General features: G+C 35.2%; 1 non-coding gene and 1 pseudogene across 1 annotated transcript; one reads left to right on the plus strand and one right to left on the minus strand.

Moving 5' to 3' along the window:
* Window positions 1-31,733: 31,733 nt before the first annotated feature.
* LOC126083685 (transmembrane protein 41B-like) lies at window positions 31,734-109,041 on the minus strand (annotated as a pseudogene).
* LOC126084897 (U6 spliceosomal RNA) lies at window positions 55,437-55,547 on the plus strand. The gene has a single exon (XR_007519127.1). It is a non-coding gene; the product is annotated as a U6 spliceosomal RNA (small nuclear RNA).
* Window positions 109,042-144,179: the final 35,138 nt, after the last annotated feature.

Genomic DNA, 144,179 nt, shown 5'->3' on the forward strand with positions numbered 1-144,179 from the left:
TAAAGAGCACATTCATATTTAAGGAAGAGATTATAGAGCCCATCACTTGATGAGAGAAGTATAAAAAAGTTTATGACCATCTTTAATCTATGGTATACATATGATTAACAGAAAAAAAAAAAAGATATATACTTAAGTATATAAAATGTCCTTACAAATCAATGTGAAATGCAAACAAACAAAAAAAAACTCAATAGGAAAAAAAATGGCTCTAAATTCACAATTGAAACCAGAAAGAAGAAAAATTGTCAATAATCATGAAACATGAAAAGGTGCTTCATGACATTAGTAATCAATGATATGCCAATCACTATAAGTTACTATTTTGGCATGATAATTATGTTAAAAAAATGAAAATTATTGTTATTATATTTTAGGAAGGATATATTAAATTGTTCACTTTCATTAATTTTTTACTGTTTAATTTGCTGAACAATTTTGACTAAAATATTGTTCATATATACAAAATATATGTACAGGGAGTTGAAAGGAAAATTATCACTAACAGTGAAAACCTGGAAGTCCTATAACATCTCTCAGTTGAAAAATGTAATGCGTTATTGTACTTTATTTGAACAAAATTGTAAGAAATGAGTTAACTTAGCTCTCAAATCAATTCTAAGTCAATATAATGACTATGAACTTCTACCAATGATTTGAAGTAATAATGAGAAATAAATAATTTATTATCCAAAAGCAATATTGTCTATAGAATAGACCTTCCATAAACAAGTTAACAGAAAAAAATCTCTTGCTCTTGTCATTGGTATTTAGAAGATTCACAGCTACAATTGTGGCTATATTTTGAAAAAAATATGTACACATTTTTTAACTCTTCTAAAAATGGCTATGACCATGATTAAATTATGGCATATACCACATGGGAATCTTTTGCTCAGTGTTTATGATAACATTCTTTTTATCAACTCTGGAAGAACAATACTGTATCTTAATACCAAGGGCCATCTGCTGCTACAGATGTCAAACTATGGTGTATTGACAGTTTGGATGATAGCAAAACTGAGTTAATTCTTTGCTAGGGGCAATGGTAAACAAGTACATTTTGTTTCTCCAAATATAATTCAACTAATGTGGTTTGCATCATAAAAGTTTATAATGCAGATGGGCCAGTGTAGCAAAGCCACATTCATCAGATGGGAGGGTGTGTAAGAGCTGAAAGTCCCTACCTGAGAAATAAAGCTATAGTTTGGCCAAAAACAAGATGGTGCAACAGAACAAATGTGTTCCACACTTTTTGATCCTGTCCCACAAGCCATGACTTCAGACTGTCTCTAACTCTAGCTTCCACAGTCTCTTGTAGTTTTATACAGTGACATCTTCTATCTATTTAGTTGTTGAATTTGGCTTCTATCTATTTAGGTGTTGAATTTGCTCCCATTGCATGTTCTGGTGACCTACTGAGTCTCTTCATATTATATAATTAAAAAAAAGAATTTATTATTTTGCATTTAGACTTTACTGTTAGCCGTGATGCTTTAAAGGAATCCTTATATACTAGTTGTGCTGTGTGGTTAATATTGTAGGCTGTAAGAATCAGACTCCATGTGTTTAAATGCCAGCTCCATACTCACAAGCCATGTAATCTTATAAAAGTTAACTTCCCTAACATTCAGTTTCTTCATCTGAAAAATGTAGATAAAATAGTGCCTGAATATTAGGTTGTTATAGAGATTAAATTAGATCATCATTTTAAAATGATCACCACAGAGGTAATTATCACATAAATGTTGATATTCATGATCAACCATAAATGCTTTCCTTCCAAGGTAATTCAAATATGGAGTCATTGTTTTTTTTTATATACTATAGAGTCAGTACTGACATTGATTTACCTGTACATTTTCAGTACCATACCTACTGAATGAAGGAAGTAGCAATTCTTCACCCATCACTGTCACACACTGAAGAGTAGTAGACTGGTATTTTCTCATAAACTAGTATAACAAGGAGAATTTATTTATTATTTATTATATAGAAGTCCCCCTTATACTTCTTTAAAGAAAATTATTGCCAAATTGAAATATTGATGTTTTATGTTTGAGGTTTTGATTCCATGTAAGTATGTTAAATTAATATATCTTATCTGTGTAAGGGAGTGTTAGCCAAGAATGGCTGAGTGACTGCTATGAAAAGGTCCCAGATCCTGGATGGCATCATGCTCAGTGAAATAAGTTGAGCACATTAGGACAAGTATTATATGATCACTCTTCTATAAGAAAGCAAGAATAGATATACATGAAGAGGCCGATGTTCATTGGTGGTTACCAGTGAGAAGAGGAGGGAGGGGAAAGCATGCATTAGATTGTAGATACTTGTTATTTTTGATGCGAAAAGTGGCACTGAATGTGAGTGCAGTGTGCATAGCATGAGCAAAGTAAAGGATGTTGATGAGAAGCACTCATGAGAAAAGGATGCCTGTACTGAAGAATTTGACATATATAAGAGGGCAACAACTTCAACAAAGACCAAAAAATGAGTGCATGATCACATACTGAGTAGGTACAGTGGTAAACATGGGAGAAAAGACAGAAGTAGCTATATGTACATGTAAGTACAGATACGTGTGTGCAGGCACATATACTCATTGAAGACACAGCTACAAATACTCCTCAGACATAACTAAACACTTTCTTAGATTAGTTTTCTAGGTTTGAAAGCTTAGAACCATAATGCTATGGAACAACTCAGTTAATTGACATAACATAGTTCACAAAGTTCATGTTCTGCATCCTAGTGAAGCAAGAAACCTCTTTGGTCTTAAAATCTTGCAAACAGCCATCTAAGACTCAACTAGTGGTCTCTAGTCATCAGGAGAAAAAGAGTAAGAAGGTAATCAAAACCTCAGAGAAGGAATAAGTCTACAAGACTGATAGACTACAGGAGCCATGACTTCGTCTACCCTGAAACCAGAAGAACTGCATGGTGTCTGGCTACCACCACTGACTGTTCTGATAAGGATCACAATAAATGGTCTCAGACAGAATGTGAAAAAAAAAAATGGAGACCAAAGCTCAAATTTTAAAAAAGACTAGATCTTTCTCTATCCGGACCAGTTGAGACCAGAGGAGTCCCTGAGACTATTGCCCTCAGACACTCTTTAAATGTCGAACCGAAATTATACCGTGAGATCACCTTTTAATGAAACACCAGAGTGGTACACAAAATAAAGGATATTACCTGTAGGAACGGTGCTCTACTAAAAAAACACCTGCATGACACCAAGACGTCAACATTCACTCTAAAGCAAAGGTGAGAAGATAAGGGGATGAGGAAACTAGAGTAGTAGAAATGAAAAAATCAGAACAAAATTAGAGAGAATGTAACTAATATTACTAAACAATTTGTGTGGAAATTGTCAAATCTGAACCTAACTTGCTATGTAAACTTTTACCAACACAATAAAATATTATTTAGAAAAAAAGGTCCTAGATGTCGTTTATCTGTCTTGAGCTATTAACTAATACAATATGGAAATCTGATGTTAAAGGTAAGTAGAAAGGGATTCAACATTTTCATTAAGTTTAAACTCACATACCACTCAATGTTCTACTGGGGAGAAATTGGGTACATCTTTTGCTGGTAATATTTTCATAATTGCCATGTTATTTTCTACCTTTACATTTCTCAAGGTGTCAGTAAGCACCTTTTAATCAGCAGCAATCACATAAATCACATTCAGGAAAGAAACTAATTGGCTAGATTCTTTCAAAATAAATTTGTTGGTGTTATGCTTTTAAGAAGAATTCTGTTTGTGCTATGTCAAATATCTAAAGTGTCAGAATATTAGCTTTATTATAACTGGCTCTAGTATTTATTAATTTGTTTATATTCATGTAAGATAAGTAGTTTAATCAAATATTCATTAAAAATAATTCATTTGGTCTTATCATTTTAAGTAACATTTTTAGGTTTCCTTTCCAGCATGTCTCTTCTGATGATTTATTAAAAATGAGTTATGTTTCATTTTTTTAATACCCATTCAGAAAACAAAATAAACTGAAACCTGTTGCCTTCTAGTCAATTCCAACTCATAGCGAACCCTATAGGACAGAGTAGAACTGCCCCATAGAGTTTCCAAGGAGCGCCTTATGAATTCGAACTGCTGGCCTTTGGTTAGCAGCCTTAGCACTTAACCACTACGCCACCAGGGTTTCCATGTGCATTCATAGAGACTTCTTTTTTCATAAATACATTTTGTATAACAAAGATTGTAACCAATGTATCATTAAAATTATGATCTCCTTCTAGTTTTGAGTTTCTAGGTGGATAAATACATTTTTTCTGACATGGCTCTTTTAATCTTTCGAGTGCCACTGTATCCCATAATGAAACTCCCAATCTAGAAGTCATGTGAAATTAAAATATTTTATTGTATATCTTTCCATTATGCTATAGGAAGATAGTTTGCTTTGGGCTTCAGTTTTAGGTCTTTAGTATTAGGCATAATTTTCCAAGTCTTCAAGAAATGTGGTGTTCAAATCCTTCTTTTTTTGTGATTTGAGAAGGAATTGCTGTATGTAGAATGTGAGAATAAATTTGGAATTATAGATTCAAGACATCAGTAGTCTTGTCTTTTTAAATAAAACCTCATGTCCTGGAGGAGAATTTCAAAATAAAAGACACTTATTTTATTATTATTTATAACTAAGGAGAGTCCAAACAGTAGCCTGATTCATGAAAACTATTACTGGAGGAAAATGTGGGGAGACAGTATATTTTTATATGCAAACATTGGAAGAAAACTCAGATATAAGGTATTATCAATTTTCTCTTGAGTCAGTGTGATAAGATTGTATCTTTTTGTTTCTATTACCTTTTATTTGTCTTACCCTGCAAAATTTTACAATATAAATTTTCCTGAAATAACTATTGTAAGAGCTTTGTATGAATATTCCTGTATCTCCCCTCTATGTTGATATATTCTTATTGTGATTAAATTGTTTATGAAGGAAATGACAATTGTATTCAATGATTCAGGCTTACAGTTAGTGTTACAATGACAATTAAAACAAACTAAAAATCAAACCAAACCTGTTGCCGTCTAGTCAATTCCAATTTATGGCGACTCCATATGTTATGGACTAGAACTGCTGCATAGAATTTTCTTAGCTGTAATAAATAATTATAGAAGCAGATCACCAGACATTTCTTCAGCAGAACCCTGGTTGGATTTAAGCCACCAAGCCTCGGTTTAGCAGCTGATCACAAATCACTGTAGGTCAAATGCTTCAGCTATTTAATTAGATCCATGCCTTAGCCAATTTATAAAACCATTCATTGCCTTACATCCTCTATACTCTACCTAAATATTTTTGTTAATGGAATTAAAAAAAATCTACTAAGTTTTCATTTCTTTTCTTTTTTTTTAACTAAAAGAATAATAAAAAAATGAGACTATCAAAAAGGCAAAAAAAAAAAAAGTCCAGGTTTTAGTTTAGTTTACTATTACCAATTTGATTGACAGATTTATACATAAATACAAATCAGGAAATGCTTTCAGGTTACATTATGGATATCACATTAATAACAGCATAAATTTGAATAGATATCTTCTGGAATATAGTTTATATTTCATAACAGATCAAAACTCAAAAAATCTTAATTGGTGATTTTTTTTTTTTTACTGTTACATAAACCTCCATAAACCAACTGTAATCAATTTTCCCTTAATTTTGAGAAAATTGAGCTGAATAAGCAGAATCCTAGACAATAGGAATCAATTAAGTTCCATATTCTCTCCAGAGTCTTACTCTGACATCACCACCTGTTGTCACTTGAAAAAAAAAAAAAAAAAAATTTGCCAGAGAGTCAATTCCAACCATACAGGATGAAGTAGAACTGCCCAACAGGGTTTCCAAGGAGCAGCTGGTGGATTTGATTTGGATTCAAACTGCTGACCTTTTAGTTAGCAGCCTGAGATCTTAACCATTGTGTACCAGGGCTAGTGAAAAAGTCTACACAGGAGAAACCCTATCTGTCCCAGAAGAGAGAGCTGAACAAGCACTTTAGGAGGCCAAGTTACCATGTCTCGGTTATCAGCAGGAAAAGCCTGTTATAATCCTACGAGTCCAAAATCCAGGGTAATTTATTCAGGAAAAGTAATAGTGACAAAGTTTGAGACAAGGGCAGAAAAATGAGAATTATCACTAGGGTACAATTTGAGATAATGATCACAATGTTTCTTTGATGAGGTTTTATGAGAAAAAGCTACTTCACACTGCAGTATATATGATGTTTCTTTTGAATTATGAAAAACAATAAACCAAACCAAACCAAACCCAGTGCTGTCGAGTCGATTCCGACTCATAGCGGCTCTATAGGACAGAGTAGAACTGCCCCATAGAGTTTCCAAGGAGCACCTGGCGGATTCGAACTGCTGACCCTTTGGTTGGCAGCTGTAGCACTTAACCATTACGCCACCAGGGTTTTCTGAAAAACAATAGAGGGTGCAAAATTAGATTATAGTCATAGTCTAAAATAATTTAAGAAAAGGGTGCTTAAAGTAAGAATAAGCACATGTGGTGGGCATAAGAGAAATAAGTACTAAATAAGTTAAAACATAACTAAATATATGTGGAAAACATTACAGGTTCATGGACCAGTGATTAGGGAAAATCAATGCAAAATATTGGAACTCTGGTTTTTAATGTATTTACTTGAAAAACAATTTTAAATATCACTTAAGGATATAGCAGCTTCTTCAAATTCCAAAGGTCCATGTGTATTAAGTACAGTATTAAAGTTGAATATACATCTTAATGTTTGTAATTGTGTTCCATATTTTCTTAATATTTAAATTATGATACCATTCGATGTTGCGCATGTTAAACTCTCTAATTCTGGCAGAACTGAATTAATCTCCTTCTCTTTATCTCTCTCTCTGTCTGTCTCTTGATCTCTCTCTCTCATTTCAAGCCCTATGATTAGAAACGGTTAATTAGTCCCAGTCCGATGAAACTAATGAGTGCTCAGTGCAGCGTCGTTCCAAATTATGATAAAATTTATTGTCTGCTTAGACTTTTATTCTTTTTTCCCCCCTTTTTTCTTCATCAGAAGAAATTGAGAAAAAGCGATTTTCTCATTTGCTAAATAACCCAGGAGGAATTTGAGATTTAGAGCTTTATAATATTTTATATAATTTGAAAAGGCTATTTAAAGAAAGCTTTTAAGTTGAGAAAGACTTTTAGGGATATTTAATTTTTTCAGTCTGTATTCCAATTGCTAGTTTTATAGGAGAAGCAAAAGTATAATGCCAACTGCTCTACACTTTGGAGAGATCCACCCGTAGGGATTTCTTGTCTACCAGAGCCTGCTTCATATTGAAAGGCAGAACACCTCCTTTAGCATTTAATTCTTGTATTTTCCCTGACATTGGCATGATTCCAACTTTGTCAAGCTGTAGAAAAAAACTCATTAATGAATGAGATAAAAATGACTCCTTCATTTAACTATGTAACTATTTAAAAAATGACAAATTGTATCATGGGAAGGAAATTAAAAAAAAAATCTCAGATCAGATTAAATTTTATTTTTCAGAAAGGTGTAGACCTCTGAAAGGGTTTTATTCCTTTTTAATAAAATTCAGGGTCTTTATCATCTGGTCTTTTATATAGCTTTATATAGCTTTCATAGGGTACAGCTGCTCTGAAGAAATATTAAAGCTGGTTTTACTCTCTGCCATATTCTACCTTCTTTCTTTTCCAAAAAAAAAAAAAAAGTATATTAAGAGTCATATTATTTTTTCCTATCATAAACCTGAACCAGAAGAAATCTAATAGAATTTGAAGGTTTATAACAGAGGTAGTATTTTCCAACTGTCTTTCATCACAGTGGAAACCTTAGCCAACTCATATTATAATCCCATTGGTTTCCTAGCCATGTGGTTAAATATAACGCAGTTCACAGGGAGCTATTTCTTCTCTGATAGTGTATATCATGCGTATGGTTTTATGTGCCTTAAATATATAACCAGGTTTTTTTTTTTTTTTGCATTTTGCTTGCCCCATTTATTACTTAACTCTCTATTCTTTATTTAGAATGTACAATAATACAAGGAAATACAAGCAGAGCTGTATGCACATAGATATCTAGTTATCATTATTCAATAGATGTTGACACATATGTCCATATTGTGACTATAAATATGCATACATATTACATTAACGTAGTCTATGTCTATTATACATGTAAACATGTGATGTATAAAGTTAAAACTATCTGTGAAAAGTGCCAGGCAATTATTTTCAACAGTGATAGTCTTGGGGTACCGTGGTCAACAAATGTCTCCTACTAAAACAGGTAGTTATGAATTACTACTTTAAAGGTATAGAAAGATAATTTGGATGCCTTTTTATTAGATTTTAGTTCACAATCCCACAAATTATGGAACAATCTCTGTCCTTATTCTTCAAATGTTTGAATCAAAGGAACTGGATTCACCGATTTAAAACCAAAACCAAATCCATTGCTGTCATGTTGATTCTGACTCATGGTGACCCTATAGGACAGAGTACAACTGCCCATAGGGCTTTCAAGGCTGTAAATCTTTATGGAAGCAGACTACCACATCTTTCTCTTGAGAAGCAGCGGGTGTGTTTGAACCGCTGACCTTTTGTTTAGCAGCCAAGCACTTAACCACTGTGCAACAAAGGCTCCTAAGTCACTGATTGCGACCCCTCAATTTTGAATGGATTTTCTTCCTTAACATGTGAGAAGCCTATTGAAAAATACTCAGAATTTTCACTTACTAAAGACAATGAAAAGGTAGAATGAAGCACTCATTGCCTTGTTTTCTCCCAAACTATTGTCATGACTATGTCCTTGGTTTCACTTACAGATTATTTTCATTGGTTATTTACGGTTTTCTTTCATTTTCTATTACTGGTTCCTGTTACACTGAAGTCTTTGACTAAAAGAAAAAAATTACTAATGACTTCCTAATTAAAACAAAACAAAATAGTGTCTTCTCTTCACCCTCCCCAACTTTAACCTCTTAATTTCTCTAGGTGTGACTTTTTTCAAAGTAGTGTCTTAGGATATTAGGAATTCTTCCACCTTCTTTTCTGGCATACTTCATCCAAATGAGTTGGCAAATTCTGTTAGTTATATTTTTTATTGCATATGAATTCTGGCTCATTTTTCCATAGTACAGTTATTGCCTTAGGTTATGATATTCTATCATGAATTTTTCACCAGAGTATGCAGATTCTTTTCTTTGTTTGAAGGTTAGGGTGAGAAGCTGATTGTGGATATTTTCCCAAAATTTGACTTCAGCCGTATATAGGCTATAGCTTTACTTAGATTGAGTTCCCCTCTAGTTAGTCCAACACCAAACTTCTGCTGCATTGCTCTCAACAATCTCATGTCTTTGTTCTTGTCCCTATGAAAAAGTTTCCCCTGCTTTTCCAGACCATTTTTTGTGTACCTTTGGATTCAACTCCAGCACAGCAGCAGTATTCAAGCTCCGAAAGAATTCCTGAGAATGTTCTCTACTTTCCATTGCTGCTCTCTTGACAGAAGTCTGAGATGCATGTAATGGAGAAAATTTCAAACTGAGTAAGTTATTTTTATATATTTGTCTACGTTAAAATGGAATTTGAACATTAGGGCAATGATAAGTGAAAAAGAAAAGAATGATAAAAAGTACACCTTTTTTAAGTTGTATCTCAATAAAAAAAAATTAAAATGTTTGCACATTATTGAAGTCAGTCTATTCATGATGCAATCTCCTGGGGCCTTTAAAAGGGATACAGATATATAAATGCTAATATAAGGAAAGCTTGTGATTTTACAGTGAAATGACTCTAGAAAAGAAATAGTATATAGTAATGGGTATGGAGGGCTCTGGAGTGTCAAACACTATCCTTAATATTCTGTATGTTTACTTCATTTAAAATGTACAACTATACCCATTTTCCAGGTGAGGAACTAACATCTAAGTGGGTTAAATTAACTTCACATATTTAGCAGGTATAAACTGGCAGGGCAGGGACTGATTCCAGTTTTGCTATCTATCTTGTTTTTGTCTCTTTTCCCATCACATTTCCATCAAATACCTTGCATTTAGTTCATAAATGAATGAGAGAATAAAATGATCTTTTAATATTGGGGAGGTTCTACTGATATTGTATCCATAAATTGTGAAAACAAATTCTCAATTTAAAAAAAAAAACCTTCTTAATGATATGAAAAGCAGTAAAGGGGTAAAATTGCTACGTGGACTAAGGCTACACTTAAATTTTTACAGAAAAGCTAAAATTTTACAATGTGATGAACGTTTGCTTTTTAATGTGATTCACATAGTATTTCTTAAATGTTCATTATATGCAAGGCTCTGTGCAAAGATTTTACACTTATCAGTTAGATTAGGGTAATAATTATGTGTCAAATTGATAAGTGCCTGAATAATGAGGGTGAAGAAGGAGACAGTAGATCAGATCAAATTACCAGCATCACCGAATCACGTACATTCAAATGAGACTCAAGGAGGGACTGGCTATGTGAATCAAGAGTGCAGATTTTCAAATTTTATTTTTTTAATGTATCTGAAGTTCTCTCATTCTTTTCTGAAGCTTTTATTGGCAGTTTTGTTTTGTAACGCACACTTGAAATATAATTAAAAGCACCCAAAATTTGCAATGAAAAGTCTGAAGATCAATAAAGGTATAAGATTACAATATCAATATAATGACATGACTAAATAAAGCCACTGGTGTAGGAATGAAAGGTTTATATTTCTGCAATATCATTAACAACTGATGTTGGATTTTATTTTGCATTAAAAAGTTACTAAAACAATAAACATTTATATACAACCCTAAAGATAAATGGAATATGATTATATGATAACTATTTGATAAAACATGCCTTTTAATAAAACTTGGTTGGAGTTATCTACCTCTAAGATTAAAAGAATGACAAAAAGTATACCATATAAATTATACCTCAGTAAAAAATTTAAAAAAACTTATTTGCATATAGGTATGGATTGAATTGTGTTCCCCAAAAATAAACCAAACCGGTGGCTGTCCACTGAGTCACTCTCGACTCATAGCAACCCTATAGGACAGAATAGAACTGCTTTCTAGGGCTTCAAAGAAGCAGCTGCAGGATTTGAACTGTCAACTTTTGTTTATCAGTTAAGGTGTTAACCACTGCATCCCCAGGACTCCCCTGCTAATATAGGTGTTATAAACCCTAACCGCTATACCTATAATCTCATTAGGGAATAAGGCTTTTCTTTGCTATGTTAATGAGGTCTTATCAGTGGAGGATGTGTTTTAAGCCAATCACTTTTGAGATATAAAAGAGTAGATTAAGCCCAGAAGCCAGCAATCACAGACAGAGGGAGATAGATGCTGGTCACCAAGGAACCAAGGAACTGAAGCTGAAATGAGACAAGGACCTTCCCCTAGAGCCCACAGAGAAACCCTTTTCATAGAGCTGGTGCCCTAAATTCAGACTTCTAGCCTCCTAAAATGTGAGAAAATATGTTTGTGTTCATTAAAGCCACCCATTCATGGTATTTCTATTATACTACACATACCCATTGCTGTTGTATCACCAGGAAACTAAGAAACATGTTATCATAGTCAATATGCCCATGATGCAGTCTCCTGGGCCCTTTTTTCTCCTGTCTTACCTATGGAAAGTAGTGGGAAAATATGTGTGAAATAAATTAATGTCTGTAAGTTGCAAATTGACCTAAGAAAATTTGCCTTTGCACTTTTTTACAATTTGTTGTTGTTGTTAATAACTGTAAGCACAGAAAAATTTTGAGGACACAGAATTAGCTACTCCCCTCTAAAACTTTTTTTACCAATTATAATGAAAGTGAGTCCCAGACTATTCTGCCATGCATCTTACCTTTAATTAACTGAACATTTATTAGCAGTGAAGCACTAAAATAGTTCATGCAGCATTCACCGTTGAAATTAACTGGACACTGTTTGCACTAATAAAACCTGTTTTTCTCATGTACCATGCTAATTAAGGAAGTACTTGCTGTTCATCCAGGTAGAAAAAATAGAATCACTTTTAACCATACCTTGGGGACTATGGACTACCTGAAGGGAAAGTAAAGTGAGTGCTGGTGGCACAGTGGTTAAGCCCTTTGCTGCAAAAGGAAAGTTCTGTGGTTTGAACGAACCCACCAGCCTCTTCATGGAAGAAAGATGTGGTAGTCTGCTTCCGTAAAGATTTACAGCCTTGGAAATGCTATGGGGCAAGTCTACTCTGTTCTTTAGGTTCCGTAGTGTGGCTGAGAGTAGAAATCAACTTGATGGCAATGAGTTTGTTTTGTTTTGTTTTTTTGGGTGAGAAAGTACATTCTTTTTTGGAATGCTGGCTGCACTTGGTTTAGAGCTTCATCTAAGAAAGAAGTATACAGCTTCACAACCCATGCTGAAGTGTTTTCCAGCAAATCGCATAATATGGTGGAAAAAAAAAATGAATAGTCACAGTGTTAATCATATTTTGCTCCATTCTTATTAGGTTTTGAGTGCCTTTAAATCAGTTTCCCCACTATAAAATAGCCATATTTGTTCTCTATAAACTTGGATAATCCTCATCTTATTTTTCTTCCCACAATGATAGGCTACATTTATCAAAATGGACAAAATGACAATTTTTCCAGGCTATATGTTGCATTACTTAGAAATTTCCTTATTTCTTCAGGTCACCATTTTTTTTTTCCCCCAAAACTTAAAGCGTATGAAAGTAAAAGGTTTTCTATAAGCTTATATTAAAAGATTTTCAAAGATATGCAGGATGTATGTTTAAAACTATGTAGCATTCAACGACCTGTTAAATATTTATGTAAGACATACCTAAGATAATCACTGGCAACCTAAGCTTCTGAAATTTAGGAGAAATATTAGAAATGGATGAAGCTATTTTCAGTCTTTTATAACAAACCAAGAAAAGCACCAGAGAAATCAATAGTTTCTTACAATAGAAAGTGTATGCCAGTGTGGCTGCACTGAAAGGATCAGGCTGCAGGAGTAAGGAGAAAGAACATGTACATCTAATAAATAACATTTTCCTTTTTAGGTCTGCATAATTAGACCAACTGCCTCTAGGAGAAAAATAACTTCGCAAAGTTATTCAATTTTTGATAATAGAACAATGGTCAGATGTAGTAAATTGCCCTGGATGCCTTAGTAATTTCTAATTAGTTCTAAGTAATTTTTTTTTTTTTTTGTCATCCCTTCAAATGGAAGCCTTAAGGAAAAGTACATATTGGAAGTACAAAGTATGACAGCATACCATCAGTGGTCTCTTCATTATAAAATCTGTCATCACTCTGAGCTTCAGTTTCATCATTTATTAAAAATGTAGATTATTGGTCAGGGTAACATAATAAGCTCTAATTTTCCATGCACCTCCTGTCTTCCAAACATATAGCAATGATTTATAAAATATACAAAAATAAAAAATTAAATGATAGAGGTGGACTCCAGGACAAGACAAACATCAGATCATATATGGAATTGAAGCATCTCACAGTGATCTGAGCTGAAGCCATGTCTGCTTTGCTCTCATTCCAGCAGCAAGTAGAAGCATTCAGAAATTTAGTGAGGATGAAGAATCCAAACTAGAGGAACCACTTCTTTAAATCAAGGACTACAGTGTGGAATAAAGGAGGCAAGGGAGATTGTCATTTGTGAAAGAGGACCAAAAAGCAAATATACACTGCAAAGCACTGGTTCCTGCAGGTCTGAAGCTGGGGAAATATGAGCCATATTGGAGCCTGGAACAAGAGAAAAATAAGTGCTACAATATACACTTATCACAATGCCCTCCCGTGTTTTGAAATAAATATGAAAAATAGATTAATGATCAACAATCAAAAGACATTATTATACATAAAGTCTGTTATCCTGGTTTCCTAATTCTGCCACAACAAAATACTGAAAAGTGGGTGTCTTTAAAGAAAAAAAAAATGTATTGTCTCATAGTTTTGGAGACTAAAAGTCCAAATTCAGGGTGCAGCAGGGCTGCTATAAAAGAAAATCTTGCCTTGTCTCTTGTAGCTTCTAGTAGCCCCAGGCGTTTTTTGGCATGCCTCCTCTTGCAGCTGCATCTGCCACACAGTCATTTTTTTTCTTGCGTCACTCTGAGTCTGTTCTCCTCTTTTATAAAACACAACTCAGAAGGGATTAAGGCACACCCTAGATAGAAATTATTTCATTAACCTAACTGATAGCATCTGCAAAGAAAAATCCTATTTCCCCAAATAGATTGTTGCATCCAGCTCCCAAAGTTCTGATTCAGGAAGATGCTTTATGGTTTTATGATGCTTCAACCCGTAGCCATCTAGTAGAGTCCAACTCATAGCAACCCTACAGGACAGAGTAGAACTGCGCTTAGGAGTAAAATTTATAAGGAATATTTAGCTAATGAATATCTTTGCAACTTAATAACAGCATCATCACTATAAAGCAAAAACTATATGAGATAGAGACAGATAGAGATGTATACAGAAACACTTAAATGGAGGGAGACTTCAATTTTATTTCTTACTCAATGACAGATCAAGTGGAATATCAAGCCTAAAGTAAGCCTATAAAAAAAAAAAAAAGTAAGGCTATAGCGAGCACAAATTACAAAATAATTATGTAGACAAAAATGATACGTTTGAGAAAAGTGAGTATTTTTTTTCAGTGGTAATGGAGCATTCACGAAAACAGATCATATATAAGGCTACAAGGAAAACTGCAATAAATATGCAAAGTTATATGTATTTATGATACAATGTGATACAATTAGAGATAAACCATAAATCAGAAGAGGCCTGTGCTCATGGAAATTATAACAACAACAAAAACTAAATTATCTCTGAAACAATTTTTGTTCTAACTTAAAATATAAGCAAAAATATTTAGAACAGCTAGAATAATTTATAAACCTAAATATCAGGTTCTGCAGATACAGTTAAATCAGTGCTCAGAAGAAAACATAAAACCTTACGTATCAATACCAATAAATGAAATAATGAAAAATTAAGAATTAAATATAAGATGTTAGAGAAGCACAACAAAACAATTGTAAGGGAAACAAAAGGAAAAATCGGAAAAATGAAAGTATATTTATTACTGGATTAGAGACACACAGTTTATGATGGATAGCGTAAGTCACATCATCACTCTGTAACCAGCAGCAAACCTAATCCAATAGCAAACACAGAGGTTTTACTTAAAAGGAGGAATGCAGCTTGCCAAAGAAAGCATCACTCCAATGCCCTGAGGTCTTCTTCATAACTCTCTTTTCAGAGTGTGCCACAATCTCATTCAGCATCCTGGTGTTCCACAAGCATATCCAGCAGCGTTTGATCATCTGAGACAAGCAGGCCATGTGGCAGGTTACAAGTACACCGTAGCCTCTTCCTGGTGGAGAGCCTTCTGTTGTGTTGCCCGCACTCAAACCTGGTAATCTTATAGGCCGCAAACGTTTTATACAGCATTCCCAGATGTGGTATACGTTGCCCTAAAATTCTTGAGAGGTCAACAGCAACAATGCTCAGGGTAGTTTTAGGTTCGATTATACATTTCATACACATGGAATTAAACTGGACCATACCTAGTACTGGTTTTCTCAGTTTTATAGAGACAAAATGGAAACTCAGCTTACCGGCAAGGAAGCATCAGGTGCAACCCTTCCGTGGGAGTCCTTGCAGCATCCCAGGAGTTAGCCCTTAACTGTAACAACTGGCAGCTCAATTGTGAGTGAACGAGACCATGGAGGGGTGAGGGACTCCACATTGACTTAGGTGCCTGGAGCTCCATGTAGGAGTCACTGTATATTCCAACAGATTCATGACTTTAACTTCCAGGTGAACAAAAGAGGGACATGCTCAATTATAAGAATCAGAAAGCTCAGGAAAAAAAAAAAAAATCTGTAAGTTCAACCCAGGTTTTTACAGTGTGTTTTTAAATACCACCCCACTCCATCCATACGCAGTTTAGTAATCAGTGCTAATGTATTTATTTATTTTGGAAAAATAAAAAGTTGCCTGGTAATGTAGTTGACATCCCGTCTGTATCAGACTCCTAGTAACTGTAAGAAGGTAAATTTAAGGCCCATTTACCTTGGAAGTAGATGGAGAATAAAAAAGGTACATAGTCCTTGTTTTTGTTTCCTTTATTCATTCTTACCATGCAGAGTGACTGTCTGTAGTTGTGTTGCAAATTTACTTTAGAGGGGTTACCTAGCATTTTGCAGGCTACATAATCCCAGAAATTCATTGAGATGAGTATTTCCTTGGGATTTATCTCCCGCCATCAAGCATACATGTGTCCCCTCAAAACATCCTCTTCAGGTCCCCAGAACCTTTCAACAAATACCATCGGGTATCATTTTCTGGATCACTATCAAGCCCTGTAGGATAACAAGGCGAGCAAGGCCTTTTCAGACTAAATTTTAGTACAGAGCAAGAGAATCCATGGAGCCCTGAAGCAAAATAGTGATTACTTACTTAGGGAGACTGCTAAGGAAGCTTACACTTCAGAAGCCTCATTTGGACAGATCCCTTGTTAGTCTGGAGAGGGTGCCTATCAACTTTGTATTAATATATATTTTTTAAATTTTTTAGAAGAGAAGTCTCTTCTGTTTATAGAAGCCTCATGTCCTAAAATATTAATCAATTCATTGTGTCCAATGTTAATTGAGATAGAAAAAAACAAAGCTACTTTCAAAACAATATATAAAATAATATGAGCTGGAGGTCGACTTAGTATAATAGAGATCATATGAGAATAGGAGCTTAAAATGGGATTACTACCTGATTAAATTTATTATAACCCACTGCCGTTCCTCAAGTTCTATCTCTATATCTAAAAAAAGGCAAACTAAATGGGGCTCTTCTAGGAATAAACAAAGCTACCTTGTATAAACACCTTTCTCACATAACAGCCCTTACTTCATAAATCAGGAAGCTAATATGGAAAATACACAAATTGTTAAGTGAATCTATTTAAATTCTACTGAAATATAATTAAAGAATGGGTTTGAGGCACTTTTGGACCAACTGTGTAGCAATTGTGAGTCAAAGCTCTATCACTAGGTTATGCTTGTCCTCCAACTTAATCCATTTATTGTAATATTACACAGGGTCCCACGGAATTTACGTTCTCTTAAACCCACGCCCAACAATTCCTGAAACGTCATAATGTTTCCCTTTCCACATTAACAGTTACCATGCTGCACACTTGGCAGTTCTCTTTAGGAAAGACAAAAGTGAAGATGTATACTATGTGCTAAGGAGTCCTGATGGCACAGTGGTTAAACACTGGGCTACTAACTGAGAGGTCATCGGTTTGAACCCAAGACAGAAAGATGTGGCAGTCAGCTTCCAAAATTCTCCCTCTTTGTTACCTAACTCAACTTCATTAAAGAGGAGCTGGGATTGTGAACAGACATTTTTGAGAACTGAGTGAAACGCTTTTACTATTACGTTAATCCAAGGTAGACCACTGCTTGCCAGATCTAGAGAGTTTTGTTTTTGTTTGCTTTCTTTTATTTTTGCTAACTCTGTACCCTTTTATAACCTAAATAGAACTTGAGCTGCCTATGTATTTTAGTTTCTGGGACTCCATAGCCAACTAACTGCATCCGCATTTAAGTGAAGTTGTTTGGCCTCTGTTAACCTGATGTTACATCATCCCCAGTAAAATCAGGAGGTCCATTTCAAAGATAGAACCTTCTAACAATATCTTTAACTTTCAAAGAAAAGCCACTACATTACATTTCAACATTATTATTCCCATCAAAAATGCAGTTCTCAATGCTAATGAAACCAATACATTAAGTGAAACTGAGTGAAATATATTACACCTCTTAAATCTATCTCATCATTCATAAATATCAGTTTTTTGCTTGTCTTTATTTTTCCACTACATGAAACCAAAGAATCTCTTGCATTTCACCAGTATTTATTGAGGGACAACACTGAGTGCAAAGCTCAGTCAACCAACAAACAATTAGAACCATTTCCAACTTTTTTAGGTAGAATATTAAATTCATGATCCTTAATCAATGTGTTTGTAAAAGTAAATACATAAATAAACTCTGCTAAAATAAAGATTCTTTTGCCTTGGTTAAAAACTCTCAGCACCTATTATCACAGATATCATTCATGATTTTTTTTAAAAAATATGTTATTTAACAGATGTTGACAATCCTTTTAGTGTATAAGTTTTTTTTTTTTTTTTTCTTTTCTCTCAGGTTATCTTTATAATTATCCCTTTGTGGAATGCTAGGTTATCAGCCTTGTTATGGCCATGGATAAAATCAGAGTTAGTGGAGGCATGCATGAGGAGATTTCACTCTTCTAGCGGTTGTTATGCCTGGTGGCCTAGTGGTTAAGAGCCTGGCTGCTAACCAAAAGGTCAGGCAGTTTGAATCCACCAGCCACTCCTTAGAAACCAAATGGGGCAGTTCTACTCTACCCTATAGGGTCACTATGAGTCTGAATCGACTCGATCACAACGGCTTTGGTTTTTGGTTTAGTGGCTGTTATAAGAAGCCCTGATGGTGCAGTGATTAAAGCCCTTGGGTGCTAAACAAAAGGTTGGAGGTTCAAACTCATCAGCCATTCTGTGGGAGAAAGATGTGGCAATCTGCTTCTGTAATGATTTATAGCCTTGGAAACCCTATGTGCAGTTCTACTCTGTCCTACAGAGTCACTGTAAGTCGGAATTGACCGGACGGCAACAGATTTTGAGCAAGGCAGGAAAAGCCTTATTAGATTCCAGCAAGGGAGGTTGCTTTTGCTGAGAACCGAGGTGTGACCACTGAGTTTTGAGAGTGCTCCAGCACACAAGAGTGAAATGCTTTGCAGCTAACCGAATGGTTGATGGTTTGAACGTACCCAGGGCTCCACAGAAGAATGATCTGGTGATCTGCTCTCGGAAAGCTTACAGCCTCAAAAAATCTATGGTGCAGTTCTACTCTGCTGTGAGTTGGAACCAACTCATCAGTGCCCAACAGCAACAACAACCAGCATTCTAAGTACCCCTGTACGCAACCATTTCTTGTCGTAGTCTTTTAGTCTTTCATATTGTTTATTAATGTTCTAAATATAACATAATGTATTAATAATTTGTATAATTAATAATGGCTAAACTTTATTGAGTAAGTACTATGTTTCAGACCCTGTTTAAGCACTTCACATGTATTAACTCATTTATTCCTCACAAGACCCTGTAAGGCAGACATTATTATTCAAATGAGAAAACTGAAGCACAGAGATAGAAAGTTGCTCCAAAATATTAAGCTAGAAAATAGCAAAACCAGAATATGACCCAGGACAATATAGTTCTAGGGTCCTCACATTTAACTAATATACTGAGGCTCCAAGTTCAACTGGCATTGTAATCCATAAACCTGCAGGAGCAAATTCTGATCAAGGCTTCCAGGTAGCTCAGCCCTAAAGATGTAACTGATGAAAAACTAAGTAAACACAGTCATAGAAATACTATGGCTTACAGTGATTTCCTTGAACTAAGAATTTAGGGCTTTGAACTTGTCATTCTCTGTCAGTAAGCTGTTTAGTATAGACTGAACTCCTCATGTCTTTCATATTTTCCTATGAAAATTGCTTCACTTGACATTTGCTTTGCCAATGCATACCGTGGGAGGTCATGAGTTGCATACCTTAAATATGCTTTCGTGTGCCTGAATCCCAAATCAGGTCAAATGACAATCCCAAACTTCTAATAGTGCCCTGAGGTTAAGGGGCTTCTATTCACTTCTGCCAGTAATTTATATAGCTGTCAGAGTAATTAATTGTAATGAATATACATTGGTTATGGTTAATTAAACAGGAAAAGATATTGGGTAGTTTGCTAAATTGTTGAGATGTTGAAGAAGGCTTGAAGTTAATCTTCTGGGCACTATGCCCAAAACCATGCTGGAAATTTAGCTTTATGAGAAGGTGACTGCTGCCACTGAAGTTTTTCAAACACTGGATGAAAGTATTACCACCACCGTGTTGACACCACCTCACCAATGCAACTGCCACTGCCAATACTGAAACCTAGATACTTTTGCCAGCAAAATGAATTCCATGGAGATTCTTATTACTCAAGTTGCTAAGTTGTGAAGAAGAGTCTCTGAGTGTATGTATGATTGCTGAAGATTAGGACCTATATCTATGCCCTCACTAAATAACTGAGTCTTCTAGATTCTAACATAGGGAGGTGGTTATCATAGGACCAGTAATTCCCGCAAAACAAGGTCCTGAAGAGATCCTAAACCTGAATCATGACAGGATAAATTCTCTAAGGAGGAAAAAAAGATAATTTACTGATCTATCTCCATTGACTTTAAAGACACAGTTTGTAAATTTATCTTTAGGTTCTTAATAGGAAAGAAAAATCTGAATAAAAGAATAGCATAAAGATATTTTTATAAAAACGGAAAGCACATTTAGTTTAAAACAAAAAATACTAGCACCAAGCTTAATTAGAAACACCAGAAGCCGTGCCTTTCGATTCACAATGTAAACATGTTTGTCAGCCATCATCATTATTAGTTAATAATGTTCCGGAAGTCCAAGCCAATATCACCAAACAAGGCAATGAAACTAGAGATATAAAAATTGAAAAGTTGGAGTTATAATGACTATCATTTGCTGATAATTTTCTGGACAATTGGAAAATCCAAGGGGATTCAATGAAACATCATAAGAAAGAGTAAGAAACTATCAGAAGCTGGCTAGATAAAAAGTATCAATATTCAGGGATCAATCATCTCTTCTGCAAAAAAATCACCAATTAGCAGATAAAATGGAAATATTTTCTTTATAATAATAAAGCAACAAAATAAAATACATATTAATAAATGTAACTAGAATTATTAAAAAAAATACTTAAGAGCTCCTGCATGATATAAAATAGAGTTTCACAAAAGTAAATATAAGTTAGGTTCGTCCCTAGGAAGATTCACAATCACAAAGATGCCAGTTCTCCCTGTGTCGATCACTAAATCCAATGTATTATCATTGAGAGGTGCAAAAGGAGATTTTGTCTAGAAGAGATAACTTTACATTTTACAGGGGAATTAGAAGCAAGTAAGAATATGTGGGAATACGCTCAAGATTAAGAATAATAAAGCAACACTACTTCTACTAGACCAAAAAATATATTTTAATGGCATAATAAGTAAATCATGTGATACTGGTATATTAATAGAAGATAAACTGATTTTAAAAGAATGTTTATAAATATCCAAATGCATAAAGACATTTAATATTCGATAAAGCTGACACTTAGGAACAATGAGAAAAACACGGGTGGTTAAAATTTAAAAAGCGTAGGTGCAAATAGGCCTTAATTTAACGGAAAGAATAATGTGGGTTTCTACAGAAATCTCAAATAAGATAATTTACAAATAGATTAGAGATTAAATAGATTATAACTTTTTGGGAAGGAGGAAAAAGAAGAGAATGAGGAAGAGGGGAGGAGAAGGAGAGGAAAAGATATGTTGGAAAAAACATAGAAAAATTGTTTTAATCTAAGAATTGGGAAGACTTTCTTAACCAAGAAATAACAAATAAAAAAAAATTCCAGAAACTCTAAGTTTTAAAATTTATGTATAGTTACACAGTGATTAAGAGCTTCACTGCTAACCAAAAGTTTGGCAGTTCAAATTCACCAGCAGCACCTTGGAAACCATACCAGACAGTTCTACTCTGTCATATATCATCACTATAAGTCACAATCTATGTGACAGCAACAGTTTGGGTTTTGGTTTATATGTATATGTGTGTGTGTATTTATACATATGTGTATGTATGGATATGTATATACATATATATCCACCATTCATCTGTTAGTTTGTTATACTGTGGTAGCTAGCTTTTTGCTGTGATATTGGGAGCAATGCCACCAGTGTTTCAAACACCAGCAGGGTCACCCATGGTGGACAGTTTTCAGCAGAGTTTCCAGACTAAGAAGAAGGATGTGGCTATATACTTATGAAAATTGGCAAATGAAAACCTTTGAATAGCAGCAGAATCCTGTCTGATATAGTGCTGGAAGATGAGCCCCTCAGGTTGGAAGGCACTCAAAATATAACTGGGGAAGGCCAGCCTCTTCAAAGTAGAGTTGACCTTAAAGACATGGATGGAGTGAAGATTGCAGAATCTTCATTGGCTGATGTGGCATGACTCAAAATGAGGAGAAACAGCAACAAACATCCATTAATAATTGGAGTGTAACAAGAATGAATCTAGAAAAAAGTGGAAGCCATCAAAAATGAAAGACATAAAGATTGATACACTAAGCATTAGCGAGCTGAAATGGACTTGTATGGATCACTCTGAATGGGGCAATCATGTGATCTACTATGCTGAGAATGACAAATTGAAGAGGACTGTGGTCAAGTTCATCTTCATAAAGAACACTGCTAGATTTATCCTGAAGTACAATGCTGTCAGTTGCAGAATAATATCCATACACCTACACGGAATACCAGTTAATACAACTATTATTCAAATTTACACATCAAGCAATAAGGACAAAGATGAAAAAAACTGAAGGTTTTTATCAATTCCTGCACTCCGAAATTGATCTTACATGCAATCAAGATGCATTGATAATTACTGGTGATTTGAATGCAAAAGTTGGAGACAAATTAGAAGGATAAGTTGTTGGAAAATATGGCCTTGGTGCTAGAAATGACACAGCAGATCACATAACAGAATTTTGCAATACTAACAACTTCTTCATTGCAAAAAACTTTTTCAGCAACAGAAACAGAGGCTATACATGTGAGCCTCACTGGATATAATACGCAGTAATCAAATCCACTACATCTGTGGAAAGATACAATGGAGAAGCTCAATATTGCCAGTCAGAACAAGGGCAGGGGCCGACTGCAGAACAGGCTATCAATTGCTCATAAGCAAGTTCAAGTTGAAGCTGAAGAAAATTAAAAGAAGCCCATGAGAGCCAAAGAATGACTTTGAGTATATCCTTCCCCTTCCTGGATTTAGAGACCACCTCAAGAATAGATTTGACACATGCAACACTAATGACCTATGACCAGACCAGTTGTGAAACGACATCAAGGACATCATACATGAAGAAAGCAGAAGGTCGTTAAAAAGACAAGAAAGAAAGAAAAGACCAAAATGAATGTCAGAAGAGACTCTGAAATTTGCTCTGGAAAGTAGTTTCAACAAAAGGAAGAAATAATGAATTAAAAGAGCTGAACAGAAGATTTCAAAAGGGTAGCTCAGGAAGACAAAGTAAAGTATTATAATGAAATGTGAAAAGACCTGGAGTTAGAAAAATGAAAGTCAAGAACACACTTGGCATCTGTCAAGCTGAAAGAACCCTAGAAAAACGTCAAGGCTCAAGTTGCAATATTAAAGGATTCTAGGGGAAAAATATTGAACAACCCAGGAAGCATCAAAAGAAGATGGAAGGAATATACAGAGCCACTGCACCAAAAAGAATTGGTCAGTGTTCAGCCATTTTAGGAGGTAGCATATGATCAAGAACTGACGGTACTGAAGGAAGAAGTCCAAGCTACACTGAAGGCATTGGCAAAAAACAAGGCTCCAGGAATGGAGGGAATATCAGTTGAGATGTTTCAATGAAAGGATACAGAGTTGGAGGTGTCCACTCATGAAGCCAAGACATTCGGAAGACTGATGCCTGGCCAACCAAGTGGAAGAGATCCATGTTTGTGCCCATCCCAAAGAAAGGTGATCCAACAGAATGCACAAATTATTGAACAATGTCATTAATATCACATTTAAATAATATTTTGCTGAAGATAATTCAAAAGAGTTGCACTAGTATATCAATAAGGAGCTGCCAGAAATTCAACCCAGATTCAGAAGAGGACTTGGAGCAAAGGATATCATGCTGATGTTAGATGGATCTTGGCTGAAAAGAGAGAACACCAGAAATATGCTTACCTGTGTTCTATTGGCTATGCAAAGGCATTACACTGTGTGGATCATAACGAATTATGGATAACAGTGCGAAGAATGGGAATTCCTTAACATTTAACTATGTACATGCAGAACTTGTACATAGACCAAGGAGTAGCTGCTCGATCAGAATAAGGGGATACTGTGAGGTTTAAAATCAGAAAAAGTGTGCATCAGAGCTGTATCCTTTCACCATACTTACTTAAAATGTATGCTGAGCAAATAATCTGAGAAGCTGGAGTATATGAAGAAGAACGAGGCATCAGGATTGGAAGAATACTCATTAACAATCTGAGATATATAGATGACATAGTCTTGCTTGATGAAAGCAAAGTGGATTTGAAGCACTTACTGTTTAAGATCAAAGACTATATCCTTTGGTATGGATTACACCTCAACATAAAGAAAACAAAAATCAGCACAACTGGACCAATAAAAAACATCCTGACAAATGGAGAAAATATTGAAGTTGCGAAGGATTTCATTTGGCTTGGATCCACAATTAACACCCATGGAAGCAGCAATCCAGAAATTGAATGATTTATTGTGTTGAGTAGATATGCTCTAAATGACCTCTTTAAAGTGTTGAATAGCCAGAATGTTACTTTGAGGATTAAGGTGTGCTGACCCAAGCAATGCTATTTTCAATCACCTCAAATGCATGCAAAAGTTGGAATAAGAAAGACCAAAGAAGAATTGATGCATTCAAACCATGGTACTGGTAAAGAATACTGAATATACCATGGACTGCCAGAAGAACAAACAGATCTGTCTTGAAAGTAATACAGCCAGAATGCTCCTTAGGATCAAGGACGGAGAGACCGGTCTCATGTACTTTGGACATGTTATCAGAAGGGGCCAATCCCTGGAGAAGGTCATCATGCTTGATAAAGTAGAGGGTCAGCACAAAATGGAAAGACTCTTAACAAGATGCATTGTCCCAGGGGCTGCAACAACGGGCTCAAACATAGCAGCTTTTGTGAGGATGGCCCAGGACTGGGTAGTGCTTCATTCTGTTCTACATAAAATCGCTATGAGTCACAGCTGACTTTATAGCACCTAAGAACAAAAACCATGTGTGTGTGTATATAAAAGACCCACAATATCAGTAAAAAACGAAAACAAACTGAAAAATATTTTAATATGTATTTAAAAGAATAATCTCATTATAATGAAAAGAATTATAATCAATAAGATAAAGGCCAAAGAATGGATATCAAAGTGAGTAATAGATGTAAACAATAAATTTAAGGAAAGGAAAAGACTTTTTAAACATATATAATGGTACTCAGCATGACTTTATGAAAGATGAAAGTGTTAGTAAAAAAGGGACTTCTCATACATTGCTTAGGGTTATGCAACTTGTAAACAATTTGGCAACATTAATAAAGTTGAAGATGTGACTATCCTATGTCTAGGCATATGCTTTTAAGAATCTCTTGACATGTGTGGGAAGGATTATGCATGGGCACATTCATTATCACCTTGATAGAAATAGTAGAGATTTACAGATAAGTTAAATGTTCACCTAGAAGTGCACAAAGCTATGTATTGTGTTATATTAGCAATTGAAAGGAATTAGAAAGAACTCTGTGTTGCTACCATAATATTGATGAATATGAAAATAAGCCTATTTCAAAAAGACATAGCCAGTATGAAAACATTGCCCTGTCCTGTGTCATCCTCACAACCATTGCTATGTTTGAGCCCATTGTTCATTGTTGCAGTCACTGCGTCAATCCATCTCTTTGAATGTCTTCCTCTTTTTTATTGACTCTTTACATTATCAAACAGGATGTGCTTCTCCAGACACTTGACCCTCCTGATAACATGTCCAAAGTACATGAGATGAAGTCTCACTATCCTTGGTTCAAAGGAGCGCTCTACTGCTCTACTGCCTCCAAGACAGACTTGTTCATTTTTCTGACAGTCCATGATATATTCAATATTCTTTACCAACACTATAATCTAAAGGCATCAGTTCTTCTTCTGTCTTCCTTATTCCTTGTCCAGCTTTCTCATTCATATGAGGTGATTGAATATCATGACTTGGGTCAGGTGCACCTTATCCTTCAAAGTGACATCTTTGCTTTTCGACACTTTAAAGACTTTTTTTGCAGCAGATTTGCCTAATGCAATAAGTCATTTGATTTCTTCACTGCTGTTTCCAAGGGCATTAATTGTGGATCCAAGTAAAATAATATCCTTGACAAATTCGGTATTTTCTCCATTTACCATGATGTTGCCTATTGGTCCATTTGTGAGGATTTTCATTTTTGTTATGCTGAGGTGTAATCCATACTAAAGACTGTAGTCTTTGATCTTCATCAATAAGTGCTTCAAGTCCTCTTTGCTTTCAGCAAGCAAGGTTGTGCCATCTGCATATCACAGGTTATTAATGAGCCTTCCTTCAATCCTGATGCCATGTTCTTCTTCATATAGTCCAGCTTCTCGAATTGTCTGCTCAACATACAGATCAAATAAGCATGGTGAAAGGATACAGCCCTGACACACACCTTTCCTAATATTAAACCTCACAGTATCCCTTTGTTTTGTTGAAATGACTGCCTCTTCGTCTATGTATAGGTTCTTCAAGAGCACAATTAAGTGTTCTGGAATTCCCATTCTTCCCAATTTTATTTTTTATTTGTTATGATCCATACAGTTGAATACCTTTGTATAGTCAATAAAACACAGGTAAACATCTTCCTGTATGTTATGTCATATTAAATATTTTGACATCATCTTGTGTCTTATTTTTGGATATATATGTGGATAAATATATAAAACATGCAAGGATTTGATGTACAGTTTATCCAAATTACTTGTCTATGGCTGTAGGAAAGAAGGTTAATGGTATCAGGGAAAGGTACAAAAAGAGCTTACATTCTGTGTGCCATGTTTTATTTTAATAATTAAAAAAAAAAATCCTTGGCAAATGTGACAAATTCTTTAGCTTTGTTAAAGGTGGATGGTGGTTTTAAGAATTTTTCTTATGACACATTCTATATTTTTCTCTAAGCTTAATTTTTTTCTTACAAGTGATATTAAACTATGAGATTGTATGAGGAATGTGTAAGAAATCAATTGCACTCTCAGCCAGCTGCCATGGTTGAGACCAAAGTCTCTACTCTCTGGTAAGCACTGGTGAATCAATGGTTAAGCACTTAGCTGCTAACTGAAAGATTGGTGGTTTGAACCCACCCAGCAGCTCCACAGGAGAAAGACCTGGCAATCTGTCCCTCAAAGATTGTTGTTGTTGTTAGGTGCCATTGAGTCGGTTCTGACTCATAGTGACCCTATGCACAACAGAAAAAACACTGCCCGGTCCTGCGCCATCCTTACAATTGTTGTTATGCTTGACCTCATTGTTGCAGCCACTGTGTCAGTCCACCTCGTTGAGGGTCTTTCTCTTTTCTGCTGACCCTGTACTCTGCCAAGCATCATGTCCTTCTCCAGGGACTGATCCCTCCTGACAACATGTCGAAAGTATATAGATGCAGTCTTGCCGTCCTTGCCTCTAAGGACCATTCTGGTCACACTTCTTCCAAGACAGATTTGTTTGTTCTTTTGGCAGCCCGTGGTATATTCAATATTCTTTGCCAGCACCACAATTCAAAGGCGTCAATGCTTCTTTGGTCTTCCTTATTCATTGTCCAGCTTTCACATGCACTTGATGTGATTGAAAATACCATGGCTTGGGTCAGGCGCACCTTAGTCTTCAGGGTGACATCTTTGCTTTTCAACACTTTGAAGAGGTCCTTTGCAGCAGATTTGCCCAATGCAATGCGTCTTTTGATTTCTTGACTGCTGCTTCCATGACTGTTGATTGTGGATCCAAGTGAAATGAAATTCTTGACGACTTCAATCTTTTCTCCATTTATCATGATGTTGCTCATTGGTCCAGTTGTGAGGATTTTTGTTTTCTTTATGCTGAGGTGTAATCCATACTGAAGGCTGTGGTCTTTGATCTTCATTAGTAAGTGCTTCAAGTCCCCTTGACTTTCAGCAAGCAAGCAAGCAGGGTGTGTCATCTGCATAACACAGGTTGTTAATGATTCTTCCTCCAATCCTGTTGCCCCTTTCTTCTTCATATAGACGCGGCAGTCTACTTCTGAAAAGCATTAGACAGTGAAAACCCTTAAAGATTACAGCCTAAAAAACCCTATTGGGCAGTTCTACTATGTCACATGAGGTCACTATGAGTCAAAATTGACTCCAGAACACCAAACAATAACAACAACTCTTTGGTACGTTAAGTATTTCGATCCTGAGATAACTCCTCCAGGCTGCAATTCCCTCTAACGGACCAATCTGTTTATTTAATTTTGCTTTATGAATTGTATAAACCTCTCTAATAATATTTTGGAATGTGGATACATAATAAAAATAGAAAATAGGTCATTGCTTAATGAGATTAGTAAATTATTTAAATTTTTTTTGAGCACCCACTAGTGTGTGACATACGTCACCTGTTGCTGATGGATTAAATAAAAATATATTTCAGTTTTTTCTTTTAAGTGTTTTGCAATACCCTTAAAGTCACACAGGAGTTCAAGTGAGGGTCTAATTTTTTAATAGTCTAGAGTATTGAATTCTGTGAAAATACTGTATTATCCCTCTAATACTATAAAAAAAAATTTATCTAATAAAAGGCATATTAAATAATAATACAAATATGGTTTTCCCAACTGTTAGTTTATTTCAGATCAATGTTAAGAAAAGGGGGAAAATAAATAAACTTCAAGACTTACTTTACTTTTTTTAAATTTTTCATGTTCTTAATTTCATTCAGAACAACAGCTAGAAGACTAAGAGGAGGGGATGCAGTGAGCCCTGCGTGGATTGTGAAAGAAGAGATGAGGCAGATAGGGGTGCCTGGAACAAGGCTCAGGGCAACACTGAGTGGGGGGGCTTAGGACAAACCGATATCCACATTTCAATAAAAAGAAAACAAAAACCTACCTGAAAAAGCTCTATAGGATAAATTTAACCTTCCATGAAACCATAATGTAAATGAGCCAGATTTTGAAACTGGGTCCCTTTGACACTGAAGTGCAAACTTACTAAACTCTGTCCCGGTGTGCTTAATAGTAAAAACTCAAAAACCAAAGCCATTATCATTGAATAGGTTCAATTCCAACTCACAGTGACACTATAGGACAGGTTTAAACTGCACCATTGGGTTTCTAAGGAGCGGCTGGTGGATTTGAACTGCCGATCTTCTGGTTAACAGCCAACCTCTTAACCAATGCACTCAGGTCTCTGTCTTTAATAGTTGTCCCCAAAACCTATACCTAAACCAGAATCTACACCTAAACAATCTCCTGCCTTGAACGTTTCCAAAATCCTCACCAGCCACATGTTTTCAGCCTTTTCTTAGAATGGACCTCTTAGCATCAGCCACTCCATGGGGGAAAGATGTGGCAGTCTGCTTCCTTTAAAGATTACAGCTTTGGAAAGTCCATGAGAGTACTACCCTGTCTTATAGGGTTTCTCTGAGTTGGAATCAACTCTTGGGCAACAGCTTCTTCTTGTAAATACTATATTAGGATTGTGGTAACTTTAGAAATGCTTTGTTTTGTAGTCATTTCCTCCCCACTCCCTGTCCCACCACCACAACTCCACCACCTACTTGCATGGTAAGGAAAAGGGCTGGAGAGAAACATTTATTTGCCTCTTGCCCCTGATAACACTTCTTTAGCAACAATATTATTCCACTTATATTTTATGCACAGTAGGAATCAGAAAAGATGGGACAGTGTAGATGAGATTCTGTAGCAGTGTTCTTTAGAAAAAGAAGTGGAGCTAATCATGGTTAAATCCTTTCCAAACTTAAATATTAGGCAATAAGTGAATACGTCAACGAACAAATGGATCTAAATTCAGTACACTGTTGTACTATTTAAGAGACGCATATCACTGTCATTTAGTCATGTTATAGTGTTTTTCCTTCCAGTGTAGTATACATTCATGTAGTTTCCTAACACTATAAAAATGAATTAAAATGGTTATTTTGTGAAGAAAATGTCTTTTTTTTTTCTGTAATTACTGATTGGAAAGTTGGAATATGATACTCTTTTTCTTGCTTTTTTATTTCTTTTATCTGTGTCAGTATCAATAAAATGTAATTCATCCTAGACACTTTTCTTACTGAGGAATTGGAATCATAAACTATCATATGTTATTAACTGGGTGAATAAAGCCTGTCTCTTTAGAGTGTAAAACCTCACAATGCTTTGGTCATTTGCAGGTTTTAATGCTCCTTCCACTAAGTCTCTTTGCTTAAGAGAAAAAAGGAATATTGATTTTCCAGTGTATGTCAAGTATGCTGCTCAAAGGTTGAAAAACCGGTTGAAAAAGATAGGTGTGAAAAGCTGAAAAGAATGTTTGGGAAAAGGAATAGCAATTTATTTTACCTTGAAAATTGATTAAAAAAAAAAACCTATGCCATCGAGTTGATTCCAACTCACAGTGATGCTAAAGGACAGAGCAGTATTGCCTTATATGGTTTCCAAGGAGCAGCTGGTAGATTCGAACTACAGACCTTTCAGTTACCAGCAGTAGCTTTTAACCACTGTGCCACCAGAGCTCTGGAAATTGATTTAAACAGGATACGTTGTATCAAAAAAAAAAAAAAAAGGCCTTTATTCAAAATTTCTAAATATGGATGAAAGTATAAAACTGAGCAATCTACATCCATGAAGATTACAGTCAAGAAAACCCTATGGAGCTGTTCTAGGTGGTAACATGGGGTTGCCATGAGTTGAAATTGACTTGAGGGCCACAGGGTTCAACAAGTCCTTACCACAGTAGGACTATGGTCTAGTTATAAAATAACTGTGTTGAAGTTAGCCAAAAGGAAGTGAAAGAAATACTTCAGCTCTTTGGGAAATTAGAAATTTCCATGTTTATTTTTCATTAAGAGCAGTAGAATACAATGTTTTCTGCGATTTTCAGATTAACAACTTATTTAACTTTTTTTTTTTCCTTAATTACTTCAGCTGATCTTCTAAATCAACTGACCTTCCTGTTGCCTAGGCAGTGAAGTGGGTATGAGCACTGGCTTTGGGGTCAGGCAGAACTGCCTGAATTCTCACCTTGCTATTTCTGTAACTATAACAAGTAAGTTACTTGACCTCAGTAAAATAGTCATAATAATAGTTTCCATCTCAAGCATTTAAGGATAAAAGAGATATTCTCACAAAACACTGAGCGATATGCAGGGAAAATGGTAAGTGCTCAGTATATATTGGCCAAGATAAATATGATGAAGATTATGATGAGGGAGATTAAAATTTATGATCCACACTTTGGCCTTGGAAACTAATACATACATGTGTATATATATTAACAGAATGATGACACAACACTAAAGTATAAAAAAAAAATATGTGTATATATATATATATATATATAAAAAAATATATAGGGTCATTATAAGTCTGAATCTACTCCACAGCAACGGGTTTGGGTTTTTTTTTTTAATGTACATAGACACAGGCACAAGTATACACCTACTGCTCACTTAACGACTATCTCATCTGACATTTCGCATTTCTGACAATAGTAAAAAATCTCGGAACTGACTATTTGGTGCATTAATGACCCCGCCGATCCCCTACCCTCGCCAAGTACAACTGCAGGGCTGGAGGAGGGCGAGCATGGTGCCACACCCGTAGTATTTAACCCTAGTCTGGAACCTGTGGCTCCTGCCTCCTGCCCCGCCTCCCAGCTCTCTCCCAGTGTGCTCCATCCTCTGCCCTGCTCAGACATTGGTGGGCACAGGGAGCAGGGTGCTGGCGGTGGGCAGCACTCTCCTTTTCTGAGTGAAGGCCACCACGCACAGGTCAACCCGCTCCGCACTGAGTGTACCGTGGAACAAAAACAGAGATCCCAGGCCGCTGAGGATGCCTGGCCAGCAACTCACAGCATGGATTCGGATTCTCAGCAGAACGAGAGCGAGCTGTGAACGCCACAGGTACAGAGGGGCCATGGCAGCCCACCCTGGGGGAGGACGGAAGGCCAGTGCAGAAAATCACGAGTATCTCACATAAACCTGCTTTTCCCATAACGACCTGGTCTTTGGAGCCTGACCATGTCAGTAAGTGCGGAGTGGGTGTATACTATATGCATAAAATAGGCGCCCTCATGGCGCAGCCGTTAAACAAAAACGTGGGCAGTTCGGGTCTATCAGCAGCTCCTTGGAAACCCTATGGGGCAGTTCCACTTTGTCCTATAGTGTGGCTGTGAGAATAGACTTGAGGAAACAGGTTTGGTTTTTTGATTTTGTGTGTGCTTGTGTGTGTGTATATATACAGAGTGTGTTTGTGTGCATATGTATATATATATAAAACACACAAAAAAGTTGCCCTTGAGCTGATTCCAACTCATAGTGACCCTGTAGGACAGAGTATAACTGCCGCATAGGGTTTCCAAGGTGCGGCTGGTGGATTTGAACTGCTGACCTTTATGGTTAGCAGCCGAACTCTTAACCTCTGTACCACCAAGGCTCTTTCTCTCTCTCTGTATATATATATTTGCTCATATATCGGTATCTCTTTTATACTGTTTTGTGACTTCACAGGCCCTGCTTTTAACTCCCTTGAATACATTTTCAATGGGCAGTGCTACCCAGTTCCTTTACAGAGAGAGAGAAGCACCACTGGTATACTGCCAGCAGCCTGTCAAGAACTCACACACATCAAAAAATAGCAACAGCAGTATGCTCCCCCCTCACACACACCCTTTTAGCTCAGTAAGGAAGTCACTCCTGAGGTTCACCCTGCAGCCAAAGGTTAGACAGGCCCATAAAACAAAATAAGACTGAATGGGCACATCAACCCAGGGGCAAGGACAAGAAGGCAGGAGGGGCCAGGAAAGCTGATAACAGGGAACCTAAGGCCAAGAAGGGGAGAGTGTTAATACGTTATGGGCTTGGCAACCAATGTCACAAAACAATATGTATATTAATTGTTTAATGAAAAGCTCTGTAAACCTTCATCTAAAGTAGAATAAAAAACATAGCAACAGCAACAACAACTATTACTTACTGAGCGTTTATTATTACAGGCAATCTGGTCCAGAATCTGTGTTCTTAACCATTATTCTCTATTGCCTTGCATGGAAAAATTAGAATTTCTTTTTAACCTGTGAAAATTACGATAAAAGGAAATTTTTTAGAAGTATTTTCTCTGTCTCTTTGTTTTTCAACAAAGGAGACTTTAATGGTGTTCTTTTTACAAAATGGTCAGATAAAGACAGAAGGTAGTACAGCTCCAACGCATCGCATTTGAAAAGAAATAGTAAATATTAAAGAAATGTTGTGGCCAGCCACTCTTCATTTTCTCCATTGATAAGTATTCAGGGATCTGCAATCAAGTAATAATTTCAAAACAAAGAGACAATTGAGTTTTCTGGTTTTTATCTCAAATGGCTGCCTAAAAGACCAGTTTTTACCACACAGGTCCAAACTGAAGCAGAAAATAAATTCATATTACGGATAAAATAGTGGTTTTTAAATGACTTTTGGTCATATGAAGTGTTTATAGGAATGATTAAGGAATCGCAATAGGGATTCATAAGGCTTGACTTTGAAGATAAAACCTTGCTAAGGGTCATTGCCTGGACACTTCAGCACTGTGTGTGCTTTTGTGAAGTTGTATTATTGATCTAAATTCTTCATGACTCTTACCTTACCTACTCATATTTCAAGAAAATAAAATAACAAGCTAATGCTATTATTATATGCATTATATAAAAGTAAGATTTTAAAAGAAATTTTAGAATTTTTTAATCCTTTCTGTTATTAGTAATGACGATAAACTCGGCTCATTTTGGATTATAGATATCTTTAAATAACATATTTGTCTTTTCACTAAGAGAATTTTGTAGGTATTTATAGGAGGAGATTAATATTTTTCTTTAACTTTTTATTCTGAGAATATTTTAGATTTATAAAGCATTACAAAAACAGTACAGAGAGTTCTTGTATATCCTTAATCCAGGATTCCATATTTGTAACATCTTACATGACTGTTCAGGTTAATTTGTGTCTCCAGAAAAGAAAGGTTCAAGTCCTAATCCCCAGGACCTGTAAATGTGACCTTAATTGGAATTAGAGCTGTATTAATATCCTTGAACTTCTGTAACAAAATACGATAAACTGGGTGGCTTATGAGACCAGAAATTTATTGTCTCACAGTCCTAGAGGCTAGTAGTCTGAATTTAGAGTCTTATTAGGGACATGTTCTCTCTAACGGCTCTAGGGGAAGGCCCTTTCTTGTTTCTCTCAGCTGCTGTTAGTCACAGGTATTCCTTGGCTAGAAAAATGCATCTTCACATGGTTGCCCTTCCTCTCTGTCTTTCTGCGTCTCTTCTCCTCTGTTATAGAACATCACTCAGGTTAGATTAGGACCCACTATACTCCAGTATTACCACATATTAACTGATAACATCTTCAGTGGCCTTATTTCCAAAAAAGATCATATTCACTGGTACGAGGGGTTAGGAGTTCAACACAAATTTGGAGGGGCACAGTTCAATGCATAAAAGTTCAAAGTATCTCACCAAAATGAATATCCTTCCCATGTTCAAAATATATTCACCCCATCCCAACATCAACTCTAAGCCTAAAATCTTCTAAATTATGTTCTAAATCATCTGAATTAGGTCTGAGTAAGACTCTGGGAATGGTCCATCCTGAGGAAAATTCTTCTCCACCTGTGGACCTGTGAAAGCTAGAATACAAGTTATCTGATTGCAAAATACAATGCTGAAACAGGCATTTAAAAAAAAAAAAAAAAACAAATCCATTGCTGTCGAGTCGATTCCAACTCATAGTAACTCTATAGGACAGAGAAGAACTGTCCCCATAGAGTTTCCAAGGAGTACCTGGTGGATCTGGACTGCCAGCCTTTTGACTAGCGCCTTAGCTCTTAATCACTACACTACCAGGGTTTCCAAAGCCCACTGCCATCAAGTCGATTCCAACTCAGAGTGACCCTATAGGATGGTGCAGAACTGTCCAAAAGGGTTTCCAAAGAGCAGCTGGTGGATTTGAACTGCTAACCTTTTTGTTAGCAACTGAGCTCTTAATCACTATGCTACCAGGGCTCCTGACACAGGCATAGGGTAGGTATCCTCACTGTAAAAGACAGACATTGGAGTGAAAGAAGCAGCCATGGGTCCAAAGCAAGTCCAAAACCCAGCAGGCCAAATTCCATTGAATTTCAGAACTACAAAATAATTCGCTTTGTCTTCTGCCCTCTTGGATTGTGGCCCAGGGCCCTGACCCACCAAGCCCTGGGAAGGCAATTCATAAAAAGAGTCTTTGCAAACGTGATCAAGTTATGATTAGGGTGGGCCCTAAATCTAGCAACTGCTTTCCATATAAAGAAATAGCGATTTGGAGACAGATAGACACAAATACATATGGAGAATATTATGTTATGACAGAAGCAGAGACTGAAATGATGTGTCTACAAGCCATGGAGCACCAATGATTGCCAGAACACATCAAAAGCTAGGAGAGAGGTATGGAACAGATTCTTCCTTAGAACTTTCAAAGCTAGCAGGATGCTGCCAACGCCTTGTTTTTGGATTTATAATCTCCCAAAATGTGATAAAATAAATTTCTGTTGTTTTTAACTCATAATTTGTTATGGCAGACCTAGGAAATTAGCACAGATCTAAGTGCCAGAAAATGGGACACTGCTAGAACAAATAGCTAAAAATGTGAAAAGTGGCTTTAGAATTGGATAATAGGTACATATGCAAGAGATTTGAGGTTCATGATTGAAAAAGCCCAGATTGCTTTGAAAAGACTATTAATAGAAAATTGGACTTAAAAAACTATTCTGGTGAGTACTCCAAAAGAAGTGAGAAGTGATAGACAAAGCTTCTATCATGCTGAAGAATACATATATCATCATTATGTCAATGTTCCTGGAAATATGAACATCAAAGATGATTCTAGTGATGCCATAGAAGGAAATGAGGAGCTCTCTATTGGATATTGGAAGAAAGGTGGTCCTTATTATAAAAAGGCAGAAAACTAAGCTGAATTTGTATTTAGTATTGGATGGACAGTAGAAAGCACAGAACTTGGATATTTAGCTGAGATTTCTAAGCAAATTATGGAAGGTGTGACCTTGTTTCTCCTTCATACTTACAGTAAACTATGAGAGAACAGAGATAAAATGAGCAAAAACTGTTAACCAGAATGGAACAGAACATGATAACTAGGAAAATTCTCAGTCTATCCACATGGAAAGAGATAAGAAAGTGTGCTCTGGAGAGAACACCAAAGGTGTGGCTGGACAACCATTTGCTAAAGCTATTACCCCCAAAACCCAGTGCCATCGAGTCGATTCCAACTCATAGCGACCCTATAAGACAACTAAAGCTATTAGGTGTGTGATTTACAGATCCAATCAACTAGCAATAGAGATGGGGTTATCCAAGAAGGATCTGTAGGTATAAGGATGTAGATCCCCTTGACATATACAAAATAAGGACAAGGTTTTTGGGAATTATATAACAGAAGCAGCACTGTGAATTGTGCGTTCAGTGAAATAAAAAACAGAGGAAGCATCAGATCAAGTGTTTCTGCAATTCAACAATTTGTTGCAGAAGTAGGACTGCAACCCAACTTCTTTCCTCGCATCTCTTTAATTCCTATTCCTTTAATAGTCTATAGGTTTTGAGGTAGTTTAATGCCAAAAGGTGTTTTGAAAAAGGGAAACAATATTATAAATTTACTGTAATATGATTTGTAAAAATATTTCCAATCACATAAGGATGATTTTGATATTTGTAATTAATAATTAACATATTTTACAAATACAAAATTAACATTAAAATTAAAAATTTAAATTAAATTAAAAACTTAAATTAACGTTTAATAATAATATTAACAAAACAATCTTCACAACTATCAACATCCTCTGTGTACTGAGATATGGTGCTAGATCCCTGAGAATGACTGACAAGTTCTTTTTCCTGTGTGCTCCTACCGTGAATCTGTCATGTTTATTCTTGTTCAAAGAGAGTGACAACAGATGAGAAGAAACTGAATGGCCTTTTAAGAAAATAAAAAACACATGACAGGTGCCATATGGCTTTTTTTTTTCAATGTTGAATACATTTAAAAAAAATTCAAAACAGGGAGTAAAGTGAAAAATATTTCAAAAATGGCCTTGCATTTCAAGCAAATATACAACAAATGTCATTTAGCTTTCAGTGACCTGATATAATCCTGAACACTAAATTACAAACCAGCTACAGAGTGATAATTTAGAGAAACTGGATAATAGAAGTTTTTATTAAGAGAATGTTAAATATATTAAAAGTAGAGAGACTAAAATAATGAACCTCAATATATCCATCCACCAATTTAAATAATTCTCAACTCATGAACAATTATATGTCCCTCCAACCAAAACAAACAAACAAACTCATTGGCTTCGAGCTGATTTTGATTCATAGCAACCCTATAGGGCAGACTAGAACTCCCCCGTAGGGTTTCCAAGGAGCAACTGGTAGATTGCAACTGCTGACCTTTTGGTTAGCAGCTAAGTTCTTAAACACTGTGCCACCAAGGTTACTCATTTCCCTCCATCCTCTTCTGAGTCTGAATCATTTTGAAATGATTCCAAAAAATCATATGTTTTAGCTCATAAATATTGTAGCATTTGTCTCTAAAATAATAAGAATTATTTTAAAATCTAATGAAAACACGATTATCTTACGTAAAAAAATAATACCACTTATTTAGTAGTATATAATATACAGTGAGGACACCCTGGTGGCATAGTGGTTAAGAGCTAAGGCTGCTAACCAAAAGGTCAGCAGTTTAAATCCAGCAGGCACTCCTTGGAAACTCTATGCGACAGTTCTACTCTGTCCTATAGGGTCGCTATGAGTTGGAATCGACTCCGGGGCAACAGGTTTTAATATATAGTGAAATAGAAAAGTAGGAAATGCTTTCCACTTCACTTTTTAAAAATATTTTATTGAGTTTTTGGTTAAAGTTTACACATCAAATTAGGTTCCCGTTTAACAATTTCTACACATATTATTCAGTGACATTGGTTACATTTTCCACATTGTGTCAACATTTTCATTATTCCTACTTTGGTTGCTCCGTTTTGGTTATTCTTGCTTCCCTGCCCTCCCTGACCTTCTCATCTTTGTTTTAAGGTAAATATTGGCCATTTGGTCTCAAATAGATTCTTTTTTTTAACCAATTTTCATTTTTGAGGTTGATGTTGTCCTGAGAGTGATGAGGAATTATGGAGATGATAGGTATCCTTGTCTTTTTCCTGACATTAGTGAAAAAGCCCCTAGTGTTTCTCCATTAATCAAAATTTTCATTTGGGTAGAGTAATTTAGCACTTATTGTATAAACAAAGAATGCATCTATTCATATTTTATTGATTTTTTGAGGGATTTTTGACTCTTTTTTATTTCTTTCTTTATAGTTATGGATATGGTCGTATGATTTTTGTCCTTAGGGGTACTAGTACTGTGAATTTAACCAATGTTTAATACACTAATATTTAACCACACCTTTGAGTTTCTAGAATATACTTTGCTGAGACATTTATATTAATTTTTAAAGGGATTTTAGATTCTTGTGGCTGATATTTGATTTTAGACTTTATATCTCTTTTGATAAGAGATGTGTACCTATAGTGCTCAGTTTCAAAGCAATCTTAGACATGATTGAGAATCAGCATTGCTTGATTTGAAGAAGAAACTAACATTTTATTTTTAAAGATAGGTAGAATCCCATGGTGAAAGTATCCATGTCCCTTCGTCCCTACCTCTCTTCCTCCCAATCTCCCTCCCTCCCTCTCTCCTTCCTGCTTTCCTTCCTTTCTCTCTTTGTTTCTTAAAAACCCTGTTATGATTCTCTCTGTTTTCATTAGCGCAATGTCTTTGTTTAAACCCTTTCCAATGGAGCCAAGTGTGCTAACATATATCTATATATAGCTATCGATCGAAAGATATAGCTGTTTTTATGTATTTATATTTATTTTTGTCTTTCTCACTTCTTTCTTGATTAGATATCTTAGCTGTAGCTTTATTTCAGCTGTTCTCAAACCATTTGTGACTTCAGGACTCCTTTACATGCTTAAATACTATTGAAAATGTCAAAGAGTTTTTGTTTATTTGGGTTAAAAGTATTAATATTTACCATTTTAGAAATAAAAACTAAGTTATTTAAAACATTAATTTATTTTGAATATCAATAATGAATCCATTACGTGTTAAAGTATGTAACATAGTTATATGAAAAAAAAAAACTGTATTTTCCCTAAACAAAAGAGAATAATCGTATTGTTTTGTCTTTTTACAAATCTCTTGATATCTAGTTTAATAAAGCCTGTTGCCATCAAATCAATTTCAACTCACAACAACCCTATAGGACAGAGTAGAGCTACCCGGTAAGGTTTCCAAAAAGCAGCTGGTAGATTCGAACTGCCCATCTTTTGGTTAGCAGCCTGAGCTCTTAACTTCACCACCAGCCTCCTGATTTAATAAGACTCCACTGTATTCTCAGGTAAACTTTTGTTTTAAATCTGTTACAATATGTTGTTTGAAGTATATGAAGTTAATCTGGCTTCACATCATTATGCTGGTGGAAAATACTGGACATTTTAATAGTCTCTCCAGATAAATGTGGGTATTCTTTGATATTACATCAAAATTTGACAAGTGGTCTTTATAAAAATTTTTGTAGTAATAATTGGAAACCATATTGATTAAAATTTAATAATCCATTAAATTATAATTCATTTGCCTATTTTGCATTATAAATCAATCTCTAACCTATTCTTTATAGTATAACATCATGTTATGAGTCATTTTGAAAATACTGGCTCACTGAGTTGTATGGATGTTGAAGTATGTTGACATATTTCATTATTTAAAAACTCAAATTTGTTAAAATCATTGATGATCTTATCTGAAAACTATTAAAAATTTGGTAATCTCAATCAAACAATTACATACATTTTTAAAAATTCTAATTTTCACTTGAAAGCTCAAATTTTATTAATGGTTCCAAATAGTGACAGTTGTTTTCCTTGAGGTGACACATTGCATTCATTTTCTAGAAAATATCTGCCGAACTCCAAATCTGAATAGGCATAGCGTGACATTTGTGTTAGTAAAAGTGAATTTTGAAGGAAAAAACCAGTGAATTCAGTTCACATCTGAAACAATTGCACTAATATTTTTCCTCAAGACAGCAAGAAGTACTCTATGTATTTCTTTTTTTCTTTCACAGGTATTAAAAAAGTCCTTACACTGTTCTGTGATGCATGAAGGATTGTACTTTTGTTCTAACAGAAAGAAAAATACTAGAGCACTTTGAATTGAGTCCTTTTTCCTCAGAATAAACCTTCAGTGTCTCTGAAGATGATGTTTAGCCTCAATTTTAACATCTTATTTCATGATACGTATTCATGAATGTACATATTTAATCTTTGAAAATATGATCTGTTATATTTGTTCTACTGTTAGCTATGTGATGCAAAGTTTGATGAAATAAATAACTAAAAAGTAGGACCAGTACACTTTCAAGAAATATTAGAAATTTATCTTGTGGCTTTGATTTTCTGCTGTTTATGATGACCTGAATGAACTAGTACCTGGAAGTCATTTATTTTGACAGTATGTCACTTTTCTTGTTAATTATGTGGGTGAAATATATGGTAATATTCTATAACAGGAAATGGCAGAAGGAAAAAAAAATTTCAATTTTAGTGTTTAGAATTAAGAAGTAAATATATTTTATCAACTATTTATATGCATATGTATTTATATATGTATATATATACAGGTATATACCTTTAAAGTAAAAATGCAATTAGTTTATCAAAAGGATAAATTTTATAATTTAAATTAGTGTGTGTTCTTGCATGTGATTGCCATCTGTCAGCTCAACTGAGTCAATGACAGTAATTCACCATTATTTTCTGAAGTCTAGTAATTACCTTGTGTGACCAGACCTCTTGGCTCATCTTTTTTCACAGATGAAGGATCATATAACTTAATCGAGAAAAGATAACTTGCCCAAGGTCACAGAATATATTTTCTATTTCTTTTTGTCCACAAAGTAGATTGGATATTGTCCATAATTTTTCCTTGAATATTTTACTACAAATTGATTCTCTACTGTTCAAATTATTTGTAAATGGTTAGCCAATGAAACAAATATAAAAATGTCCATTAAACAGAATGATAAAAATTCTGTTTAATGTGCTTGGCATTTCAGCACAAGGATATTTTCATTATTTTATTAATTAAGAGTTTTATTCACTTCAGTTTTTAATTAGGCAACATTTAAATGATATATTTCTATTTTTAGAAAATGTATTCTATTATTGTAGGTATACATTATCATTCAAAATCAGTTTCCTATATTAGATAGCTTTTAAAAACAAACCTAGTGTTTCATATGATGAGTGACCATCAGATCTTTCCTTTGTTGTAAATGGCAGGCTGGCTTCTTTTAAGTTTGCAATAGTATTTTTTTCTCAGATTTAATTACATTTTGTTGATTTTAATTAAAATTAGGGATTAGAGTTAACCTTGTTCAGCATGACTTAATTTGGGGGATCAATTTAGGTTAAATTTATTTGTTTTCAAGTTATATCATAACATTAATCAGGTTGGTTTCCATATTTATTAAAAAAAAAACTTAGGATACAATCTAAAATTAATGCCTCATATTACATATTTCTAATCATGGGCTGAATATTATCCTTCTTTTAATTATGAGCACTACCTGCTTTGCTCAAGCATTTTTTATTCTCATGCTACATGGATTTTCATAACTTTTAGCAAATGGGTATAAAATCAAGTTAAATACTGGCCTGCGTGAAATGCAAAGATAAATAAAATACTTCTAAAATATAAATTGTGATATATTAAAATTATTATATATATGTATGCGTACATACTCACACATATTTATGTGTATGCATATACATATATGGAGTTCCTGTGTGGTGCCAACAGTTAAGTGCTGGACTACTAGCCTGAAAGTTGGTGATGCAAACCAACCCAGAAGTCTGGGAAGCCTAGGAAGAAGGTCTGGCAATCTTCTTCTGAAAGGTCAAACCCTTGAAAATCTTACGAAGCAGTTCTACGCTGTACACGTGGTGTTGCCATGAGCGGGAATCAACTCAATGTTGACTAGCAACGTCAACATGTACATATATTTGAATGTCTATGCATCTGTGTGTGTGTGTGTGTGTGTGTATAGTTGCTGATGTGTGCCATTGAGTCGATTCCAAATCCAAGTGACCCTATAGGATAGAGTAGAGCTGCCCCATAGGTTTTCCTAGGCTGTAATCTTTATGGGAGCAGATTTCCAGGTCTTTTTTCCTGCAAAGCTGCTCGTTGGTTTGAAATATTGACCTTTTGCTTAGCAGCCACCAGTGCTTCCTGTGTATGAATGTGTATATATATATATGTGTGTGTGTATATATATATGTATAATTTGTTAGATGATTGTCAAACCATGGAACAGTATCTGAATAGCCATACCTTTATGTTTTCGTACTTTTGAACTAACTTTGTCAGATATTTCTAAATTATGATATGTGGATCAAATTACCTCTTTTTATTAGTGGTTGCTGAAAGAACCAGATACATGCTTATGGAATCCAATTAGGGATGTTCTGTTCCATAACTATCTAATATTATAATTGACTACATTTGCTATAATATTCATATTCAAGATGACAGAAGTTATTGTATGTGTGTGTGAGAGTGATAGTTTCAAAGTGGCCATTTTCTATAGTATTTTAATTATAATTTGTTTAAAGCTGAAACAATCATGCCACAGGTAGGTAGCAATTTTCATTCGAGAATGTTGTAGTTGTCATACAGCTATTAAGTTTGTTTGTTTTCACACGTTTATGTTATTAGATTCTTAATTAAGCAACTTAGATGAGCAGAAAAAAAGATATAAAATATAAAACACACATATGTTTATATGTATATATACATGCATGTGCTTAAAAAAATCAAATATAACAAATATATATGTAGAAAAAATTAATATATGATATTTATTATACATAGCAATTTCTGGAAGAACAATGGTTTAGACCTTTGATACAAAATTTAGATATGTAATTTGAGCTTATTTTTTAGAAGACATTTAGAACATTTATTGATAAGGCTTTCAGAAGTAATTTAGAATAACATAAGAAGGATTTTTGTATAGATACAATTTTGTATATACAAATCTAATAATACTACAAAACAAATGAAATAAACTAAAGATTGAGATGGTAAAGTAAATATAATGTCATTGTCATAATCACTTAAATGAAACTTATTCAACAATCAAAAGATGAATATACGCAATCCTATTTTGGGAACAAAGCAACCAACAGTAACAGCAACCCTTATGCACTGAGCATAGGAGAAGTTCTTTTGGTAGCATAACCCTCCCTTTAGAAGGAATTTGCCTACAAACCAACCAGAGAGAGGCTCAGGATTTCTATTTGCTTCTAAGGTAACTTTTACTGCCCTGTCAACAACAGTTCCTAGGTTACCACATCAATAACCTAAATGACGAATCTAATTTAAAGGGACAATACTCAACATTCTTTAACAAATGTAACATTCAAAAAAATCTTTGTTAAATATCGAAGAAGTCCTTCAGCACATTTCAGCTTTGTAAATGTCTGTAAATATTTAATTGACCTAAACACTATATGTATGTGATGGGAATTTTTTTTTTTTCTTCCTTATATCTATAAGGTCTTTTGATCAAGCCCCTTAGGCAACTGCTATAAGAAATAGAATTAATGGAATAAAGTCTCGCTATGGGGGAAGTTGATTTCGCACATTACTGAGTCGGAAATCAGTCATCTAAAGAGAGATCATCTGTGCATTAGGCAGCATGGTTTTATTTTATTACACTTGATATACATGAGGGAGCGAAGTGATCACGGCTAGTATCATTAAACAGATGGCAGTGAATGTTTCCTCTATCTTGTGGAAATCGGAAGGAGTGTCTTTTCTTATTGTATTTCAAAATATGATTTAACCTAAAAAAAAAAAAAGCACGCAATTAAAGGTAGGTTTCATTTTTTTTTTTTTTCCCACTTTCTATTAGAATGTGGAGCTTCATTGATAGACATCATTTCAGTTTAGCAATGAGGACAAGCCAGGTAAACTACACATTATACCCACTGCCGTAGAGTCTATCCCAACTCATAGTGACCCAAGGATGGAGTAGAACTGCCCCATAGGGTTTCCAAGGAGTGCCTAGTGGATTCGAACCTCCAACCTTTTGGTTAGCAATTATAGCACCTAACCACTACACCACCAGGGCTTCCCAGGTAAACTAGGTAGTCTAAAAAAAAAAAGTTTGTACTGATAAGGACACAAAGAAAAGTAATTGAATTAAACCTTTGAATAATACAGACTCCTTCTAGTATAAGAGACACTCATGACTGTTTATAAGTCTAGAAGAGAAGCAGGAAGAGGAGTGAATACAACATAAACAAGGGTAAAGAGAAATCACCCTAAGCTTTAACAGTTGTATGTGGGCTAGAGTAATGACTTTGAATCTCAAAAAGCCATAGTTAGTTACACAGTTGAGACAGAGCCCCCACAGTGTTGCATTAAAAATCCTGTTTCCTTTGCTGGGCTTCCTCCCCCACCCCAACTTTGCATTAAATCCTTCTTTGGCTTGGAAGTTATATGTCAACTCCATTGTGCCTGCACAGTATGATCAAGAATGTTGCTGATGTAACCCGTATGAACTCCCAACTTGCAAATCTCTTAAAAGTAACTTGTCTGCTTCCTCTTGGGGTTCAGTCTCGGCAGCAGCAGCTCCGACTGACTCCTTTTTCCTTGCACAATGAAATAGGGGTGTCTTTCCTGTTCTCCCACCTCCATCTCTTGTTTATTGGCCAATATAAGTCATGCCAAGGAAGAACCTGGGGTTTCCACCTGGTAACACAGTGGCCTTGCACCTATTTGCTACCTTTTTTCCATTGGCCTTTCTGGAGTGCACTATGTAGCCTGGTAGGTTGGGGACTTTTCAGAAAAGCTGAAACAGATTCTTCCTTTAAAGTGCACAATACCTTGACTTAATTGAAGAGATTCTTTCTGAGAAATCTAGCCTAAGGGCTAGGAATTGGAGTGGAGAACTTTCCCTGAGAGCACACTGGGCCTTCACCAACCACCCTGCCAAGGTCAGACAAATACAAATGGGGGAAACAAGGTAGCAAGACAGAGAGAGATCTCCCAGGGCCCAGAAAATCCAATGTGTGGCTATTGTGCAAAGATAATTCCCTAAGACCCCCAAAATCTTATTTTAATGTTGTAAAAGAGAGAGCTATTTTAAATTTCAGAAAACTGGTAACTTGGGTATAAATCAAAAGAGTTCTCTGGAATCTCATCATTGCACAAACTCAAATTCCTCCTTAAACTGAAGTTCTAAGCCTGCCCTAACAATGTGTAATGCCAGTGTTGTACTGAATATAAATAAAGCCACAACAAAACCCAGCGTAACTGTAGACCTGATTGGCTTTTCACCCTCCCTTCCCATACAAAAAGCTTGACATATATAGGTGTGTGCAATTTATTGGAGGTAAATAAAGTTTACTCTCTGCTGCTCTTTTACATAAAATATCTGTCATATATTAAAAATTATGAAAAATACGAAGCAGAAAAATGTGAACCATATACAACAGAAAAAAAAATCATTAGAGATAGACACATAAATGACCAGATTATTGGAATTTTCAGATAAGAACTTTAGCATAATTATGACAAATATATTAAATGTTCCAGGCAATGTTTGTTGATGAAATGAATGTTGTTGAAAATGCATGGGAAATGATGGGGAATTTTAGCAGAAGAAACTATAATAATTGCTAAATAAAAAAGCTAGTAAAATAAATATCACAATAAATAAATCAGTCTAACATCAGGCTGGACAAAAAGAGGAAAAAGTGTAATATGAGGAAAAAAATGGAATATTGCTTTGAGGATCTACAGGACAATGTATTATGATCTAACATAAGTATAATTCATATTCCAGCAAGGAAAGAGAGAAAGAATGGAACAAATAAATATTGGAAAACATACAATGGCTGAAAATCCACCCCCCCCCCCCCAAAAATGAAAAACATCAACTATGGATCCAAGAAACTTAGTAAAACCAAATTAGAAAAAGAAAAAATTTTAAAAACGTGCAATCTATAATCAAACTTCTGAACATGCAGGTATAGTGGAAATCTTAAAAGCAGACAGGGGAAAAAAGACATTACACAGAAGTGCAATAAGAAAGATGGCAGATTTATCATTACAAACATTGTAGGCCAAAGGACATGACATTATCTTTAAAATACATCTTAGAAAAAAAATTGTCTAGCATTCTATATCCATTAAAATTATTGTTAATTTATGGAACTACTAGGATGGGTTTTTCTTGAGCCATTTGTCAATATTTTTCTATGAGGTTGTTCATTCTCTGTAACGTCAATTTTCTAAGAGAACTGATTGATTGGAATAAATTTATTAGTATACGATTATCCTTACTTTTTGTACTTTCTACGTCTATATTTATAGTCTCTATTTCATTCATAATATTGCATATTTCTTTTCATGTACCTTTCTTATTATTTATCTAAACTATTAGCTTGAAATAACCAGCTTTTTGTTTTATCAATCCCCTCATTTATTTCAGCTTCTATGTCATTATGTTTTATCAATTCTGTACTTATTTTTCTACATTTCATTGATATTTTTCTATAGTACTTTTTCAATTTGAGTTTGATTCTTAGTTCATTTTCATTTTTATCTTACCCCATATGTGCATTTAAAGCTATAAATTTCCTTCTCAATACATTAAATCTATTTAACTTTCTTCTACAAGTTTTTATATATAGCATTTGCATGGCCTGTCAGTAGAACATATTCAGTAGAATGTAATTTTTATAAAACAACAACAATGTAATAAAGAATAACATACAAAAAGTAGAGATTTGAGGATTAAAAGAGCAAAAATCCTATAGAGAACCAAATAAAATCAGTAGTTGTATTTTGGCCAACATTTATATAACATGTTTTACTGAAACTCATTTGATGGCACTGGGTTCTGGGACTGAAACTCATTACAGTTGAGTCGATTAACGCTCATAGCGACCCTATAGACGGAGTAGAACTGCCCCTGTAGAGTTTCCAAGGCTGCAATCTTTACAGGAGCAGACTGTCACATCTTTCATCAGCAGAGCAGCAGGTAGGTTCAAACTGCTGGCCTTTCTGTTAGCAGCCAAGCACTCAACCACTGCAGCAACGGGGCTTCTGTGTTTTATCGAGAAAAATGTAAAAATTACAGTGGCCAGGAAAAAAATAAAAGAAGAAAAAAGCTTAATTCCTGCCTTAATGTGGCCTATTACAGAATATTTTCTGTAATTTGTATTGTTTTTGTTAGACTCCATCCAGTTAGTTCCAACTCATGGTGACCCTGTGTACAACAAAATGAAACAGTGCATGGTCCTGTGCCGTCCTCCCGATCATTGCCATGTTTGAGCCAATTGTTGCAGTCACTGTGTCAATCCATCTCCTGAGGTTCTCCTTTTTCGCTGACCCTCTATTTAACCAAGCATGATGTCATTCTCCAGGGACCTCCTGATAACTTGTTCAAAGTACATAAAAGGAAGTCTCACCATACTCCCCTCTAAAGAGCATTTTTGTTGTACTTCTTCCAAGACGGATTTGTTCATTCTTCTGAAAGTCCGTGGTATATTCAGCATTCTTTGCCAATGGTTTTATACTTTGTATACATTTATACTTTCTATAAATAAGAATCTAAACTGATAACTCAGTGAGAAAGAGAAAGACCTTCAATGAGATGGGTAGATACAGTGGCTGCATCAATGGGCTCAAGCATAACAATGATTAAAACGATGGTGCAGGACCAGGCAGAGTGTTTTGTTTGGCTGTACATAGAATTGCTATGAGTGGAACATACCTGGCAAACCTAACAACAAAAAACAACAAACAGTAATAACAATATGGAGCCTGGAGAAGGAAAAAAAAAAGTATTTGCTCATAGATTAAAAGGGATATTTAATATTGAAATTGTGTCTTCATGAATCAACCTATGCAGAATAATCAAGAATCACTAAGAGGCTCTTCTCAATGAAATATTACCTTTATGGTGGTCTTAGGACTTCATTAATAATAACCAAAAATTGGACATGAACAAATTTTTATCATCTAGTAAATGGATAAGCAAACTTCAGTTTATTCATGCAATGTATTTGTATTCAACCATTAAAAGTAACAAGCTACTGATGTAAATGAAAACATGGGTGACTTTCAAAAGAATTATGCTAAGGGAAAGAATTTGGACACAAACTACTTCGAAGTATAAGAATTATATGATATTCTGAAAAAAAAAGCAAAACTATGCAGGAAGAAAACATATCAGTGGTTGCCAGTGGCCAAGACTCCGGAAAGGGCACTGGCCGCCAGAGATATAATGTAAATTTGAGGGGCGATGGAAATGTTCTATATCTATACTATAATTGTGGGAGTGGTTATATGACTATACATTAGTCAATCTCATCAAATTGTACATTTAAAACTTATAAACATAAGTGTATGCGTTATATGTCAATAAAACTGATGAAAAATGGTAAGCTATGTTTATTCCTCTAAGTACTAATGTTGGCGATTAGCACTTTAAATTAAATTAAAGCTTAAATTTGTAAAATGCAGTTTCCTTGTACAGTTTCCACTTCTATTCAAATTATAAATATCAGGATTCAATGTCTTATCATTCTAAATAGATATTCATGATAAGTATACATTGAAGATTCAATAAACCACCTTCTTTGGTTTTCCTTGATGCTATATTTCAAATATGCTCAGAAAAGGCACAGAATTTCTACAATCTTTTTTTTTTTTTAAAGCTTACTTAGGAGGTGATGTCCCTAGACTATATCTGAGAGATCATTAAAAAAAAAAAAAAATTATTGTGCTTTAGGTGAAAGCTTACAGAGAAAATTAGTTTCTCATTCAAAAATCTATACAAAAATTTTTTTTTGATGTATTGAAATCTCCACATTGTGTCAGCACTCTCCCCCTTTTCCTTCCATCCTGGGTTCCCTGTGTCCATTAGTACACTTTTCCTCTCCCTTCCAGCCTTTTCATCTTTGCTTTTGGACAAATGTTGCCCAGTTGGTGAGATAAAAATTTGAGAATGGCCTCAGCCTTCTATCCATCTTAAGATGAAGCACTTGTTCCATTTGTCTAATGACATATGGTTAAAGTTACATGGTTTTGACCAAAAAAATTTTTGTTACAACTCTTTTTCTTTTATATCAGGATGGATATCCCAATAATTCTGACTATTGAAGATACATCATTGCCAAACTCTTTTACAGAATTGGAGTATCCTTCCACCTTTTGGTTTTTTTTTCTTTCCATCTTTGCGGAGGCCTGGTGGTGCAGTTGTTAAGAGCTCAGCTGCTAGCCAAAAGGTCTGAAGTTTGAATCTACCAGTTGCTTCTTGGAAATCCTGTGGGGCAGTTCTACTCTGTCCTATAGGGCCTCTCCAAGTCGGAATCAACTCGATGGCAACAGTTTTTCATAGGTCCACCTTTGTGAGAATGTTAGACTTTTCAAAACTACTTAAAAATATATTACTTTTATTTTGTAAAAATTCATTCCACTAACTAAAGGTGATCTTCTGCATAATAATAATGGTAAGAAATGTTGCATTTGGAAAGTAAAGTGTGATTTTCTCATATAGAAAATTTAAAATTTCATGAAGTAATCTGATAACTTATCCAGCTGTTTTCCAACTCTAAACACATGTCATCACTCAAAAACATAGAGTATTAATCATCCAGACAATGCCCAGAGATTTCCTTAATATTTATTATCTTAAATCTGCGATAACTCAACTATTAACTTCCTCAGTAGTGGTGCATTTCTTAAATTTTTATCAAGTGTTGCCTGCTCTCATCTGGCTGTGCATATGTCCTGTCTTTCTTCATTCCCCAAATCCTATGGCGTAACTATGTCCTTCATTTGTATCTATTTTCCACAATATTAAAAAAATCCAACTTTTCCAAATATGGTTCATAGTTCTGGTAAATCCTTAGATAAAATCAGCAGACACAAATAATGTACAAATTCTTAATCTGATTGTACCTCTCACTTGAGATTTAGGTTTTCTTGTTATGTTCATATAAATATTTTTGCTCTATTTAGCTATGCTGAATATATATACATATATATATATAATCAGTTAAATGTGTCCTAAGTATGATAGAATAGGTAATAATCTTACATTGAAGCAAGTGATATTCCTGTTAAAATTTTATCAGTTCTTTGGAAACCCTAGTGGCATAGTGGTTAAGAGCTCAGCTGCTAACCAAAAAGGCTGGCAGTTCAAATCCACCAGGGACTCCTTGGAAGCCCTATGGGGCAGTTCTACTCTGTCCTACAAGGTTGCTATGAGTCGTAATGAAATCGATGACAAAGGGTTTGCTGTTTTTTTTCACTTTTTCAAGATGGATATTAGAATGGGTAATTGATGAAGCTATTTCTTGCTTGAAACTTATTACAAAAAAGCATATTCTCATCTATCTGGTGTAAAAAAAAAAAATTTTTTTTTTTTTTAATCTGGTATATATACCTTAAATGTGTTGTGTGATATTATATGGCTCTATAAAGTTCTATTCTAGGATACTTTATGTGACAGGTTCTCAGATTTTATCAAAGAGTAGTGATAAACATATTTAAGTATATTGATTACAAGAAATTATCAGAGTTGAAATTCTGTGTATATTCATTGCCTAAATGAGAACTGGTCATGCAGTGGTTAAGCACTTGGCTGCTAACCAAAAGGTTAGTGGTTCAAACTCATCAGCCACTCCCGGGGAGAAAGATGTGGCTGTCTGCTTTCATAAAGACAGCCTTAGAAATCCCATGGGGCAGTTCCACTCTGTCCCATAGGCCTAACCCATGGACTTGGGACTTGCCAACCTCTATAACCACCTGAGCCATTTCCTTGATATAAATCTCTCTCTCTCGACACTTCACTGGTTTTGCTTCTCTAGAGAACCCAGCTTAAAACAGTTGCTATGAGTCAGAATCAACTCAATAGAATAACAACATTTGTTGCCTTAAATAGAATTCTTTGTTGATCCATTTGCATTTTCCCTAGATCCCTATTTTCATTGTTTTTCAGTCATTTTTTTCTGACATAATCATTCATTTTCTAGGCACATACTCTGAACTTTCTGATCTTTCATTCTACTTTCAGAAACAGAACTCTCATTGTTTTCACGATAATCCAGGTCATATGTACAAATATAATGTTTTATTATTATTACTATTGATTTAGATATATTTTTGTATAATTTTGAGAGAATTATTTTAAATGGTTAACTCCTAAAGTGGCAATTTTTGTTCTTAATATTGAATTTATTTATATTCCCACATTAAAGTATATTATATTTATGAAAACATAGTGCATAAAACAACTGTTAAGTGAATTCTAAATTTAGTGAATTTTAAGTTCTGTTAAACCAATTATATACACATCAACAATTCTCATAAAACTTATATGCAGAAATAAGTTTGTCTGAAATTGACAAACATTATTTGGAAATTCAGGAAGCCTTTTAAAGTGCATAAAGTTGGAGAATATGGAAATGTACATCAATTTTTAAAATGAAGATAACATACATAATAAATTATTTGAGAAGTTTTCTACGAGAAAAATGGCAATTCATTAAGTTAATAAGTAGCATTGGATAATAAGATCATTATTTTTTAGAAATACTTTAGTAGTTACGTGATTTTGTACATTTCTTGTATGTGCTATAAATGCCTCACATATGCCATAAAGCTTCCGAATTAAAAGTTCTATATTATGAGACAGCCCCCACGGTACTGTATTCTTTACCTGGCTTCCTCCCCTACAGTTTTGTACTGCAAAATCATTTCCTTTGCTGGGCTCCCCTCCCCCTCAGCTTTGCATTTGAATCCTACTTTTGCTTGGAGGTTACATGTAAACCCCACTGTGCCTGCGTGGTGTGATTAAGAATGTTGCTGACATAACGTGTTTGAACTCTGTACTAGTAAACCTGTTTAAAAATAACCTGTCTGCACGCCCTTGGTGAGCAGTCTTGGCGGCAGTAAGCACCGACTGACTCCATTTCCTTGTACTTCGGTCTCTCATTTATTGGTCAATACGAGTCATGCCGAGTAAGAATCTGGTGTTTCCACCAGGTAACAATTATATACAAAATGTTCTTGTGTGTGTGTATATATATATATATGATTTTTAAATATTGTTAAATGTCTAGCAAGTAGTTGTTTATTACCATCTGCAATTTATAAAAGAGATTAGAATGTACATAGGCACAAAGGTTTCAAAGTAAATAAACAAAACCTATTGCCACTGAGTTGATTCCAACTCATAGCAACCCTATAGGAGAAAGTAGAACTTCCCTATAGGGCTTCCAAAGAGCAGCTGGTGAATTTAAACTGCTGACCTTCTCAGTTAGCAGCCGTAGCTCTTAACCACTGTGCCACCAGGGCTCCAAAAGTCAATAGGACAGAACACTTAAAGGCACTGGTGGAGAAAAAAAAATCTACAGAGAGAATGTGTCATATGAGAATAGTATACAGGATGTAAGATTGCAGACTATGTCTATTTAAAAAAAACAAACAAGGAAGTGGATCATAATAGAAAGTGAAATAAATAGCCAAATAGGTATGAAAAGAATTAGTATAATACAGAATTCTAAAAAGGAGAGTATTTTAAGTAGAGCTTAAAGAAACTCCCAATTCAAGAGAAAGTTGATTCTTGAAAAATTCTGTACTCCCCCAGCTATCTACTAAAACTATTCACAGAAGTAGATTGAAAATTGCTACAACATGGAGGCTGGGAATCACGACGATGGTGTGGGGAGTGTTGGACTAACTAAAACACAAATGAACTATGAAGCTAAAGAATATAAGGCCAGTCAAGAATATATTAGACAATTTTCACCCACTCATTTTGGATAAGAGCTACGACTGCTAACCAAAATGTCAGCAGTTCAAATCCACCAGCTGTTCGTTGGAAACTCTGTGGGACAGTTTTACTGTGTCCTGTAGGGTCACTAGGAGTCCTAAATGACTCTACAACAAAGGGTTTTTCTTTTTTGTTTTTCACATTGGATATTTCTCACTCAGTAGTAGAAGGTGTGGCCAGATGAAAGAGATAACAAGCAAGTGAGTCTTGCATTATGAAATGTGATAAAAGTGTAGAAAAGGATGGGGATTTAATAAATCCTGGAAAAATGGGAGTTTATATATTTGTAGTGAGTATTTCTAAGAAAATTAGCTTAAATGGTGGTTCCAGTTTTTAAAGAATGAATTCCCTTTTGTATAAAATTATCAGGATGTGGAATCATTAGATCATATTGTAAGTTAGGAGAACCTCACTTTTATGAAATCAAAGACAACTTTTCTTAGTTGAAGGCAGCTATGAAACCGTTATTCAAAAAACCCACCAGAAGAATTTAATAAAAATATGGGATGAAGTGGATGCTAAGGAAAGGTTCTTAAAGAATTATTAGTATAAGCATACCAACAAATGAAGAATGAATAAATACATATGCAAAAGTGATTGAGTGTTGGAAAGCATTCATATAACTCAGACCACTTTTTAGTTTGGGCTTAAAAATAGTAGTCACCAATATATATTTATTTTTAAGGGGATTCTGAATTAATCCTAGTGTAAAAGATTACAAATTTCTGGGTGTTAAAAGCTCAGTGCAGTAACAGACTTGCTACTTGGTACATTGCCCCTTTTCATAGTATGATAACCTATTTGATATCACCAATTCTCGCAAATTGTCCTCACAAAAATTGGCACTCTTGATCTCGCCTTCCTTCTTGAAGCCTTCTTCAGCTTTGACGCCATGCTTTTAATATCTCTAAGTATTTCTCAGGTATGGTTTTCTCAGACTCCTTCCTGATTTTCCTCTACGTGAACATCCTCTATATGGTTTCTTAGGAAAAAACAGCCTGGCTATTGTCTAATATAGATACAGGGATTTCTTAGCACTTTTTTTTTTTTTTTTTGAAGGGGTAGAAGAGGGGGAATTTTTTAACTATCAGTCAAGCCTGAAAAATCTTGACTGATGAATCTGAAGTGCCCTTGGTTCCCTTTTTATAGTATGTCTAGCTACACACTTATTTGTTTCATAGCTGCTTTTAAATTGTTTTTCAGAAGCAACAATGCCTTTTCCAAGCTACTCTCTGAAAAAAAAAAAATCAAAGAAAAAAACTGAATGAAGTAATGCTTATTTACGCACAAACTAAATGTCAGAAAACTTTAGAAGGAACCTCATCTATAGAGAGAATCAACAATAGTGTCGAAGACCTGGTCAGTCATGGATGATGTCACCCATACAAACAAAAGTGGTGACTGAGAATAAAAAAGGCCCGCTAAATTAGAAAAAGGCTGTGCTATGGCTACGGTAAAAAGTATTTACCAGAACCAGTTTTAAAACAGTTCACTAAACCAGTGACAACTTGGCTTAGTGAACATGCTGTCAGGAAATAATTAATCAGTTTCAGCTGTAGATTATGCAAGTCATCCAATCAGGGATTGGCTCACTTTAATAAACATGCTCCCATGTGCCAAACAATAAAAGGCAGTCTCACTAGAATAACCACACTTCTATATGTCAATTCCTTATGCCCTGAAAATTCACCCATTCCTGAACTCCATGCTGCCTAAAATATCAACAAGCTACTCTGCTTGAGGAGACTATGCCTGACCGGCAGTAATTAGATTCACCTGTCAACAAAAATAGACAGGAGAAAGTAAAAAGTGGTTTTGTTAGACATAGTAATACTCTCCCACATCCCAAGATATCAATGTTTGAATTCCTAGAAGCAGTGAATATGTGACGTTGCCTTTACATGGCAAAGGAAATTAAGGGAGAAGATGGACTTAAGGATGTTAATCAGCTGACTTTAAAATATGATTGTTCTAGATTATACAGATTGGCACAATGTAATCACCCAAACCAGCAAGACCAAACCCATTGAAATAGAGCCTGTGTCCACACATGGCAAGCCCATGTGTTACCAAATGGAAGGACTCTCTAGGGTTTTCTTGGCTGTAATGTTTATGGAAGAGATCACCAGGACTTTCTTCCTCAGTATTGCTGTGTGGGTTTGAACCACCAACCATTAAGTTAATAAAATAGGCTGGTGCAAACCGTTTGTTCCACCAGGGACCTCAGAGTAATCACAAGATTTTTTAAATTTGAAAGAGGGATGTAGAAGAGTTAATGTCAGAGCGATGTAATATGAGAAACACTCAACCAGTCATTACTAGCTTTACTGATGAAAGGGAGTCATGAATCAAGAAATTTGGGCATACCCTAGAATCTAGGTGCTCACTTTGGCAGTACATATACTAAAGTTGGACTGAAACAGAGAAGATTAATTAGCATGGCCCCTGCACAAGGATGACACACAAATTTGTGAAGCGTTGCATATTTTTTGGAGCTCTGGTGGCGTAGTGGTTAAGAGCTATGGTGAGCTTGACTGCTAATCAAAAGGTCAGCAGTTCATATCTACCAGCTACTCCTTGTGGCAGTTCTACTCTGTCTTATAGAATTGCTGAGTCAGAATCGACTTAAAGACACCAAGTTTTTTTTGTTTTCTAGAAGCTGGAAAGAGCATGAAGATGAATTCTCCCTTAGAGCCTTCAGAAAGGAATGCAGTCTTGCCAACATTTTGATTTTTGTCCAGGAAGCCTTTTCAGTCTTCTTACCTCTAAAACTGTAAGATAATAAGTGTGCAATTTTTTACTTAAGAGCCTAAATTCGTGGTAATTTTTTTACAGCAGGAATAAAGTATTATTACAGTGTATGAAAACATAAGTAGTTGTATATGTGTAGTTACCTACAGATAATATTTACAGATGATAGTATTGTATAAAAGCTAAGAGAACATTAAAAATATTACCAAAAAATAAAATAATAAGGCTATAGACAGAATCATATAAAAATGAATAATTTTTCTATTTAGAAAAAATATGGAAGTAATCATTGCACTTAAAAAAGCAACAAAATAATAAAATATATAGAAATGAACTTAATAAATTGGAAATATTTATGTAAAAAATTAAAGATCGCTCAAATTAACAAAACCTTGAAGAAATGAGAATACTGTTACTCAGATAAAAATTTCACTCTGCAGATGTCAGTTCTCTATATTAATCTATATATAATCCTAATTCCAATAAAAATACAGATATTGTTGTAAACAATCAAAAGGTTGGACAAATATTCATAAAAGAATTAACCAATAGGCCAGCATCACCCTCCTTCTAATGCCAGATAAAGACACCATGAGGAAAGAAAATTACAGACTAATATGTCTTATGAATATAAATGCAAAAATTCTCAACTGCATACTACCAAACTGAATCCAACAGCATATTAAAGGATTATACTCCATGACCAATTGGAATTTATTATAGGAATGCAAGGATAGTTCAATATCAGAAAATCCATCAATGTAATATTCCACACTAATAGAACGAAGATGAAAAAGCCCAATAATCTCAATTGATGCAGAAAAGGCATTTAAAAAATTCAGAAAAATTTCATGATTAAAAAAAAATCAAAACAAAAACAAATCACAGAAAACCAGAAATTGAAAAATCCCTCAACTTGCTAAAGGGCATTTATTTAAAACCCACAGCATGCTCAGTGGTTAAAGACAAAAAACTTCCTCCCTAAGATCAGGAACAAGACAAGGAAATTTGCTTTCACCAATGTTATTCTAGATTGTACTAGACATTCTAACCTGAGTACTTAGACAAGAAAACAAAATAGAAGGCATACAAATTATAAAACAAGAATTAAACTTATCTCTACTTGCAAATGGCATGAATCGATACGTAAAAGTACACACATACACAGAACTCCTAGAGCTAATAAACAAATTCAGCAAAGGTTCAGGGTACAACACCAACACTAAAAAATGAGTTGTGTTTCTATACGTCAGCAATGAACAACTTGAAAAGGAAGTAAAAAAAAAAGTCCATTTACAATAGCATCTAAAGGAATAAAATATTTCAAGATAAATTTAAGAAGGTGAAAGACGCTTATACTAGAAACCACAGAACATAGCTGAAATAATTAAAAAAAAAAATTTAAAGAAGACCTAAATGAATGGAAAGGCATTCCATAGTGATGGATTAGAAGACTTTACTATTGTTAAAGGGCTAATACTAACCAAAGAGATATAGAGATACAACTCTATCCCTATGAAAATTCTAACAGCTTTTCTTCCAGAAATAAAAATACCAGTTCTCATATTCATATGAAATTTCAAGGGGTTTGAGTAACCAAAACAAAATTTGCAAAAGAAGAATAAAATAAGAAGACTCACACTTCATGATTTCAAAACGTACTAAAAAAAAAAAAAAAACAACAAAACTCCAGTAATTAAAACAGTGGGGTGCTGTTACAAGAAGAGACAAATGGACAAATGGAATATGGAGTCCAGAAATAAACCCATACATCTATGGTCAATTGGTGTTCCAGAAGGGTGTCAAAGTCTATTCAAAGAGGAAGGAAGACTTTTTAACAAACAGTACTGGGCAACTATTTCCACATTAAAAAAAAAAAAAATATTGGACCAATACCTTACACCATGAAGAAAATTTAACTCAAAATAGATCAATTAATAGAAGAAAAAAATAGATAAATTGGACTCAGCCAAAATTAAAATCCTTTGTGTATTCAAGGACATTATCAAAGAAGTGAAAATATAAACTACAGCATGAAAGAAAATGTTTTCAAATCATATATAAGGGTTTAATTTCCAGAATATAGAACTCCTATAACTCAACAACAAAAAGACAAAGAACCTGATTAAAACATGAGCAAATGAGTATATATTCTCCAAAGAAGAAATACAAATGGCCAATAAAGACATGAAAAGATGTTCAGCATTATTAATCGTTAGAGAAATGCAAATCAAAAACGCAGTATGACACTGTATCACACCCACTAGGATGTCTATTAACATTTTTTTAAGAGAAAAAAATAATAAGTAGTTGCTAGGAGGTAGAGGAAACCCTGGTGGCATAGTGGTTAAGTGCCACAGCTGTTAACCAAATGGTCGGCAGTTTGAATCCACCAGGTGCTCCTTGGAAACTCTGTGGGGCACTTCTCTCTGTCCTTTAGGGTCACTTTGAGTCAGACTCGACTCTATAACAACAGGTTTGATTTTTAGTTTTAGGAGATAGAGAATTTGAACACCCATTCCTTGCTTGTGAAAATGTCAAATAATGCAGTGTCTACAGACAAGAGTTTGACAGGTTTTCAAAAGGTTAAACATAAAATTACGAAGTGACCCAGCAATTCAACTCCTAGGAATGTGCCCCCAAATTATTGAAAACAGGGACTCAAACAGATACTTGTACACACATGTTCATTGAAGCATTATTCACAATAGCCAAAAGGTGCAAACAACCTAACTGTCCATCAACAGATGAATGGGTAAGCAAAATACAGTACATAAATACAATTGGATATTATTCAGCCATAAAAGAAATGAAGTTATGTTACATACTATGGTGTGAATGAACCATGAAACATTATACCAAGTGAAATAAGCCAAATACAAAAGGACAAATAGTGTATGATCCCATTGATATGAAATATCTGTAATAGGGAAGTGCATAGATACAGCAGATTAGTGGTTACCAGGGGCTGAGGATAAAGGAGAGTTGGGTGTTATTGTTTAATTGGTACAGAATTTCAATGTAGGGTGATGAAAAGGTTTTGGAAATAGTGATAGTGTTACATCATTATGAAAATAATGACACTGAATCATGTAGCTTTTAAGTGTATTTATAATGATACTTCTTATGTTATATATATATATTTTTTTACAAGAGTAACGTTTTTTAAAAAATTTAACAAGTGATTTAGAAAAGAAAAAAATGAATAACTTTTTTGTTGTTGCAGACTTAGAAATCTCTCATAAACTCAACGTGAATTAACACAATGTGGTACCGGCGAATGTTAGAATAGAGAGGTCAATGTTGCAGAATGGAAAATTCACAAATAGAGCAGGCATGGAAAGTAATACACAATAAATCTTTGTGACTCCACAGACTATTAGGTCAAGGACAAAAAGTATTTGCTTTTCATAATCTATCTCAGAATCAGTCTCATTGTAGAGCAAGCGCAATACGAACTATGAAGGGCAAGTCTGATTTTAGCAATTTATGATGATCTCTTTTATAAAGTATAGTAAATTTCAAAATGATGTCAGCAGTTTCAATGGCTGAAAATTAAATATAAACCAAAAAATCTCTTTACCCTTGCATTAAAACGGAAACTTGTGGGTAAATACGGGACTTTGATAATTGTCATTTTCCAGATTAGGTCTCAGTGATAGCACGGTAAATTTTCCAAGCTTTATCAATACTAATTAACATTTTAATTGGCTAGTGACACATATTTTTTGGGGAAAGCAGTGCTTCAAAACCTTAATATGACTAGCATTTTTCAGGCTGTGCAAAATTATGAATTATATCATTTGCATAAATTGAAAGCAACTGTAAAGATAACACTCTAAGTACTTTCATCAGTTGAAAAACTCTTTTTGAGCTTCCTTGCAGTACTCTTCAGACGTAAAAAAAATCATATACTCCCATATATATTCACCTGAAATGCTTAAACATTTTTCATTTCATTTTTATTGACTTATTCATACATAATATGTCTTTTCCACTGACATTTGCAGTAATGTCATTCTGTATACAACTAAGAAGTTCCATTCAAATAGGAGCAATTAAAATGCTGAGGGAATACATTTGATAGGAGCATAATAGTTATTAGTCAATTATTCAGTAAAACTTGTTCTTCCCATAAGAACTGCATTTAAGCTCTGCAGTGTAATTTCCATCAGGAAAACATGATGATCTTAATGAGTCAAATCTAAAAGTCTTCTATTCTCCTCAGGTGGGCAGGTTAATTTTCTGTGTAATTAGTTAATTGCAAAAAACTTCTGTTATTGCTAGCTACTTAGAAAGCCCATATCACAGGCTTTCTTTGTACTTCAGATTTTTTTTTTTTTTTGAAGATTCTGCTGTGCACAGAGGGTTTTGAGATTTTTCAACCTCTTAACAATTTTTAAAATACCGGTAAATTTCTCAGTTCATAAAGGAGAAATATAAATGTTTCAGAGACAAGAGCTTTCAATCTTTCCTCACATAATATCTGAATATGATACTATATCATTTACAAATTGGTATAACATAATTTTATTCAAAAGCAATTCCCTCTTTAGTATATTAAAGGTTGAAGAGAGTAGACAATAACATTTTTAAAACACTCAAAGTTTGGTATACATCTGGACATATAAGTAATGAGAATATTAAATTAAGAGGTTACGGAGCCCTGGTTGCTCAGTGGGTAAAAGCTTGGCAGCTAACCAGAATGTTGGCAGCTCAAATCCACCAGCTGCTCCTTGGAAATCCTATGAGGCAGCTCTACTTTTTCCCATGGGGTCGCTATGAGTTGGAATTGACTCGATGGCACATAACAATGACAATAACCATATACATACCAAAAGAAAAAAAAAAACAAACCCACTGCCGTTGAGTCGATTCAGACTCATAGTGACTCTATAGGACAGAATAGAATTGCCCCATAGAGTTTCCAAGGATCACCTGGCAGATTTGAACTGCCGACCTCTTAGTTAGCAGCTGTAGCACTTAACCACTACACAACCAGTGTTTCCAACAATATACATAGGTAAATTTAAAAAAAAAAAAAAAAAAAAAACAGCTGAGGAATTAAGATCATTATTTAGGAGCCATAAAAAGAAATGTTAAGCATATATATTCAGTGTTACTCAGGGAAATTCTCATTTAGAGAGAGTTATTTTATGAAATATCTGCACCAATTAACAATCAACTCAAACTTCATTTGCCTTTCTCGAAATCCATTGTAAATTTAGCTTGCCAAATCTATCCTTACCATAATGGAGTTTCAGTTGCATAGAGGACATGAATATTCCTCATATGAAGAAGGCAATATATTTTACTTTTATATTCATAAATAAGCTTCTTATTTATGTATTAGTCATGCAAAGTCAGTTCAAATAGCTTTATTTTGTATTGACAGCAATTCAAGATTTTGCAAAAATGATAAAAAGGGCAATCATGAAAAAAATAAATGAATATGTATGGAGAAAAAAAGGTGGAACTGAAATTCATAGAAAATATTTTTTACAATGTTGTATATTTACTTATGTTTTCTATTAAAAATGTGGGATCAAAATGTATGTGTTATTTTCACCCTGCTTTGCTAATTTTGTAATAAAAGTCAAGTGAATTAAAATTCAACAAAAGAATAATATAAACAGGAAAACCATGAAAATTTTATGTGTAACCTGGGTGAAAAATCCATATACATCATGAAACATTATACAGCTAATTTTTTGTTGTTGTTACGTGCCATCGAGTCAGTTCCAACTCATAGTGACCCTATGCACAACAGAAAGAAACGCTACCCAGTCCTGCGCCATCATTACAACCCTTGATATGCTTGCGCTCATTGTTGCAGCCACTGTGTCAATCCACCTCGTTGAAGGTCTTCCTCTTTTCCGCTGACCCTGTACTCTGCCAAGCATGATGTCCTTCTCCAGGGACTGATCCCTCCTGACAACATGTCCAAAGTATGTAAGACAGAGTCTCACCATCCTTGCCTCAAAGAAGCATTCTGGCCGTACTTCTTCCAAGACAGATTTGTTTGTTCTTTTGGCAGTCCATGGTATATTCAATATTCTTCACTAACACCACAATTCAAAGGCATCAACTCTTCTTCAGTCTTCCTTATTCATTGCCCAGCTTTCACATGCATAAGATGCAATTGAAAATACCATGGCTTGGGTCAGGTGCACCTTTGTCTTCATGGTGACGTCTTTGCTCTTCAACACTTCGAAGAGGTCCTTTGCAGCAGATTTGCCCAGTGCAATGCGTCTTTTGATTTCTTGACTGCTGCTTCCATGGGTGTTGATTGTAGACCCAAGTAAAATGAAATCCTTGACAACTTCAATCTTTTCTCCGTTTATCATGATGTTGCTCATTGGTCCAGTTGTAAGGATTTTTATTTTCTTTATGTTGAGGTGTAATCCATACTGAAGGCTGTGGTCTTTGATCTTCATTACTAAGTGCTTCAAGTCCTCTTCACTTTCAGCAAGCAAGGTTGTGTCATCTGCATAATGCAGGTTGTTAATGATTCTTCCTCCAATCCTGATGCCCTGTTCTTCAAACAGTCCAGCTTCTCGGATTATCTGTTCAGCATACAGATTAAACAGGTATGGTGAAAGCATACAACCCTGAGGCACACCTTTCCTGACTTTAAACCAATCAGTATCCCCTTGTTCTGTCTGAACAACTGCCTCTTGATCAATGTAAAGGTTCTTCATGAGCACAATTAAATGTTCTGGAATTCCCATTCTATTCAGCTAATAAAGAGAGTAAATTAAAGGTACTGCCCGTAGTTGTGGATCTATATCCATGAAGTAACATGGAGAGAAAAAAGAGAGATTTAAAAAAAAATGTGTAAGATTAAACATTTAACCAAAACCATTACAGAATACAGGTTTTCCAATTATTTCCTGTTCTTCCTGGGCAAATCTAAGCATCATTTCCTAACCTCTCTTATGATTAGTTATGGTTAAGTAACTAAGTTCTAGCTACTGAAATTTGAGAGTAAATGATGACTATTGCTTCTAGACGGAGATCTTATAAACCTTTCATGTGTTATCAATTCCCCATTTTTTCTCTAGTTTGATGCAGTGTCAGGTTCATCTTGGAAAGTCACATGTTGAAGATCCACAAATTGAATAGACATTTACCGTTGGGAAAAAAGTTGTCTCATTTTGTGATTTATATGAGCAAGACATATATTTCTACTGGGTTAAGTCACTGCAAAGATTTTAGATTTACCTGTTACAGTAGCTAGAATTGCCTTATCTAATACAGAAATTGGTTCTGGATATGGGATGCATTTATAGTCAAAGAGGTAAAAAGTGACATTGTCTTAGCAGGAGGGCAGCAGTCAGCCAAGAAACTGATATTGAGGGCTGGAGAGCTGAAATTTATGTCATGCACTAAAAAAGCATTTGATATAACTTTCATCTGTAACAAACTAAAAGGCAGAACCATGTACCTACTGAGCCTGTAACTTTAGAAGAATTGAAAAAAAAAAAAAACTAAAATGTTAGTGTGTTTTGTATACTCTCAGCTTTCTTTAAGCAAGTATTTTTTGAAGAAATAAGCTTAAGCAAAATTTTTCTGGTTTTCAAGAATATGTAAAAGGAAATAGAGAAAGTCCAGAGGTCAGAAATATGCTGGAGTGTGAAAAATACCTGCATCTCACAAAATAAAAAGATAAAACTAAAATTTTAGACTTTTTGACAAAGGCTTAATGAGCAAATAAGAGAGTTACTTTGCCACCCAAGCTGATTGCTTCAGATCGCCTAATGTGAGCATTTAAGTGTAAAATTATCTTTCCCTCAGTGAACCAAAACCAAATCCACTGCTGTTTAGTCAGTTCTGACTCATAGGGACCCTATACTTGAATGCATATGAATAGAGCTATCAACATTGTGAAACTCCCGAAAGGGTGGACTTACTATCTATTTCAAATGGTGATAATTGTGAAAGTGGAACATCTCAAAAAAAAAAAAGAAATAAAGAAAAACCCCAAACAAACAAATAAACAATAACAAAGGAAAACAAACAAAAACCCAACAGTGCACAAAGAAGCTCTTCACAGAGAAGGGAATCAGGGACTAATTAAGGAATATTCTGCCCCACATAGGGAACCCTTATGTTGTCTGTCTAGTGGTATATCAGAAACTGTAATTGCTGTGTATCTTTAAGTCTTCCCATTTCTAACTGGAGATGTTTCCTGTGGTTAATGTATCCAAGTTCTACCATTGGATATCAGTGGTATGTATGTCAGTTATCCTGTCTTTTTAGTACATAAATCTAAAGATCAGTGAACTTCATGAAGAGGACTGCATCCTTCCCACTATCCAGGACTTTTGAACTTTGAGTGGACAGAGTTTGGATTTTTTCCCATGGGGAAGAAGTGAGTTTGGTATAAGAAAGTGAGTGAACCAAATAGTTATGATAAAAATGGACTGCTCCTTGGAAACTCTGTGGGGGAGTTCTACTCTGTCCTATAGGATCGCTATAAGTCAGAATCACTGTATGACAGCGGGTTTGGTTTTTCTGGTTAGTAGACATTAAAGATGCTCATCTATATCAAGTTCTTTTCTACTTCTGGATAGGGTTGCCAAATCTGTTGAATTTGAATTTCAGATAAAGGTTTTTTTGGTTTTTTTTAGTATAATTTTTCCCAATTCTATATTCAAAATATTTGTAACTAAAATTTGATTGTAACTGTGCTTCCCTTATTTTATCTGGCAACCCTCCTTCTGGGCCACGTAGAAGAATCTACTCTCCAGGTCCCTTGCAGTTAAACCCAAAATCCATTGCTGTCAAGTCGATTCCAATGCATAGTGACCCTATACAACACAGTAGAACTGCCCCACAGGTTTCCATGGAGCAGCTGGTGAATTCAAACTGCCAACCTTTTGGTTAGCAGCTGAGCTCTTAACCACTGCACCACCAGGGCTTCCCCTTTGCAGTTAGGAAAAGCCATTTGAGGAGTTTCAGCAGTGGGTTTTGAAGAGAGGCGATACATAGGACTTTTAGATAAAACTAATTTCCACTGCCCAAATTTCTTCTTCTTCTCCCAGATAGGGACTTCAAGGAGGCCTCCAATGAAGACGCTGGAACAAGAAGATGGAAGCATTTTGCCTTGCTGAATAATTGGCATCTCAATTGTAAGAAATAAACTTTTGTGTTTTTATACAACTGATATCCCATCATGACTGACATACCCAGATTTTCTCTTCCTTCTTGCTTCTTTATTTTACCATAATCTCTTAGCATTTGGTACCATCTTACCCAAATCTCCCACCTCACTTCTCTCCAACCACCCTGTGTTTTTGTTTTGTAGCATGAATAAAAGATAGGTAAGCAAGAGGTACATTCTCAAGAAAAAAAAAAAACCTGCCAGGAGAGCTTGGAGGAAAGTATAGGACTATAATGATATTTTGGTGATACTTGAATTTGCATTTTCAAATGCCCTCTTTCAGCTTCAATCATGTTTCGTATTTATTTTACTGTAGAGAAATTAGTTGTAGATCTTCCTAAGAAGCTTAATGTATAACAAGATAAAGAAATTAGAAAGATCAACTTAATAGTTTAATTTCTACTTCTGTAGAAATAAAACGTCTGTCTTCATCCTGTTGATAGGAATAAAAAAAAAAAATGAAAATTGCTTTCGAGTCTATTCCAACTCATAGCGACTCTATAGGACAGAACAGAACTGCCCCATAGGGTTTCCAAGCAGCTGCTGGTGAATTCCAGCTGCTAACATTTTGGTTAGCAGATAGGCTGAATGAATTGGCTATGTGACTCAAGATGCCTGTGTCATGTCAGGCTGGAATGAAATCAGCACAGATATTCAGAACTAAGTTGTGGAGATGGGGTTTAAAATAACTATTGAGACCGGAGGAGCCCTAGCATCGAAATGGTTAAGAGCTATGGCTGCTAACCAAAAAGTCCACAGTTTGAATTCACCAGCTGCTCCTTGGAAACCCCATGGGGCAGTTCTACTCTGTCCTATAGGGTCACTGTGAGTCAGAACTGACTCTATGGTAATGGATTTTTATTGAGACAGGAAAAATGCCGAAAAGGCAGAGAAGGTGCCATAAAAAGGAAAGTAAATTATGAAGGTGTAAGCTAGTAAATGTAGGATCTTACAGGGAAGAAAAATCACAGGAAAGTCAGAAAGAAGTTTGCATAATTGCAGGCTCTCAGGTTTTGTTTTCTTTTTCTTTTCTTGAGATTGGGTTGCATGTTGTGGGGCCAGATATCATATTTTAAATACTGGAAAGTTCCAGAGAGAAACAACTTCAATTCGGCAACTCCGTGGAATCAGAGAAAATTACCTCTCAAATTGAGACAACACACAAGAGAAAAGAGCCAGGTTGGCTTCTCTGGCTGGTTAGAAGCAGAGGTGGTCATCATTCTCTGGCTTAAGAAAAAAACTAGTGTATACACCGAACATTTGTCTTTTTCATATTTATTAACATAATGAATGCTTATTTGCACAGTATAAGTCAATTTTGTTTTGATGTGACAGTTATATCTGATATTTTTAAAAATTCCAATTAATTAAATATGTAGAATCACCTATGGTGATATGTAATGTCAACAAACCTGACACATTCATAAAAAACAAAGGCATGTCTATCTCTCATGTTAATATAATTGACACTCATTTGATCAACATATGCAAATATTCAAGTAAATCACTCAAGATCTGCCACTTTTTGGAGTCAGAATTAGTGAGAGTCATCTTTCTCATCAATCATTTCTTATATTATGGTGCTCAAATTATGAAAATTTAAGAAATTGTTGATGAATATGACAATTTGGAGAGGCTTCATGTTTTAATGTTATCTGGTCAAATAATACACTTCACAACCTGTTAAGGCAAAACCTGTTTTGAGATTTTTGAAATGAGTTATGGGTGTACCCATAATTTAAGAGTGTCCTTTAAAAAGAATGATACCAAAATCCTTTATTCAATTTTGATTGTGTGTGTGTGTGTGTGTGTGTATGCATATGCACACACTTATGACATCTTAGTCTGGTTCAACAAGTCTATTAAAAATATTTAGAAATAAACAGAAATATTTAATTGTATCAGTGTATTTCTGAAATTTATTATTGTGTCTCATTTATCATAAAATATATTTTGGCCATATCATTGGATTCCAAGATAAAATTTTCAAGTGTGAACTCAAGAAAAACATTGTGAGCTAAGGAAATACTAAAAACCAACTAAAAAACCAACAAACAAGTAACAAATAAACAAGAGGTTTTTCAAATATTAAAGTTTTAGACAATGATTGAAATAATTCACAACTCTGTATATAAAATGCCAATCTTATACAACTATAATATTTAAAATACCAAAGTCCATATATAAACCAATATTAATATCACTTCAATATTGTTAATAATATAATTGTAGCTCTCCATGAAAATCAGAATATGTACTTTTTTATATTTCATGTTAATAGTTAATTGAAATAGACTACTTAGATTTGTTGGTTTGTATTAGACAAGCTGAAGTAGCTAAATCTTTAACATAACTACGTTTGTACAAAGAAATAATTCTTTGGTAAATTGACCTGTATTTGCTAGTAGTCTCATAAAACTGAAAGTGGTTGAATGTATTATGAATGTAAGTCATTATGCATTTGCTAAAAAACATGATATGTCAAAAATCTATGAAATAAATTACTAGGAAATTTTATGGCATGAAATTTTTACGGAGTTAAAATGAAAACATACAGCTATAGTTAATTATATAATAAATTTCTACTTAAACTTATCAGCTGTTTAGATGACACTAAGAGATCTCATCCAAAGTCTTTATTTAATTACCCAAAGGGAAACAAACGAATGCTAAGAATTGGACAAAAAGCTCTGAAACTTAATGAAAGAGATATAATTTGTCAAAATTTGAATGAATTTTCCAATTTTTTACTTATTGATTCATGAGTATATATTTAGACACAGTATCAATATTCTCAAAATATACTAAATATATTCGATCAATTCCACTGTGTTCATATGATTTACAGAAAATTACATTAGTAGTTTGTTGTTTTTGTTAGGTGCCATTGAGTCAACTCTGACTCATAGCGACCCTATGTACAACAGAACGAAACACTGCCTGGTCCTGCACCATGCTCACAACTGTTGATATGCTTGAGCCCATTGTTGCAGCCACTGTGGCAATCCAACTCATTGAGGGTCTTCCGCTTTTCCGCTGACCCTGTACATCAGTAGCATGGAGATCAAATACATAATATCACTATAATGTACATAGTGGGGGAAAAAAAAAGAGAGAGAGAAGTTGAGCAATGCAAAACAGTATTCAATCTAAGATTTCCAAGTCTTTAGGAGAAAAAAGAAATTAAGAAAATAGGAACATTTACAATGAGCACTGTTATGAATTGAATTGTCTCTCCTAAAAAGATATGTTAAAGTCCTAATCTCCCATACCAGGGAATATGATGTTGTTTGTAAATAAGGTTTTTTGAGAAGTTATCAGAGGGGGCAGGGCCAAGATGGTGAAGTAGTCAGATGCTTCCAGTGAACCTTCTCAGAATAAAGACCTGAAAAAACAGGTGAAATGCTTACATTTATGACAACCTAGAAGCCCTGAAGGAAACCCTGGAGGTGTACTGGTTAATTGCTACAGCTGCTAACCAAAAGGTCAGCAGTTCAAATCCACCAGGTGCACCTTGGAAACTCTATGGGCAGTTCTACTCTGTTCTATAGGGTTGCTATGAGTAGGAATCAACTTGAAAGGCAGTGGATTTGGTTTGGTTTTGGTTTTAGAAGCCATGAACATCAAAGGCAAAGTAAGAAAAAGGACTGAGCAGCAGGGGGAGGGAGAAATGGTTCAGAAGAGGAGCAGAGTTGCTGGACCTGAATCACTGGGAACCCTCAGTGGTGGGCTGGTGGTAGCTTTCAGCCACAGTTCCCTCAGAGAGAAACAGCCAGCAACATAGCCTACTCACACTTCTGGAAGCAGAGAATAATGGTGTTCTAGGCAAAAGCTAAGTATTTGCATATATTTTACCATGTCGCCAGCCCCCAAGCTGGATTCAGTGGCTGTTGATATTCCTGGGCCTGAGATAGGTCCTGTTACACAATCTGAGCCATTCTTCCAGCCTTGGAGAAGGAATAAATTCACAAATGGGGAAAAGATAATCTGCCAGCTCCACTAACCTGGGGAACTCAGGTAAGAAGTGGCTCCTATCCAGGCATAACTGGTCCATGGACGTTGAATATCTTTTCCCCTGCATGCACCTGTGTGGGCCTATTTCAGGAGAATAGGCCCTTGTTGGCAGACTGCAAATGTTTCACCTGTGTGGTGGAGAGGTGAGTGTTTGAAGTTTGATGCCACTTTGCCTATTAAACAGGGTCCTCACCTACCCAAATCAGGGACCTACGGACTGATGGCTCTACTCATCTCACCCAGCCACCCACAACAGGGGTCCAAAGGGTAACTGGTATCTCCCAGTCCTTACAACCAAAAGCATTCAGTGCCCAAGGTCCATTTGCAGAGCCCATCCAACTGTGCAATCTAGGGAACAGGGACGAACTTTCCTCAAGACATTTAGGGGATGGATGTCAGCCCCCTGTCTTGTTCAGAGCATGACCACCTGTTGAAACCAGATACTGGTACCTACACCAATCACTTCTGCCCCTCTAAGACTGTAGGACAGAGCCTGTAACACACACTTGATGACCAGCTACCTGAACACCTGAAATGAATCCATACAAGAAAAGTGAATGGACTCCTAGGCTCACATACATGGTAACAGCTCTAGCCACCTGGTGACAAGATGTTAAAGCTTCGAAGGCAAAAATAATCAAGCTAGCTAACTCAAGCAACATATTTGGACATACTAACACAAAACAAAGCAAGAAGTTAGGATATAGTAAGCAAACACAAAATAAACTAATGCAATAACTTACAGATGGCTGGAGACAACAGTCGATATCAAACACATAAAGAACCAGACCATGATCGCTTCAACAAACCCTCAAAACAAAGAATCAAGGGATCTTCTGGAAGAAGGTGCATTCCTGGAATTACCGGATACAGAACACAAAAGATTAATACATAGAACTCTTCAAGACATCTGAAATGAGGTCAGGAAGGAGATCAGGCAATGCGTGGAACAAGCCAAGGAACACACAGATAAAGCAGTTAAAGAAATTAAAAAGGTTATTCAAGAACACAATGAAAAATTTAATAAGCTGCAAGAATCCATAGAGAGACGGCAATCAGAAATTCAGAAGATTAACATAAAATTACAGAATTGGAAAACTCGATGGAAAGTCAGAGGAGCAGAATTGAGCAAGTGGAAGGCAGAATTGGTGAGACTGAAGATAAAGCACTTGCCAACAATATACTTGAAGAAAAATCAGATAAAAGAATTAAAAAAAAAAAAAAAATGAAGAAACCCTAAGAATAATGTGGGAAACTACCAAGGGAATTATACTACAAGTGATTGGAGTACAAGAACAGGGAGGGACAAAAGAAAATACAGAGAGAATTGTTGAAGATTTGTAGGCAGAAAACTACCCTGATATGATGAAAGATGAGAAGATATCTATCCAAGATGCTCATCGAACTCCACATAAGGTAGATCTTAAAAGAAAGCCACCAAGACATATAATCAAACTTGCAAAACAAAAGATAAAGGCAGAATTTTAAGAGCAGCTAGGGATAAATGAAAAGTCACCTAAAAAGGAGAGTCAATAAGAATAAGCTTGGACCACTCAGCAGAAACCACACAGGCAGAAAGCAGTGGATGACTTGTATAAAACACTGAGGAAACAAATTGCCAGCTAAGAATCATACATCCAGCAAAACTGTCTCTCGAAAATGAAGATGAAATAAGGACATGCCTAGATAAACAGAAGTTAGAAGAATTTGTAAAAAACAAACCAAAACTACAAGAAATACTAAAGGAAGTTCTCTGGATAGAAAATCAATAACATCAGATATCAACCCAAGACTAGAACACTGGACAGAGCAATCAGATGTCAACTGAGATAGGGAAATTGCAAAAATAATTCAAGATTTAAAAAAAAAATGTTCAAAATAGGGAAACAGTGATGTCATTATGTAAAAAAGACAACATTAAAACAATAAAGAGGGACTAAGAAATGTAGTCATAGATCTTTCATATGGACAGGAAGACAAGGCGATACAAAGAAATAAAAGTTAGGTTTAAACTTAGAAAAATAGGGGTAAAAATTAAGGTAACCACAAAGGACACTACCAACCCTACTCATCAAAATAAAATACAAGGAAATAATAGAGACTCAGAAGAAACAAAATCAACAACAACGAAAAAGGGGAAAAGATAGTATATAAAGATAAACTGCTCAGCACAAAAAATTAAGTGGGAAAAAGAAACTGTCAACAACACACAAAAAAGACACCAAAATGACAGCACTAAACTCATACCTCTCCGTAATTATGCTGATCGTAAATGCACTAAATGCACCAGTAAAGAGACAGAGAGTGGGAGAATGGATAAAAAAAGATGATCTGTCTATATGCTGCCTACAAGAGACACACCTCAGGCTTAGAGACACAAACAAACTAAAACTCAAAGGATGGAAAAAAAATATATCAAGCAAACGACAATCAAAAAAGAGCAGGAGTAGCAATATTAATTTCTGACATAATAGACTTTATCATTAAATCTACCACAAAGGATAAGAAATGACGTTATATAATGATTAAAGGGACAATATATCAGTAGGATATAACCATATTAAATATTTGTGCACCCAATGACAGGGCTGCAAGGTACATAAAAATGAACTATATCAGTTTTGAAAAATGAGATAGATGGCTCCACAATTATAGTATGAGATTTCAACACACCACTTTTGGTGAACGACGAAACATCCAGAAGAAAGCTCAATAAAGACATGGAAGATCTAAATGCCACACTCAACCAACTTGACCTCATAAACATACACAGAACACTCCACCCAACAGCAGCCAAGTATACTTTCTTTTCCAACTCACTTTGAACATTCTCTAGAATAGACCACGTATTAGGTCATAAAACAAGCCTTAGCAGAATACAAAACACTGAAATATTACAAAGCATCTTCTCTGACCATAAAGCCATAAAAGTAGAAATCAATAACAGGAAAAGCAGGAAAAAGACATCAAATACATGGAAACTGAGCAATACCCTGTTCAAAAGCAAACGGGTTATAGAAGACATCAAGGATGGAATAAAGAAATTCATAGAATCCAATGAGAATGAAAACAATTCCTAACAGAACCTTTGGGACACAGCTAAAGCAGTGCTCAGAGGTCAATTTATATCAACAAATGCACACATACAAAATGAAGAAAGGGACAGAATCAAAGAATTATACCTACTACTTATGCAAATAAAAGAGAACAACAAAAGAAACCCTCAGTAACCAGAAGAAAGCAAATAATAAAAATTAGAGCAGAATTAAAAGAAATAGAGAACAGGAAAACAATTGAAAGAGTTAACAAGACCAAAAGCTGGTCCTTTGAAAAAGTTAACAAAACTGATAAACCATTGGCCAAACTGACAAAAGAAAAACAAGAGAGGAAGCAAACAACCCGAGTTAGAAATGAGATGGGCAACATTACAACAGACCCAACTGAAATTAAAAGAATCATATCAAATTAAGATGAAAAATTGTACTCTAATAAATTTAAAAACCTGGAAGAAATGGATGAATTCTTAGAAACACACTACCTACCTAAACCACCACAGAGGTAGAACAACTAAAGAAACCCATAACAAAAGAAGAGATTGAAAAGGTAATTTAAAAACTCCCAATAAAAAAAAAAGCCATGGCCCATACAGCTTCACCGTAGAGTTCTACCAACCTTTCAGAGATGAGTTAACACCACTACTACTAAAGGTATTTCAAAGCATAGAAAAGGATGGAATACTCCCAAACTGATTCTATGAAGCCACCATATCCCTGATACCAAAACCAGGTAAAGACACCACAAAAAAAAGAAAATTACACACCTATATCCCTCATGAACTTAGATGCAAAAATCCTCAACAAAATTCTAGCCAATAGAATTCAACAACTTATCAAAAACATGATTGGCCATGACCAAGTGGGATTCATACCAGGTATGCAGGGATGGTTCAACATCAGAAAAACAATTAATGTAATCCACCATGTAAATAAAAGACAAGAACCACATGATCTTATCAATTGATGTAGAAAAGTAGAAAAGGCACTTGACAAAGTTCAACACCCATTCATGATAAAAACTCTCAGCAAAATAGGAATAGAAGGAAGATTTCTCAACATAAGAAAGGGCATTTGTACAAACCCAATAGCCAACATCATCCTAAATGCAGAGTCTGAAAGCATTCCCCTTGAGATCGGGTATCAGACAAGGATGCCCTTTATCACGACTCATATTCAACATTGTGCTGGAGGTCCTAGACAGACCAATTAGGCTAGATAAAGAAATATAGGGCATCCAGATTGGTAAGGAAGAAGTAAAATATCTCTATTTGCAGAAGACATGATCTTATACACAGAATACCCTAAAGAACCCTCAAGAAAACTACTGACACTTATAGAAGAGTTCAGCAGAACATCAGGATACAAGATAAACTTACAAAAATCGGTTGGATTCCTCTACACCAACCAAAAGGACATTGAAGAGGAAATCACCAAACAAATACCATTTACAGTAGCCTCCAAGAAGTTAAAATACGCAGGAATAAATCTTGCCACAGAGGTAAAAGATCTATACAAAGAAAACTATAAGACGCTACTGGAAGAAACCAAAAGAGACCTGCATAAGTGGAAAAACATGCCTTGCTCATGGACAGGAAGACTTAACATTGTAAAAATGTTCTACCAAAAGTGATCTATAGATACAAAGCAATTCCGATCCAAATTCCAATGACATTTTTTAATGAGACGGATAAGCAAATCACCAACTTCACATAGAAGAGAAAAGCACCAGATAAGTAAAACATTACAGAAAAAGAAGAATAAAGTGGGAGGCCTCACTCTACCTGATTTTACAACCTATTATACCTCCACAGTAGTCAAAAGAGGCTGGTACTGGTACAACAGATACGTAGATCAGTGGAATAGAATTGAGAATCCAGACATAAATCCATCCACATATGAGCAGCTGATATTTGACAAAGCCCCCAAAGTCAGTTAAATGGGGAAGAGACAGTCTCTTTAACAAATGGTACTGACATAACTGGATCTCCATCTCCAAAAAAATGAAACAAGACCCATACCTCACACCATACACAAAAACGAACTCAAAATGGATCAAAAACTTAAATACAAAATCTAAAATGATAAAGATCATGGAAGAAAAAGTAGGAACAACGTTAGGAGCCCTAATAAATGGCATGAACACCATACAAAACATTACTAACAATGTTGTTGTTAGGCACGGTCAAGTCAGCTGCTGTCAAGTCAGTTCCGACTCATAGCAACCCTATGCACAACAGAATGGAACCCTGCCCGGTCCAGAGCCATTCTTACAATCATTGCTATGCTTGAGCTCATCCTTGCAGCCACTGTGTCAATCCACCTTGTTGAGGGTCTTCCTCTTTTCTGCTGACCCTGTACTCTGCCAAGCATGATGTCTTCTCCAGGGACTGACCCCTCCTGACAACATGTCCAAAGTATGTAAAATGCAGTCCCATCATCCTTGCTTCTAAGGAGCATTCTGGCTGTACTTCTTCTAAGACAGATTTGTTCATTCTTTTGGCAGTCTATGGTATATTCAACATTCTTCACCAACACCACAATTCAAAGACGTCAATTCTTCTTCAGTCTTCCTTGTTCATTGCCCAGCTTTCACATGCATAAGATGCAATTGAAAATACCATGGCTTGGGTCAGGCACGCCTTAGTATTCAAGGTGACATCTTTGCTCTTCAACACTTTCAAGAGGTCCTTTGCAGCAGATTTACCCAATGCAACGTGTCTTCTGATTTCCTGACTGCTGCTTCCATGGCTGTTGATTGTGGATCCAAGTAAAATGAAATCCTTGACAACTTCAATCTTTTCTCCGTTTATCATGATGTTGCTCATTGGTCCAGTTTTGAGGATTTTTGTTTTATGTTGAGGTGCAATCCATACTGAAGGCTGTGGTCTTTGATCTTCATTAGTAAGTGCTTCAAGTCCTCTTCACTTTCAGCGGGCAATGTTGTGTCATCTGCATAACACAGGTTGTTAATGAGTCTTCCTCCAATCCTGATGCCCCATTCTTCTTCATATAGTCCAGCTTCTCGGATTATTTGCTCAGCACACAGATTGAATAGGTGTGGTGAAAGAATACAACCCTAACGCACACCTTTCCTAACTTTAAACCAATCAGTATCCCCTTGTTCTGTCTGAACAACTGCCTCTTGATCTATGTAAAGGTTCCTCATGAGCACAATTAAGTGTTCTGGAATTCCCATTCTTCCCAATGTCATCTATAATTTGTTATGATCTACACAGTTGAATGCCTTTGCATAGTCAATAAAACACAGATAAACATCCTTCTGGTATTCTCTGCTTTCAGCCAGGATCCATCTGACATCAGCAATGATATCCCTGGTTCCACGTCCTCTTCTGAAACCGGCCTGAATTTCTGGCAGTTCCCTGTCGATATACTGCTGCAGCCATTTTTGAATGATCTTCAGCAAAATTTTGCTTGCTTGTGATATTAATGATATTGTTCTATAATTTCCACATTCGGTTGGATCACCTTTCTTGGGAATAGGCATAAATAGGGATCTCTTCCAGTCAGTTGGCCAGGAAGCTGTCTTCCATATTTCTTGGTATAGATGAGTGGGCACCTCCATCACTGCAGAAGAGAAACTAGATAACTGAGAGCTTCTAAAAATCAAACACCTATGCTCATCCAAAGACTTCACCAAAAGAGTGAAAAGATTACCTACAGACTGGGAAAATGTTTTTAGCTATGGCATTTCTGATCAGTGCCTTATCGCTAAAATCTATATGATATTGCAAAAACTGAACTACAAAAAGACAAATAACACAATTTAAAAATGGGCAAAAGATATGAACAAACACTTCACTAAAGAAGACATTCAGGTAGCTAACAGATATATGAGGAAATAGGATCATTAGCCATTAGAGAAATGCAAATCAAAACTACAAAGAGATTCTATCTAGCTCCAACAAGGCGGGAATTAATCCAAAAGCCACAAAATAATAAATGTTGGAGAGGTTGTGGAGAGACTGGAACACTTATACACTGCTGGCGGGAAAGTAAAGTAGTACACCCACTTTGGAAATCCATTTGATGCTTCCTTAAAAAGCTAGAAGTAGAACTACCAAATGATCCAGCAATTCCGGTCCTTGGAATATATCATGGAGAAGTAAAAGCCTCTACCCTAACAGATATATGCACACCTACATTCACTGCAGCACTATTTACAATAGCAAAAAGATGGAAGCAACCAAGGTGCCCATCAATGGATGAATGGATAAATCAATTATGGTATATTCACACAATGGAATACTATGCATTGGTAAAGAACAATGATGAATCTGTGAAACATTTCGCAACATGGAGTAATCTGGAAGGCATTATGCTGAGTCAAATTAGTTGGTTGCAAAAGGACAAATATTGTATGAGACCACTAACATAAGAACGTGAAAAATAGTTTAAACAGAGAAAAAAATATTCTTTGATGGTTATGAAAGCAGGGAGGGAGGGAGGCAGAGGGTTTTTTACTAAGTAGATAGTAGACAAGAACTATTTTAGGTGAGGGGAAAGACAACACAATACAGAAGTCAGCACAACTGGACTAAACCAAATGGAAAGAAGTTCCTGAATAAAATGAATGCTTTGAAGGCCAGCATAGCAGGGGCAGGGGTCTGGGGACCATGGTTTCAGGGGACATCTAAGTCAATTGGCTTAATAAAATCTATTAAGAAAACATTCTGCATCCCGCTTTAGAGAGTGGCGCCTGGGGTCGTAAATGCTAGGAAGCTGCCATGTAGAATGCATCAGTTGGTCTCAACCAACCTGAAGCAAAGGAGAATGAAGAACACCAAAGACATAAGGTAATTATGAGCCCAAGAGACAGAAAGGGCCACATAAACCAGAGACTGCATCAGCGTGAGACCAAAAGAACTAGACGGTGCCTGGCTACAACCGATGACTGCCCTGACGGGAACCCCTGAGGGTGTAAGAGAGCAGTGGGATGCAGACCTCAAATTCTTTTAGAAAGACCAGACTTAATGCTCTGACTGAGACTAGAAGGACCCCAGAGGTCATGGTCCGCAGTCTTTCTATTAGCCCAAAACAGGAACCATCCCCAAAGCCAACTCTTCAGACAGAGATTAGACTGGACTTTGGGATAGAAAATGATACTGGTAAAGAATGAGCTTCTTGGATCAAGTAGATACATGAGACTATGTTAGCAGCTTCAATCTGGAGAAGAGATGAGAGGGCAGAGGGGGTCAGAAGCTGACCGAATGGACAGAAAAATAGAGAGTGGAGGGAAGGAGTGTGGTATCTCATTAGAGGAAGAGCAACTAGGATTATACAGCAAGGTGTATATAAGTTTTTGTATGAGAGACTGACTTGGTTTGTAAACTTTCACTTAAAGCACAGTAAAAATTTAAAAAACAAAAAAAAACACTGGGGGTGAGACTAGAAGAACTAGATGATGCCCAACTACCATTGCCAGTTGCTCAGCTCAGAGACACAATAGATGGACCCTGATAGATTGGGAGAAAAATGAAGAACAGAGCTCAAATTCTTAAAAAGCCCAGACTTGCTGAACCAGTTGAGACTGGAGGACTCCCTGAGACTATCACCCTGAGAAACTTTTTAAACCTTGAATCAAAACTGTCCTCTGAGGTCACCTTTTAGCGAAATAATAGATTCGCACACAAAATATATTACCCTTGAGCACATTGCCTCATTAAAAACCATCTATATGATACCAAAATGTCAACAATTACTCTAAAGCTAAGAGGAGAATATAAGAGGGCAGAGAAACTAGGGTACTGGAAATGGAATAACCAGAATGCAATTAAAACAGAAATTTGACACCTTGTGAAAAATGTAACTAACGTCACTGATCAATTTGTGTAGGTATTGTCAAATGGTACCTAACTGCTGTGTAAACTTTCACCAAAAAAAACAATAAAATATTACTTAGAAAAAAAAAAGTTTTCAGTTAAATTAATGTAAGTCAGAACCGTGTAGACCAAAAGAGCAACAGCAACAACAAACCCATTGCCGTCAAGTCGATTCCAAGTGGGTCCTAATCCCCTCTGAGTGGTGTGCTTACAGAAGAAAACAGGCCATGTGAAGAGGTGTCTGCATGCCAAGGGCTGTCTGGAACTAACAGAAACTGGGCGAGACAAGAAAGGACCTTCTCCTAGTGCTTTCCAAATGGTGTACCTGTCAACCTCCTGAATTTAGACTACCAGTCTCCCGAACTGTGAGACAATAAATTTCTGTTGTTAAAAGCCACCCAATTAGTGGTATTTTGTTACAGCTGTCCTAGGAAATTAATAGAAACACAGGTTGTAAAGGTCTTAGAAATTTTCAGACAAAACAAATGATGTTCTGAGAATACACGAATGTATTTTTCTAACTATATCTAGCTCTCTAGATATTCAGAATCTGTCCCTCCCATCCATATTTTTACAAAATATTGTTAGAAAAACAATAAGCTAGAAAAAAAGATGTACAGAGTATGTTATTTTATTTGTATGTTTATTCATATAAATATAGGTATATAAACATTATAATCTTATACCTGAAAATGGTATGAAATTTATACTTATTAAAAGTGATAGATTAGTGGTATGTTTTCAGGTTTATTTTTCCTTCTGTATAATCCATTTTTCTGTACTATAATGTAATATGCCTGAAATTTGAGTTCAAAATATTATTTTTTTACAATATGATATTTAAAAAGATATTTATTTAAATTTTCACTTTTATGTATTTAAAATGTAAATTTAAAATAAATATTGTCATATTATTTCAAATTCTATGTTGTCAAGCTTGCTAATGTTTACAATTGTCTTTAAAACCACATTTATCTTATTTGCCTCATTTCTATTTTGATTCCCAAAGATGGATATCAATAAACAATATCACATTGTGATAAAAATATATTTTTCCAAGTCATATAAAAGGTTTGTTATGATTATATTTCTTGGCCTCAATGCATGACCCTAGTACTACTTAATTTAGAATATTCATTGTATTGCAAATACTTTTAACAGTGTCTGGCACATAATAGGTACTCCAAACATATTGGATGAAAGAATAATAATTATGTCTAAGTTTAGATATTATTTAAATAGAAGAAATTATTGAATTGTATTACATTTGATAGGTGGAGATGGTTAGAGATAAACAACTCTCAGATTTTATTTTGCTGTGGAAAAAGAAAGGTATTGACTAACTTTAGACTCTGTACGTGAGTCAATGTTAAGAATTTAAAGGCAAAAATTAAAAGAATAGGAAAAAGTAAATAAATTGCAGATATTTAGAGGTTATAAGAGAGGATGGCAAGATTTTGTCTCAAGTACTTTCGACATGATATCAAGGAGCTACAGTTCTTGGAGAATGACATCATGGTTTGTAAAATAGGGGGTCAGCAAAACAGAGGAAGACCCTCAACGAGCAGGATGGGCAGTGTTTCCTTCTATTGTACATAGGGTCGCTATGAGTCAGAACTAACTTGAGGTCACTTAACAGCAACAAAATAATATGATGTTAGTTCCAACTGTAAATAACAAACATCTGTCCAAAAATAATTTGTTCCCATCCCAGCAATTAAAGAAATAATATATTCCATTTTTTTCAATCAACATTTATCATAAAAAGTGCCAAGAATACTGGGCTACCAGTTGGAAAAGTATTTGGCTCATAGGCCTTATACTCTAACAGGAAAGACAGTAAACATTCACGGAAAATAATTAATAAGACTATTTCGGATAATTATAAGTGATATGAAGTGCAGGATGTAATGACAGAGAGTGACTTAACTGATGATATGGCATGTCACAGGGGTCTGAATGAAAAGTATGTTCTTATTAAGTTAAAATATGGGGAAAGAGTTCTTCAGTGGTGAACACAGTTGCTACAAAAGCCCTGCAGCTACTGTAGATTCTGTGGGTGAGAGGAAAAGAAAGGGCCTGCACTGGGGGAGCAGAGTGAAGAAACCTAGTCAGAATGACTGGAATCTGAGGTGTCTTTGAGGATATGTCTCACAATGTGCAGTACTACCTTTAACACAAATGGACATGAAGGGAAGTATAATTCATAGGTGTACTATTTATCCTATTCATTTATTCAGTTTCTTATTTCAGTTTATAAACATCACAATAGAATTTTTTTTATAGAAATTAATTACACCTAAATAAAAATTGAAGTATGATGAATAGATTTCTACCAATAACCAATGGTTAAGAGAGAACATATTCTAGTTTTATCAACTGCCTGAAAACTTCAACTTAATTGTGTATACAATTGGAAAATCTAGTAGCAAACTATGCACGTACACATGTTGTTGCGTGCCATCTAGAAAATATCAATCATATTTACCAAAAAGAAGTTTGTAGACTGCTTGCGGTGAATAAAAGATTATTGGACTGCAAATGAACATTTTCATTTTATTTCCATGTTTTACAATGCAAGGCAATGCACAAATCCATTATCTTCTGAACTGGAGAGGCTAATGATCTGTGCAAAGATTTTAAATGCCAAACATTAAACAAACCTCAGATTTCAGGGTGTTAATATGCACTATCGTAGATGAGTTTTTGATGCTCAAACAAAATTTCATGCGTATCTCTACCTTTTTTTGATATCACATTTTGAATCAGAAGTCTATAAACTCTTCTCCTACAAATTTCAAATTTTGTAAGCAGACCTTCAAATGAATATCCTTGGAAGGGGTTAAGGAGAAAGTAGAAGCAGCAGTGTGGGCAGGAAACTGTGTGCATGAGCACATGTAGGTATATATACACACAGGTTGTGTTCCAAATCCCAGGCAATCATGAGACCGCCATTTTCTTTATTCTTCCTTTGGCCCATCTTAAAAGTCTGAAATATATTTTCTGGAATAGTGAGAGAAGAATAATGAAACTAGATCTGTACCTTACAGAATTCAGTTGCTCAGGCAATTGAAACATGATATTTATTTTATTAGGCCAATGGTACATTGAGATTACCTATACAGGTCTTGAAAACACACAGCCAAGACATTTTAAGAGTTTTTTTTTTTTCTTTCTTTCTTTCTGTATCATTTAGAGTATAATACAAAATTAACTATTTCCCCTTTACTTATTGCTTTTCAATAATTAAAAAAAAAATTACAGAATGGAGAATTAATTCCTCTTGAATTAGTATGTGATCTAACTTATACAGGATGCTTGTTTTCAGAATTAAAACATATAATTAATGTTGTCTCATTGTAAGTATGCCCCTTTGGAATAGGAGACTATTAATTGCTTCTGGAATTTTTTTTCTCCCCTGTTCAAATTGTTTTTTTTTTTTTAATTTTTATTAAGCTTCAAGTGAACATTTACCATTCCAATCAGTCTGTCACATGTAGGTTTACATACATCTTACTCCCTTCTCCCACTTGCTCTCCCCCTATTGAGTCAGCCCTTACAGTCTCTTGTTTCGTGCCAATTTTGCCATCTTCCTTCTCTCTCTATCTTCCCATCCCCCCTCCAGTCAAGAGTTGCCTACACACTCTCCCGTGTCCACCTGATTTAATTAGCTCACTCTTCATCAGCATCTCTCTCCCCCTCACTGACCAGTCCTTTTCATGCCTGATGATTTGTGTTCAAATAGTTTTAAGGTATATACTACTCATGTAGATTCATTCACTTATTCATTCATGGATATAATGACCTGACCATTTGCTGGATATACAAAGGTGAACAAAATACTCATAGTCTAACTCTCTTGAAAGGGGCCCTGGTGATGCAATGGTTAAGCACTCAGCTGCTAATCACAAGGTTGGCAGTTTTCGAACTCACCCAGAAGCTCTGGGGGAGAAAACCTGGCCATCTTTTTTTCATAAAAGATTATAGCCAAAAACCCTATGGAACAGTTCAACTCTGACCTATGGGGGTCGCTATGAGTCAAAAATCAACTTGACAGCATACAGCAGCAACAGCAACAGCTCTCTTGAAGTCCAGTAGCAAAATAATAGTAAGGAGAGATTTTCCACAAAAATCTTATAGATATATATATAAATAACTACAAATCATGCTAAGTGCAATGAAGGAGAAGTGCAGACATTGTGGAATGTCAATAGGAGGAATTCATGCAGATTTTAGTGGTAGAGAAGACCTCGTTTGCTGAGGAAATGACACATAAACTAAAGAACAGAAGATGCGTAAGCAGTAATCGGTCGAAATTTCCTTAGAAGAGGATTACGACCAGGGCGAGTAACATGAGCAAACTTCCAGATCCTGAAAAGAGATCAGCACTTTAAAGAAACTAGAATATGGACTGAATAGCCATAACATAAAATGGAGGCACAGCATGGAGCATAGCACAGGGTAGAGAATAGCACAGAATGAGAGAACCGTCATTAGATAAGTTGGAATAGGTCATAAAATTATCTTATAAGGAACTTTGATAAATTCCACAGTTAAAAAAAAAGGTATGCAGAGAATTATTGGACCATAGAACTTTTCTTTTTAACACTCTAAGAATAAGGTATACCACAGAACATACTCTACAAAATGCTCTTAAAATTACACAGTGGAATAGATATAATATATAGAAAAATAAACATAAGTATTTTTATATGGGATTAACAGGTGCTATCGTGGTGTAGTGGTTAAGTGCTATGGCTGCTAACCAAAGGGTCAGAAGTTTGAATCCACCAGGCGCTCCTTGGAAGCTCTATGGGGCAGTTCTACTCCATCCTATAGGGTCACTGTAAGTTGGAATAGATTTGACGGCACTGGGTTTGGTTTTTTGGTTTTTTATGTGTTTTCAAGGTCTATAATTATAGTTCAAATTGTTTGATTTTGGTTATATTTGATATAATGTCACATAAAATTTAACTTTTACAAGAAGGTAGTTATGTTATCATTATGGAGCAAATGGATGACTGAAGTTTCCAAGGATCAAGGTAAATTGGCATAAAACTCTTCTTATTTGCACAAATTAATTGTTGAAAGTATATCCTTCTAAACTGGCATGGCTCAAGCCAAACATCCTAAAAACTTTGTGGAATAAAAACTCAGAGGTATTATCTCAAATTATAACCTTCCATAGCACTTTCTAGATAAAAAGCATACCATGGTTCATTTTATGAAAATACTTCACATTTCTGTATTTTTTGATAGTTAAAGGGTTTTGAAATTTCTCATGAGTTAAGAATGTATTCATATAATATTTTCTGTATGCTCTATCTCCATTCACCCTAGTGTGTTCACTGTATCGAAGATGCTGAAAAGAAATAGTAACTTCAGCATATAGTAATTTGCTTTTGTTTGATGTTAATAAAAACAGACTTCTTTTGAAAAGAATCAAAAGTTGGACTGTAGAGAGGAGACAGAGATGAAAAAAATTATATAAAACAACAATGAAAAAAAAAGTGGGGGAAAGAACATCCCATTAAAAAAAAAAAAAAAACTGTTGCCATTGAGGCAATTCTGACTCATAGTGACCCTATAGGACAGAGTAGAACTGCCCCATAGGATTTCCAAGGAGCAGCTGGTGGATTCGAACTGCTGATCTTTTGGTTAGCAGCCTGAGCTCTTAACCACCACACCACCAGGGTTCCAATTCTGTACTGAAGTTATATTTTTAACTATGGAAAGCCTGTATTTTATTTTACTATTGAAACAAATATTAATGGATTCATCTACACCTGATTTGAAATACAACCCAAACATAAACACCATACATATATAATTATGTACCTTAAATCACCTAGGGTTTTTTCTTTGCTTTGCTTTAGCTTTTTGTTAATATTCTCACTCTAACCTAAGGCAAAAAACAAACAAAATCTAAAAAAGCAAACTCCTTGCCGTTTAGTTCATCCCTAGGCATAGCAACTCTATAGGACAGAGTAAAACTTCCCCACAGGGCTTCTAAGGTTGTAATCTTTATGGAAGCAGACTGCCACAACTTTCTTCTGCAGAGCAACTAATGGGTTTGACCTTTTGGTTAGCAGCCAAGATGTTAAATACTGTGCCACCAGAGCTCCTTCACTCTGACCTACTAGATTACAAAACATTGAGAAAAGAGATCAGCCTCTGAAAACAAACATATCTGGTTTGAAATCCTTTGTCACTTGGCAGTTTTGGCTTTCAGATATTCAGTCCATATAATAAGGACAAAAACATTAATCTCATAGATTTCTTAGTAGAATAGAGGAAAGAAAACATCAATAATAATAGTCTGCATTTATTAATAACAATAGTTTGCATTTATTAACGGGCTATACTCTTAAAAAAAAAAAAACTTACTTAATCACTAAACTAAATTTATGAAGTAGGTACTGTTACCATCGCATGAATGAGCAAAACAGCTTTTGCCCAAATCCCTTAATGAGTATGTGATGGGGGAGGATTTGAAGCCTAAGCCCTTAGAAACACACGTCTGCTTTTATTAAACACAGAAAAACTTATTGAAGTACAGGTAAATTCCGTAATTTCTTAAGGCATGAAATGATTCTACATACAAGATATATGCATGTATAAAAGTATTTGCCCCACATGTCTGTCAGTTTGTCCTACTGTGGGGGCTTGCATGTTGCTGTGATGCTGGAAGCTATGCCACTGGTGTTCAGATATCAGCAGAGTCACCCATGGAGGACAGGTTTCAGCTGAGCTTCCAGAATAAAGCAGACTAGGAAGAAGTACCCGGCAGTCTACTTCTAAAAAACATTACCTAGTGAAAACCTTATGAATAGCAGTGGAACATTGTCTGATATAGTGCTGGAAGAGGAGGCCCCCAGGTCAGAAGGCACTCAAAAGACGACTGGCGGAGAGCTGCCTCCTCCAAGTAGAGTCGACCTTAATGATGTGGATGGAGTAAAGCATTTGGGACCTTCATTAGCTGATGTGGCATGACTCAAAATAAGAAGAAACAGCTGCAAACATCCATTAATAATCAGAACATGGAATGTACGAGGTATGAATCTAGGAAAATTGGAAATCGTCAAAAATGAAAAGGAACACATAAACATTGATATCCTAGGCATTACTGAGCTCCAATGGACTGGTATTAGCCATTTTGAATTGGACAATCATATAGTCTACTATGCTGGGAATGACAACTTGAAAAGGAATGGTGTTGCATTCATCGTTAAAAAGAACAATTCAAGATCTATGCTGAAGTACAATGCTGTCAGTGATAGGATAATATCCATACACCTACAGGGAAGGACAGTTAATTCAACTATTATTCAAATTTATACACCAACCACTAAGTCCAAAGATGAAGAAATAGAAGATTTTTATCAGCTGCTTCAGTATGAAAATGACCTAACATGCAATCAGAATGCATTGATAATTACTAGTGATTAGAATGCGAAAGTTGGAAACAAGGATCAGTAGCTGGAAGATATGGCCTTGGTGATAGAAACAATGCTGGAAATCAAATGAAAGAATTTTGCAAACCAACGACTTCTTCAATGCATATACTTTCTTTCACCAACCTAAATGACGACTATACACATGGATCTCACCAGATGGAACACACAGGAATCAAATTGACTGCATCTGTGGAAAAAGAGGATGGAAAAGTTCAATATCTTCAGTCAGAACAAGGCCAGGGGCCGACTGTGGAACAGATCATCAATTGCTCATATGCAAGTTCAAGCTGAAACTGAAGAAAATCAGAGCAAGTCCATGAGAGCCAAAATATGACCTTGAGTATATCCCACCTGAATTTAGAGACCATCTCAAGAATAGATTTGACGCATTGAACACTAGCGACTGAAGACCAGGTGAGTTGTGGAATGACATCAAGGACATCATCCATGAAGAAAGCAAGAGGTCATTGAAAAGACAGGAAAGAAAGAAAAGACCAAGATGGATGTCAGAAGAGACTCTGAAACTTGCTCTTGAGCTTCAAGCAGCTAAAGCAAAAGGAAGAATTGATGAAGTAAAAGAACTGAACAGAAGATTTCAAAGGGCAGCTGTACAAAACATTGTATTGTAATGACAAGTGCAAAGAGCTGGAGAGAGAAAACCAAAAGGGATGAACAGGCTTGGCGTTTCTCAAGCTGAAAGAACTGAGGAAAAAAATCAAGCCTTGAGTTGCAATAGTGAAGGATTTTATGGGGAAAATATTAAACAACATAGGAAGCATCAAAAGAAGATGGAAGGAATACATAGATCATTTTACCAAAAAGAATTAGTCCATATTCAACCATTTTAAAAGGTAACATATGATCAGGAACTGACGGTACTAAAGGAAGAAGTCCAAGCTGCTCTGAAGGCATGGCGAAAACAAGCTCCAGGAATTGATGGACTATCAATTGAGATGTTTCAACAAACAGATGCAGTACTGGAGATGCTCAATTATCTGTGCCAAAAAATATGGAAGACAGCTTCCTGGCCAACTGACTGGAAGAGATCCATATCTGTGCCTATTCCCAAGAAACATGACCCAACCGAATGTGGAAATTATAGAACAATATCATTAATATCACATGCAAGCAAAATTTTGCTGAAGATCTTTCAAAAACAGCTGCAGCAGCATATCGACAGGGAACTGCCAGAAATTCAGGCTGGTTTCAGAAGAGGACGTGGAACCAGGGATATCATTGCTGATGTCAGATGGATCCTGGCTGAAAGCAGAGAATACCAGAAAGGTGTTTACTTGTGTTTTATTGACTATGCAAAGTCATTCAACTGTGTGGATCATAACAAATTATGGATAACATTGCAAAGAATGGGAATTCCAGAACGCTTAATTGTGCTCATGAGAAGCCTGTACAAAGATCCAAAGGCAGTTGTTCGGACAGAACAAGGGGATAGTGATTGGTTTAAAGTCAGGAAAGGTGTACATCAGGGTTTTATCCTTTCACCATACCTATTCAATCTGTACACTGAGAAAATAATCTGAGAATCTGGACTATATGAAGAAGAAAGGGACATCAGGATTGGAGGAAGACTCATTAACAACCTGCATTATGCAGATGACACAAGATTGCTTGCTGAAAGTGAAGAGGACTTGAAGCACTTACTGATGAAGATCAAAGACCACAAACCTCAGTGTGGATTGCACCTCAACATAAAGAAAACAAAAATGGTTGCAACTGGATCAAAGAACAACATCATGATAAACCGAGAAAAGATTGAAGTTGTCAAAGATTTCATTTTACTTGGATCCACAATCAACAGCCATGGAGACAGTATTCAGGAAATCAAAAGACACATCGCATTGGGTAAATCTGCTGCAAAGGACCTCTTTAAAGTGTTGAAGTGCAAAGATGTCACCTTGAAGACTAAAGTGCACCTGACCCAAGCCGTGGTATTTTCAGTTGCATCATATGCATGTGAAAGCTGGACAATGAATAAGGAAGAGTGAAGAAGAAGAATTGACACCTTTGAATTGTGGTGTTTATGAAGAATATTGAATATACCATCACTGCCAAAAGAACGAACAAATCTGTCTTAGAAGAAGTACAACCAGAATGCTTCTTAGAAGTAAAGATGGTGAGACTGCATTTTACATACATTGGACGTGTTGTCAGGAGGAATCAGTCCCTGGAGGAGGATGTCATGCTTGGCAAAGTACAGGATCAGTGGAAAGGAGGAAGACCCTCAACAAGGTGGATTGACACAGTGGCTACAACAATGAGCTCCAGCATAACAACGATTGTAAGGATGGCTCTAGGACCAGGCAGAGTTTCGTTCTGTTGTGCATAGGGTCGCTATGAGTCAGAACTGACTCAATGGCACCTAACAACAACAACAAAAAAAGTATTTGTTATGATGTCACATTGTTGGCTGAAAATTTGCTGCCAGTCGTTTCCCTCATGGTTGCCCTGGCCAGGAATCCATCATGGCAGGGTTGATATTCATTCATAAAACTAAGATTGCTTAGACAATTATGTAATGTAGAAATAAGCACCACCCTGGCTTAGTCTCTAGCAACAGGCAATTTTTTCTTCCTATATTTTCTCCTATATCTTAGCTATATTTCATTTATATTTAAATATGCCCAATAGTTACGAACATTTAAAATAACATCAAGAATATTAAAAAATCCTCCCTTGTTCCACATTTTCCTTGTAGTGTTAGTACTTTCATTTTTTCTCATGTGCACAGTTATAACAAACAAAACAAAAACTCGTTGCCTTTGAGTCTATTCCACTTCAAACAACCCTATAGGACAGAGTAGAACTGCCCCATAGGGTTTCCAAGGAGAGGTTGGAGGATTTGAACTGCTGACTTTTTTGGTTAGTAGCCGAACTCTTAACCACTATGCCACCAGGCCTTCATACAGTGAAAAAGGTTGTCTATATATGGCAATGTCTTTTTTTCACCCCAATCCACTGAAATCTGCCTATTAGCTTCATAATTTTTTTCTAAAAAGATGCTCACCTAGATCAATAGTAAATAAAATCCTATGTAAACATTTAAGTTCCTATCTTGCTTTTTTTTACCCATAGCATTGGAAACAATTCAGCTATGTTATACATATATATACACATACACACAAATATTACATATATATTACATATATATATTATATATATTACAACAACAACAAAAACAAAAGATTGCTTAAAAAAAAAAAAAAAAACAAGCCCATAAAAGATAAAGAAAGAACAAAGTTGGAGGATTCATACTACCTAAATTCAAGGTCCATTATAAAGCAACAAGCAGCAAGTAATCAAGACAAAGAAATATTGGTGTAAAGATGACATACAGATGAATGAAAGAAAAAAAGAGAGCCAAGAAATAGACCCTGAAACATATTGTCAATTTATTTTAAACAAAGATTTTCAGGGCATTCACAGGGCAAAAGGTAATATTGTCAACTAATGGCAAAGTGGAGCCCTAGCATCCCAGTGGTTAAGAGCTCAGCTGATAACCAGAGGGTTGGCAGTTTAAATTCACCAGCCACTCCTTGGAAGCCCTATGGGGCAGTTCTGCTCTGTCCTACAGTGTCTCTATGAGTTGGAATCAACTTGACGGCAATAAGTTTTATGGTTTAATGGCACTAGAATAATTACACATCTACTTACAAGAAAAAATAAAGTCAAACCTTGCCCAACACCACATGATGAAATTAATTCTCAATGAATCAGAGACCTAAACATGAGAGTTAAACATAAAAAAAAAAGTTCAAATAAAAGCTGTGACCTTGGTTTTGACATAGATTTCTTACATAGTGCACACCAATAAAAACTTGTAAAGAAACACAGACACAGACTGATATATATACATATTAAAGAGAACGTCAAAATTAACATTAGAAACTGGTTCTTCAAAAGATATTCTTCAGAAAAAAAAAAAAATGCAAGCCAGAGACTAAGAGAAAATATTTCCTAAACAAATGCCTGATGAAAAATTTATCCAGAATATATTAAAAATATTTTACAATAAGAAGACAAATAACCTAATAAAAAAGGGGCAAAAAAATTGAAATAGTTCACAAAAGATGCACAAATGGCAAGTAACTGCATGAAAACATGCTCAAAATTTTTAGTCATCAGAGAAATAAAAATTAAAGCACACTGATATACCATTGCATACCCACTAAATAGCTAAAATATTAACATCTAACAATATCAAGAATTGGTGGTGAGAAAACTGCAATTTTCACTTACTGTTTGTGGGATGTGAATTGATATAACCAGTTTGGAATGAATTTGACAGTTTCTTATAAACATAAAGAAAAAATTTTTTTTTTTTACACTTATCATAAAGCCTGCAATTCTACTCTAAGGTTTTACCCAAGAGACATAAAAGTATATGTTTATGTGAAGACCTGTCCAGAACATTCTTAGTGGCTTTATTCATATTTCTCAAAAGCTGTAAAAGACAAATTTCCATCAAATTGATGACTGTATAAAAAAATTGTGCTATTAACTTACAAGACAATATTATTCAATATTAAAAGTAAACTACTGATACATGCAACGGCATCAGTAAATCATAATAACATGCTGAGCAAAAATTCAGGCAAAAAAAATACATACCCTACGTATAGAATCCACAACAAAACTTCTAGAGCTAACAGAGGAATTTAGCAAAGCAGGGTACAAGGTCAACAAACAAAAGTCATTTGGGTTTCTATACACCAGCAGTGAGAAATCTGAAAGGGAAATTAGGAAAAAAAATCATTTACAATAGCATCTAAGAGAATAAAATACATAAAAGTAAATCTAACCAGTGATGTAAAGTACTTATACAATGAAAATCATAAAACACTGCTAAAAGAGATTAAAGAAGGCTTAAATAATTGGAAAGATGTTCCATGTTCATGGATTGGAAGAATTAATATTGTTAAGACGTCAATACTACACAAGTCAATGTACAGATTCAATGCAACCTCAATCAAAATTGCAACAACCTTCTTTATAGAAATGGAAAAACCAATCCTCAACTCTCTATGGAATGGCAAGAGGCCTCAAAAGATTAAAGCAATGTTGAAAGAGAAGAACGAAGTAGAAGGACTCACTCTTTCTTATTTTTAAATACTCCCTACAGCTACAGAAATCAAAACAGCCTGGTACTAATGGATAAAATTGAGAATCCAGAAAAAAAACCCATACATTGATGGTCAACTGTTTTCTGACAAGGATGCTAAGTTCATTTGATGAAGAGTCTCCTCAATAAATGGTGTTGGGAGAATTGGATTTTCACATGTAGAAAAATGAAAGAGGACTCATGGCTCATACCAAACACACACACGAAATTCAAAATGGATTAAAGATCTAAATGGGAAATCTAAAACCATAAAATTCTTAGAAGAAAATGCAGGGGCAATGCTGTAAGAACTAGTTTTTAACAATAAATTATTCAATACAATAACAAAAGCAAAAAGAGCCAAAGACAAAATAAATAGGACCTCATAAAAATTAAAAAAAAAAAATTGTTCATCAAAACTTTACCAAAAAAGTGAAAAGTCAAGCTACCAACTGGGAGAATGTCTTTGGAAACCATATATCTGATAGGAATCTAATAACCAAAGTATACATAAAACTTGGACAACTTAATAATAAAAGACAAATAATCCAATCTTAAAATGGACAAAGGACTCGAATAGACATTTTACAAAAGAGCACATTCAAATGGCTGCCAAACATAATGAAGAGATACTCATCATCATTAGCCAATACAGAGATGCAAATCAAAACCACAATGAGATACCATTTCATTCCCACTAGGATGACTAAGATAACTAAACAAAACAAACAAAAAAAACAACAGAAAATAATTAATGTTGGTGAGAATGTGGGGAAATTGGAACACTTATCCATTGCTGTTGGGAATACGAAATGATATAGCCATTATGGAAAACAGTGTGATGGTTCCTCAAAAAACTAAAAATAGAACTGCCATATGACCCAGCAATTCCTCTTCTAGGTATATACGCAAAAGACTTGAAAGCAGAGACTCAAAAAGAGACTTGTACACCAATGTTCACTATAGCACTATTCACAATAGCCACAATCTAAATGCTCATCAACAGATGCAGGGATAAACAAAATGTGGTGCATACATACAATGCTCTCCTACTCTGCTAGTCAGAGAAATGAAGTCTTGATACATGCTATGATATGGATGAAGCTTGAAGACATGCTAAGTGAAATAAGTCAATCACAAAGGACAAATTTTGTATGACTCACCCCTATATAAAAACAGAAGAAAAAACAAATGTATAGAAAACAAATTTTGTTAGTGGTTACCAGGGGTGGGAGGGAGGGGAAATAGGAGGGTAATGATGATGAAAAAATTGTCTCAAGGGTAGTGTTGCACAGCATATTACTTTAACTGCTGTCAATAAATTCTATACCTGTAAAATGTTGAATTGCCAAAGTTGTGGGACAGATATATTACTATTTGGGGGACAATTTTCTGTGAGTTTCATGTGATTTGAAAAGGACCCAGAGTTTCTTTCAACTTTAGGCAGGGTAAGGAGTGGCAACGGGGGTATGAGGCCGTATCCAGGTCTTATGTATTTTGGCAGGGCTGAATAACTTTCTGTAGTCTGACGCACTTAAGTGGTAGAAAAAAATTAGCTTCCAGAACATAAACTGCTTCCATAGGCTTTTATTTCTTAACAATCTAGGCTATCTCTATTATTAATGTTCCTTCGAGTGCATGTTAATTTATTGATGACTTGATATTACAACTCTTCCATACCTATATTCATATTAAACCTAAATTGCAAACACAAAGATTAAAATATATTACAAAGAAAAACTTTTAGTACTATTATTTTTTTTCAGAAAAAAAAAAGTCATATAATTGTAATGATTTCTTTGTTATCATTATGTTATATACAGACTGTGCCTGCTTTGGATATTTAAATTACACCAATATTTCATCTATTTAAAAGGGGTTATTTGAATATTTATGCATTCATTATATATATACTGTTTTCCTTCAGGAGTTTTAGAGCCTAATAAAACTGTCACAGCATTTTCGGCTGAATTGAATGAATAAGTGGATGTTAGGGTTCTTTTCCATTCTAAAAATAAAGTTAAGTATATTATAACTTTTTAAATGTCTCTTCACCCACAAAATAAGCTGAAATTAATTGTAATCTTAATAACACAAGATTTCTAGTTTTCTTTGTGAAATTCAAGAGTTGATCTAGAATCACTGAACTGTATGTCGATGACTTGTTTTATATAAAAGAAAAATTAAACATGTAAGTTAACCCTCAATACTTTTTTTCTACTTAAATCAAAATTGAAAAACTAATATGTGAAACATTAAAATGAAATCAGTATTTTTACCTCTTCTTAACATCTTAAATACATACAGATATCATCAACTAAGAAGCACTACTGAAATGGCAAAGTAAAGACCTCCAAAATTCTGCCTCTTCATAAAAGAGATGAGAAGTCTGAAATATTTGTCAGCATCAACTATTGCTGACTTCTGGAAATTTATCAAAGTTTTGCAACAATTTGAGGACCATTTATTCAACAAAAACTACTGAGTCTTGGTTACAATAGTGAGCTTTGTGGAATATTAACTTGTCCTATTTCCATTCTTTGTCCCCCAGCTCCACACTAGCCTTGAAAATGTGCAGGCTAGTAGATGCTGGAGAAGTGTATAAGCATTTGGAGCTCCCCCAAATCTCCATATTTAAAGAATTGCTACTAGCTGATGTGTCTGGCAGCACCCTGGAAAAGTCCTATTCACAGAGTTATCTTTATTTGGCCTGACTCAAAACTCACATTGTAGGAAAACTCAGATCTCCAGGACACTTTCTGAAAAACAATTGGTGGCAATTGTTTAACTTCACATTTACACTTGAGGCAATGTTACCAATTAGAGCAAACAAGTGGCTGGCCAAATAACTTAAAAGAAAAAACTGTCTAATAAGATAGATGCCCATATGGTCCTTGGAAAATACCTAGAATATTCCTCGGACTCTAGAATGTAATGCACATATGCAGTAATGTGAGCACACCAAAGACGTAATTGAGAACACTCTAATATCTCACTTCTTGTTGATACTGAGACCCTGTACATGCAATAAGTGAAGGCTAAAGCAGAGTTACAAATTGCCAAAATATTAGAGTTGAGCCCAAAGATATACACAGAGGGCCTTATGAAAGGGTGACAAATTTACTGGTTCAAGGATTAAGGAAATCTTTGTTCAAAAATTAGCTGACCATTAACCTAATGAAACAGAGACCTCAATGGCCAAAGATAAAAAATAATACAGAATTTATGGAATTAATCCAGGTAAGTGACTAAACAAGCAAATAAAATTTAATACTCTTGTGTGAGTTAAGAAAATAGACAATTTTATACATTATACATTTAAGATATATCCTGAAGTACAATGCTCTGATAGGATAACATCCATGCTCTTACAAGAAAGACCAGTTAATGCAACTATTATTCAAATTTACACACTAACCAATAAAGCCAAAGATAAAGAAATTGGAGATTTTTAGCAACTATTGCAGTCTGAAATTGATCAAACTTGGAATTGAGATGCATTGTATTTACTGGTGATTGGAATGTGAAAGTTGGAAACAAAGAAGAAGGATAAATAGTTGGAAAATATGGCCTTGATGACAGAAATGACTCTGGAGATCACATGACAGAATTTTGCAAGACCAACAACTTATTAATTGCAAATACTTTTTGCAATAATTTAAATGGGGAGTATATAGGTGGACCACACTGGATGGGATATACAGGAATCAAATTGACTATATTTGTGAAAAGAAACAATAGAGAAGCTCAATATCATCTGTCAGAACAAGGCTGGGGCAGACTGCAGGACAGACCATCAATTGCTCAAATGCAGGTTCAAGATGAAGTCAAAGAAAGTTACAGCAAGTCTATGAGAGCTGAAATAAGACCGAGAGTATATCTTACCTGAATTTAGAGACCATATCGGGAATAGATATGATGCATTGAACATTAATGTCCAAAAAACATAGAGTTATGGGATGGCATCAAGGACATCATACATGAAGAAAGCAAGAGTTCATTAAAAAGACATGATAGAAAATAAAGACCAAAATGGATGTCAGAAGAGACTCTGAAACTTGTTCTTGAACATAGAGTAGCTAAAGTGAATGGAAGAAGCAATGAAGTAAAATAGCTGAACAGAAGATTTCAAAGGGCAGCTCAAGAAGACAAAGTAAAATAATAAAATGTGCAAAGACCTGGAATTAGAAACCAAAAGCAAGAACACACTTGTGAAAAAAACTGAAGAAAAAATTGAAGCCTTGAGTTGCAATACTGAAGGATCTATGAGCAAAATATTTAATGATATGGGAGGAATCAAAAGAAGATGGAAGAAATACACAGAGTCATTGTACCAAAAAAAATTGATCAACATTCAACCATTTCAGGAGGTAGCATATGATCAAGAATGAATGGTATTAAAGGAAGAAGTTCAACCTTTGGTGAAGTCACTGGGGAGAAACAAGGCTCCAGGAATTGAAAGAATACCAACTGAGACGTTTCAAAAAGTGGATACAAGTGCTCATTCATCTATTCCAATAAATTTGGAAGACAAGCTACCTGGCAAACTGGAAGAGAACCGTATTTGTGCCTAGTCCAAGGAAAGATGATTGAACAGAATGTGGAAATTATTGAACAGTAAGTATCATTAATATCATAAGCAAGTAAATTTTTGCTGAAGATAATTCAAAAACTGTTGCAGTAGTACACAACAAGGAACTGACAGAAATTTAAGCCAGATTCAGAAGAGGACGTGGAAACAGGGATATCATCGCTGATGTCAGATGGATCCTGGCTGGAAGCAGAGAATACCAGAAAGATATTTACTGTGTTTTATTGACTGTAAAAAAGCAATGGATTACGTGGAACATTGCAAATTATGGATAACATTGCTAAGAATGAGAATTCCAGAACACTTAATTGTTCTCAAGCAGAAATTGTACATAGACAAAGAGACAGTCATTTGAATACAGCAAGAGTATACAGCATGGTTTAAAGTGCATCAGGGTTGTATCCTTCCACCATACATATTCAATCTGTATGCTGAGCAAATAATCTGAAAAACTGGACTATACAAAGACGAATGCCTCAGAATAGGAGGAAGACTCATTAATAGCCTTCATTAAGTAGATGACACAACCATGCTTGCTGAAAGCCAAGAGGACTTGAAGAATTTACCAATGAAGATCAAAGACTACAGCCTTTATTATGGATTACACTTCAACGAAAAGAAAGCAAAAATCCTCACAACTGGACCAATAAGCAACATCATGTTAAGTGGAGTAAAGATTGAATTTGTCAAGAACTTCATTTTACTTGAATCCACAATCAACACCTCTGGAAGCAGCAGTCAAGAAATCAAATGCCATATTGCATTGGGCAAATCTGCTTTGAAAAACCTCTTTAAAGTGTTACAAAGCAAGTATGTCACTTAGAGGAGTAAGGTGCGCCTGACCCAAGCCATGGTATTTTCAATTGCCTCATATGAATGCCTAAACTGGCCAATGAATAAGGAAGACCGGAGAGCTGATGCCTTTGTATTATATTTTTGATGAATATTGAATAAACTGCCATGGACTGCCAGGAGAACAAACAAATCTGTCTTGGAAGAAGTGCACCAGAGCAATCTTTGGAAGCAAGGGTGATGAGACTTGTCTCACATACTTTGGACATGTTATCAGGAGGGAGCAGTTCATGGAGAAAGACATCGTGCTTAGTAAATTACAGGTTCAGCGAAAAAGATGAAGACCCTGAAGAAGATTGATTGACACGGTGGCTGCAACAATGGGCTCAAACATAGCAACGATTGTGAGGCTAGCATAGGAGCAGGCAGCATTTCATTCTGTTGTACATAGGATCGCTATGGCACCTAACAACATCACTTCTGGAAATGAAAGTTTTTGTATGCTCCAATATTTTTGACAAGTAGTTCAATTTTGGGAAACTTTTTCAAGGAAATATTTTTAAATGAATTAGAATTATGCAAGAAAGCATTAATTACACTGTTTTACATGGGAATGCCCATATAAATGCTAAATCCTCAAATATTGTGCAATGACCTTCTTAATTACAGTATATTCAAACCCATTGCTCTCAAGTCGTTTCTGACTCTTAAAGACCACCACTGACTGTACTTTAGCTAATTCAATGAAATCATATGCTATTAGAAAATGATATTTACTTTGATATTTTAATTTACTTTGATATTTTAAAGTCAATGGAACTTTCTAATCATATAGAGTTCACTGTGAAAACATCATAATCATTTGTAATTATGATAAGATTTCCAAATTCATAGACATATAAATGTATAATCATATATATTACATACTCTCCATTTTAAAATATTGTATTACCAGAAAGTTAATAAAATCTTATTAATTTTGGTTATACAACTGCAGTAAGAACATTTTACAACTCACATCTGTCCAAAATATTTATCAGAATTAGCTTAAGGGATTTTAATATTGAAATTGATGTTTAAACAAAATCAGTGCATTTTTAATAAATGGAAAATACAGTGAAAATGTAACAATATAATGTAGAGTAACAGAAAGCTAAAAAATATTGCTTCAACAATTTATTCTGGTTGAATTTTCTACTGCTTTATTTTACAAATCCATTTTAAATATTATATATATTCTAAGCTGCATAATTTATTATCTTACTTTCATGTTACAACCTCAATTTACTTGCCATATATATATGATTTATACAACATATTTCATAATATATATTAAAAATACTTATTTAAATTTGTATAATAAATATGTATGTATATATAGATATAATTTTCTAGATAAACATTGAACTATTTCTTCAAGGATTATATGACAATTTCTTCTTAGAAATAAAGAGCCACTTCCATTTATCTTCTATTCTTAATGTGAAAATGACAGCAAAATCAATAAAGAGAATTGTAAGGTCAAGATGAAGAACATTCTTAGTTCAGATCTTAATTTCAAGAACAATTTGCCATGACATCTGTGTAGTCTCTTCATGGAAGTTTAGCAGATCTGACAGCTAATTAATTATAAAGCAGGATTAGAGGCTGGACAGAAGTGCTGACAGAGGAGAATTCATCTTTTGTGTCAACATGTTTCAGTGTATTAATTTTCTTAGGCCTGAAAGACCTACCCTAGTAAATCATTGTTTATCTTTAAGCTCAAAAAGGAAATCGAACATGACATGAACAATTACCAAGATATTCTGAGAGAAATACATTCTCAAAAGAGAAACATGAAAACAAATTAGAGCTATGTGACGTCTGAGATTTCCTGGCGCTTTTTGTCAAATTACAAGCAACACCTAAAATCACTTCATTCTAAAATCATAAGGGACAGAAATATAAAACAAAGTGTATATACAAGAGTCATAAATTAAATACATATGTAGAAAAGAGTAGATTATGGTTGAAGTACACAAAATTCAAGTTAATAACATCAGAAATTATGCTGGAAAATTTTACTAATAGTAAATTCATATTTTCCAATGTAAATAATCCAGATAAGTGAATTTGGGTAGTCAAAAACAGTAATTTTATACATTTTTGTATAAAACAAAAATTTGCTACTCCTAGTCTAAATACTATATTCTATTAAAAATGTATACTGATATTTTTCTTCAATTCAGCACATTAGAAGGCTAAAAAAGGGTTATAATATTACTGTACCAAACTTATTCAGCTCTATTTTGTAATTACTCTATTTTCTGGGAAACAGGAGCGCTTCCCATTCAGTAGAATACGTTCTTTGGAATTTCAAGCACATGGGCTGTAATTCTGACCTTCTGACCTATGGCAAGTCTCCTTCTCTGAGTATCAGTTTCTTCATCTGTAAAGTGGGAAGCATAATATCTACCTTAGAGATTATAAGAATATAAAATACATTGTACAGTGCCTGTCATATAGCAGCTTCTCAAAAGCATTACTTTGTTTCTGTTCTCAATCAGCAGATCATTTGTTTTGTCTACTGGTATTCTTAGCCAGGAGCCTACAAACATGTGTCACTTCTGACTTACCGTAGTTATTATAATTAGGGTCATTGGATAGCTACAGCTATTAATACCACAGCATTGAGTAAGAATGCCTTTTTTCATGATTTCCAAATCTAAAATTTAAAAAAAAAATTTTTTTTGTGGGGCAAGTATGGGGTTTTCTGGCCAAGCTGCTATGTCTTCTTTGTGATTAAAAAAAAGAAAAAAAAAAAAAGGAAGAAAAAAAAGCCCTAAAATAGAAGTGCAATTTCTCATTCTATAACTGAATCTGTAAATTTACTGTCTTGAGTTAATGTTCATGGATTTTCACCTTTGTTCTTTTTCTCAGATTAAGTGTAAATAAATCAAAACAATCAAACCTGTTTCCATCTAGTTGGTTCCCACTCACAGTGACCCTATAGAAGAGAGTAGAACTGTCCCATAGGGTTTTCAAGGAGTGGCTGTTGGATTCGAACTGCCAAGCTTTTTGGTCAGCAGCCATAGTTCACCTAGGCTCTTAATGACTTTGCCACTGTTAATTTGTAATGAAAAGACCACTTGCAGCTGAACTAGGCACATAATCTTGGATAAGTCCCATTACCTCTCTGGGCCTCAACTTAATATTAAAATGATAATAAATAGCAAGATTCCCAGTTACACTGTGGACGAGGAATTAATTATTGTATGAAATTTAACTGCTATTTTGTTTAATTACTAGCTGTTTCCCAAACATTTAAAAGACATCATATCTCAATGTAATCATATCTCAGGGTACTCAGTTGTAAGCACATTCTCATAAAATACAATGATGGAAGGAAATTTAAGCTCATGTAAATCAAGGATTTGGGTGCAGATAGTTACTGCATGAAACTGAAGTGTGGAAATGGCAAAGTGAGACAAGGAAGGGATAGAGGCCAATAAAGCGTGTGTTAATAAACTGGAAGAGGACTTGAAGCACTTACTGATGAAGATCAAAGACTACAGCCTTCAGTATGGATTTTACCTCAACATAAAGAAATAAAAAATCCTCATAAATGAACCAATAAGCAGCATCATGATAAACAGAGAAAAGATTGAAGTTGTCATGGATTTCATTTTGCACAATCAACACCCATGGAAGCAGCTGTCAAGAAATCAAGCAATCTATTGCACTGAGAAAATCTGCTGCAAACGACCTCTTTCAATTGTTGAAAAGCAAAAAGGTGACTTTGCGGACTCAGGTATGCCTGACAGAAGCCATGGTGTTTTCAATCACCTCATACGCATGTGAAAGCTGGCAAGTGAATAAGGAAGACCAAAGAAGAATTGATGCCTTTGAATTGTGGTGTTGGCAAAGAATATTGAATATACCATGGACAGCCAGAAGAACAAATCTTTCTTAGAAGAAGTACAGCCAGAATGCTCCATAGAAGCAAAGATGGTGAGACTTCATTTCACGTACTTTGGACATATCCAGAGGGACCAATCCCTGGAAAAGGACATCATGCTTGGCAAAGTAGAGAGTAAGCATAAAAGAGGAAGCTTCTCAATGAGACTGATTGATATGGTGGCTGTAACAATGGGCTCTAGCATGGCAGCAATTGTGGGGATGGCATGGAATTGGCCACGGTTTCATTCTGTTGTACCTGGGATTGCTATGAGTCAGAACCAACTTGACTCCACCTGACAACAATAAACCAGTAACTGCTATGCAAAATGTGGGCATATTCTCACTAGGAACTTCTGATAACTGTGTAGAATACACCTTAGAATTGTTACATGAGAGAACAGAAAGCCTGGGGAATTTACCATCCCTCAGGCTGGCTTGTGGCATACTCCATTGGTTAATGGTTGCTATCAGGCTCCTTAAATCTCCCTCATTTTTGGAGTACACATGTGTTCAGCAGAGGACCCTTTCACATATTGCAAAACACAATAAGAGACCAGGGTGTATGCTTGATGTAGAACTCTGGCAAATAAAGAAGGCTGTCTATCACAGCAGTGTTTACTGTGTGGCAGATGGTTTTTAAGCACTTTGAGGGTAATAACTAATTTACTTATTCACCCAGTGAAAAACATCCAAATAACCACTTCCTTCTTTTTTTTTTTTATATACAGATGAGGAGCCTCGGTGGTGCAATGCTTAATAGCTATGGCTGCTAACCAAAAGGCTGGCAGTTCAAATCTACCAGATGCTCCTTGGAAACCCTATGGGGCAGTTCTACTCTATCCTTTAAGGTCACTATGAGTCAGAATTGACTTGTTGGCAACAGTTTTTGGTTGTACAGATGAAGAATCAGAGGTTTAGATAAGCTGACCAATGTCCAATAATACACAGCTAGTATTTGACTGGTACAGAATTCAACCTCAAGGAGCCTCTCTCTGGATCTCACATTAATAGTCACCAGACAATGCCGGTGGTCTTAAACACCTGTTTTTTTTGTTATTAATCTCTTATAAATAGGACCAAAATACTTATTACTTTTCAACCTTGCTCCATGTCAGTAGATACATCCTTAACTTTTTCTGTTTGATAGCTAAATATTGTTCATAATAAATATGTGTAAATGTATTCAACCCTTTACTTATTGATGAATACTCAGGTTTTTAAAACTTTTAACAATATGAACAAAGCTTCAGTAAACATTTTCTACCTATGCCCTTATGCAATAGTATATTATTTCTATATGATAAATTTCAAAGAGTAGACCTAGTCAAAAAAAATGTGTGTGTAGTTTCAAATTTTAATATTAGCAGAAGACTTTCTAAAAAGGTTGTAGCAATACATTACAGCAATCTCCAAAACTATGTAAAACCCCATATCCCTGCCAAAAAAAAAGATAACAGAGTTCTTGATCGTTTTCGCTACACAACAAGTGAAAACCGACAGTGTAGGTTGCATGATGATGTCTTTGACTTCTAAAGATGTGAAGGTAATCTTTTCTTACAATCACTAGTTTTGAATTTTCTTGCTTATATACCAAAAACCAAACCAAACCCATTGTCGTCAAGTAAATTTGGACTCATAGCGACCCTATAGAAAAAAGTAGAATTGCCCCATAGGATTTCCAAAGAGCAGCTGGTGAATTTGAGCTGCCGACCTTTTGGTTAGCAGCCAAACTCTTAACCACTGCGCCACTAGGCCTCCTCATGTTTATATACTGCATATTTATTGATTACATTTTGTTTTCTATAATACTATTTCTCTTTTCAAAACAATTTGTACAAATCCTTTTTCATAGGGATTTCGATATTTTGCCAAAATTTTTTTCAAGTTCTTTCATTTAAAAAATCTTTTTTTTTTTTTAAATTAAAAAACATAATACAAAAGGTTCTGGTGATAATATGGAAAACATTATAATATAAATATGTACAAAGATAAAGCTAGTCCTCTTATTTATGCCACTTCTGATAATAAACTATGATAATCACATCTCTTTTCTTTTGACTTTCTTGCTATATCTGTCTTAATTTTGTATTTTGTGTAGAATATCTGTCTTGCTTGTCCTAAAGTTGATATAAATATTCTCCTAAATTATGTTCTAATATTATGTGTGTGTAAAATTTATCTTATAAATGGTAATAATTTAATAACGGTTTAATAGATTAACTTAGCTGTCAGTGGTGGTTCAGTGTTAGAATCATGCCTTACAGAAAGGAGACCCAGATTTGATTCCTGGCCAATGCACCTCTTGCAGAGCCACCAAGCACCTGTCAATGGAGGCTTGCATGTTGCTATGATGCTGAATGATTTCGGTGGGGCTTCCAGATTAAGACTGGGTAGAAAGGCCTGGCAATCTACTTCTGAAAATTAGTCAATAGCAACTTAATGGACCAGAACAGAACAATGTTGTTTGTCTTGCTTGCTTTAGAGACATCATTAGGAGGGATCAATGACTGAAGAAGACTTCAAGTTTGTTCAAGTAGAGGGCTAGTGAGGGTGAGGGAGACACTCAGTAAATGGATTGGCACAATAGCCCAATGACAGCCTGAAACATGACAGCAATCATGAGTATGATGCAGGACAGTGAAACGTTTTATTCTGTTGTATATAAGATCACCATGAATCAGACTGGATTAGATGGTCCAGAAGAGTTGAAGATGTTATTGTCTGGCAAGAAAGTTCCGTGCCAATATCGTGTTAGTTCAATGGGTCTCTTTAAGCAGAAAATGAAATGGCTATAACGAAAAGGAGCATATACAACAAATGAGGCAAGATTCTAGGTTCAAGTCCCTGTGGACTGTAAATTCTTTTTTGAGCGATTAGACATCTTCATTTTTTGCATCACAGAAACTGGGAAATCTGGCTTCAAACAACTTGATATGAGTTGCTCAAGAGACAGCAGGCCCATGATTCATTAGAAAGATATACATAGTTGAAGTTTAGCAAGGGTTTTGTTTAACAACATATTTTGGATAAAAGAAATTTACAAGTTATATGTACTGAGACTATTTGCCCATTCTGTAACTTACATTTTTATGTAGTAAAAAAAAAAAAATTGTCTTAGTTAACAAAACATTCTAACTTTAATATAACCCAAATTGTAAAGCTTTTTTTTTTTTTTTGTGCTTGTGTGTATGTGTTGGTGGCTCTAAAACAATCCTGTTTAACTGAAGTCAAAAAAGCATTCTTCTATGTTTTATATTCTCATTTGAATTAGCAGTTTAACTTTTTGACAGGGATGAGGTAGTGCGATGTTTCACGTTGTCCACCTGAACATCTACTTAAGCCGGCACTTTTCATTGAGAAGAAGACACTTCCTCAGTGCTTTGCACTGCCCCATGTGTCAAAAATCAAGTATCTTTTCATTTGTTTTGAGCTTTTCTCTACTCTTCTCATTTTATTCCATTCTATTATTTTTGTCTCTCTTTGTTTCAATACCAAAGTATCTTGCTGTAACTTTATAATGCCTTAAAATCTGGCAATGTAAACCCTAATGTATTAGCATGACTCTAAATGAAGCCATAACGTATGAAATTATTTTAAGTTCCAGCTATGGAGGCAGTAAAGAGTTTTAAAATCCCTTGACGTGATACACCAATGCCCATTTCCAGATTTTGCTTGTCACAGCAGCACTCTGGTAGGGACTAGCGTGAATCTCTATCTTTTCTTCACAGCAACTGTGAAGATATATATGCATATTAATGATCACTCAGTGGGTTTTCCTCTGATTCTTGGCAGAGTTCACTAATTGAAGTCAGGAGCATGATCTCCTATAACGAAGAAGAAATTCTTTAATACAAAAGTACAACCAAATTTTAAAAAAATTCATAAGAACTTTCAAGTAATTTCTATTCTATGAGCACCTTAAAGCTTCCCAGTAAGTTGGAGAGCTCCTATTTCTGTGTATCGCTTGTATAACTGTGTTTTGCGTTGCACCTAGTTTCATTTCACTTTGTTTTGTTTTGTTCACATTTCTTCCCCCTTACATACACAATCATACATACACACCGTATGACTTTAAACTTCTTTGGGTGAGGATTATACCAGGACGGTAATGTATAAAATTGTTTGGTTTTCTGGCATCAGAAATAACTGTATTCAAACCCCAGTCCAATAACTGGTGAATTTGTAACACTGGGCCAGATGAAAACAATATTTATAAAATGGGAACAATATACTTACCAATGTTTGTATGCTAAGAATTTAAAATGAAGTAATTTATATACTGTGCTATCTTCACACTGAATGTTTAATACTTTTGCATATTTATCAACAGTCACCTCTGAATTTCCGGAAGTAAAGATGCGTTAGTCTTATGGTAGAAACTCAACAAATACATGTTGAAGATTGAATTACTACAAAACTATCTTTAAAGATCTGTGGGGAAAAAGAAAAACAGTTTCCTCCAGGGTCATTTAAGGGGTTACCTTTCCATGAAGATATTTCAACAAAGCTGAAAGAGTATTTATGGAATACTTTTAAATCTCAGAAATGCACTCTCAAGCACAACCAGAAATGAATTTTAAATCTAATGAGTTTATTCACAGTTAACAAACAAAATTGAAGCCTGGAAATCCTCATGTATTCAGAATGATTTATATGTATTAATTTCAGTATTTTATAGGCAAACTATTGTAAATAGGTTAAGCATCATTTAACATAAAAAAAAAAAAAACATAAGGCACTTAGAAAATGAAAAGTAGCTCAGATATTTGTGTGAGAATAAAAATGGAAACACAAGTTCCCCACCCCCTTCCAGGTAAGCATTCTCCTCATTCAACCCTGTGGGCAGAAGGCTTTCATAGCATGAATACACTTCCAGTTCCAGGAGGCTTCTGGTACATAAACTCTTCTACATCCTGCGAGAGCTCTAGAAGCAAGGTTAGAGCTGAGAATATCAGATTAATAGCACAAATTTAAAATCAGTGCAGCAGTCCCATTCTGACTAGGCACAGGCATTTGAAGTTATTGCCTATCTTGTTTCAACTCCAAAATTTCTGTCCTTTCAAGTTGCACATATTTTCACTAACGTCCCTGGTTCTTCCCTAGGAATGTGGATCAATGGGGTGGTTTTTCTCCTTTCCTTGTTTCAACATAAGAATCAAAGGGAGCGACGTGATCTTCAGTATGTTTAGTTCAACTCCTTTGTATCACTTGTTGTTGTTGTTAGGTACCTTCAAGTTAGTTCTGACTCTTAGCAACCCTATGTACAACAGAACGAAACACTACCCTGTCCTGCACCATCCTCACATTCGTTGCTATGTTTGAGCCCATTGTTGCAGCCACAGTGTCAATACATCTCATTGAGAGTCTTCTTCTTTTTCACTGACCCTCTATTTTACTAAGCATGATGTCCTTCTCCATGGACTCTTCCGTCTTGATAACATCCCCAAAGAACTTAAGACAAAGTCTCTATCCTCCATTCTCTGAGGCATCTGGCTGTACTTCTTCCAAGACAGATTTGCTACTTCTTCTTATAAGCACAAGATACATTCAATATTCTTGGCCAACACCATAATTCAAAAGCATCAATTCTTCTTTGGTCTCCTTTATTCACTGGCTAGCTTTTACATGCAAATGACATAACTGAATATACCATGGCTTGGGTGAGACACACCTTTTTGTCCTCAAAGTGACATCTTTATAACACTTTAAAGAGGTCTTTTGCAGCAGATTTGCCCAATGCAATACGTTACATGATTTCTTGACTGCTTCTTTCATGAGTGTTGATTATTGATTTAAGTAGAATGAAATTCTTGACAACTTCAATCTTTTCTTTGTATATCATGATGTTGCTTATTGGCCCAGTTGTGAGAATTTTTGTTTTCTTTATATTGAAGTGTAATCCATACTGCAGGCTGTAGTGTTTGATCTTCATCAATAAGTGTTCCAAGTCCTCTTCATTTTAAACAACCAAGGTCCTGTCATCTGCATATTGCAGGTTGTTCTTGTGTCTTCCTCCAATTCTGATGCTGTGTTCTTCATATAGTCTCACTTTTTGGATTATTTGCTCAGTATACAGATTGAATGAGTATGGTGAAAGGATACAACCTTGAGCACACCGTTCTTGATTTTAAACCATGCAGTATCCCTTTGCTCTGTTTGAATGTTTGCCTCTTAGTCTATGTACAGGTTACACGTGAGCACAATTAAATGTTCTAGAATTCCCATGCTTCGCAATGTTATCCATAATTTGTTATGATTCACACAGTCAAATGCCTTTGCGTAGTCAATAAAACATAGGTAAACATCTTTCTGATAGTCTCTGCTTTTAGCCTAGATTCATCTGACGTCAGCAATGATGTCTCATTCTACATCCTCTTCTGAACCCAGCTTGAATTTTTGGCAGTTCCCTACAGATGTACAGTTATAACTGTTTTTTGAATTATCTTCAGCAAAATTTTGCCTGCCTGTGATATTAATGATATTGTTCAATAATTTCCACATTATATTGGATCACTTTTTTTTGGAATGGGCAAATATATAGATCTTTTCCAGTCTGTTGACCATGTAGCTGTCTCCAAAATTTTGTGGCATACTTGAGTGAGCACTTCCAGTGTTTCATCTATTTGTTGAAGCACCTCAATTGGTATTCTGTCAATGCAGTTTGCACTTCTTCCTCCAATACTACCTGTTCTTGATCATATGCTACCTCTTGAAATGGTTGAATGTCGGCCAATTCTTTTTGGTACCGTGTCTCTGTGCATTCTTTTCATCTTCTTCTTCATTTTTTTTGAGGTAAAGATAGCATATTAATCAATGTATTTTCTTTTTATTTACAGTAGGCTCCCTGGTGGTGCAGTGGTTAAGAGTTCAGCTGCTAAACAAGAGGCCTGCAGTTCGAAACCACCAGCTGCTCCTCGGAAACCTATGGTGCAGCTCTACTTTGTCTTATAGGGTTGCTATTCATTTGTTAATACTGTGATAGGAAAAATAATGAGTCAATCCACATTATAACATAGAAGCCAGTTTTGAGAATGATCATATTTCTCACAATAAAAACATTCAAGAATTTCTCACACAACTAGAGTACTTTTCAATATAATAACGATCTTCAGTTATGATAACACTGACAGAGAATTTAGATTGGTTACGTTGTAGAATCAAGAAATCAAGGACATGAACTTTAAGCAACAAAAAGCTGTTTAGTATTTTCTGTTGTTGTTGTTAGGTGTCATTGAGTTGGTTCTGACTCATAGTGACCCTATGTACGGCAGAAGAAAATGCTGCCCAATTCAGCATCAACCTGACAATCTTTTCTATGTTTGAGCCCATTGTTGCTGCCATTGTGTTACTACATCTTGTTGAGGGTCTTTCTCTTTTTCACTGACATTCTATTTCACCAATCATGATGCACCTCTCCAGGATCTGGTCCCTCCTGATAGCGTGTCCAAAGTAGGTGAGACAAAGTCTTGCCATCTTTGCTTCTAAGGAGCATTCTGTTTGTATTTCTTCCAAAATAGATTTGTTCATTCTTCTCGTAATCCGTAGTATATTCAATATTCTTCACTAACACCATAAGTCAAAGGCACCAATTCTTTTTTGGTCTTCCTTATTCATTGTATAGCTCTAGTATGCGCATGAGGTGATTGACAACACCTTAGTCCTCAAAGTGACATCTTTGCTTTTCAACACTTTAAAGAGGTCTTTTGCAGCATATTTTTAGTATTTTCTAGGACGATTTAAAACATATTAGTTACCAAGTGAGAAGTGAATTTTATCTTATGAATCAGAAAAAGTAAAAACACTAAAGTGGGAAGTCGCACTAATCAAAAGCAGCCCAAAACAAACAAAAATAAAAGTCACCGATAGAAATGAAACATAATACATACCTTAATAACCAGACTAAAAAATAAATTAGATGAATTTTGCAATCATTAGACCACAGAATTTTCTATATTTAACCACTTAAGGACTGCCTTACAGCTTTCTGTTTCAAAATATAAAATAGTACAACTAACCTAACACATAAGAATTCTTGTTTTTAGTTCCCTTCTGAGATATTAAAGGACAACTGCATAACAAAATATCATCTGAATATAAATTAGCAACACTAAATAGCATTATTATATAATCTTCATTTTGTATATCCACAGTGGAAATGTTGTGAAAGCTAAAGAAAAGGATGGAAACCCTGGTGGTCTAGTGGTTAAGTGATACAGCTGCTAACCAAGAGGTCAGCAGTTCCAATCCTCCAGGCTCTCCTTGGAAACTCTATCGGGTAGTTCTACTCTGCCCTACAGGGTTGCTATGAGTCGGAATCGACTCTACAGCAGTGGGTTTGGTTTGGTTCGGTTAAATAAAAGGATGAAAATAGACTGGTCTGGATTATAAATCTCAAACTAATCCATGATAAAAATCTGGAACAGGAAAAAAAAATCACAAAATAAATATAACCTGATAGTCTTTCCATATTCAGTGGCTTATAAGGTGCAAGCTCTAAAAAGATCTCATATCACCAAGGTAAAAACAGAAAGAAAAATACAAATCTCTTTTAAGCTTTAGTTTTCAAGTTTATGCTCTGCAAGAAGGTTGATCATAGTCAAAACTACACTATTCTTAAAGAGTCTAAAATGTTTGTTTTTGCATATTAATTTTTGTTATTAATAAGGGATAAGAGATAAAAATATTATTAAATGATTAAGTCATGAGTAAATATGTATGGCTAGTTCATGAAATAAATTACAACTGGTTTCCCCAATTAAACAGGAAAGCATATAGCAGAATGAGTTACCCAATCCAAAAAACAAACAAATAAGGAATAAGGCTAGCAGAAAGGGATAAAGAAACCCTGAGAGGATACTGAGAAATACAGAGCCTGGAATAGCAAATGTTTCCAAGAAAATATATGCAGCAAAATAAGCTACAAGTGCTTGTACATAAAAGGTGACCTTATATTTGGATAAAACTTGTCCTAGACCCTTAACATTATCCATATCTCTGGGAACCTTCGTAGTCACTCTTTCTTCTTCACTAAACTGGGGAAAATATTTGTATACCAAAAACATAACAAAAGCTGCAGATAAGAATATGGGCACCAACATAAGGAGTGAAATTCTTGCTGATCCAGCTTCTGCCCTTGCATTCTCTTTCAAGTGTTCTCCACTGCCCAGCACCATGGAAGCCCTGGTCTCCACTGCTCAGTCCTCAGTTGGGGTCGTGTGGAGTGCCCCATCTGCAATCTTTCCACAACTCTGCCTTTAGCCATGGCTGCTGCAGGAAAGATGGAGGGAGTCAAATGGTGCCCCAGCCCCTTCATAACAACTCCACTACAAGCTATTCAAAATAACCAGGTGTCACAGCCTAAGCCAATTCCTGCACAACTTGGTCACATGAGATCACCTCAGCCCCCACCCTCCAACCACCTTCCATTTTCTTTTGATGCTCCCTGCATCATTCAGTATTTTGCCCATGTTGTTGTCGTTTGTACATGCAGTCGAGTTGATTCCAACTCATAGCGACACTATAGGACAGAGGATCCCAAGGGGCAGCTGATGGATTTGAGCTGATGACCCCTTGGTTAGCTGCTGAGCTCTTAACCACTGCAGTACCAGGGCTCCTATTTTTTTCCATAGAATCCTTCAATATTACAAGTCAAGGCTTCAATTTTTCTTCTGTTCTTTCAGCTTGAGAAATGTTGAGCATGTTCTTCCCTTTTGGTTTTCTAACTCTAGGTCATTTCACACTTTATTATGATCCTTTACTTTGTCTTCTCAAGCCTCCCTTTGAAATCTTCTGTTCAGCTATTTTACTTCATCACCTCTTTGGTTTTCATTAGCTACTCTATGTTCAACAGCAAATTTTAGAGTCTCTTCTGATATCCATTTTGGTCTTTTCTTTCTTTTCTGTCTTTTTAATGATCTTTTGTTTTCTTAATGTATGATATCCTTGATATCATCACATAACTCATCTGTTCTTCAGTCATTAGCATTCAATGTGTTAACTCTATTCTTGAGATGTTCTCTAAATTCAGGTGAGACAGACACAAGGTTGTACTTTGGCTCTTGTGGACTTCTTTGTTTTTTTAATTTTCTTCAGTTTCAACCTGAACTTGCATATGAGAAATTGATGGTCCATCCTGCTGTCCACCCCTGGCCTTGTTCTGACTGATGATATCGAGCTTCTACCTTGTATCTTTCCAAACACGCAGTGATTTGATTCCTGTGTATTCCATCTATCAAGATCCATGTGTATAGTCACTGTTCATGTTGTTGAAAAACAGTATTTCTGGTAAATAAGTTATTGGTCTTGCAAAATTTTGCCATGAGATCTCTGGCATCCTTTCTATCATGAATGCTATATTTTCCAACTACTAATCCTTTGTTTCCAACTTTTGAATTCTGATCTCCCTTAATTATCAATGCATCTTGGTTACATGTTTGACTAATTTCAGATTGTAGAAGTTTTCAAAATCTTCAATTTCTTCATCTTTGGTGCTAGTGGTTGGTGTCTAAATTTGAATAATACTCGTATAAACTAGTCTTCTCTGTGGACATATGGATATGATCCTTTCACTGTCAGAGTTGTACTTCAGAATAGATCTTGAAATGTTCTTTTTGACAAAGAATGTGATGCCATTCCTCTTCAATTTTTCATTCCCAGTATAGCAGGCAATATGATTGTACGATTCAAATTGGCCAATATCAGTTAATTTCAGATCACTAATGCCTAAGATATTGATCTTCAAGCATTCCATTTCATTTTTGACAACTTCCAGTTTTCTTAGATTCATACTTCATACATTTCACATTCCAATTACTAATAGATCTTTGCAACTGCTTCTTCTCATTTTGAGTTGTGCCATATCAGCAAATGAAGGTCCCAAAATCTCTATTCCATTAAGGTCAATTTTAGTTTGAGAAGACAACTTTTCCCCAGTAGTATTTTGAGTATCTTCAAACAGAGAGGCTCATCTTTGAGCACCGAATCAGACAATGTTATGCTGCTATTCAGTAAGTTTTTGCTGGCTAATTTTTTCAGAAGAAGACTGCTAGGTCCGTCTTCCTAGTCTGTCTTAGTCTGAAAGCTCCACTGAAACCTGTACACTAAGGGTGACCGTGTTATTTGAAATACCAGTGGCATAACTTCCAGCATCAAAGTAACACGCAAGCAATCACAGTATGAAAAACTGACAGAGAAGTGGTGGTTATATCACTTAGAATAATAAATTTAATAGATATAAAACATTCTCTGTCTGGGTCATCTTGACCAGAATAACATTGCTTTTGATTCGTGACACATACTGACCAAAAATATACTTGCTGTAAGAATGCTAAACATTAAAATGACCTTGATGCTTCTTTTACTAAGGAAACCATCTGTGGAGGGAAATTGCCATATGCAGACTGAAATAAGCTTCAACACCTTTTCCTTTCCCAAATCCAAATTTAAATGATTACAAGCAAACTTTAAAGAAAAATACTCTATACTCTCAAAGTTCTTAATAGCATCATTCATGTGAGACATATTTGAGCTCCTTCTAAGTGTCAGCCTAAATATTTCCACAAAGCATTTAGCCATTTTGTTTTATTTGAAACTTGCACATGAGATTTTTATTGAGTAAAGAGAACCAAAAATATGCCCCAATAACAAATTAGATACAATCTATTCATATGCTAGACCACTTAATGTTTTCTGGGAATATCTTCCCAGTATGGAAATCTATAATCATTTAAATAAGTATGATATATTACCTTTAGAGTTTTAATTGACCATGAAAATGTTGGTATCAAATTCCAGAGTTCCTGGTTTTTTCCTCATAATTCCTTTGATACTCATTGTGTGGTTCTTCTTGTGTAAAACTGGCAAATTGCCCTGAGACAGTCAAATAGATGTCAGGTTTTAGAGTTTCCTGCTGACTACTGCTGAAAGAAATAATACTGTAAGATCAAACGTGTAGGTGCAAAACTTGGATACATTGATATTTTGTCTTATTTTAAGCAAAAAGGAGAAATATGTATCTTGGTTTTAGGCAATATATTTTTTTTTTTTTTAGGGAACTTTTTTTATAAAACATCATACAGGGAAATTATGTACACATCCATAGAGAGAGTGCTGGCACTGAGGTGGGGTTTGCTTCTTGAACATGGGTGACCCGACTCTGACACATCAGGGTGGCTGGCCTCAGCTGTTCATCTGCTGTCCCAGTTACCACAAATCCTAAGGATCCAACATTTTCTCCCCCAAAGAGAACAGCTTCCTGGCTGCCTCCTACCAGCCTGCTTTTTTTTTTAATAATTTTTATTAAGGTTTATGTGAACGTTTACAAATCAAGTCAGTCTGTCACATATAAGCTTATATACACCTTACTCCATACTCCCACTTATACTCCCCCTAATAAGTCAGCCCTTCCAGGTCTCTCCTTTCGTGACAATTTTGCCAGTTTCTAACCCTCTCTACCCTCCTATCTCCCCTCCAGACAGGAGATGCCAACACAGTCTCAAGTGTCCACCTGATACAAGTAGCTCACTTTTCGTCAGCATCTCTCTCCAGCCCATTGTCCAGTCCCTTCCATGTCTGATGAGTTGTCTTTGGAAATGGTTCCTGTCCTGGGCCAACAGAAGGTTTGGGCACCATGACCGCCGGGATTCCTCTAGTCTCAGTCAGACCAATAAGTCTGGTCTTTTTATGAGAATTTGGGGTCTGCATCCCACTGATCTCCTGTTCCCTCAGGGATTCTCTGTTGTGCTCCCTGTCAGGGCAGTCATAGGTTGTGGCCAGGCACCATTTAGTTCTTCTGGTCTCAGGATGATGTAGCCCTTTCTGTGTCTTGGGCTCATAGTTATCATGTGACCTTGGTGTTCTTCATTCTCCTTTGATCCAGGTGGGTTGAGACCAATTGATGCATCTTAGATGGCCACTTGTTAGCATTTAAGACCCCAGATGCCACATTTCAAAGTGGGATGCAGAACGCTTTCATAATAGAATTATTTTGCCAATTGACTTAGAAGTCCCCTTAAGCCATAATCCCCAAACCCCCGCCCTTGCTCCGCTGACCTTTGAAGCATTCAATTTATCCCAGAAACTTCTTTGCTTTTGGTCTAGTCTAGTTGAGCTGACCTTCTGTGTATTGAGTATCGTCCTTCCCTTCACCTAAAGTAGTTCTTATCTACTAACTAATCAGTAAATAACCCTCTCCCACCCTCCCTCCTCTTAACCACAAAAGTATGTGTTCTTCTCAGTTTATACTATTGCTCAAGATCTTATAATAGTGGTCTTATACAATATTTGTCCTTTTGCCTCTGACTAATTTCACTCAGCATAATGCCTGCCAGGTTCTTCCATGTTATGAAATGTTTCACAGAGTCGTCACTGTTCTTTATCAATGCATAGTATTCCATTGTGTGAATATACCACAATTTATTTAACCATTCATCCGTTGATGGACACCTTGGTTGCTTCCAGCATTTTGCTATTGTAAACAGAGCTGCAATAAACATGGGAGTGCATATATCTATTCATGTGAAGGCTCTTATTTCTCTAGGGTATATTCTGAGGAGTGGGATTTCTGGGTTGTATGGTAGTTCTATTTCTAACTTTTTAAGAAAACACCAGATAGATTTCCAAAGTAGTTGTACCATTTTACATTCCCACCAGCAGTATATAAGAGTTCCAATCTCTCCGCAGCCTCTCCAACATTTATTATTTTGTGTTTTTTGGATTAATGCCAGCCTTGTTGGAGTGAGATGGAATCTCATTGTAGTTTTAATTTGCATTTCTCTAATGGCTAATGATCGAGAGCATTTTCTCATGTATCTGTTAGCTGCCTGAATATCTTCTTTAGTGAAGTGTGTGTTCCTATCCTTTGCCCACTTCTTGATTGGGTTGTTTGTCTTTTTGTGGTTGAGTTTTAACAGAATCATATAGATTTTAGAGATCAGGCGCTGGTCGGAGATGTCATAGCTGAAAATTCTTTCCCAGTCTGTAGGTGGTCTTTTTACTCTTTTGGTGAAGTCTTTAGATGAGCATAGGTGTTTGAATTTTAGGAGCTCCCAGTTATCTGGTTTCTCTTCGTCATTTTTGGTAATGTTTTGTATTCTGTTTATGCCTTGTATTAGGGCTCCTAATGTTGTCCCTATTTTTTCTTCCATGATCTTTATCGTTTTAGTCTTTTTGTTCAGGTCTTTGATCCACTTGGAGTTAGTTTTTGTGCATGGTGTGAGGTATGGGTCCGGTTTCATTTTTTTGCAAATGGATATCCAGTTATGCCAGCACCATTTGTTAAAAAGACTATCATTTCCCCAATCAACTTACACTGGGCCTTTGTTAAATATCAGCTGCTCATACGTGGATGGATCTATGTCTGGGTTCTCAATTCTGTTCCATTGGTCTATGTGCCTGTTGTTGTACCAGTACCAGGCTGTTTTGACTACTGTGGCTGTATAATAGGTTCTGAAATCAGGTAGAGTGAGGCCTCGCACTTTCTTCTTCTTTTTCAGTAATGCTTTGCTTATCCGGGGCTTCTTTCCCTTCCATATGAAATTGGTGATTTGTTTCTCTATCCCCTTAAAATATGACATTGGAATTTGGATCAGAAGTGCTTTATATGTATAGGTGGCTTTTGGTAGAATAGACATTTTTACTATGTTAAGTCTTCCTATCCATGAGCAAGGTATGTTTTTCCACTTAAGTATGTCCTTTTGAATTTCTTGTAGTAGAGCTTTGTAGTTTTCTTTGTATAGGTCTTTTACATCCTTGGTAAGATTTATTCCTAAGTATTTTATCTTCTTGGGGGCTAGTGTGAATGGTTTTGATTTTGTGATTTCCTCTTCGATGTTCTTTTTGTTGATGCAGAGGAATCCAAGTGATTTTTGTATGTTTATCTTATAACCTGAGACTCTGCCAAACTCTTCTATTAGTTTCAGTAATTTTCTGGAGGATTCCTTAGGGTTTTCTGTGTATAAGATCATGTCATCTGCAAATAGAGATAATTTTACTTCCTCCTTGCCAAATCTGGATGCCCTTTATTTCTTTGTCTATCCTAATTGCTCTGGCTAGGACCTCTAGCACAATGTTGAATAAGAGTGGTGATAAAGGGCATCCTTGTCTGGTTCCCGTTCTTAAGGGAAATGCTTTCAGGCTCTCTCCATTTAGAGTGATGTTGGCTGTTGGCTTTGTGTAGATGCCCTTTATTATGTTGAGGAATTTTCCTTCAATTCCTATTTTGCTGAGAGTTTTTATCATGAATGGGTGTTAGACTTTGTCAAATGCCTTTTCTGCATCAGTTGATAAGATCATGTGGTTTTTGTCTTTTGTTTTATTGATATGGTGGATTACATTAATGGTTTTTCTAATATTAAACCAGCCTTGCATACCTGGTAAAAATCTCACATGGTCCTGGTGGATTATTTTTTTGATATGTTGTTTTCTATTGGCTAGAATTTTGCTGAGGATTTTTACATCTATGTTCATGAGGGATATAGGTCTGTAATTTTCTTTTTTTGTGATGTCTTTACCTGTGATGTCTTTATCAGAGATATGATGGCTTCATAGAATGAGTTAGGCAGTATTCCATCATTTTCTATGCTTTGAAATACCTTTAGTAGTAGTGGAGTTAACTCTTTGAAAGTTTGGTAGAACTCTGCGGTAAAGCCATTCGGGCCAGGGCTTTTTTTTGTTGGGAGTTTTTTGATTACTGTTTCAATCTCTTTTTTTGTTATGGATCTATTTAGTTGTTCTACTTCTGATTGTGTTAGTTTAGGTAGGTAGTGTTTTTCTAGGAATTCATCCATTTCTTCTAGGTTTGCAAATTTTTTAGAGTACAATTTTTCAATTATCTGATATGATTCTTTTAATTTCAGTTGGGTCTGTTGTGATGTGGCCCATCTCGTTTCTTATTCAGGTTATTTGTTTCCTTTCCTGTATTTCTTTAGTCAGTCTGGCCAATGGTTTATCATTTTTGTTAATTTTTTCAAAGAACCAGCTTTTGTCTTTGTTAATTCTTTCAATTGTTTTTCTGTTCTCTATTTCATTTAGTTCAGCTCTAATTTTTATTATTTGTTTTCTTCTGGTGCCTGATGGGTTCTTTTGTTGCTCACTTTCTATTGTTGTTCAAGTTGTAGGGACAGTTCTCTGATTTTGGCTCTTTCTTTTTGTATGTGTGCATTTATTGATATAAACTGACCTCTGAGCACTGCTTTTGCTGTGTCCCAGAGGTTTTGATAGGAAATATTTTCATTCTCGTTGCATTCTATGAATTTCTTTATTCCCTCCTTAATGTCTTCTATAACCCAGTATTTTTTCAGCAGGGTATTGTTCAATTTCCAAGTATTTGATTTCTTTTCCCTAATTTTTCTGTTATTGATTTCCACTTTTATGGCCTTGTGGTCTGAGAAGATGCTTTGTAATATTTTGATGTTTTGGATTCTGCAAAGGTTTGTTTTATGACCTAATATGTGGTCTATTCTAGAGAATGTTCCATGTGCGCTAGAAAAAAAAAGTATACTTTGCAGCTGTTGGGTGGGGTGTTCTGTATAAGTCTATGAGGTCAAGTTGGTTGATTGTAGCAATTAGGTCTTCCGTGTCTCTATTGAGCTTCTTACTGGATGTCCTGTCCTTCTCCGAAAGTGGTGTGTTGAGTCTCCTACTATAATTGTGGAGGTGTCTATCTCACTTTTCAGTTCTGTTAAAGTTTGTTTTATGTATCTTGCATCCCTGTCATTGGGTGCATAAATATTTAATATGGTAATATCTCACCTGGTCAATTGTCCCTTTAATCATTATGTAATGTCCTTTTTTATCCTTTGTGGTGGATTTAACTTTAAAGTCTATTTTGTCAGAAATTAATATTGCTACTCCTCTTCTTTTTTGCTTATTGTTTGCTTGATATGTTTTTTTCCATTCTTTGAGTTTTAGTTTGTTTGTGTCTCTAAGTCTAATGTGTGTCTCTTGTAGGGAGCATATAGACGGATCGTGTTTCTTTATCCAGTCTGAGACTCTGTGTCTCTTTATTGGTACGTTTAGTCCATTTACATTCAGCGTAATTATAGATAAGTATGTGTTTAGTGCTGTCATTTTGATGCCTTTTTATGTGTGTTGTTGACAATTTCATTTTTCCACTTACTTTTTTGTGCTGAGACGTTTTTCTTTGTGAATTGTGTGTTCCTCATTTTCATAGTATTTGACTTTATGTTTGCTGAGTTGTTATGTTTTTCTTGGTTTTTATTTTGAGTTATGGAGTTGTTATACCTCTTTGTGGTTACCTTAATATTTACCCCTATTTTTCCAAGTAAAAACCTAACTTGTATTGTCCTATATCACCTTGTATCCCTCTCCCTATGGCAGTTCTATGCCACCTGTATTTGGTCCCTCTTTTTGATTATTGTGATCTTTTACATATTGACTTCAATGATTCCCTGTTTTGAGTGTTTTTTTCTTTTTAAAATTAATCTTAATTTGTTTTTGTGATTTGCCTATTTGAGTTGATATCAGGATGCTCTGTTCTGTGACCTTGTGTTGTGCTGGTATCTGATATTATTGGTTTTCTGACGAATTTCCTTTAGTATTTCTTGTAGCTTTTGTTTGGTTTTTGCAAATTCTCTAAGCTTGTGTTTATCTGTAAATGTTTTAATTTCGCCTTCATATTTGAGAGAGAGTTTTGCTGGATATATGATCCTTGGCTGGCAGTTTTTCTCCTTCAGTGCTCTATATATGTCGTCCCATTGCCTTCTTGACTGCATGGTTTCTGTTGAGTAGTCTGAACTTATTGATTCTTCTTTGTAGGAGACCTTTCTTTTATCCCTGGCTGCTTTTAAATTTTTCTCTTTATCTTTGGTTTTGGCAAGTTTGATGATAATATGTCTTGGTGATTTTCTTTTTGGATCAATCTTAAATGGGGTTCGATGAGCATCTTGGATAGATATCCTTTCGTCTTTCATGATGTCAGGGAAGTTTTCTGCCAACAGATCTTCAACTATTTTCTCTGTGTTTTCTGTCCTCACTCCCTGTTCTGGGACTCCAATCACATGCAAGTTATTCTTCTCGATAGAGTCCCACAGGATTCTTAGGGTTTCTTCATTTTTTTTTAATTTTTTTATCTGATTTTTTTTCAGCTATATTGGTGTCAATTCCCTGGTCCTCCAGATCTCCCACTCTGCATTCCAATTGCTCGAGTCTGCTCCTCTGACTTCCTATTGCATTGTCTAACTCTGTAATTTTATTGTTAATCTTTTGCATTTCTGAATGCTATCTCTCTATGGATTCTCGCAACTTATTAATTTTTCCACTCTGTTCTTGAATAATCTTTCTGAGTTCTTCAAGTGCTTTATCAGTGTGTTCCTTGGCTTTTTCTGTAGATTGCCTTATTTCATTTCTGAGGTCATCCCTGATGTCTTGAAGCATTCTGTAAATTAGTTTTTTATATTCTGTATCTGATAATTCCAGGATTGTATCTTCATTTGGGAAAGATTTTGATTCTTTAGTCTGGGGAGTTGTAGAAGCAATCCTGGTCTGCTTCTTTATGTGGTTTGATATTGACTGCTGTCTTCTAGCCATCACTAAGATATTGTAGTGATTTATTCTATATTTGCTCACTGAGTCTTATCTTGTTTTATTTTCTTTCAATATACATAGATGGGCTACTAAATTGTGCTGTCATGATTGTTGTAGCCCTTGAGTCACTTATGTCCTATTACCAGCTGGTTTGGGCTGTTACCAGATATATAAGCCTGAGTCCATTCACTATTCTTGAGTAGAATCTGATTTTGGGTCATCAAGTGTGTGGTGCAGACTGTCACCTATCCACCTAGAGAAGTAGTGGTGATAGTTGTGTGCACCAGGTTCTAGTAGCAGCAGGGGTTCACACTCCAGGAGAGGCAGGATGCTGACAGGCTTCCCCCAAGTGCCAGTGAGGTAGGTGTGTCTCTATTCCTAAAGCACCTTGGTGGGAATGCTCTGCAGCTGTACCTTCTGCCCCCAGTGCAAGTACCTCTACAGATTGGTAGGTGTCACCCTCCTTAGACCCCTAAGGCAGGAGGCTAGGTGGTCTGGGGGGACCTTCAGCCCTCAGTTCCCTGTTGTGGGTTAGTGAGGGCTCTGTTGAATACGCAGAGATATCAGACCTGGAAAACTTGTCTTTCCAGTAATCTGCTAAAAAGATTACAGTCAGATTCCTATCAGAAATGCCTTTGCATTATAATAGCCACCTTGTTCCCTGTAGGGATGAAAGCCCAAGACTGTGGATCACATATGTTTGGCTGGAGCAGGTTCTGTGTTTTTAGTCCAATTAGGGAAGGATTTTTGGTCCCTGGGTTTTTTGTAGCTGCTTCTCTCAGGCCAGGAGAATGGGTTAGGAAAAGACCAAAAAAAAAAAAGAAGAAGAAAGAAAAACTTCAGTGCAGTTCACTCTCTGGCTCAGGAAATTCCAATGTTAGTGAAGCCACCTCGGAAGGGGAGGGGAGGGTTCAGGTAAATAGGAAAGAGTAGCACCCCGGAATATAGACAAAGTTACTTATCTTGCATGGGATGACTGTTTTATCTGAGATTCCCGAGGGGCGCGTCTACTGTGTGTGCTGGCTGGGTAGAGATTGCCCTCGAGGGTCAGGCCTGCATCCCGTGCTTGTGCTGTCTCAGAAGCCGTGGTTAGTCCCTCCATTCCCAGTTCAAAGCCCAACGCCAAGGTTCCCCGGCTGGGACGCTGCACTCCCGGCTCCAAAACCAGTTGTTGCCTCTTCGTGACTTCTCCTCCTGTCAGCCGCGTCGCTGCACTGCCTGCGTGCACTGGCTGGGCTTCCCCCAAGGTCACTCGCCGTCTCAGGATGCAGTGCTCAGCTCCCCTGCGCTCAGTCCAAAGCCCAGCGACAAGGTTTCCTGACTGGGACTCTGGCTCCAGGCTCTGAAAACAGTCGCTACTTCCCCATGGTTGTTCGTTCTCAGTCTCTGTCACTCAGGTCAACTCTTTAGATCTGTGTTTGATGGTCAGGGTTCGTAGATTGTCATGTATGTTATCGATTCACTTGTTTTTCCGAGTCTTTGTTGCAAGAGGGATCCGAGGTAGCTTCTACCTAGTCAACCATCTTGGCCCCGCCTCAATATTTTTCTTTTTAATCATTTATATTTAACATAAGGGGCCCTGGTGGTGCAGTGATTAAGTGCTTGGCTGCTAATTGAAAGGTTGGTGGTTCGAGCCCATCAGTCACTCTGTTGGAGAAAGATATATAAGTCTGCATCCATAAAGATTTACAGACTTGAAAATTTTATGAGTCAGTTCTACTCTGTCCTTTAGGGCTGTTATGAGTCAGAATCGACTCGACAGCAACAGGTTTGGTTTTACACCTACTCCTCACTTATTCTCCCAAGTGTCTGTCAGTTTGTTGTACTGTGGGGGCTTGTGTGTTGCTGTGATGCTGGAAACCATGGCATCAGTATTCAAATACCACTAGTGTCTGTCACCTATGGTAGACAGATTTCAGCTGAACTTCCAGACTAAGAAGGACTTAGCAGTCTACGTCTGAAAAGAATTAGCCAGTGAAAACCTTATTAATAGTAGCAAAACATTGTCTGATATAGCACCAGAATATGAGCCCTTCTGGTTGGAAGGCACTCAAAATGTGACTGGGGAAGAGCTGCCTCCTCAGAGTAGACTCAAGTTTAATGACGTGGATGGAGTCAAGCTTTTGAGGTCTTCATTTGCTGATGTGGCATGACTCAAAATGAGAAGAAACGGCTGCAAACATCGATTAATAATCAGAACATGGAATGTACAAAGTATGAATCTAGGAAAATTGGAAACCATCAAAAGTGAAGTGGAATGCATAAACTTTGATATCCTAGGCATTAATGATCCAAAATGGACTAATATTGCCCGTTTTGTACTAGACAGTCATATAGTATGCTACACTGGGAATGACAACTTGAAGAATAATGGTGTTGCATTCATCCTCAAAAAGAACATTTCAAGATCTATCCTGAAGTATAACCCTGTCAACCACTAATCTAATTTTTATCTTTATAGATATGCGTGTTCTGAACATTTCATACAACAAAATCATGGGGTGTTTTTGACTGGTGACTTTCTCTTAGCATAGTATTTTCAAAGCTTCTCCACATTTTGTCACGTATCAGTACACAGTTTCCAAGGAGCTGATTTCGACTCATGGGATGACATTTATTAGAGTAGAACTGCTCTGTAGGGCTTTCTTGGCAGTAATCTTTATAAAAGTAAATCTGCAAGCTTTTTTTCTGTGATACCACCAGGTGAGTTCAAGTCCAACCTTTAGGTTAGTTGTTGATGTCAAACCATGTGTGCTGTCTTGGGACCCATACGCCATTCTTTTCTATTGCCAAATAATATTCTGTTGTATGGATATAGCACATTTTAATTATCCACTTATAAGTTGAAGGCATTTTGGTTGTTTCTACATTCCGACTATTATGAATAATGCTTCTATCACATTTATGTACAAGTTTTTGTGTATACATATATTTTAAATTCGCCAGAGTATACATAGGAGTGAAATTTCTGAGTCAAATGGAAAATACATTAAACTTTGGACAAACTGCCAAAGTGTTTTCCAAAGTGGCTGCACCATTTTACATTCCCACCAGCGATGTATGAGGTTTCCAATTTTTCTACATACTTGCCAACGTTTGTTACTGTCTTTGTGATTATTGCCATTTTATTGAATGTGAAGTGATATTCATTATGGGTTTTAACATTCGTTTTTGAATGACTAATGACATTGGGCATCTTTCATGTACTTATTGGTCATTTATATTTCTTCTTTGGAAAAATATCTACTCAGATTATTTGCCCATTTTTAAGTTGAGTTACTTGTCTTTCTGTTATTGAGTTGGGAGAGTTCTTTAAATATTATAGACGCAAGTCCTTTATCACATATATGATTTGCAAATTTCTTTTGGCCTCATTCTGTGGGTAGTCTTTTCACTTTCTTGATAACATACTCTGAAGCACCAAAGGTTTTTAAGTTGTTTAACATTAATGAAGTCTAATTTATTATGTTTTTGTTGTAGTTGCTTGTGCTTTGGATGTCATATCTAAAAATACATTGTTAAATCCAACGTCATGAATATATTTTCTCCAAAGTGGTTTATAGCTTTAGCTCTTACATTTAGGTCTTTGATATATATTGAGTTAATTGTTGTATATAGTGTAAGGTAGGGATCTAACTTATTCTTCTGCAGGAAAATATCCAGTTTTTCCAGAAGCATTTGTTGAAAAGACAACAACTACTCTTTCCCTATTGAATTATTTTGCTAGTCTTGTAGAAAATCAATTAGGTTTATTTCTGGATTCACTTTTCTGTTCATAAATTTATATGTTTATCCTATGCCAGTACTACACAGTTTTGATTACTACAGCTATGTAGTAAGTTTTGAAATGGGCAAGTCTTATGACTTTGTTTTCTTTCTTCGAGAATTTTTTTTGGCTACTCTAGATCCTTGGAAATTTTATGTTAATAGCTTGTAGATTTCTGCAAGGAAGCCAGTTGGGATTTTGTTAGGGATTGCACTGAATCTCTAGATCAATATGAACAGCATTTTCAACAACTTTATGTTAAAATGCTGGGAACATGGATGTCTTTAAATTTACTTAATCCTTATTTTCATTCAATATTGCTTTGTAGTTTTCAGAGTATAAGTTTTCACTTATTTTGTTAAATTTATTCCTTATTATTGTATTTATTTTGATGCTATTTTAAATGATGTTGTTTTCTTAATTTCATTTTTTGTTTGTTCATTGCAAGCATATATAAATAAAATTGATTTTTGTATATTGATCTTCTATCCTTTAATTTTCCTGAACTCAGGTATTATTTCTAATCATTTTTAGTGGATGGCTTAGGATTTCCTATATACAAAGCTATACGATCTGATAATAATGATAGCTTTACTTTGTCTTTTTCAGTATGAATGCTTTTTATTTCTTGCATAATTTCACTGGCCAGAGCATCCAATACAATATTTAACAGAAGTGGCAAGTGCAGGCATCCTTGACTTGTATCTGATCTTAGAGGGAAAGTTTTATGCCTTTCACATTAAACATGAGGTTAGCTGTGGGTTTTTATAGATGACTTAATCAGATTCGGACGCCCATAATCAGAATCACTGTTGTATTACATTAATTGCTTGTTGGCTGTAAAACCACCCTTGCGTTCTTGGAATAAATCTCATTGGTTGTGGTGCATAACTATTTTTATATGTTGCTGGATTCAGTTTGATAGTACTTTCTTGAGGATTTTTGTGTCTGTAATCACAGGAGATTTGGTCTGTAGTTTTCTTTTGATGCTATCTGGTTTTGATATCGGGGTACTAATGGCCTCATAGTATGAGTAGGAAGTTTCCGCCTCTTCAATTTTTGGAAGAGTTTGTGAAAAATTGATATTAATTCTTTTTTAAAATATTTGTAAAATTCACCAGTGAACATATCTTGGCTGGGCTTTTCTTTGTAGGTTTTTTTCTTACTAATGTAAGTTCTTCACATATTATAGGTATACTGAGATTTTCTATTTCTTCTTGAGTCAGTTGGTATTTTGTGTCTTTCTAGTAATTTTTTATTTCATCTTGTTGTTGTTTTTAGTTGCTGTCCACTTGAATCCAACTCATGGTGACACGATGTGTGCAGAGTAGAACTGCTCTATAATGTTTTTGAGGCTGTGATATTTCAGAAGCAGATTGCCACGCTTATCATCCAAGGTGCCTATAGGTGGGTTCAAACTAGCAACCTTTCAGTTAGGGGTCAAGTGCATAACCATTTGGACCATATAGGGAACTTTTTATTTCATATAAGTTGTCTAAGATATAGGTATACAACTGTACATAGAATCCCCTTAAAATCCTTTTTATTTACATATGTCTGATAATAATGTCTACTCTTTTATTCCTAATTTTAGCAATAGGGGTTTCCTCAGTTTTTCTCTAGGTCATCTAGCTAAGTTTTGCTGATGTTTTCAAAAAACAACTTTTGGTTTGGGTGATTTCCACTGTTATTTTTCTATTCTTTATTTCATTAATTAATGCTCTGATATTTATTAATTCTCTCTCTATTAATTTTAGATTTGCTTTTCTCTATTTTTTTTCAGCCTCCTAAGATGGAATGTTATTTATTTGAGATCTTTCTTCTCATGAAATACAGACGTTTACAGCTATGAATTTTCCTCTGAGTAGTGCTTTAGTTGCATCCAATACATTTTGGCATGTTGCGTCTTTTTTTTCATTTATCTCAAAGCATTTATTAAAATCCTCCTGTGATTTCTTCTTTGCTCCATTGGTTATTTAGAGATGTGTTGTTTAATTTCCACATATTTGTGTATTATTCTGTTTTATTTCAGTTACTGATTTTAAATGTCATTAAATTGTGGTTGGAGAGCATATTTTGTATGATTTCAATTTTCTTAAATATATTGAGGCTTATTTATGTCCCAGCATGTGGTCTATCCTAGCGAATGTTCCATTTTCACTTAAAAAAAATGGGTGTTCTGCTGTTGTTAGGTCTAATTGGTTTAGCTTGAATTGGTTTTGTAGTGTTGTTCAAATTTTCTCTTTCCTTGTTGATTTTATACATAGCTGTTCTACCCATTATTGAAAGCCAGATATTGAAGTTTCCAACTATTATTGTTGAATTATCTATTTCTGCCTTCATTTCTGCCAGTTTTTGCTTGAGAAACTCCTAAGTCCCAAAAGGTGGGGCCAATTCCTTATTTTTGGGTAGGGGGTGTCACCCAGGACAGAGGGTAAAGGCCACTGCCTGTGGCCAATGGAGCAGAATCACTGTTTAGGTTTTGGAGGATAGGTTAATTATTTATAAAAGTTGAAATCTAATGAAATATGCCCTGGCAGGTTTGGGACTTTCTTGGGACCTATGATCCTTTATATCCCTCTGTCTTCTCTGGGAATGGAAATGTCTATCCTGTTTGTTCCACCATTTTATTTTGGAAGCAGATTACTTGTATTATAGGTTTCACAGATCCACAGATAAATAGTAAATTTGCCCCAAATAGACCATATCCAAAATCCAGCCCATATCTGATTTAGATGAACTAGAAAATGAGATTTAGAATTGATTCTGGAAAGGGTTAAGAGTTTTCGGAATGATGGCATGAGATAGATAAATGTATTTTGCACTTGGGAAGGACATGAATTTAGGGGGCCAGAAGGTGGACTGTTATGTATGCAATTGTGTTTTTGTGAATGTGATCTTGCATGGATATAGAATCTTTGATGATGTTATCAATTAGGTTAATATAAAGTCATAATGGAGTGGGGTAAGTCCTAACGCTATATGACTGATGTCCTTATAAAAGACACATAGAGACAGGGAGACAGAAAAATGACACCACATGATGTTGCAGCTGCAAACCAAGGAACACCTGTTATATTAGAGATATTTTTTCAATCTTCTGCTATAATCTGTGTTATATATATTGTATTATTCTTAGTGCTGAGCATTAAATGTACATTTGAATTCATTTAAATTTACAATGTATTATGCTACCTATCAACCTGATTGGTAATTGAACATACTATCAGATTCAAGGTCTTATTTAAGATATTTGTCTTGTGTGTCATGAAATCAGAAACCCTGGTGGAGCAGTGATTAAGAGCTACAGCTGCTAACCAAAAGGTTGTCAGTTCGAATCCATCAGGCACTCCTTGGAAGCCTTATGGGGCAGTTCTACTCTATCCTATAGGATCACTGTGAGTCAGAATTGACTCAACGCAGTGGGTTTTTGGTTTTTGTCATGAAATCAGCTTACTGAACACATGCATGCCAAAGAAAATATTATTTGGGCATTTAAACAATTATTAAAGGTATAATATTTTTAAAATTCCATTACTTTCAATAGCACAAAATTTATTTAATGCAATTAAATTTATAAAAGTGTCTCCCACTTTGCTTTGAACACATGGACTAGGTGAAGCTTATATAACTCAAAATAAAATACAAAACTTGAAGGATAAGGGTTGTAATACAAAACTGTGCCACCTACACTTCCATGATTCTTGCCACCTAGAAAAATGTTATAGGGTTAAATGCTATAACAAAACAGGATAAGAAATAATCTTAGCAGCCCACTTACTTTTATGCTGAAATGGATTAAGTATTATTGTTCTAGTCTTTTTTTTTTTTTTTAGCACTACACCTACCTTTGATATGAAAACAAATATTCCTTATGCTTGCTTTGTTATTATCAAAAGAGTTTCTTTTTTCTCTGGTGGCATGTTTTATCTTTACACTACATTTCTTTCTCCCTGCACACTTAGATTTCCAACATCCTTTCTCATACAGATAAACCAAACATTTTAAATATGTTCTACAGAAACCCAGAAGTATTTTTTACTAACAGTTCTTTGCAATGACCCCCTACTCATAAGTAGATAAATAATTGCTAGATTCAGACAAAGTTTAAAAAACTTCTGAGAATATTTGCTTTAAGATGGAACAAAATATTCTTAGAATATGCTGTTGCTAAGATTCACATTGTTCCTCTCTTTGATGGCCTTTTTTTAGTTGACCATATCTTTCAAGTTACTATTCTTTGAAGGTTTACTTTTCTGAATATACATTCTGCTTTTTGAGATATAATTCTTCCTGGACACCCCAGGTGAAGTTGGAATTACATAACTACACCTACAATAGAAGTGTCTATTGTTCCTGCCAACTTTCAACATCAAATTAAAACTCATGCCCTAGTATTCATTTATTGAAAGAATATTTTGTTTCGTTGCTGTTGTTGTTCTTGGATATATCAAACTTTTACTTAAAATGGTACATAAAATAATGTCCTCCTTTAAGTCTTCTCACCTCTTAGCTATGTATGAGCAGTTCTGCTTTAGCCTTTTCGGAATCCAAAGCATATTTGTCGCATTATAAAATAAACTTCATTTTAAAATGTTGTTAATTCACCTGGTAGTATCTTATTATTGCCTTGGTTTATTCAATCATGTTTGCTTATTGTTTTTTTAAATAATTTGAGTTTAAATTTATATGACATAAAATTAACCATTTGAAAGTGAGCAATTCAGTGACATCTAATACATTGACAATGTTGTATAACTGCCATTTCTACCTATTTCCCAAAGCTTTCCTCACTCAAAAGTAAAACTGCTTACCTATTAAGCAGTTTCTACCCCTTCGCTACCTTCCCAAGCCTCTTTCTATGGATTTATCTATTTTTGATATTTCCTGCAAAAGGGATCATACAATATGTCACGTTGTGTGTCTGGCCTCTTTAACTTACAACATTTTGCATGTTCATTCACATTGTACCGTGTGTCAGTGCTTCATTACTTTCTATGGCTGAATAATATTCTATTTTATGTGTACACCATACTTCGTTTATCCATTCATCTATTGATGGATATTTGAATGTTTCCACCTTTTGGCTATTGTGAATAGTGCTATCATGGACATGTGTGTACATGTACTCATTTGAGTACCTGTTTTCAATTATTTGATGTATATACTTAGGAGTGGAATAGTAGGGTTAATAGTGATTCTATGTTTGACTTTTTGAGGAACCACAAAACTGTTTTCCACAGTGGCTAAAACATTTGACGTTCCTACCAACAATAGATGAGCATTTAATTTCTCAATAGCCTTGCCAACACTTGCTATTTTCCATTGAAAAAAATCATTATGGCCATTCTATTAGGTGTGAAACAGTACTTTATTGAGTTTTGATTTCAATTTCCCAAATGACTAATGATGCCGAGCATCCTTTCATGTGTTAGTTGATCATTTATATGTCTCCTTTAGAGAAATTTTTATTCAAGCCCTTTGACCATTTTTTATTTTGTTTTTTGTCTTTTGTTGATAAGTTATAAGAGCTCTTTCTGTATTTTGGGTACTAGATCCATATCAGATACATGGTTTACAAATATCTTCTCCCATACTTTAGGTTGTCTTTTCACTTTCTTGATATGTTTGGATGAACAAACATTTTTAATTTTGGTGAAGTCCAATGTGTGTATGTTATCTTTTGTTGTTTGTGCTTTTGGTGCTGTATCCAATATCCGTCGCCAGTTCCAAGGTCATGACGATTCACCTCCTATGTTTTCTTCCGAGATTTGTATGGTTTTATATCATATATTTAGACTGTCGATCCATTTTGAGTTAATTTTTGTATATGGCATGAAGTAGGGGTCCAACTTTATTCTTTGAATGTTGTCAAAGCACCATTTGTTGAAGAAGACTGTATTTTTTCCTTATTAAATGGTATTGTCACCCTTGTAGAAAATCAATTGGCTACATATGTTTATATCTGGACTCTCAATGCTATTCCATTTGTCCATAAATCTACCTTTATGCCAGTACCACTGTTTCAGTTGTTATAGCTTTGTAACAAGTTTTGAAGTCAGAAAGTATACATCCTTCAAAATTGTTCTTTTCTAAGATTGTTTGGCTAGTCTGGACCCCTTGTGATTCCATATGAAATTGAAGATCAACTCGTCCACTTATGTAAAAAAGGCTGTTGGAATTTTTGTAGGGGTTGTACTGAATCTGTATATCATTTAGGGTAGTACTGACATCTTAAAAACTTAACATTATTAACTTTTTCCAATCCATGAATGCAAGATGACTTTCAATTTACTTAGATCTAATTTCTTTCAACAATGCTTTGTAGTTTTCAATGTGCAACTCTTACATCTTCGATTAAATTTATTTTCAAATATTTTATCCAGTACAACATTAAACAGCAGTGGTGAAAGTGGGTGTCCTTGTCATGTTCCTGATCTTAGGAGGAAAGCATTCAGTTTTCCATCATTGGGTATGATGTTTGCTGCGGGTTTTTCATAAATGCCCTTTATCATGTTGAGGAAGTTTCTTTCTAGTCCTATTTTTTCTGAGTGTCTTTATCATGAAACGGTGCTGTATTTTATCAAATGCTGTTTCTACATCAACTGAGGTAATCATGTGGTTTTGTGCTCCCTTCTTCAATCTCTTGATTTAGTTTCTTTCTTTCTTCACTATTAAGCTTTACACAACCTACTACTTATGTCTGGAATACACATCACTATTCTATTTTTTTTTTTAATACCATTTTAAATGACATTTCCTCTGAGAGGTCTTTCATATTTTGTAGAGCAGGTTAAAACTATCTGCTGCCTCCACTCAGAGTACTTCTGCTAAGACAGCACTCATTATACTTCCCTATAACAGTGTTTGACAATATTTGACTTTCCTGATAGAAGCATTGTGAGAGGTAATGTAAGCATAGTGTGGGGGCGAGGGAAGTTGTCACTTTCATTTATGGCTGTATCCACACCAACCTACCTTATTTTTAGACATACACTATATAGTAAGTATTAAGATAAAGGTTAAACCATAAAAAATCTAGAATGTAATAGAGATAAATTCTTGTATATCTTCAAATTTACAGTGGATTTTTCCAGTTATACACAAATTTCATAAATGACATCAAGATGATTTCAAAACATGGATTTGCAGGTTTTCACTCAGCATCTAGTATGTTCAAAGAGCAATGTTAAGTTATTGTATAAAATATTGAATAGAAAGGTATCTTTTCCACACTTATATTGATATAGCCTGCTAGGGGAAAGAAAATTGGAAAAAAAAATAGCACAGCCACAATGTACTTGGTCTATGTAGGGTGATACTTGGTATGATACAAGACAATAATGAGAGGATTCAACATAACATGGAACTTGTGGGTGGAGTCCTTCATAAATTAATACTTGAGTTGAGTTAGAAAGGATTACTATAGGGAAATGGGGAGAAACAAAAAAAAAAAAAACTGTACAAAAATGGCAGGGAAGGAAGTTGTCAAGTGTTGTCAAGTTGAGTCAGACTTATAGTGACCCTATGAGAAGAAAAGGCAAGATAACCTTCAAAGAAATAGCAAAAAAAAAAGCTGACTTCTTTAAAAATAATAATATAATAAAATAAACCCAAGCAAAGTGAATAAAGACTATTAGTGTAAGTTTCAATACATAGCAAAAACAACCTTCACAAATTAAGTCAACATTAAAAAAAAAAAAAAAAAAAATTGACCAGAAAGAAAACACTGAAAGAACTAATTTCTAGGAGAATATCATTAAAGAAAATCATGAATGGATTTTTCAAGTAACAATAAACTAATCCCAGATGTACAAGCTAGGTAAATAAAAATTACAACTTTTTTTGATGGAAAGAACTAATAATTGGAGGGATATGCCTTATCCATAAACTGAATAACCATTTTTATGAAAATGTCAACTTTATACAAATAAAGTTGTATAAACTTTATTTTAATCACAACATATGCATATGAGATGATTAAAAACACTATGGCTTGGATCCTTAAAGTGACATCTTTGTTACACTTTAAAGAAATATCTTGCAGCAGATTTATCCAATGAAATGCAGCATCTGATTTCTTGACTGTGGCTTCCATGGGTGTTGATTGTGGATACAAGCAAAATGAAATCCTTCACAACTTCAATATTTTCTTCACTTATCATGGTGTTGCTTATTGGCCCAGTTGTGAGGATTTTTGTTTTCTTTATCTTGACGTGTAATCCTTACTGAAGGCAGTGGTCTTTGATCTTCATCAGTAAGTGCATCAAGTCCTCTTTGCTTTCAGCAAGCAAAGTTTTGTCACCTGCATACTTCAGGTTGTTAATGAGTCTTCCTCCAATCCTGATGTCACATTCTCCTTCATATAGTCCAGCTTCTCTGATTATTTGCTCAGCGTACAGATTGAATACATATGGTGAAAAGACACAACACTGACACACACCTTTCCTGACTTTAACCACAGTCTCCCCTTGTTATGTTGAAATGACTGCTTCTTGGTCTATGGTCGTTGTTGTGTTCTAGACTTCGAAATCTTGGTAATATCATCTCCTCAATGTTTATTTTAAACCTGTTTTAAGTTTCAGGACCAAAACCATTTTCTATTGAGTTAATGGCTGAAAATATACCTTGCTATTTCTTAACTCAAAGTAGTTGTGTATATATTCAGTCTTGGTTTACTATGTTCAGAAGGGAAGATGAAAGTTTATTCCTTCCGTCTCAAATGGCCAGATTTTTTGTCATTGCCATAAGTTTTACTGAGAGAGAACATTTTTATTTTAGTTACTTGCCATCTTCCATTCCAATCATCTCTGCCTCTTGCATGTCATCAGAATTTCCCCGTGTTTTATATAACATAGTCCCCAGGATGTAATTAGTGTATGCCTACACAGGAAGGCCTCTTTAAATATCTACTCTAACAATAGCACTAATATCTAATATTTAAATAGTTCTAATTATGTATTAAAAATATAATTCTATTAATATGTAAAACATTTCAAATCGGAAATGTCTCCTTTGCTGAATTCACGCTGTCACTATATATATTAAGGCAAAACTGTTTCTCTCTTTGGATCAGTAAATAGCCCTTGTTTTTTTTTTTTTTTTCCTCAGGAATAAAGCAGCTTTTAGAATTGTCCTGTATTGATGTAAATGAGCACAGGATGGGAAAATCACATGTATTTATGGATAATGAAAGTCTGGTATCCTAAGGGAGATTAATGTGTCAATTTAAATAAGCAAGCCTTGAGAAAAACCCCAGTGCTAAACCAAACTAGGCACAGAGCTCAAATCCAAGGAGACAGTTGCCATCCTCAAAATGATAATGCAACAGGGGCTCTGGGCCTCCAGGAATTCGCAGTACTGATGCTCTGACCCTTTGCTGAACCATGTTTCAGCTTCAAAACTATAAACCCATTGCCATAGAGTCGATTCTGACTCATAGTGACCACATAGGACAGGGTAGAACTACACCGTGGGATTTCCAAGGAGTGGCTGGTGGATTCCAAAGGCCCACCTTTTGGTTAGCAGCCTGGCTCTTAACCACTGAGCCACCAGGGCTCTGAACTATAATAACAGACAAATGGCATGTTATTTTCTGAAATGATATAGGAAAAAAAATTAATTTATTTTTGAGATAATTTAAATAAACTGTTAATTACCTGATAAATAATAGGCCTGCTAAGGAAAACGTTGTGTTGTTGTTGTTGTTAGTTGCTGTCAAGTAAATTCTGATTCATGGCGACTCGGTGTATGCTCCAAACAGTTTTCAAGGGCTGTGACTTTTGGAAACAGATCAACAGGCCTGTCTTTCAAGGCTCCCTTGGGTGGGTTCGAGCTAACCTTTCAGCTAGTAGTCGAGCACTTAACCATTTGCAACAACAAAGACTCTTATTTTTCACTAGGCATTTGTAAATGTAAAAGTTGCACTTTTGCCTTTTGTAAGGTGGAGGTTTCTATGTGCATTTTACAGGTGAGAAAACACATTTAATAAAGTTAGTATTGTGCTTTGAAGAAATCCTCTCGTTTAAATTGATTTGAATTATGCTTTTCAGGATTGTTTCTTTTCATAACTAGTGACCAAGTCTTAAAACGATTGCAATTTTTCTGTTATGTATAAGTACTTATTTACACTTAAAGTTTAAGCTGTATGGGAAAAGACTTGATCTTTTTTATTCATAATTGGACACCAGCATCTCATACTAACTTCCTCACTCAATAACACATACAGAACAAAAACAAAAGTAATGTTCTTTACTAACATTGGCAACATACAGGGAAAAATTTTATGACTTTTGTTATCTCCAATAATATTTAAGAGAATTAACACCTATATCCACAAATTAGACAGGCAGCACTTTTGCATTTCAGATCATGGACTCTGGATCTAGTCAACCTAAATCTGCATCCTGACTAAGCCTTTAATAGCTGTGTAACCTTGGGCAGATTGCTTAAACTTTTTATGCTTTGATTTCCTCATCTGAAAACAAACAAACAAACCCACTGTTGTCCAGTCAATTCTGGCTCATAGTGACCCTATAGGACATAGTAGAACTGCCCCATACAGTTTCCAAGGAGCTCCTAGTGGATTCAAACTGCCGACCTTTTGGTCAGCAGCTGTAACCACTACACTACCAGGGTTTCCTCATCTGAAAAAGGGGGATGATAATAGTACCCATCCTCCAACGTTGTTATGAGGATTTGGTACCTTAAATATTCATAAAACACTCAATAATGCCTGATAGTAAGTACAGTATAAGTGTTTACATTTTAAAATAAATGCATTCTTATCTACTATTTGGAGCAAGTCACAGTCTATTTCTTTTATTCTTCTTTATTTCATCCTTTAAAATTCCATGTGTTCAGCAGTTGTGATTTTTATTATCTAGACATTTTAATAGATTTATTTTCTCCTCCTGTCTGCTGTTACTGTTCTATCTTATAATTAAAATGTGGCAGCAGTATAATTAATTTCTACTTTTTGTTTTCCCATATTTTAGAAAAGTCAGTTCAATCAAAGTCCTCAATTGCCACTTAGTACTCCAATTTTCTCATTTTGATTACATGCCTTCTAGAATTAGGGTCATAAAATGTTGTGGCCTGACTTAAGTTTTCTAAATGGTTTTGAAGAGTTTCTAAATTAAAAGTTAATATTTCATCCAATTCTTTGAACATTTTCCATTCGTGGCATTTGTTTAGAATTTTTGCTTTTTAGCATCTTAGGCATTTTCCATACTTCTAGAAAATGCCCAACATAGTACTTTAAAAACAGCATAGTTGGAAAAAGAAAAGAAATGAATGAAAAAACACTATGTAACCAAGAATTTTTGAACTGAGAAACAAACGAAAACTAACTGCACCATATGTTGTGCTTTTGGCATGATATTTATTATTGCATTCAGTCCTCACATTAACCCAGAGTGATGATATCATCCATATCTGCAAGTTGAGGAACTGAGACTTTAGAACTTTGTTCAACATCAGGCAGATAGTGAACGGCTTTTTGGCACAAGATTACCTTCTTAAGATTTTGCAAAGCATAGTAAGTGTAAGGATAGGGACAGTTATTGAACAAGATAGTACATAATGGCTGAATTATTTAACACGTACAATAGTTGTTAGAGAACAAAGGATTCTTTACATGCTTCTCAGAGGAATTTGAAATGATGTGTGTATATGGCATAAACGGAGGGGAGAAAGAAAATCTATCGGATTGGGTAGATGGTCAGGTTTAACAGTAATTCTGATTATACTTAGAACTTGATTCTAGACAGTTTTGAATAGTATATTGAGTAATGTAACTGTGAATCTCATAGGCAGTAGAATTTATTAGATCAAGTTAAAGAAAAGACATTTTATGTAAAATCAATGAGCAAATGGAAAGGACTCAAGGATGTTTTAGCGGGTGTTATGGATTGAATCATGTCCCCCCCAAAATGTGTGTCAAATTGGCGAGGCTATGATTTCCAGTATTGTGTGGTTATCCTCCATTTTGTGATCTGATATAATTTTCCTATACGCTGTAAGTGCTAATCTATGCCTGTGGTTGATGAGGCAAGATTAGGTTATGTTAAAGAGGATTAGGGTGGGATGCAAGACACTTACTAAGGTCGTAACCCTGATCTGATGTAAGGGGAGTTTCCCTGGGGCCTTTTATCTTACAAGATATAAAAGGAGAGAGAAGACAGTAGAAGGATAGGGACCTTATACCACCAAGAAAGAAGCAGTAGGAGCAGAATGAATCCTTTGGCCCCGGAGGCCCTGTTAAGAACTCTTAGACCAGGGTAACATCTATGACAACGACATTCCCCTGGAGCCAATAGAGAGAGGAGGCACGCTGAATCTCAGCTTTTAGTCTCCAAAATTGTGAGAGTATAAATTTCTCTTTGTTAAAGCTATCCACTTGTGGTATTTCTGTTATAGAAGCACTAAATAACTAAGACAGAGGGAGAGACTGATAACAGTAAGATGAATTCATTGAAGATTTAAATAACTCAGGTTCATAGTGGTCAAGGCATAGAATAGAAGCCAGTAGTGAAAATGGAGAGAAAATATGAAATTAAGTAAACTCCATAGGTGACAATCAATAAAATCTGTAGGTGTAGGTGGAACACCGAGTATGGCCAATTTCTGTTGTATAATCCCAATAATTCCTTTGGAACAGACTTCCAATAGAATATAAAATAATGTAATATGCTTCTGTTAATACAATATAATACTGTATTTGTCTTATTTTTGTCAATGAGAAAATATATATGTACATACATATATTTATTTAACTTTATTATACCTTTACTGTTATTTTTAACTTATTTGGATGACATAATAGAAGATGATTTAGGCAATTTGATTTGCTTATATATTATTTGCTTAGAAATTAGTAAAAGGATTTACAGAAGGTGTTTTTCATATGCATCAATGTTTTAACTCTCCCACAGAGTATAATGATGAACATAAATATTTCATTACATTACTGGTATATTTATTTTTTGACCAGAGTAATAGAAAACATAGAAACAAAAAGATGGATTTAGCTAAACAATTTTAATGATTTTAAAATCTACAGTCATGAGGTAGAATTTTTTTTTCACTTCTACTTTGGGTAGCTCTTATAGATAGCTCTTCTCATGTATATATATATATTTTTTTAATGAAGCTGCACATTAACTGGTGACACAGATGATTGGTAACTATCTTGGCCAATCTGATTCACTCCAGACAGGTCTAAGCCTGTAAAGCATCAGATTTTACAGTGTATTTTAGGTAAAATAAGGCTCAGTAAACTGGTCTGATCATACTTTCTCCTGTTCAATTTCAGCCCTAACCCCAGGATAAAAACTATATTGAAGTGATTAGTTTTGCTTTTTTTTTTTTTTGCACTTGTTACATAAATAGAATTTTACAAAACACTTAAAACACTTTTTTTTCTTTATGCTGTCTTCAATCATCATTATGTTTGTGAGATATAGACATATTATTGTGTGGTATTGCAATTTGTTTATACTGACAGCTGTATTTTATCCATTTTATTAATGTACCAACACTTACTAATCTATTTTATCATGGATGTCGGTTTGGGCAGTTTCAGGTTATTAGCTAATGGAAATAGTGCTAGTAAGAACAGCTTTATTTTTTAAAATTGAGCATACATCTGGATATGTAGATGTTCAACTATACGCAATAAATCTGTTCAACTTTAGCCAAGACTGATATTTTTTCAAATTGATTGTATGAATTAAACCCCCATTAGAAAAGCAGAAAACCTCTTGTTTCTTCGCATCCTGGCAAACACTTGGTATTGTCTTTTTTTCATTTTAGACATTCAAGTGTGTTTATATTAGTAGAAAACTGTGGTTTAAATTTGCATTTTTCTGGAAACTAACAAAATTCAACATTTCATATTTAATAGCATTTATTACCAGATGGTGAGTTGTGGAATGACATAAAGGACATCATATATGAAGAAAGCAAGAGGTCACTGAAAAGACGGGAAAGAAAGAAAACACCAAAATGGATGTCAGAAGAGACTCTGAAAGTTGCTCTTGAACACCCATTAGCTAAAGCAAAAGGAAGAAATGATGAAGTAAAAGAACTAAACAGAAGATTTCAAAGGGCAGCTAGAGAAGACAAACTAAAGTATTGTACTAACATGTGCAAAGAGCTGGAAATAGAAAACCAAAAGTGAAGAACGTGCTCAGAATTACTCAAGTTGAAAGAACTGAAGGAAATATTCAAGACTCAAGTTGGAATAGTGAGGGATTCTATGGGGAAAATATTAAACAATGCAGGAAGCATCAAAAGAAGACGGACGGAATGCACAGTCACTGTACCAAAAAGAACTGGTTGACATTCAACCATTTCAGGAGGTGGTATATGATCAGGAACTGATGGTACCAAAGGAAGAAACCCAAGTTGCACTGAAGGCATTGGTGAAAAACAAGGCTCCAGGAATTGATGAAATACCAACTGAGATGTTTCAACAAACAGATGCAGTGCTGGAAGTGTTCACTCATCTATGCAAGAAACTTGGAAGACAGATACCTGGCCAACCAACTGGAAGAGATCCATATTTATGCCTATCCCCAAGAAAAATGATCCAACCGAATGTGGAAATTATTGAACAATATCATTAATATCACAGGCAAGTAAAATTTTGCTGAAGATCATTCAAAACTGGCTGCAGCAGTATATGGACAGGAAACTGCCAGAAATTCAAGCAGGATTCAGAAGAGAGCGTGGAACCAGGGATATCAGTGCTGATGTCAGATGGATCCTTGCTGAAAGCAGAGAAAACCTGAAAGATGTTTACCTATGTTTTATTGATTATGCAAAGGCATTTGACTGTTTGGATCATAACAAATTATGGATAACATTGCGAAAAGATGCAAATTACGGAATATTTAATTGTGCTCATGAGGAACCTGTACATAGATTAAGAAACAGTTCTTTGAACAGAACAAAGGAATACTGCATGACTTAAAGTCAAGAAAAGTGTGCATCAGGGTTGTATCCTTTCACCTTACCTATTTAACCTGTACACTGAGCAAATAATCCAAAAAGATGGACTATATTAAGAATAATGGGGCATCAGGATTGGAGGAAGACTCATTAACAACCTGTGTTATGCAAATGACACAACTATGCTTGCTGAAAGTGAAGAGGATTTGAAGCACTTACTGATGAAAATCAAAAACCATAGACTTCAGTATGAATTACACTTCAACATAAAGAAAACAAAAAATCCTTACAACTGAAACAGTGAACGGCATCATGATAAATGGAGAAAAGATTGAAGTTGTCAAGGATTTCATATTACTTGGATCCACAATCTACACTCATAGAAGCAGTAGTCAAGGAATCAAAAGATGCATTGCATTGGGCAAATCTGCTGCAAAAGACTTCTTTAAAGTGTTGAAAACACCTTGAAGACTAAGGTGTGCCTGACCCAAGCCATGGTGTTTTCAATTGCTTCATATGCATGTGAAGGCTGGATAACAAATAAGGAAAGATGAAGAAGAATTGATGCTTCTGAATTGCAGAGTTGGAGAAGAATATTGAATATGTATACCATGGACTGCAAGAAGAATGAAAAAACCTGTCTTGGAAGAAGTATAATCAAAATGCGCCTTAGAAGCAAGGATGGTGAGACTACATCTCACACACTTTGGACGTGTTATCAGAAAGGATCAGTCCCTGCAGAAGGACATCATGCTTGGTAAAGTAGAGGGTCAGCAAAAAAGAGGAAGACCCTCGGTGAGATGGATTGACACAGTGGCAGCAACAATGGGCTCAAGCGTAACAACGATTGTGAGGCCGGTGCAGGACTGGGCAGTGTTTAGTTCTTTGTACTTAGGGTTGCTATGAATCGAACAGACAAGGGCACCTAAAGAGAACAACATTACCAACTGGTAAAATAGCCACCTGCCACTTTGATCTTCATTTTCAAACTGGATTCATTTATTTTAGGAACTGTATTATTCTACAAGAAGCTCTGGTGTTGCAGTGGTTAAGTGCTCAGCTGCTAACCAAAAAAGCATCAGTTTAAACCCACCAGCTCCTCCTTGGAAATCGTATGGGGCAGTTCTACTCTGTCTTATAGGGTGGCTATGAATTGAAATCAACTCGAGGGCAAGGGGTTCATTTGGTTTTGGCTTATTCTTCCACATAAATTTTAGGTTCTTCAAGATATCGAGTTGGAAAATAGATTTTATTGCATTGATTCTATATATAGATTGAATAGGAGAGTTGACATCTCTATTCTTTTGTTTTTAAAAATGTATTGTTTGTTAACTTTGGTATACTTCAGACATATTGAAGAGAACATAAAGAATATATACAGAGAAAAATTTAAATAACATAAAACAATACATAATTTAGAATAAAAAAACCCATACTCAGTTCTGATATTTAAAAAATTATTAATATTCTGCCATACTTCTCTCTAGTTAAAAAAGTCACAAATGTACTTGCATCTCTGTCTCCCCTATGAAAGTTCATATTTACTATTAGGTTATGAAATTATGCATATTTACACATTTTTGACCTATAAAAGACAATTTCCTATGGTTAAATCTTGCATCTTTTTATCACTATCACTTAATAACATACCTATCCTACAACGATACCCAGTACCTTATATGCTGAATAATGAATAAAAACCAAACCAAGCCCATTGCCGTTGAGTCAATTCTGAATCATAGCAACCCTGTAGGACACAGCAGAACTGCCCCACAGGGTTTCCATGGAGTGCCTGGTGGATATGAACTGCAGACCTTTTGGTTAGCAGACATAGTACTTAACCACTACAACACTAGGGTTTCTGGAATAATGAATAAACACTAATAATTCAATGTAAGTTCCAAAATAGCAAGATTTTTTTAATCATCTATGGATCTCTTAGAACATCGCTCAGCATTAAAAGAAAAAAAAACACACTATAAATAAATGTTGAATAAATGATTCAATCATTATTCTAGTTGCAATACAGAAAATTCCCTCAGAGATGGATAGTCTTGTTTTTCACAAAGTAAATGAACCCAGGTTGCTGTCCTGTTATAAGTTCCTGTGACTGGGCTTTATTACTTTATGTGTTCCAGCAAACTCTCAGCTCTGTCCTCTAACTGCTGTCATAAACTATGGGATGTTGGTTCTTAGCAACTCAAGCTCTTTCTAATTTATTGGGGTATAATCTACCTTTGACTTAGAAAAGCCACAATTATACAACTTAGTTGCATGTAAATTAGGAATGAATATGGTTCGGAAGAGAGTCTAGCGATTTTTTTTTAGTAAAATGAGTTAAGTTTAGTTCACAGATTTTGACACTGAGCAGCTTTTTATTTAGGCAACTCTCTGATTTACCTCCTGTTAGTTGACTAGAGTGATTAATCAGTAAAAAGAGATTATCAGGTTTTTGAATTCTCAAAAGGAAGATGCTTTTGAAAAATGATAAAATTGCATTTTCCTAAAACTTAAGAATACTTATCTCTAGCAGTTGAAGAGTATCACAATATTTTTTATCTTTTCCTAATTTTTAATTTTATGTGTAATTCTGATATCTAATGCTGGAAACTCATATAGGCTCAGTGTATGTTGGAATCAACTGGATGGCAATGGGTTTGGTTTTTTTGGTTTTAATACTAGAAATGATTTGTGTTATTTTTTTCTTCAATTGCCTGTTTTTCAACATTATATGTATTTTCATTAAACACAAAATGATTTCTCAGCCTATAATTTCTTTTGTCCTAAGTTTCTTAGCTTGTAAAGAGAATAGAGAAAAAATGTTATTTTGCCATCTTTATAGAAGCAGAGCTGTGGAAAATAAAAGTGGATGCTTTATCTTTCTAAGGTATATAGACCACTTTGCATGGAAATATTTAGGTACTTCAAATAACCGAAACATTTGTGAACCATCTAATTTATTTAATTTGGACATTTAAAATAAAAGTTAAAATACTGTATATTTTTCTCAAACTAAGACTGGATATTGATCTCAGTCTGGGTGGTAGTTACACAAATGTCAACATATGTATGTTTATTCAACTGAGTAACTCAAGATTATTTTACACACTTAACTGCCTATGTGTTATTCCTCAATAAAAAAGAAAAATAAGCATTAAAATGTACACAGAAAGTTCTGCTTATGTTGAAACACTTCTATAAATTCCATATTCTTTTTTTTTAGAAGAGTCACTTAATATTTCATAAAACAATACAACTATGATTTTGCAGTGCTTCCAAATTTCTCCCATCAGAAAGGAAGTTGAAATGTTAAAATGAATCTATAATCTTATTTTTTTAATGGCAGAAAAATTCTAGCATAAGCAAAACATTTTAAATCACAGAAATGCATCAACCCAATCTTCTTCATTTACATCAACTCACATATAAGGACATTTTTTTTTTCCTTTTAGAAAAATGGAGATAGTTGATGTTTGCTATTTCATTTTAAAATAACCCATTTGAAAAGAAATGTAAAAAAATAACATGAGATTATGCTTTTCATACTATATTGAATATAACATGGTTATTATCAAACCTTGTATTGTTATATCCTTTAACTCAGAAAGCACAATTTTCTAATGTTGGCATTTCAGCCACTAGCACAATGCTTATCACACATCAGCTGCTGAGATACATATTTGGTGAAACACCAAATAAAGTTAATTGGTGAGGAAAATAGTTGCCCCATGTTTTTAGACACATAACTCCATACTCAAGGTATTTAAAATGGCCTACCACCAAATATAAAGTACTCTGTATTAACTGAATTATAGTTAATTTAGAAGAAAAACTACTGAAATATATTTATTAAATAAGGACCTAGAATCAGAGGCTCCATCAGCCTGAGAACAGAAGAACTAGATGGTGCCCACCTATACCAGTGACCACTCTGACAGGGATCACAACAGAAAGTCCCAGACAACACAGGAGAAAAAATTAGAATTCAAATTCACAAAAAAAGGCTGGACTTACTTGTCTGACAGAGACTGGAGGAACCTCCAAGACTATAGCCCCCGGACACTCTGCTATCCAAGAACTGAAGTCATTTCTGAAGTCCAGTTTTCAGACAAAGATTAAAAATCTGACCTGTTGCCATCATGTCAATTCTGACTCGTAGCGATCCTATGGGACAGAGTAGAACTCCCTCACAGGGTCGCCGAGCAGCGGCTGGTGGATTAAAACTGCTGACATTTTGGTTAGCAGCCAAACTCTTAACCACTGAGCCCACCAAGACAGGCCTATAAAACAAAAAATAACACACAAGAGGAACAAGCCTCTTAATTTCATCAAATATACTAGATCGAATGGGTAATTCTTGTCCAAAAGCAAGATGAGAAGGCAGGAAAGGACAGGGACACAGGGACAGGAAATGGATGAGACAGGATTGGAACTGAGGTGGAAAGGGGGAGCATGTTGTCACATTGCTGTGGATTGCAACCAATATCGCAAAACTATGTGTATACATTTTTAAATGAGAAATTAATTTGAGCTGTAAACTTTCACCTAAAGCACAATAAAATTTAAAAAAAGAAGACACCGAAATGATTAAAATCAAATTAAAATAATATAATATTAATTTCAGGTTCACAATTAGGACCATACTTCAAATAAGTAAGTTGGTGTGTCATTGATATATTTATCATCTGCACAAGTATAACTTTCCTAAATTTGATGAGAAAACAATTCAATGTTTATGAATGCAATAAAATAAATTTTAAGAAACACTAAGATTTTGAGAATTAACTGTTATCGAATTAATTACAAAAGAAAACGCCTAAGCAGATAACTGAATTATTCTGAAAGTGTTGCTGCTTATATGCTAGAATGTACAGCAATTTCTTAAATCCTGAAATGCATTTAAAATAAGAATGTGTAAATATATGTTTGATTATAATTATTTTTGTATGTATTCTGTCCAGTCCAAATGAATCTTTTTCAATTAGTTTTTGATAATTTTTATTTTACAGAATATGTTTAATTTATATCTATCTCATCACTGCAAAATCTAAATCAATATTGCATCAATGGGTGAGGCATGGATGAGATGAGGTAGTTACTGTATATTTTTTACATTTTCAAAATAAAATTAAGGCAATTGGTTACTGAATGGAGCTAACACAGTTATTGTGGGTGTTAAGTATTAATGTTAAGTAAACAGTTTGAAGATAAAGAAGAAAGTAAAAAATTCCCTGACTTTACTACTTGTCCCCTTGCATTTCTTCAATATTGATATGTTAAAATTTTGAAATCTCTGGGTTTTAGCAATCGTTATTTCAGGAATGCTCTGCAGAAATTCTGTCTCTGACGTTGACACCTTTATGAGGCAAAAAAATTCATATTTTCTTTTTCTATTGAAGATTTGCAGCTGGCCCAGTTTCTTATGGCTCCATAAACCCCACAACCGTTGCCGTCGAGTCGATTCTGACTCATAGTGACCCTATAGTACAGAGTAGAACTGCCCCATAGAGTTTCCAAGGAAAGCCTGGCGGATATGAACTGCTGACCTTTAGGTTAGCGGCCGTAGCTCTTAACCACTATGCCACCAGGGTTTCCTATGGCTCCATAAAAATAAAAATAAAACATTATAAAAGAAATAACCTGCATCAGCTGAGGAAAAAAGAAAAATATGGAAATGAAGATTTAAAGTTCCCTGTAAAGTGAGGAAAGGAAGATAACTGTATTCATGATTGAAGCAAAACAAATCAAGAAAAGAATGATAAAATTTTTGACTAGTAAGAAGAGAATAAAGGGGAAATAGGAAAAAAAAAAGTCAGGTAATTTTTCATTTTTCAAACTTATACAATCAGATACAATTTAAAAATTTTTTAACTGACATATTTTCTATCAGCTTCCTGTGCTACAAACAAAAAACAGTCTTTTAGAAGTGTTGGGGTATTAGTGTATTAAGTAGTCACTTCTTTTTCATCAAAATATCATAAGTACAGTTAAAATCTTCTGAACATTTATACAATATATTGTTATAGTGATTTATTGATTAGGTCTGGATAGTAGGATTTTTAATTATTTTAATTTCTTTTTTGTGTTATTGTTTTTTCTGCCAAATCGAAATAACTAAATGTAGTACATAATTTTCAGTCATGGCTCAGGTTGGGAAATGGAAATTTTCACTCAGAAAACTTCTTTTTTTTACTCCTACAGTACATGAAATCTTCCCAAGGGTAAAAGGAACAAGATTTATTTTGAAATTTCAGAAAATTTCCACAAACAACAGAAAATTGACCCATCAGGGGAGACACTACTTCTGAGACAACTAATGAAATTGTGTGCCCCAGGTTCATAGTTGTGGGAAAATGGTCAGAAATCAGAACAAAGAAGATTTTCTGCTACTAAAACTGACTCTTACTGAAAGAGACCTCCAAATCTCATCAACAGCTTGGTGAGGCTCATCTGTCTTCTCTGTTTGTCATTATCTAGTCTGACCTTGGTTTTCTTCAACCCAGAGACTAATTTTTACATTCACCATCATCAGCATAAACTAAACCCATTGCCATGTAGGACAGAGTAGAACTGCCCCACACGGTTTCCAAGGCCTTAATCTTTATGGAAGCACACTGCCACACTTTTCTCCCTCAGAGCAGCTGGGGAGTTTTACCCACCAACCTTTTGGATACCAGCCAAATGCATAACCACTACATAAAATAAGAGATGAAAAGTGTATACACAGTCTCCTCACTTATCACTTATCCCATTGTCTGACATTGCACATCTCTAGCAGTAGTAAAAAATCTGCTATCTATTTTGCACATTAACTACATATGTCAGGAGGTAATGAATGCTGAAATATCAGGTGAGAATCATGCAGGCTGTGATGGTTAAGGTTATGTGTGAACTTGGCTGGGCTGTGATTCTCAGTGGTTTGGCAGTTATGTAATGATATAGTCATCCTCTCTTTTGTGATCTGATGTGATCATCCTCCATTTCACATACTGCCAATTTCACATAATGACCTGGTCTTTGGATCCTAAGCATGTCAGTAATGAGGAGAGGGTGTATGTATATGTATTAAAAATATATACATAAAGTTCAAGGAAGAAAATATGGTAAGCTATGAGAGTCAAAGCCAACGTTGATGG

Source organism: Elephas maximus, chromosome 10 (assembly GCF_024166365.1).
Source record: "Elephas maximus indicus isolate mEleMax1 chromosome 10, mEleMax1 primary haplotype, whole genome shotgun sequence".
Taxonomy (NCBI): domain Eukaryota; kingdom Metazoa; phylum Chordata; class Mammalia; order Proboscidea; family Elephantidae; genus Elephas; species Elephas maximus.